The 144,179-nt window shown below is 41.5% G+C and overlaps 5 protein-coding genes across 13 annotated transcripts in view; all 5 read right to left on the reverse strand.

Annotated features, from left to right (window-relative positions):
* Positions 1 to 5,682: 5,682 nt before the first annotated feature.
* On the reverse strand, positions 5,683 to 22,216 carry sec11a (SEC11 homolog A, signal peptidase complex subunit). The gene is made up of 6 exons (XM_079496943.1): positions 21,980 to 22,216; positions 18,986 to 19,095; positions 14,717 to 14,866; positions 13,996 to 14,115; positions 7,193 to 7,250; positions 5,683 to 6,123 (listed from the first exon to the last, which is right to left on the reverse strand). Exons 1-6 carry the CDS (start codon positions 22,028 to 22,030, stop codon positions 6,073 to 6,075), a joined length of 540 nt encoding a protein of 179 aa, XP_079353069.1. The 5' UTR covers positions 22,031 to 22,216; the 3' UTR covers positions 5,683 to 6,072.
* Positions 22,217 to 43,333: 21,117 nt separating this feature from the next.
* LOC306920772 (alpha-protein kinase 3-like) lies at positions 43,334 to 74,571 on the reverse strand. Its single transcript, XM_079497648.1, has 17 exons — positions 74,173 to 74,571; positions 73,374 to 73,610; positions 69,138 to 69,176; positions 68,056 to 68,177; positions 67,049 to 67,166; positions 66,647 to 66,893; positions 64,614 to 66,275; positions 53,716 to 56,074; positions 52,472 to 52,619; positions 52,159 to 52,286; positions 50,058 to 50,093; positions 48,593 to 48,690; positions 47,978 to 48,154; positions 47,148 to 47,236; positions 46,761 to 46,978; positions 45,825 to 45,873; positions 43,334 to 44,921 (listed from the first exon to the last, which is right to left on the reverse strand). The coding sequence occupies exons 2-17, from the start codon at positions 73,517 to 73,519 to the stop codon at positions 44,639 to 44,641; spliced, it is 5,919 nt and encodes a 1,972-aa protein (XP_079353774.1). The 5' UTR covers positions 73,520 to 73,610; positions 74,173 to 74,571; the 3' UTR covers positions 43,334 to 44,638.
* An 11,216-nt stretch (positions 74,572 to 85,787) lies between these two features.
* On the reverse strand, positions 85,788 to 104,061 carry LOC306920765 (inner centromere protein-like). 7 transcript variants are annotated; one of them, XM_079497637.1, is made up of 22 exons: positions 103,939 to 104,061; positions 102,678 to 102,833; positions 101,571 to 101,681; positions 99,054 to 99,232; positions 98,328 to 98,693; positions 97,993 to 98,038; positions 97,183 to 97,231; positions 96,483 to 96,540; positions 96,198 to 96,225; positions 95,905 to 95,986; positions 94,630 to 94,767; positions 93,642 to 93,659; positions 92,648 to 92,757; positions 92,306 to 92,426; positions 92,084 to 92,206; positions 91,398 to 91,525; positions 91,160 to 91,262; positions 90,548 to 90,691; positions 88,168 to 88,215; positions 87,788 to 87,853; positions 86,634 to 86,724; positions 85,788 to 86,293 (listed from the first exon to the last, which is right to left on the reverse strand). In XM_079497637.1, the coding sequence occupies exons 2-22, from the start codon at positions 102,812 to 102,814 to the stop codon at positions 86,124 to 86,126; spliced, it is 2,316 nt and encodes a 771-aa protein (XP_079353763.1). In that variant the 5' UTR covers positions 102,815 to 102,833; positions 103,939 to 104,061; the 3' UTR covers positions 85,788 to 86,123. The 7 variants fall into 7 exon arrangements, with proteins under 7 accessions (XP_079353763.1, XP_079353762.1, XP_079353759.1 ...); XM_079497636.1 differs by having other exon boundaries at positions 95,905 to 95,989; XM_079497633.1 differs by having other exon boundaries at positions 96,483 to 96,543.
* A 19,307-nt stretch (positions 104,062 to 123,368) lies between these two features.
* LOC306920267 (mitotic checkpoint serine/threonine-protein kinase BUB1-like) lies at positions 123,369 to 130,906 on the reverse strand. Of its 3 annotated transcripts, XM_079496966.1 has the most exons (15): positions 130,851 to 130,906; positions 129,451 to 129,510; positions 129,213 to 129,354; positions 128,702 to 128,898; positions 128,288 to 128,331; positions 128,137 to 128,198; positions 127,961 to 128,010; positions 127,414 to 127,604; positions 127,092 to 127,210; positions 125,817 to 125,868; positions 125,260 to 125,347; positions 124,786 to 125,145; positions 124,166 to 124,180; positions 123,824 to 123,912; positions 123,456 to 123,506 (listed from the first exon to the last, which is right to left on the reverse strand). In XM_079496966.1, the coding sequence occupies exons 1-13, from the start codon at positions 130,871 to 130,873 to the stop codon at positions 124,168 to 124,170; spliced, it is 1,401 nt and encodes a 466-aa protein (XP_079353092.1). In that variant the 5' UTR covers positions 130,874 to 130,906; the 3' UTR covers positions 123,456 to 123,506; positions 123,824 to 123,912; positions 124,166 to 124,167. The 3 variants fall into 3 exon arrangements, with proteins under 3 accessions (XP_079353091.1, XP_079353093.1, XP_079353092.1); XM_079496965.1 differs by lacking the exon at positions 124,166 to 124,180 and having other exon boundaries at positions 123,369 to 123,506; positions 123,824 to 123,913; XM_079496967.1 differs by lacking the exon at positions 124,166 to 124,180 and having other exon boundaries at positions 123,455 to 123,506; positions 124,783 to 125,145.
* A 1,985-nt stretch (positions 130,907 to 132,891) lies between these two features.
* The window catches only part of ctsh (cathepsin H), a 15,552-nt gene continuing 4,264 nt past the window's right edge, over positions 132,892 to 144,179 (reverse strand). Inside the window, exons 3-12 of the mRNA XM_079497123.1 lie at positions 141,965 to 142,073; positions 139,142 to 139,212; positions 138,775 to 138,879; positions 137,145 to 137,231; positions 136,958 to 137,013; positions 136,736 to 136,817; positions 136,580 to 136,648; positions 135,901 to 136,007; positions 134,945 to 135,073; positions 132,892 to 133,785 (exon numbers count right to left, since the gene is read on the reverse strand). Of these exons, the coding sequence (XP_079353249.1) occupies positions 133,710 to 133,785; positions 134,945 to 135,073; positions 135,901 to 136,007; positions 136,580 to 136,648; positions 136,736 to 136,817; positions 136,958 to 137,013; positions 137,145 to 137,231; positions 138,775 to 138,879; positions 139,142 to 139,212; positions 141,965 to 142,073 (891 nt within the window). The 3' untranslated portion in view covers positions 132,892 to 133,709. The remainder of the gene's footprint in view (positions 133,786 to 134,944; positions 135,074 to 135,900; positions 136,008 to 136,579; positions 136,649 to 136,735; positions 136,818 to 136,957; positions 137,014 to 137,144; positions 137,232 to 138,774; positions 138,880 to 139,141; positions 139,213 to 141,964; positions 142,074 to 144,179) is intronic.

Raw genomic sequence — 144,179 nt, forward strand, 5'->3', positions numbered from 1 at the left:
GAATAAGCCAAACAAATGCATGATGACATGTTGTTATGATTAATCTATAGCCCAAAATATATCGCGCGTAATATGCGTAATAACGCATTTCGAGAGGATATACATACCTGTTGCCCAAAGATTGCCTCGCGGATTCACTTTAATTTTCGCAACTTTATTCCTAAAATCTGTCAGGTCGAAGGTGACCGCGGTGGTTAAAGAAATGAAAGAGAACAACACCAGGTAGGTCAGTACTAAGCCAGAAGGACACACTGTCGTCAAGCCTCTCATTGTGGGAAATAATCTGCTCATCCGAATATTTCTCCAAGTGTCAAAACGTCCCTTCTTATTGTCCGTAGTGGAGTAACGGAGGCGGCTCGTGCTTTTTATAGTCTATCCATCATGATGACCTGGGTGGGCTCGGTTTTGTGTGCGTAGGCTACGAGAAGTGTGATGAGTATGTGCGTGTGTGCGTGCGTGGAGCCCCCGTTCATTCAGTTTAACATTTTGAAGTGGCCACCCAGCGTTCATTTAAATGTGAGTCACACAAACTGATAAGGGTCCAGTATTATAGAATGAGACCTTTAAGTGCTTTACAGAGTCGAACGTATAATCGACAAAGAAGCCCCAACTAGCAACGGGGGGTGAGAGAAATGTCTCTCCTTGCGTCATCCGTCAGCCTGGGTACGAAGTTCTACGAACCCTAATCCAATGCATGCGCAAGGAGCGCAATCAGCGGTCCTCGACGCAAGCAGAGCAAAAGTTCCCCAGGCCTTTGGCAGCAGAGAGCAAGAAGGCTTTATCTCCTCTACTCGACGGTCTCGACCCCGTCTTTCTGAAAGAGGATGACACTTCTGACGGGAATGGGAATGGGAATCATTTTCCACTTGTTGATCGGCTTGGTGCATGACGTCGGCACAAATAACTAACTCGAACCCCTGAGCTAAGCTCAAAATTCCTATAACCATAACGAATACATGAAGAGTGGGCACCTAAATATTATGGCAGTATTTTTATTTGATTTCATTTCCACCCCCTAAAATGTTAAAAAAAAAAAAGAAAAAAAAGTATTCCAAGAATTTGGAAAATGGAAAATGGTAGGAAGTATGATTTGAAAATGCATGCATGGTCATCAGACCAAAATGCACAGTTAAACTTCTTATTCCATGTGGCTATAGCCACATGGTTTTGTATAGCAATTTACAACAAATATAGTCTTTTAAAATATCAAACGATGGTCAAATCAAGTATGCCTACAGGCCAGCCTAATACATTTTCCAATTAATGTTTGGGGGAAAAGGCCAATTTAACATTTAGGTGACCACAATGTTTATATACAGTATAGGTGCCCCATGCATGCACTATTCCAGATATACTCCAGGACCTATAAGATATGTATATGCACTTCATTTAGCGGAGAATATCTCAACTGTTCTTGGCTAATACGACCGCTGCGAACATCTTAGGAACTGTGAGAAATTCTCTATCCGGGGGCGAAATACCCGGAAATGACCACACCCTTTTTAAAATGACCGCTACTTCAAACATGGCTCTATATCTTCTAAACTGTTTGTGCGACAGATTTCCTGAGGTGCTCAAAATGTTCAAAATACTCATATTAAGTTAATGGCAAGGTGGAAACTAGCCGCAATTTGCCATTGACCCATAAAAGTCCTAGGAAGCGGCATGACTCCACTGTGGCGACTGGAGTGCCTCCCAATATGATGGGGGGGGGGGTCCTCCTGAAGTCCACGATCAGCTCCACCGTCTTGAGAGCATTTAGCTCTAAGTTGTTTCGGGTGCACCAGGTCAGCAGCAAGTCGATGAGCCTTATCAGGGTGGTGTCGTCTGCAAACTTTAGAAGTTTGACCGACTGGTGGCTGGAGGTGCAGCAGTTGGTGTAGAGGCAAAAACAGAAGGGGAGACATGCAGGACACAGCCCTGGGGGGAGCCGGTGTTGATGGTCCTCAGCTCGGAGTAGCTCGGATAGAGGCATGTTTTAAGTGGCGGTTATTTTAAAAAGTGCATGGTCATTTTGGGGTATTTCGCCCCGGATAGAGAATTTCTCACAGTTCCTAAGTTGTTTGCGGGGGTCATATTAGCCAAGAACAGTTGAAATATTCTCAGCTAAATGAAGTGCATACATATCTTAGCCAGGTCCTGGAGAATTACCACCATAAACTGAATCTTTGCCCTAATTGTATTAAAGCCTATAACTCCCCCAAACTAAATTTTAGCCATAAAACAACCACTTATTAATCTTGACAGGACCAGGGAAATTGTCCTCACAATTCTACAGGCCTGCTTGTGTGAGGATATCATTGGCCATCACACTGACACACTCACACGTTTAAGGTTACTAACAGATATGCTGGATGTGTGGTGCATGTTTTGGAATTCCTCAGCGGTGATGCTTTGCTTCTTCTTCAGCTCTTGACATTTATTATATTGTCCAGTTGTGGCAGTGTAGTCATTAGAGGACCCACTGGATCTCACTGCTCATTTGGAGCTCTGTCAGCTCTCTCTGTCTCTCTCTCACACACACACGCACGCACACATACGTGCACACTAGCTGAGAAGGGCAGAAGGCACACTGCATGCTGCATGATGTAACTCCAGCAGGGTGCAAAACCTGCATGGGAGTTCAAAACACTGTCCTCTTCGTCACCTCTGGCATTCATGTGCGCGCACGCACGCACGCACGCACGCACGCACGCACACACGCACGCACGCACGCACGCACGCACGCACGCACGCACGCACACACGCACACACACACACACACACACACACACACACACACACACACACACACACACACACACACACACACACACACACCTTCCGATCTCCAGATTGCACTGATGAATGTCAGGCTCATTTGGTGATCTAACAATCACAGCATCAGGGGGACAGTTCAAATCGTTGCTGTCGCGTGGAAACCTTGTAGGTCCAAAACCGTTCCTTTTTTTAATAGCAGGGCATTCATTTTCCAAGTTGAAATATGGAAATACAAGGTTTCTGCCAGACAGCAATGAAATTGAAATGATGACAGTTGATGCACTTTGAGACAAACACATTCATTCTATGGAATGTGATTTCTATCCTCTGTCTTTTTTCAAATAATGTGGGATTTTTAGTGGGCTGATCCCATGCAGGCACAGGACAAGTCGTTACCAGATCTGCTATTATATCACACTTGACACTAGGTTGTGCCTTGTGTTATGTATGAAATGCATAGTTATCTACAACAACACATCAGGACTTCAACTATAACTATAACTACAATTCCCTTAGGAATTATTCCATCAATTACTGTTTTCATTAATTGAATAACTGAGAAGCACATTATCGCGATATATTTTTTTAAAATAATCAACTAAATCAATGACCATAAATCAATCTGTCTGATTATCCACTTAAGCTCTTTTGTACTTGTTTGTACAATGTCACACAAGAAATTGCAAAAATAGCCGATCAAGCTTGCATTGTTAACAAGCCTTGTATTGGTTGACAGGCTATTTCCAATATTTTGGAAAAATATATTCTTTTCTATTAACCCGGTAAGACCCAACGATGCTTCTCGGTAACATTTTTATTTTAATTAATCACTTAATTATTATTATTTTTTTCTATTATTTTTTCACCTAAACATCATCATTGATGTTCATTGTTTAGTCTTGCAATGCCATTGGTCATGATATTTGCATATAAATACCCCCCACAGAGGCACACATTTACACAACTTCAAAATCTCTGGACTCTTCTAATCAAAATTGACCTATGACCTTTAATCTTTAACCCTGATAAAAGTAACTAAAATGCATGTAATACATATATTTGTGTGATCATTAGAATGTCTAGAACATGTATCATGTATTATTGTGAAAGATATCCACCGAATGTAAATTATTAATTTATTATTATTATTTTAATAATTATTATAAATGTGCATAAACTTTTCATTAAACTTTTTTTTTTTTTTTTTTTACATGTTTTTTTTAAGAACATAAGTCCTAGTAGTACAAAGTAGTAGTAAGGTTGAAATCTCTTTTTTGCAAGTAGAAATGTATCCGGGTCTTACATTTTTTCCAGATTAGTTTAGTTTCACCCCTGGTATATATGAACATTATTGTGCTATATAGCCATTAGTGTTCATAGTAAAAGGGAGAAAAGCATCATCCACCCATCCTTCTGTAAGACCACCTGTGGTTCATCAATGTGGGTCAAGTCAAACGTTTCCGCTCAACCTCAAGTACAATACAGCGAAGTGTAGTTTAACATTTGATCCATTCTGGATGTCAGTGATTACATGCCAGTGCTGCACAAAACTGAATTCCCCACGTTTGGCCTGGTTTTATCATGAAAAAAAATGAAGAAAATGTAAGCACATCACTTCTTCACACATTTTTTTGCAAACGAAAATGACAATAACAAACATTTGTATAAACTGACTTTACACAAGTCCAACTTGGCTTACTTAGATTCACAGGACTTCAAAAACCAGTGAACTAAACAGACTTTACACAAGTCCAACTTGGCCTACTTACAGATTCACAGGACCTCAAAACCCAGTAACCTTCAAAACAAATTGAAATTTTCAAAGACCTTGCAAGAAAATGGTTGCTTTCGAAGGCTTAGTAGAGGTAATTGAGCAGCAATGCCGTAACAAGATTCCGATGACACATTCGGACCAGGGAAGCTTTGAATGGGTTTTATGTATTGCAAAAGTATTATACTGCAAAGCAAAGCAAAGTTGTTTGTTTACCCAGGGTAAACAAACAGATGCTTGTTTACAGCCAGACCCTGCTCATAGAACATTTCATGGTAGGGGTTCAATGCCTTGCTCAAGGGCACTTCAGCGGTGGTAATTTTAACGTGCCGGTCCGGGGATTCGAACTGGCGACCTTCCGATAACAAGACCGCTCCGCAAACCGTGCGGCCACCGCTGCCATAACTGCACCAAACTGTTGTTTTGTGTCACCTATCATTAGGCACTTGCTTTTATTTAATCAGTATGTAATTAGATAATTAGATCTTCAACAAATACTAGGTAGGCCTATACAAAACCCAATATAATGATTTCAAAGGGAGCTTGATTTCAAATGGGCACCAAATCTACCATTTCTATTACTAAAACTAAAGTCAGGCATACAGTAATAGGTAGTTGGTAGTAATAGGTTCTCATCTGAAACCAGAACATTGTAAAAGGCAGACGTTTTACTGTATGTTTGTAACTGAGAGTTTACAAATATGACTTTGTACACAAAATTAAGATGCAGGTCCAGATGCAAGAACCAGAGTGGTGTGTAAAGAGAATGGCAGCAACCAAAGTCCAAAATACTACTTTCATTCACTGCATCAGTGAGTCACTGCATTAGTAGTCAATAATTGTAGATCTGCTATACTTTTGAATCCTGAAAAGTACATTTGGAGACATGTGAGATTTCCAGCTGACAATAGCGCAGACGTCACGCGTGAAAGTAGTTACAGTCCATCAATGTCTTAAAAAGAAATGTCTTAAAGAGAACCGCTGTTACTCGGCCTCGACACATATTGTAAGCCATTACCTTTGGTATAGGCAAACCGTTTCCACAATGTGGCTTGTGGCCTGACCGTTTCATTTTCCCATAGCTTTGTTTGATTGAATCTGCTGCCACTGATGCATTGTGGGTGTTTTAAGGAGTCAAATTGATACATACATTGGAGGGTAACAGATTCCATTTTTAATGTCACACTCATATTCACTTGTCATAAAATACTTCTTTTTCAAAGACAATGAATTAACAAGAAAATAACAGAAAAAAAGCAAAATTCAATAAACCATTAAGAATGTCATGTTCACATTCTGAGGAAAAATTACAAATAGATTGAACTGTAAATTTTGAATTTAACCTAGTTCCCTCACAAAAATACTTTTTTAAAGCTTGGATTTTTTTTGTTTCAAATGTAAACACCCTATTCCACATTTCTACAAAAAAGCCCAAACAAATGGTACAAAAAGCCGGTTGGTTTTGACGAAATCTAACATAACATCAGTTTGAAAAGGCATGGTTTGTTGTTTCCTGGACGTGTTTTAGGTAGATTGGAACCTCACTCCCGATGGACCAGCACGAAGAGACCCAGCATGAAGAGGACAGCATACTGCGGGGGAAACAGTACAAAACATGTTAGAGGCCCAGAGACTGTATGCCATTCACTTAGCTCTCCATAAAGGAGAGTTAGACTACATAAAATTAATTGAAAAGATTAAACTAGATCTTCAGAGATGGAATCTCTCACTTATGGGTTGTATCGAAACAATTAAAATGAACATACAACTATGTCTTTCTTTTTAAATTAGTTTTTAAATTAATTAAAGGTGAATTACTAGGCTAGTAATTCACCTAGGATGACACAAATTACTCTTCAGACCCAAACGAGATGGTGGGTTTGCCTCACCTAAATATATTAATTTATTACTGGACAGCAAACATTTGAATGATGAAGAAGTGGTGTCACTGCCCTGTTAGTCTAGTAGCCAGCCCATAGAGCCGCATTGTGAACCCGGACATGTTGAGTACACCAAGGTTTTATGTTAGAAATGTTTAGTATGGGTCCCCAGCATGTAGAAACTGCCGGATGCTAACTTGCATATGTTGAGCAATTTTTATAATTGGCATAATATGTGACCATACCAATTACAACCTATAGAAGGCAAAATATTCAAAATTTCATCATGCTTTATGTAGCATGTGACATGTCAAACTAGGTGGTTCTCATGATGCTGAATCCATTCCAAGCATTAGTTTTGCAAAAAAAACACTCATTGGGCTAAAAGCGGCCAATGCCGTCATCACAAATTGATGATGTCAGCACATTTGGGCATGGCCGTTTTAAGCCCAATGAGTGTTTTTTTTGCAAAACTAATGCTTGGAATGGATTCAGCATCATGAAAACCCCCTAGTTTGACACATCACATGCTAGATAAAGCATGATGAAATTTTGAATATTTTGCCTTCTATAGGTTGTTAATGGTATGGTCACATATTATGCCAATTATGAAAATTGCTCAACATATGCAAGTTAGCATCCGGCAGTTTCTACATGCTGGGGACTCATACTAAACATTTCTAACATAAAACGTTGGTGTACTCAACATGTCCGGGTTCACTTTTTGGCTACTAGACTATGTTGCTTTTGGGGGAAAAAAAGAAAAAAAAGAAAGACATACCTTGAATTTGGGGTAGTCATTCATTAGAATAGTAACAATTCCAATATATGGCACAAACCTAGAGATGAGGACATAAACAGAAAAGAACAACAATAATTACGTCAAACATTACGTCTTCTTCATTTTATTGCCATCATACAATCAGGGCTCGACGCTTAGCATTTTTCCAAGTAGCACGTGTGCGACTAAGTTGAAAATTCTAGTAGCACACAAATTATTTTAGGAGCACGATGAAAAGTTATCAAATAATGTGTTTTTTAGGGGCGCTAGCCCCTCCTATATACAGCTGTAGTCCCCACACGTCTCAATATCTGCCATTGACAATGAAAGGAGAAATTAGGTCAAAATTCCGCTAAATGACGTAAATTAAACATAAAAACATTAAACGCCATTGACATTGAAAGGACAATGTATGTCATATGTAAACGAGCAAATCAGCTAACCAATCACAGGCATTCTGATTGGCCAATATGAGATGATTCATGATGATGTATGATGATAAGAGCGCCCTCACTTCACACAGGTGTGATTTTTCTTTAATACAGTGATATGAGGTAGGGGGCGGGCAATATGAAAAAATATTATCACAATATCTTTCAGAAATGATCACAATATTGATATTCATCTGGATTTGTTTGTTTTTATATAATCTATATAATCAATTTGTTTTTATGCTGATAGTCTATTAGTTTTTTATGCAAATAGATAGAGGGATAGATGGATAGATAGATGGATAATCAATTCATTTTATGTTGCTCATGTATGGATGGATGGACAGACAGACTTTCTATCCGTTTTTATCCTGCTGTTCTATCGTGTGAGATTCGGTGCAGGGCACCGCAGGCTACTCGATGGTACTATTAGTATTGTAACATTCTCCTTGGCTTTGACTGCTTCAGTTCAGAGTTCAGACCATCGTACATATACACCTCGGCGTGGTGGAAGGAGGTAGTGGGGGGATCTTTGCCTTTTTTCCGTCGCTCGTTATGCAGGCTACTGACTAATATGTACCCAGCCAAGTCGGTCATTCGTATTATCATTTGCGCTGCGCACATGATTTTGTAAGCGAGGTGCTGAGCCAACGGCGTCAACTTTGGGAGTGCTTGAGGGCTTGGGCACCCCCTGAAAAATTAATAAGCCAAATAGCACCCACTGAGATATCCCCTCATTTTGTCACGTAATCAAGGGCTGAAGATCCCCTTCCCTGGTTTTTGGAGGTGGGTTGGCTTATTTCTCTCACACAATGTGGCAACACTGAAGTCAAAACAAAAACAAGACACGTAGGCACATTCCACACACCTTTAGGTGGAGGGTGCTTGGGCCACTGTCTGGGCGAACAGGTATTCATTCATTCAAATGCTAATAAGGTGGCTTTTATTTGTGCTACAATTCGGCGCCGCCGCCGACAAGACGCCTGCTGTCAAGGCCCTGGCGCCCGCCGACAAGATCACGATGCCCGCCGCCGCGGCCACTCCGGCCCCGCCCGCCGACAAGATCACGATGCCCGCCGCCGACAACGTAGCTGCCGAGGCGGACAGCACTGTCAGCGCCAACACAACGGCTCTTTTAAGAGCTAATAATTCTAAAAAAGAAAGGTGTCGTCCGCAGCAGCCAGCAGTCCGGGGGCGCAAATATCAACCCATCTGGAAAGAGACATTTACCTGGATCACGTACAACTCTACGAAAGACTGTGTGTTTTGTAGCCTTTGCTCTAAAGCTGTGGAGCTGGGTGCTCCACTACCATCGACATCAGCACGCGAACACGATACATTGAACGCGTTTACAAACAAAGGGTTTTCCTCCTGGTCGAAGGCCAAAGAGCGCTTCAAAAGGCACCAGAAATGTGACGTCCATCGAGCTGCTGCCCTAGCCATCAATAGCGTCAATAAAGGCGTGAATGTGCACTGTTTATTAGCAAACTGTAAATAAAGTACCAAACGAAAAAAACAAACAACTCGTTTATCATTGATCATGCTGAAATGTTGGAACAAGATGCTGAAACAATTTAATGTGTTTGTTGTGAACTGAAAGCGCACTGTGTTCAATAGCAAACTGTCAATAAAGTACCAAACGAAAACATCGTTTTTCCCCGCGTCGGGGGGGGGGGGGGGGTGGGGGGGGAGCACCCCCTGACGTTTTAAGAACCTTACGCCCCTGCTGAGCGATGGTTGTTTCACCCACGTTTGGTTAAAAGTTATCGAGTGATGTTTGAACATTAAACTTTCCAAATAACTTTAGTATTCAACGTGTCGGGGTCCTAGCAACTCCTGTGCTATCATGCTATCCTGCAGCTCCGCTGCTGACAGGGAAGAGAAGTACTGAGCAGATACACATGGAGGGGCGGGGCGGTGGGAGCAAAAGGGACAGATCTTCAAATGAACGCCGCATTGAGTCTCGACACGTTGTTAGCTTGTAGATCTGCTCTTTTTGGCGAACGACACCGCCGTACTATATAAATATAAATGTAGGTATAGAACCGCGACTATAGACTGTGCACTTGCTGTAGAGCCTTGTCTTTATCACGATTGAACGGTCAAATTCTGTAGTCGCACGGGTGCTACAAAGTGAATTTGACAACTCGCACGGTGATATTTTAACTCGCAAATGCGAGTACCTAGTCGCACTGTCGAGCCCTGCATACAATTAACCACTTAAGCCCTACATGTATACGTCTTATGTCATCACACTTAGTTTGAACAATTCAAATTCTCTTTCATCTTAAATAACTTTATATCTAAGGCTTGACTTTACCACCCAAATGGCTTAGGGTTATGATAGGATTTAAAAGCTTGCGTGTCATATCGTGATGCGCTGTGCTTGTACTAGATCTGCTATTTTCACTATATTTGAAATAGTGCTTAATTCATAATGTAAATTTCCCTTCTACTCCAGGACCTGGCTAAGATATGTATGCAATTCATTTAGCGGAGAATATCTCAACTGTTCTAGGCTAATATGAGCCCCGCAAACAACTTAGGAACTGTGAGAAATTCTCTATCCGGGGCGAAATACCCCAAAATGACCACAACCTTTTTAAATTAACCGCCAGTTAAAACCTCTATCTTCTAAACCGTTGGAGCTACAGATGTTCTGAGATGCTCAAAATGTTCAGAATACTCATGTTTGAATACTCAATATATTATGCACACAGCGGTCATCTTTCCATAAGTTAATGGCAGTGTAGCTCTGGTCCATAGTTCTAACGGCATTAGAGCTATGGACCAGAGCTAATGGCAGGGTGGGAACTAGCCACAATTTGCCATTGACCGCCCATACATCCAAACAGACAAAGTCCTATCTAATTGTATTAAATTATGTCAAACTGACCAACATTGCAGCTGTACAAAAAGCTTTAATTATCCTCTATCTGCAAAGTGTTTGTTTCATAAAAATCCATAGTAGACATGTTATGAGCTACTTTATGTCAAGAAATTCCTTGCAGGTGATTTTATTCTAAGTGTTGGAGTTTGGAAGCGCTCGTTGGATAATCACTCAACGGCCCATGCGTACCACCTGGTTTGAATTTGCACATAATGCAGGAGGCAGCAGGATGTTGCTTTACTGAAAGCGAGTGCTTCCAAACTCCAACACTTTAAAAAAAATCACCTTCAAGGAATTTCTTGACATAAAGTAGCTCATAACATGTCTACGGTGGATTTTTATGAAACTAACACTTTGTAGATAGTAAGAGGATCATTCAAGCTTTTCGTACACCTGTAATGTTGGCGAGTTTGACGTAATTTCATACAATTAGATAGGACTTTGTCTGTTTGCATGTATGGGCGGTCAATGGCAAATTGCGGCTAGTTTCCACCCTGCCATTAACTTGTGGAAAGATGACCGATGTGTGCATATGGTCTATTGAGTATTCAAACATGAGTATTCTGAACATTTTATGCACCTCAGGAAATCTGTCGCACAAACAGTTTAGAAGATAGAGCCATGTTTGAAGTAGCGGTCATTGCCAGGTATTTCGCCCCGGATAGAGAATTTCTCACTTACAGTTCCTAAATTGTTCGCAGCGGTCATATTAGCCAAGAACAGTTGAGATATTCTCCGCTAAATGAAGTGCATACATATCTTAGGTCCTGGAGTATTCCTATAGAAATATAGTGGAGTTATTATTGGAATATTTGGTTTACAATGTAGTGGAGTGAAAGTGAACTATCCCAAACTGCAAACACTCAAGTAATGTACAGAATAGATACTGTAATGTACTTAACACATTTTGTGCCCAAGACGTCTGTAGACGTCTTGGGTATTACCGCACGTGCAGAGCCCAAGACGTCTGTGGACGTCTTTGAAAAAAAAAATATATATATATATATATATATATATTTTATTATTTTAATAAAAAAAATCAAAACAATGATTTTTTTTTAATACGTGGTGCCAAAGTTAGTGTTTGCCATTGAGAATGCATTTGGCGTTTAAATTAAATAACTCAGAAACTATAAAACATTTCAAAGTAAAAAGTTCCAGCATGTGTCTCCACAGTCAGCTGAATTATAAAAAATGTGAATGGATTTTCTAGGTGAAAGTGATTTTTGGGCAGTTTTGCGTGGGCTCTCAATGTGTTAAGTGCAGTACTCAAGTAAATGTACTTTGTTACTGTCCACCCCTGCTGACCAGTATTCACTGAGGGGGGGTACATGACAAAAGGTCAAAGCAAATTCTCCCATCATGGACAGATGTTATCAGGGCTACACAGAAAGCACAACTTAATGTGTGTATGAATGGAGGGCAGGTGAACACAAGGTATGAAAAGGAACTGGGTCAGGGACAACTGGAAATTACTTTAGAGCATTTAGGACTTAGGTGAAGTGAAGCAGTCACTACTATATACAATGAAAGGTCAACAACAGCAGGGGTGTCAAAACATTTTGAAAATTCCCATAGCAATCACTGGTACTGCTATAGTGTTTATTCAATAACAACGCCACGTGCAGCGTCCACACTAAACGATAATGAATGAATTGCTTTTTTTTCTTTTTTGCATTTGTATAGCGCTTTTCCAAGTGCTCAAAGCGCTTTACAATGAATGGTTCATTCATTCATACATTGGGAGGTGAATGAAGCAGCGAACAGTCGACGCCAGCGTCCTCACTTCCCACATTCACACGTGAGTGTGTGTGAATGTGGGAAGTGTTATGAAGTGTCATAACATGTCACATGTCAAGCTCACACTGACCAACTCATTGGAGGCAATGTAGGGTTCAGTGTCTTGCCCAAGGACACTTCGACATGTGGACAGGAGGAGCCGGGATTCGAGCCGGGATTCGAACCACCGACCCACGGATCTTTGGACGATCTGCTCTACCTCCTGAGCCACAGCCGCCCAAATATACATTGGAACTAGTTAGTTTGATACAATTTAGGCATTTAGCAAACGCTCTTTGCGAGCAAGAACAAAACACGGTAATACATCAAATGCATAGAAATACTCATAAGTAATCAGTAGAATATCCATACAGTGAAACTATAAACACTAGGAATAGGATAGGATGCCAGATCAATAATGAGCTGGCATCTGTCTACATAACATAATATCTAAAATATATTTTTTTGCCTTTGTATAAGCCTGCAAGGTCGTTGAGGCCAGGGCAAGTGCTACGGCATGAGTCTACTCTGTGGTTCATTCCATAGGTTGGCAGCCAGAATGAAGAAGAGTATGGGACGTGTGGAGCATTGTCCCGGATGATACTATTAAAGCTGTGTCGATGTGTTTCACCAGAGGTGTAAGATTCATCTTTTAGTTGCACTGGCATAAAGTCCACTAACCAAAATATTGTTGCAACAAATATGTTTCACTTGTGAAAAGCACCAGTCTATGATGCAGTGTTTATTGCCGTTGGAAAATACATGTAACTAGAAAAAGGTCTCCACCAGGAGGATAGGAGTGTGTGATGTTTGGTAAAATGTTTAGGAGTAATATAAACATGTTTTGTGTGTGTGTGTGTGTGTGTGTGTGTGTGTGTGTGTGTGTGTGTGTGTGTGTGTGTGTGTGTGTGTGTGACACGGCTTGGCCTGTTGTAGCGCCACCATGAGGCTGATTTGAAAACTGTCAAGTGGCATTTCTTCCTCAGCCTAGTGGGAATATGCATGCACAGTTTCAGTGCAATCGGACGCTGCGTTGAGTAGTTGTGGCGATTTGTACAAAACGGGTACAAAAAAAACATACTCTCTCCCCATGCCTTCGGCCTGGTGGAGACAAACAGCCATGCTGATCAGTATGGGACATGGTTGTAGCATACTGTAGTTTAAATCATGATAAGGTTGTTTGGGTATGTTGTTCTGTGTGAGCACTCTTCATCTGCATTGTGATTATCCTCACCAGGCCGGAGCGGCAAGGGATTGTGTTTTCACTCCTGTTAGTCTAAACCAATCCGCGTGGAACTTTGCACGAACAGTCCCAGTGGGACAACTTGGACAAGGAAGTCCTCAACCCAATTCTTTTCATAGTTCCACCATTTATTAAGTTTCAACAGCACAACATTTAGAGTCTGAATGTTGCAAAAACATGTTTTGCTACTACTCTTGTCCAAACCTCACACAAGATTTTATTTAATTCCAATTGGCTTCCAAAGTTTGCAGAAGCGGCCCATTTTGCCCAAAATACCATAAATCATGACATGAACTGGATATTGCCCTAAAACATGTGCCAGGGTAGACATAGTCCATTTGTACACTGTCAGAGTTATGAGAGGTTCGTGGCCTAATGCATACCAAACTGGGGGAACCTTGAAATTAAAAGGTTTACAAAGAACTGCTGAATTGTGGTTGTGTGGTTAAGAATGACCTACCCCCGGGCTCTCCCAACCACGTCTTTCTTCTCCAGCCAGTGTTGTCCCGGTTTGTACAGTCCTCTGTCATCCACCGCGTTGTTGTCCCCTTTGGTCAAGAATTTAATGTCTCCATTTTCCCTGTAGATAAAGAACAGTGGCAGTTTTACACCTCACAGCAGACCCCGGCTTTCCCTTTTAACACAATCAGTGCCGGAAGTCCTTCAAAATAGGAGCTCTGGGGTGCCGGAACAACATGGCCGCTTTTACTCGGAAAGCCATGACCCGGAAACAATCTACTAAAAAAAGTTCACTTTACATAGCTGGCTTTCATTGCGATCGTTTTAGTTTATACGATATGTGATCCAAAAAGCGTTCATATTTTGCGGGAGAGACGGATGAGGAGCAGAAATGAAGCGCCAGTATATTGATCCGTTCAACACCACGGAAAGCGCCCTGGATTAGGAGAGACGAGTCATTCTTTCCGCCGCGCTAACGGCTAACTCAATGATAAGCTAACATGGGGACAGAGCGGAGCATACGGTAGCCGAGAGGTGAACTGACAAATTAAAAAAAAGGGAAAAATTCAGATATATCGGTTTTGTCTATGTATTGGCAATTATTTGACTTTTTACGACATCTGTATGTGCAAATATACAGCCAATATGTCCTGATTTAATGCTTTCATTTTAAAGTTTTTATTTAAAAGCCTTGTGAGCTTGAAGTAGAGTGGAGTACATACTTTTCGTGAATCTTCAGAACTCTGTGTACTATGGGGATCTCCCGGCCCTCTATCCTGAACACTACGATCTCTCCCACCCTGATGGGGTCCTCTACCCTGTTGGTCAGAAACAGCAGGTCTCCTCTGTGGAATGCTGGCTCCATACTCCCACTGGAAAACACAGTCAGCAATAGGGGTGCAACAATTAATCCAATGAATTGATCATAAACAAATATCAATAATCGATCATTTAATAAAATAATTGATGAATAAGCCATTCCTATGTTGGGCATGTAATTACAGTACATCATTCACACCCCGAAGAAGGCATTTTGTTGACGAAACGTTGGTTTCATAATTAAAGTTTTTTTGCATCGTGACTACGAGCTATATGACCTCTTTCTTTTTTTCAAGTCTTGTCTCCCGTGGTCAGATCCTCCTCACTATTGGTGTGCGCTCCTACCTCTTTTGTTTGGGCATGTAATTACAGGCAAACAGATTTCTTTGTGAAAATAGCTGATCTACAAGCTTGTAGATGTGCAATTATAAAACAAAGAAAGTGACACCATTGTGTGATTAAGTAGTTCACCTGAAAATTGACTCATTTTCTAGTATCAATTACTCACCCCATGAAGCCTTGAATTCATGGAGATTTGTTTTTGGTCGCATTCCTGAGCCAATAATTTGGAGTCTCATACTGACCAGACACCCCTTCATCAAATTATTAGGGTATTGGATAATTATTGCAGGTCTTCTATTCTCTGCGTCAGACACTGTCGCTCATCAAAGTATTAATCAAGCGGACATGGACACAAAGATCAGAGACGTAAACCACTGCCTATCCTTTACATGATATTTGTAAGTAGGTCTGTCACATTTCGATCCCCAGCTCTCCCTGGGTTTGTTGATTATGTGTGTCCTTAAGCAAAGGTGCTCCATAAATGCACCATTTAACTTCAGTGTTAAATTGGCCATTTTTTTCCAAAATGTTAAAAAATAAATTTAAAAAAGGAATTAATTTGGATAATACTAGTGGTTCTCAAATGTTTCATTTGCAATGACCACCTTAACTCAGAGTTTACATTTGTACACTCTCAGAGTTACAGACCTGTTATGGTCATTCAGGGCTAGCTCTGTGTTTCCGGTAAAATTATTGTCCACTCATTTTATATTTCCGTGGCAAAAAAATGGAATCTAGACTAAAATGTCCATATAACGTTTTCACTTGTTTAATCCCAACGGGATTCGTTTAAGGTTTGGACTTTATTCCAATAGGAAAATTCCTATTTGTTTGCACTTGCAAAAAAAAAGGTTTCAGAGGGGGGAAAAAAAACTTGTTTTTTTTTTAGGCAAAATTGCGCAGCCTCAATACACACACACACACACACACACACACGCACACACACACACGCACACGCACACAGTATATATACTGTATATAAAAAATCATGTCATGTATGTGTAGCTACCTAAAACCGGATCCATTAGATTTCCCTGGGACCCACATGAATGACCGTCCAGGGACCCATTACAATTGAATGGTTCAACATCATTGATGAAACGCACATAGTAAAATGCTTTGGACAAAGGCTAGATAAATATACCATTTTATTTAATAGACTGTATTGAAAGGAGCTGGAAGAAATAAGGGAAAGAAATTGAGGTAATGCACTTGCACATAGTAAAGTGCTTTGGAGAAAGGCTAGACATTCATGCACCATTTTATTTAATCATCAACTGTATGAAAGGAGATGGAGAAAATTTACAGAAATGTCATATTTCCATGATCATTATTTCTGTGCGTATTCCACACTGTTCACTTTCAAGCTGCCGTTGGTATTTGAGGCATTTGGCCAAAAAGGAAATGCGCAAATGGGTCAGGAAACACTTGCGGAAAAGGTTTTTAATTAGAAAGCATTGAACTTATTATCTCCATTGTGTATTATGTGGTGGCTGGTGGTGTAGGTGGAAGAGGGTGAGCAAGCTATTTGTGTATATCTGTATATCTGTGTGTATCTGTGTACTGCATGTTTTGTGTATTTGTGAACAATATGCTTTTCTGTATTTTGTATGGTTTTGGGTCCCTCTTGAAAATGAGATGATGCATCTCAAGAGGCTGTCCCTTCAATAAAAATCTGAAAATCTGAACCCGCATTATATCGCTTTTGAACAGTTGGAAAATAAAATTAAAAAAGCGATGAGGCTGGAGTTAACGGTGGGTGGATGGCTAGGGAGGGAGTGATGATGTTGTGGATATAAGGTCCCATTCACTACCCGATAAATAATTGTCTGTGTTCAAACTTTTTTAATATCATTTAGATATTTATCTGGATCGTGATCACTATACTTTATGGATGCATGATTATGCAAGGGAGGGGGGCCAGCGGCCACCCACTGATCCAACACACACGATTATGTCCATATAGAATCTTCCCCGCCAATTAAGGATGTTTTAAAACTTTTATATAACGTGCCTGGCCCTGCATGGTCCCTGCAGGCTATACGATCCATGCATGCTTCATCTATTCTTATATTCATTGATGAAACACAAGTTAAACAACTGTTTTACCACTGCAATCAATCAATCTATAAACGTTATGCTCCAATCGAGTCCCGACGTAGGCTACATGCGCCCCGAATATATACAAGTTCAACTCAAGCCTGGATTGTTTTTCGTCGCACGTTGGTGTCGCGCAGATAACAATATACGATGTACAACATCACAAGTACGTGGATGAGATGCGTTGAATCAGTTCTGACACAATGTACCGTGGTAAGAAGCACAAATCAGGCAACAGTAAGCTATAGGGCGGTGTGTTGTGTTTGCGAGGAGCAGCAGAGGGCGGGGGGTGGACTGTCGGGAAAAAAACATCTTTATTATAGGCTATTATTAGTGTGGTACCAGACTATTGTCATTGTAACACTTAATTTTTTCCACTTATTATACCTTATTATACCTTATGCACTACTCCTCCCACAGTTTTGGCAGCACGCACTTGAGCCATATCTCAAATTGACCGGCTTCATCGGGAATGGTGTGCTCATTGCTAAGAGAAATATTGTATAGTTTAATTGATATTAATTTATTTGTGCATTAAATTTCCCCATTGACATGAATGGGAAAATGCAAAAAATCACGTTCAAGTATTTTTTCCTCGGAGACTGTAAGCACTATAGTTACAAAACTTGGAGGGTAGGTTCATAATAATTACTAAAATTAATTAACTTATGTTATCGGTCGGCCTCATGGTGGCGCTATAACAGCCCACTTTACCTTTTGGCTTATAACTCTTGAACCGTAGGTCGTAAAATCAAAATTTAGAATTTTCTTCAAAACACACTTATTTTCTAAACCTACAGATTTTGTCCGAATCTCACAGAAATCGGTACACATGATCTCTGGACCTATCGGACTGCGTTTAATTTCTTTTCCAGATTTTTAGAATTTTTTGTCCGTATCGTTCGGCCTTAATCGTCGTCCGAAGTTAGTGGGAGGGACCTATTTTACAAAAAATGCCACAAATCACGAACGGAATGTACAATCCATCCCAAATTTTAATCACATGTCGCGGGTGGTTTACTCAAGCAAAAGCCAAAAGCGATTTCCTTTTTCATCCATAGGGGCCCCACAAATGCGAAAAATGTAACAGTTTCTTGTAGAAAAATGATTTTTGGGGGGATAAATCCCCATGATCGCAGGGGTGACGTGACATTGTAATTGGCTGGCAATATTAGTGGGAGGGGCATATGTAAGCCACTGCGGCAACCACACTTTGCAATTTTTTTAAATTGCGACCTTTCTAGTTTAATGTGTTTGGCTTATAGTTGAATGTTCCTTAAATAGAAAGTCAGGAAATTACTTTAAAGGACCACTTCTCAACTTACCTTCATGTAATTGGTCATTACTAATTTTCATGATAAAAATACCACACATTTTATCTACTCGGTCTGTGTCTCATAGGAGGGCTGTGGGCAGTTCAGAAACCCGTCCAGCAGTGACATCATCGTTAGGCAGATTTCTTTTTAAACAATATTTTTTTTAAATACATTTTAGATTTTTATGATCGTGACAACAGTGTTTTGGCTACATCTAGCTGCTTCGGCCACATCCGGGATAACATCCGGTCCGTCTGTAAAAGTGCTCCGCTGCTATAAATCGCTGGGCGCTATGATTTAATGGATTAAATAACCCTGGGCGTTCGAGGTGTTAAATACGTTTTTCAGAAAATTGTTATGATTTAGAAGACATTTTTAGAATCGGCCTCTGGTCTTAATGGGTAAAATAAGTACCTGAGAACAACAACGATTGGACTCTCACTGCCAGTGACAACCATCAATCCCTTCCAGATCATCAATGCTGAAGACACGATCATACCAAAGTTCAACACCTGGTAGTACAGCTGAACACAAAAACAAATGCACACAAGTTAAACACCTGGTAGTATTAGTCACTTGACGACTAATTAGCATCATACAAATAATTATGATAATTGAGGATTTGATTGTGTTTTGGCATTGAACATTGTAACATTAAAATATGAATAAAAATGACATTTCCAATCGTCTAATTGCGATTAGGTGATTGTGACAGTACAGCTGAACACAAAAAACAAACACGTTTTTTTTAACTGATATTTCTTCAAACCCATTGAGCTGTGGAAAGCATGTGTACCCTGGCAGGAGGCCTCTGCTGCACACTGGTAAAACATTAACTGTCGTGCGAGGGGTCCAACTTTACCAAAAATAAACTAAACCACTTCGCTAATCACCGAATGTGAAGCCTCTCAGCACCCCAGCTTCTCTGTATAATATAACATATTTTATTTAAAGCGCCCTCTACAGAGCTGGTCAATGGGTATTAATTTGTGTTGATCAGATCTGTAGAGGGCACTCTAAATAAAAAATGTTGTTTTCTTGTATGCCCCAAAAGTATATTATACAGAGAAGATGGGGGCCTGAGAGGCTTTGTTTCGGTGATTAGCAAAGTGGTTTAGTTTTTTTGGTAAAGTTGGACCCCTCGCATGGAAGTGGAAATTTTACCCGTGAGCAGCAGAGGCTTCCCTGGCAGGGCGTTAGTGAGAACTCGCTAACGCACTGGACCAGGGCTACCTAAACCCTAGCCCCTTTCAGGACCCTTGGTTACCTTTTCTGAATTTTGGACGGCGGTACCCTAGGGTCCCTTACAAGTTAATCCACTTTCCAAGAGACACAGCTAGAGACACAGCTGTTTGTTCACGGAGATCCGCGTGGTCGCTTGAGTGTTGATGAGATGTTTCAAAGATGCATAAAGTTTCAGTAGGAGACCGCGGAAACGTGTGCATTTTTTCACCCAGTGTCAATTATCTAATGTAATCCTGGGCGCTACACTTCCTCTGCCAACCTGGGGGGGCAGCGGACTGACCTCATATTTCCTTCTATGCAGCATGAGGAGTCCAAGCTGCTTTTTTTCCACCTGACAGGGGAGTTTCCCCGGCCATACAGCGCGTAGAAGGAACACGTTATTCCGACCAGCTCCTTTCCCCTCCATCAGGCGCCCCGGCTGACCAGGGGGAGGTAGTTTAGAGACCAGGATTACTGCATGTGTTTGTGAGGGTACCTACCCTAGGGGACACGGGGAGAACATGCAAACTCCACACTCAAGCGACCCCACGGGTCTCCGTGAACAGACAGTGGTACAGCTGCATCTCTTGGAGTGGATTAACTTGTGCGGGAGTCACCCTAGGGTACCGCCATCCAAAATTCAGAAAAGGTAACCGAGGGTCCGGAAAGGAGCTACCTAAAACCAAGGTAAGTGGGGAACTAGCTCTGGTCCCTAGCCCTTTGCTGCCGTTGCATTAAGGCTCTGCCACTCTTTGCTTCTAGCCCTCGCATGAAATGCAGACTAGCCTCTCCTCTCTGTAGCAGAAATATAAAAAACGTTTTACCTACTCACCAATACAAAGGCGGTTTGTGTAATTAGAAAGCCTACTTTCCTTTGTTTTTCCATCGGGAAAAAAAAGACTTTTAGTTACTCCACTGTGCCCTCTACCGATATTGCCAAGAGAAAAAGATTTTCCTTCCGGAGAAAGAAAAATCACACCCGTGTGAACCGAGTGGTGCAACTCCCCTCTCCCCCCCACCCCCCCTCTCTCTCTCATTAGCAGGCAACAGAATTCCTGTTCTGAATTCCTGTTCTGTTCTTTGACTATATAGAAGTGTCTATTTGTACGTCTCTAAATGTTTTGATGAATTGAACAAGGTGGACCCTCTTGTAAACAAGTTAATGGTTAATTGGGTCGTCCACTCACAGTTAACAGTCTTTGTATTGAGTTTGTGCTTGAAATGTACTGTAATTCTGCAAACTTAATAAATATTTCAATCAATCAATCAAATCAATCAATCAAACAGTGCAGCACTATCTCTCTTTGTTTCTGGCACAACAGCACCACTTTTGCCCCTACTGGTACTCATAGTAACAGTCACAAATACATACTGTTAACACGGACATTGCTGTTCCTTGGAGTGGTTGAACCACTCAAAAACCCCTTTCTAGCCAAAAAGTAATAGATTTAATAATAATGAAAGAAACATGGTCAATAAATAAATTACATTTTATCAGATCAGTGAGCATTCTATTTCTTCAGGATATGTGAAGCAAATAGATGTAATAATAATCATCATCAAAATCATAACTCAACCAAAGTGCTATTTAGCATGTAGCAACAAGTGAATTTGAATCAAACATATTTAAAAAATAATCATCACCATAAGTCATGAATAAAACATGACCATCCATCACTCATCCTCTGACTACACCCCTTTGACTGACAGCAACACTAGAGAACACCATCAATGCTGCACACATTTAAAAAAAAATCCTAATATAATTTATACATTGATAACTTTGAGAGCGGTACAAATGTAACCAAATGGACCCGGGCGGTACATTTGGTTACATTTGCAACCGCACAGAGTTACATTACCATCACTTTGAGTGATCATTTGTTCATTTCTCAATCAATGTATGGCATTCATTGAGAAAAAACAGCTACTAGGCTACCTACATATTCATGATTCACCATCAAACCCAGGCAGCTAAAAAACAAAATAATACATACCGGTACATCATTTAAAATGAACAGATACTGAATAAATAAGCGACCATGAAGTGCAACGTGTTATTATAGGAGGAGGGAAGATGCCGTTAGCTTTGGTTAGCTAGTTCGCTAGGTTCCAGGCTGTGACCATAGAAGGAAGCAAGAGGAAAAAATAAATAACAGTTTTTACAGGTTTAAAATGACCTACCTGCCGCTTGTTCATGCGACGGACATCGTCGAGGAAGTCTAAAGACAACATGCTGGCGGTTATGGGGATGTATTTATATACAGTATATGTACAAAATCACATGAAAACGGTTAAAGTGTTCAACATATGGATGCAGTACTACAGACAACTTGCATCCAAATCTTCCGGGTTGCGCTGAGCAGGAAGTCCCGCCTACCGCCGCTAACGGCTTTGTCGAATGTTGAGGTGTCACTTCTGGATACGGTGCGCACTGCGCAGTGGACTGTGTGGACAGTATAACTGACTAGTACTAAAGTAGTCTACTGTTTTGAGGCAGAGGCACGTTTCCATTTTGTTTTTGATATAATATATAATAACGTATATAGTCTACTGGAAATTCCATGAACCCAGATTAAATGTAAACTTTTATGGATGAAATTCAGCTTGGTTGCTAAAAGTTGCACATTGAGCAATTTGAGTTATTAGTAGGGGTGCACCGTGCACGATTATGAAATTATGACCGATATCCGATCTCCGATTATTTGCAGGGTCATATCTGCTGATACCGATTCTGACTGGAAACCAGCCTAGGCCCTATAGGGGCTCCGGGCTTGGCCCAAAGCCTGTTAATAAAGTATTCAATCAATCAATAAATAGCCTATACTCTTTTCCAAGTGTCTGTTTTCACAACTGATTGACTGAATTTAGATTTTATTTAAATGTTTGACTTTATTTTTCTGGTTTAAACCGATTATATAATCTGTATTATTTTGAGACCGTTCCGATACCGATCTGGCTGTCTCAAGGAGTGTTTTTGTGCAAAACTAATGCTTGGAATGGATTCAGAATCATGAAAACCCCCTAGTTCCATATGTCACATGCTACTTAAAGAATGATTCAATTTGAACTTGTTTGCCTTATACAGATTGATTTAGTATTGTTTTATTATTATTATTCAGCACAGTATAAAAACAATACAGTGAACATATAAATATAAGAAGGGTAAAGTGCTAGGCTGAGGCAAAAAAGCCCAGGCAAGGGGCTTATACGAGGCCTCTACCTATGTAAAACACAATGAAACATTGTACAAGAAATATAGAATATCCAGAATACATGATTGCAGTATATAAAACAAGAACAAAACAACAAAACAACAACAACATGATTAGAATACTTGGTTATCTACCGTTCATGATTGTACTGTAGCATACTGTACGTGCTGTACCGTGCTGCAGTGCCCTGTGTATGTGTGTGCGCACGTGCGTGTGTGTATGTGTGTGTGTGCATTGAAAAGGGGAGGTGCCGGGGAATGGGGAACTAGAAAAAGTATTTACATGGCAAAGGAAATTAAAGTGGCTGGAACAATACTTTGAAAATAAAGTTGCAGGTTTGGTATGTATTTAAATTAAAGATTGGTAAAATATTGAGTTGTTTGAAGAGGGGCAGAATGAGCAGACCAATCACTGTATGTGGCAATCCTGCAGAATCTTTTTTGTGTGGAGTTTGTGAAGATGTGTATTATAAGTAGCTCCCCAAATGATATTGTAATATATAAGATATGGATAAATTAAGCTATAATAAAGAGTTGGGAGACAATTTTGATTAACCAGACTACGGCATTTGCCAATAATGCCAATAGATTGATTGATTGATTGATTGATTGATTGATTGATTGATTGATTGATTGATTGATTGATTGATTGGAATATGTATTAAGTTTGCAGAATTACAGTACATTTCAAGCACAACTCAATACAAAGACTGTTAACTGTGAGTGGACGACCCAATAAAGCATTACACTTGTGAGATGAGAGATGAGATGAGATTAAATGTATTGTCAAAGTACAGTACAAGTACAGCACAGCGAAAAGTATTTTCGCATCTCACCAAAGTGCAAACATGTCAGTAAGGAGGAGGATACATTAATTACAGTAGTACAGTAGTAACAGTAGATGGGCTGAGCAGTAGTCATTTAAATAAATAAATAAATATAATAGGATAGAGAAGGAAAAAGCATGATCTGTCCATATTGCACGTAGCCCTTATTGCACGTGGCCCAATGCACAAGTGCTAAACTAAGGTCCAGAGACCATATTCCACAAAGTCCAATGGCCATATCGCACGAGTCCACATACTATAGTGCTATAGACTAGGATGTGTCCAGAGTCTCGGATACGACAGGGATGGTGGATGGGTTGGGGGGAGGGGGGGCTGACACTAGAGGGGGGAGAGGAGTGGATGAGGAGTTTAGGTAGATGACAGTGGAGGGGAAGAAGCTGTTCCTAAGTCTGCTGGACTTGGAACCGAGGTTCCTAAAACGTCTCCCAGAGGGGAGGAGGGCAAACAGACTGTGGTTGGGGTGAGAGGGGTCTTTTATGATATTATGAGCCTTCCTCTGGCACCGACTGTCATAGATGGACTTAATGACAGGGAGAGATGTTCCGGTGATGCGTTGGGCAGTTTTCACCACCCTCTGCAGTGCCTTCCGGTCAGAGGCTGTACAGTTTCCGTACCAGACCGTGGTGCAGTACGTGAGGATGCTCTCGATGGCACAGCGGTAGAAATTCCCCAGTATCTGAGGAGATAGATGTTCTTTCCTAGACGCTGGTGGGCCTTCTTGACCAGAGACGCGGTGTTGAGGGTCCAGGAGAGGTCCTCAGAGACCCCAAGGAATCTGTAGATGGGGACCCGTTCGACCCGTTCGACCTTGTTTACAAGAGGGTCCACCTTGTTCAATTCATCAAAAGGTATAGGACAGGTAGGCTATAGGATGTTAATGGTATGGTCACATATTATATTATTCTAATAAATATTACACAGATCTGTGTACAACTTTGTATGCACACTCCCCAGAGGCCAAGGAAAAGTTTTGCCCTGTATTTTTCACATCTGCTCTTTATAGCACGCGCCACTAGGAGGCCGACTTATGCAAAACATAACACAACACTGTCTGATTGCGGTGAAACTGCAAGCAAATTCCCAGTAGGCTGAGGAAGAAATGCCACTTGACATTTTTCAAAAAACGCTCCTATCCTGTGGAGACCTGTGTCCCGAGGGGCACTTTTTCTAGTTTGCACTCTGTCCGTACGTGAGTGTCCGTCCGTCCATCCGTCTGTCCGTGTATAGCTAATCTCCGGCACCGTTGGCCCAGGCGATGCCAAACTCTGCTCTGCACACACACTCCCTGTGTCTATTTGAAGTCGGTGGGGCGAACGCATTTATAGACAAATGCACTCCCTAGTTTCTTTTTTTCCTTTTCTTTTCTTTTCTTTTCTTTTCTTTTCTTTTCTTTTCTTTTCTTTTCTTTTCTTTCTTTTCTTTTCTTTTCTTTTCTTTTCTTTTCTTTTCTTTTTTGGATTTTCCAATAGTTGTTGTAAACGTATGCCATTCTAGAACATTTTTTATTTCATCATTGCATGGTTCATACATTTTAACATGATTGGGTGTGTGTAAACCTTGCAACATGCAGTGATGTAGTCAAGTCATGTTTCTTTTTATAGCATATTTCAATAACAGCAGTTGACTGGAATTGCTTTCCAATAGATGAAAACAGACCATATTCCATATTCCAAAAAAGTTAGTTAGTTAGTTAGTTAGTTTCATGTATTGTCCACGTGTGGAAATTTGTCTTCGGTCTCATCAACAGTAAAAAAACAAACAGTTACAACAACAGCAACAACACTTACACAATTATTTTCCCATGGCAAAAGACATGGTATCATTTAGTGCCTTAATGGCATTTGGGATGAAGGAATTTAAAAAAATGTTACGGTTAGCTTTTGGTACTTTGTATCGTCTACCAGAGGGAAGTACAGTAGTTCAAACTCCATGCAGAGTGGATGAGAGGGGTCATTTGCTATCTTGACAGCTTTTTTTCCCGAATTAAGTACTTCCTTGTAGATACAACTTAATTGTTTCTGTCTCTTCCCAATGATTTTTGAGGCTAGGTTCACTATTCGCTGCAGCTTGCTTCTTCCTTTTACATTAAGATTGCCATACCACATTGCCATGTTAAAAGTCAAGATTCCCTCTATCAGGTTCTTATACGGTTTCCATGATATGCTTGCTCACTCTAAAGGAGTTGAGCCTGCGGTGGAGGCGCTGGTTACAAGTTTTAAAAATCTGGTCAGTATTTTCACTGAAATTGAGTTTGCTGTCAATATATGTGCCTAAGTATTTAAAATTGTCTACTACCTCCACTATTTGTCCACTAATTGTAATGGACTGCAGGTTCCTTTTCATGAATGACAAGTAATTTTGTTTTTGTCACATTGAAGAGATGACACATGTACTCTGTATGCTTCCTCCCCCGCTGTGTTCTTCGGTAAGGCAACCAGGGCCATATCATCTGCATATTTGAACAAATGAAACAAACAGGCTGATAGTTGCATCATAGCTAGAGTCTAATTTCCTGTAGAAGTGCATTGACAGAGTAATTGATAAGCTAATCAGCAACTGCGCAACTACCACCAGCTAGAAATATTTACACAGCCATGATGAGTAAACAGCAAATTAATTTTACTGCCACATCTGTTCCCTCCACCCTTTAAAAAGTAAGTTATCATCTCTGGTTTACAGTAGGCCTATGTGTGGAATAATCTGCCCGGACACACAGCTTCCTGAACTGTGTTGTATTTCCCCTATCATAGAATGACTTTGCATTGTTTGTTTGGTTCACCTAGGATATGGTGATAATTAGATAGATAATAAGAAACCTTCTAAGAAACCAGAAGCCATTGTTTTGAGTGTGTTTTTGTTTCTGCTCAGAATAGCTGGGCAGATAACATGCAAATTACAGGTGAATCGTTCACTTGCGGATACAAGCACCAAAATTGGTACACATACTCCTTAGGGATTGCTCTTTTGATAAAACCATTGTGCCAAATAAAATTTCAATATGGCGGCCATTTTTCAAGATGGCCGCCATTTAATATACAGTAATATTGCATTTCGCAATAAATTCCCATAGACTTGTCCTATTTGAATGATCTTGGTGTCAAATCATACATTGTTCACTATGTAGAATCCACATTTGGACCCATGGACTTACTCACTGGCTTCCTTGTACAATATATCAGTCCCGGAATCCTAATATTCTGCTAAATTAGAGGTTTGTGTTATGCCTGACTCGGGTAAAATGGATGGTAGTGTATAACTTAATATTGTTAGAGGTTTAGTGTGTGTATGTGTGTGTGTGTGTGTGTGTGTGTGTGTGTGTGTGTGTGTGTGTGTGTGTGTGTGTGTGTGTGTGTGTGTGTGTGTGTGTGTGGTGGTGTGTGTGTGGGGGGGGGTCAATGTAGTAGCTCAACAGAGCGGATGTCAACATACAGCCAGGGCACACTGGTGGCACCGCTCCTGTGAAACTCAGCATGGGGTTCAGTATCAGCTGAGTAATTTGTTTGGTGTAGCTAAATAATGACTTCAGTGTCCCAAATGTTGTCTAATAAGCCCTGCATCTTTTAGCTGTGTAGTAGTGTACCATGTATGATGTTCAGTTAGACAACCGTGCCTGAATTGACAGGGTACCAGCACAGGAGAGCCGAGCCAATGGTAAGGGGGCTATACATGACTTATTCATGGTCTTACCAACATGGTGTACAGATCGCACAGGACTTAAATGATACTGGATGAACGATCAGGCTAGGTGTAGATCAGATATTTTATTGTCAAACCTAGTCGTATCCCATACCTTATTGTGCATGATGGCGGTAAAAGGATAATCCCTCTGCCTTGATTCACTGAATACAGATAATGGTCATATACTGTGATACCTTGATTACCATTCACCAAGATTGCAAATATAGATCCAGGACCGTCTAAATTCAAGACTGACTGGAGCAAGTGTTGTCTTTGCAAATAGAAGAATAGTAAAGAGCTCTCATCACCACATGCAAGACAATCACAACATGATGGCTACACTATGATTGCAACTAATATTCCCCTCTTTCACACAATGAATGAGATGCATATTAATACAATGTATCCAGACAGACTTGATGATGGTGGTGGCATTGAAGAAAATCTGAGGAGGAACAAGGCGCAATATCACAAAAGTTGTTGCATTACGAAACTGGAGAGTGAGAATCACAAAACTAAAAGCAGAGTGCACTCAGCCAGTGGAATGCAGCTGGGTGTTGATGCATCTGCTGTCAACTCCACAAGACTGAAGGAAAAACTGCTGTCAGAAATACCTGAGTTGGAGGCTCACAAGCAGGTAAGCCTAGGGATGTTCTTTTGGCTTTCCTTGGCTTGTCAGAAGCCTCTGACTCTTATAGTGAAGCTATTGTCCTTAGCAAAGCAGCTAACATCTTGTGAAGACATATATGCTGGACCACAAGTCCCTCCAAATCAGGTATTTCTTACAGCAGTTTTTCATTCAGTCTTGTGGAGTTGACAGCAGGTGCATCAACACCCAGCTGTTCCAGGCACTGGGCGTACAGGTGAACTATGTCTGCAAGTCGGAGGACTGAAGGACCCTCACCAGATCTGATGGTCTCCACTAGATATGTGACTAGCTCTGAGAATTCCTGTAGGTGGGCAACTGGGCATCCTCTTCGGTTGAATGTTCCTCTTCCAGTCTCTTTGTGGTTGTGAGGTACGACCTCTCTCTATTGTACAGGTCTGCCAAGCATGCAGCATGCAGGTATTGGAGCAATAACATCTCCACCACTGAGTCTTGCAAGAAGTTTTCCGTCATTTAAAGTTTGGGCACATTCATTAACTCTCTTATTGAGATTCATCGTCATAGCTTTCTTGTGAGTTCAGAGTATGCGTCACATCTGAAACATCTTTGGCTTTTAATGCTGGTTCTACTCCACTTGGTCTGGCATTCCACTGGGTGATCACTCTCTGCTTTTCGTTTTGTGGTTCTCACTCTCTCCAGTTTCGTGTTGTTGAACATAATGCGACAACCTTCGTGATATTGCGCCTTGTTCCTCCTCAGAGTTTATTCAATGTCACCACCAGGGGAATTAGTTGTTGTTGTGATTGTCTTGCATGTGGTGATGAGAGCTCATACTATTCTTCTCTTTGCAAAGACAACACTTGCTCCAGTCAGTCTTGAATTTAGGCGGTCCTGGGTCCATATTAGACATCTTGGTGAATGGTAATCAAGGTATCACAGTATGATCATTATCTGTATTCAGTGAAGAGGGATTATCCTTTTACCGCCATCATGCACAATAAGGTATGGGATACGACTAGGTTCGACAATAAAATCTACACCTAGCCCATCCAGTATAATTTAAGTCCCGTGCGATCTGTACACCATGTTGGTAAGACCATGAATAAGTCATGTATAGCCCCCTTACCATTGGCTCGGCTCTCCCGTGCTGGTACCCTGTCAATTCAGGCACGGTTGTCTAACTGAACATCATACATGGTACACTACATGTAATCTAGCTAAAAGATGCAGGCCTTATTAGACAACATTTGGGACACTGAAGTCATTATTTAGCTACACCCAACAAATTACTCAGCTGATACTGAACCCCATGCTGAGTTTCACAGGAGCGGTGCCACCAGTGTGCCCTGGCTGTACGTTGACCCCCCCACACACACACACACACACACACACACACACTAAACCTCCAACAATATTAAGTTATACACTACCATCCATTTTACCTGAGTCATACATAACACAAACCTCTAATTTAGCAGAATATTAGGATTCCGGGACTGATATATTGTACAAGGAAGCCAGTGAGTAAGTCCATGGGTCCAAATTTGGATTCTACATAGTGAACAATGTATGATTTGACACCAAGACCATTCAAATAGCACAAGTCTATGGGATTTTATTGCGAAATGCAATATTACTGTATTTTCAATGGCGGCCATCTTGAAAAATGGCCGCCATATTGAAATTCTATTTGGCACAATGGTTTTATCAAAAGAGCAATCCCTAAGGAGTATGTGTACCAATTTTGGTGCTTGTATCCGCAAGTGAACGATTATTTCCGCTATCTGCCCCGCTAGAAGTCATGAGTCATGACTACGAGGAATATGAAATAAAGCAATATAAGTAGGCCAAATTGCAGAATTACAGTACATTTCAAGCACAAACTCAATACAAAGACTGTTAACTGTGAGTGGACGACCTAATTAAGCATTACACTTGTTTACAAGAGGGTCCACAATGTTCAATTCATCAAAACATTTAGAGACGTCCAAATAGACACTTCTATATAGTCAAAGAACAGAACAGGAATTCATCATAAAGGAGGTAAAAAGGGAAAAGAAACATATACAGTGAGGGGAAAAAGGGGGGGTCGGTGGGGGGGGGATTCAGAGTTTCGAATTGCAGCCGTCCGTAGGTGCCCTTTGAGAGCGGTTTTGAAGGAGTCAAGGGATTCGCATGTCTTAATGACTGTTGGTAGGGCGTTCCACATTTTGGTAGCATAGGAGCGAAAATAATTTAGTCCCTCTGGTGTTGTGGGTGTGGACTTCGTTAACATTAAGGAAGTATCTAGACAGGTACATGGGTATCTTGGTGGTGTATCGAATCTCGTGGACCAGACCCATTGCAAGATGCTGTACTCTGTCGTCGACCCTAAGCCATTCCAGCCTGTCAAAGTGAGCAGGGGTGAGGTGGGTTCGGGGGGTGAGGCCAAGTAGGAGCCTGACCAGTTTGTTTTGGGAAGTCTGGAGCCCAGTTTTTAGGGCCTTTGAGGTGCTGTGGTACCAGGAGGTGCATGCATAGTCAAAGAAACCTTGTACGAGGGCTCCTGTTAAGGTCTTCAAGGTGTTTTTGTTGACCAGTGAGGAGATCCTGTAAAGGAATCTTGTATTTTGGTTGACTTTTTTGATTACGTTGGTGGCCATTTTATCACTGGAAAGATTAGCCTCCAGGATGGAACCTAGGTAGGTAATTTCATCTTTACGTGTGATAACATTGTCACCCACTCTAACCAAGAAGCCATTTGCCTTGCTGAGATTACTATTAGATCCAAAGAGAATGGATTCAGTTTTCCCCAGGTGTAAAGATAGTTTGTTATCAGCGAGCCAGGTGCAGATTCTACCGAGTTCAGAGCTGAGGGCCTTTTCAACCTGCAGTTTGTTCCTGTCCGAGACTAGCTGTGCCGAGTCATCTGCGAACAGGAACAAGTTGCAGTCACAAGCTGAAGTCATGTCGTTTACATAGCCACCTTTAAGGTTAATCATTCTTTCACTCACTCACTGTTTATTCGACATATTTTATTTGATGTCCTCAGATAGCTTCAATATCCAATTAGACAAGAACTGTTTTAAGTCAACCCAATTTAGCTTTTAATGTATGCAACAAGAGGGAAAGGTGGTGCAAGATAAATGTCATTATTTCCTCGTCAGCAAAAGCTGTCTGTGTTGGGGTAGATTACCTCGTCATTGACTGTCAACTCAGCCAGTCCAATGGCTGCCTTCGACTTTTGGTGGATTGGAGATAAAAGTTTATTCAAATGCCAGCTAGTCTGTGGCATTTAGGAACATGTGGTGCTTTTCATATAATCTGCCTGAATGGTCAGAACTCCTCTGCCCCCCAATTGTAATTGAGATCATGCACGACAATGCAGGTCAGAATGACTGGCAGCCCGTGTGGATTTTAGACCGATTTAGGTCTTTTTCACCCTCCCCAATTGTTGGTGTGTGTGTGTGTGTGTGTGTGTGTGTGTGTGTGTGTGTGTGTGTGTGTGTGTGTGTGTGTGTGTGTGTGTGTGTGTGTGTGTGTGTGTGTGTGTGTGTGTGTGTGTGTGTGTGTGTGTGTGTGTGTGTGTGTGTGTGTGTGTGTGTGTGTGTGTGTGTGTGTGTGTGTGTGTGTGTGTGATCTAATGGGAAATAAATATTCATGTTGGAATACAAATTTGACCCCACAGTTTTTATTTTCTAGTGTTCCAGTTCCGGTGGGTGTAATGGGCATTGTAAAGCGCTTTGGATAAAGGTGCTATTATGCACCATTTATCATTTTATGTATTATATTATTTTCTGATATAATCATGTCATGATTGTATAACACAGTATTACAAAAGTATTCGCTTATCTTCTTATGCACTTTAACCCTACTTATTTGTCCCCCAGGGCTCTATAGGTCCACTATTATTTCCCAAATCTCTTTATCGAAAATAGTTGATCTACAAGCTCAGAACGTGTTGTGTTGCATGGTCTTCTACCGCATTTTGTGCTTGTAGATTGGCTATTTTTGCTGAATTTTCACCCCATAATAGGAACACTAGGGTTCGGTCATTCTCAAAGTGGGGTCCAGGGACTGCCAGAGTTCCTTGAGGGGGTTCCAAATGGACCCTTACATGTGTATAACTCTGAGGTGACATTGGGGTCCTTGTTTGAGACACACTAATGCATTTAATCCAATGCAGTGAATGCTCAAAATGCACCTGACATGCTTAGGGAGTTCATGCAAGTGTGAGTTTTTCACATGAATTACAAGCTATGTTAAATTATGTCCTAATAAATTAAACTTATTTAGGCCAACATCTACGTATGACATTAGTCGATTTATAGTTGGAAATATCTCATTTGGCCCGTCTTGCCATGGGTCTTCATCCTCAAATCAAACTCTAATTATGTTCCATCAGAGGTACTCAGCACAGTGCGAGGAAGTATGTCAATGAATGTAAATTTCTCAGTCATTTTCTTGCTCCCCCTCCCCTCCTTTTGGTCGTAATGTCTTGTAGGAATCTGATCAGATTTAAAAATGTCTCATTTTCTGAGCAGGCCTTCAGATAACTGTGATGCACTGTCACTTATGATCAGAAACTAATGATGACAATGAAGAGTCCCTGTCTGATGGGTTCACTTGGAAGATTAACACGTGTGTGTGTGTGTGTGTGTGTGTGTGTGTGTGTGTGTGTGTGTGTGTGTGTGTGTGTGTGTGTGTGTGTGTGTGTGTGTGTGTGTGTGTGTGTGTGTGTGTGTGTGTGTGTGTGTGTGTGTGTGTGTGTGTGTGTGTGTGTTTTTACATCTTAACACCCAGCCGAATGAAAAAGACATACAAATATTTTTTATACAAATTATAAATTAATAATCAATCCCTATAGTCAATATAGGTAAACACAATCACTTTATTGATCATTAAAATAAACACCTGAAATGACCACTTAAGACGGCGCAGTGCGAACACTTTTGAGATTTTCAAGTTCAGAGATCCAATAAAGGTTGAGACCCGTTAGAAAGGATAGGCCTACTTGACCTTCTGTCATGCCAATTACATGCTGTACAGTGTATACAGTTAGTATACACCATAATGAACAATAACACGGGTGTAAACCTGGCAGAGATATGGGACATGTAGGCCTACTGTAGGTGAATTCAGTTTTGTAAGGTTCACAACAAAACAATTAAGCTCTGTTCACGTCTCAGAAATGAGACTTCCCTAATCTTTTCCCCTTTAAACGTATTCACGATTAAAGGGAACATCTCTGAAACATGATTCATTGTGATTAAAGACATTAAAATAAATGGCTGTGATGTCACTGTTGAAGTGGTTATAGACTCTTTCATAACCATAATATTCATAATAATTTCATCATAATCCGTTCATTCTCCCATTTTAGGTCGCTTCATATAAGAACTGTGTTTGAAAAATAAACCGATCATCCCGGCCTTTCTGTCAGGGGGGTGGCTGTGCCAATAACAGAAAACAGAAAATACACTAGCATAGAGCCCTGAGAGACTCCACTCAACCATATGGGGTTTAAGTGGTTAAGTAAAAATCTCAATAGGCCTACTTCCTCCACCACTGCCTAATTAGTCAAACATGGCTTGTGGTGACGACAGCTTGTGTGACAGATGTGACAGCCTGCGAGCCACTGTGTGGACGTCGTGTCACAGGCAGCACCGCAGTGACATCACAGTACTGTATGCTTTTGTGATAAGCAACACTGTCATCACACCGGGGTGCATACTTAGTTTAGACATTGGTTAGACATGGGTTAAGGTTAGGTTTAGGTGTGCTGCCCCGTGGGAGGTTAGGTTTAGGGTGAGGGTTTGAGATAGGTTGTAGTTGTAGGACTAATGACTGGTCTAACCAATGACTAGTCTAAACCAAAAATGGTCTAGTATACTGCACCCCATCACACCTGCATGTGATGAGGTCACTGTTTACATCATCAGCCATGAGACACGGATTACCAAACTTTACCCACTTCATTTTGGAATTTAAAATGCTCCTCAGATCCTTAGCCCTAGTAAACAAAAAAGAAAAAGAAAAACTGCTATACAGATGCATGAATCGTCTTTCCCCAACCTTGGGCGGCGGTGGCTCAGGGGTAGAGTGTCTGGATGGTAACCGTAAGGTTGCCAGTTCAAACCCGGGCTCCCCCAGAGTTACTGTCGAAGTGTCCTTGAGCAAGACACTGAACCCCTAACTGCTCCCGTTGTGCTAGTTGGTGCCTTGCGTGGTTTCCGCTGCCATCGGTGTATGAATGGGTGAATGTAATGCACAATCTATGTAAAGCGCCTTGGATAAAGGCGCTATATAAATGCACCATTTACCATTTACCATTTTGATCTCATAGAGCACCGAAGTCCTGACGTCACTGTCAGTAGAGGGCGCCAGTCCACAGGTTCGTGTACTGTTTATTTGCATTGAAATCCCCATAGGGGGATTTTAGATCTCTTCATATAAGAACTGTGTTTAAAAAATAAACCGATCATCCCGGCCTTTTCACTCATATGGATATGAAGCATCGACTGAAGGTGTAAATGTACAAATATACCCAAAGAGTAACACAATAAGCGCTAGAAACGAGTCAAACAACCCAGAGACTACATTTCCGGGTATACTGTAGGCGGGGGGTGGCTGCAGCTGCCCGTCGCACAACATAAACTGACATGTTAATTACGTTGTTTTAAAAAAAGAAATATTGATATTTAATGTTTCGTGGTTAGTACGAGTCGAGTTACCGCCAGCTGAGCTTACGTCAACAAGGAATCTCAGGAACGCAATGTGTTGACAGCTGGGCGTGACGTATATTAGCAGCGACATTGCTTTCATATGTAGTTTAAAGGCTTTTGCGGCCAAATTAATTCCATTTTCTCCAGAAACTAGCTGTATCAAATATGAATGGACATCATTAACGACGCACAGCCACCCCCCTGACAGAAAGGCCGGGATGATCGGTTTATTTTTCAAACACAGTTCTTATATGAAGCGACCTAAAATCGCCCTATGGGGATTTCAATGCAAATAAAAAAATACATGAACCTGTGTACTGGCGCCCTCTACTGAAAGTTACATCAGACTTCGGTGCTCTATTGCTGTATTGTTATATTGTATTGTTTTACTTTCTGTTTGTGTTGCTTGTGCTGTACAATGTAGGCTACCTGAATTGTCTGTATCATATTTATTCTCAATTAAAAAAGATAAAAAAATAAACAGAAGCTCATCATGGACATAATGAAGTTTACTGTCTGACTGAAAACATTTACTCAAGTAGGCCTACTGTACTTTTTGAGGTGTAGGCCTACTTAAGTGGAATTTTGAGGTACTTTTACTTTAATTGGGTGCAGTACTTAGACAGTTTTTGGTTTAGACTAGTCATTGGTTAGACCAGTCATTAGTCCTACAACTACAACCTATCTCAAACCCTCACCCTAAACCTAACCTTAACCCATGTCTAACCAATGACTAGTCTAAACTAAGTACATCTTCTTTACAAATATATCAACAACGCTGGTTAACAATCTGCCCTCCCACTCTGGGCTCTTTGGTGTAGAGCACATTAAAACCTTCTACAGAAACCTAGGTGTTTGTAAAGACGATTTTAAATTAGTTATGGTAACAACTGATGAGGTACTTAAGAAACTGAGTGCCCTCCAACCCCACAAGGCCACTGGCCATGACAATATTCCCTCCAAATTTCTCAGAGACTCAGCCATCTCTATAGCTCCAATCATCACCCACATAGTAAACCTCTACATCAAACAGGGACAGGTCCCCCTAGATTTCAAACTGGCCAAAGTAACCCCCCTGCACAAGAAAGGGAGTAAATTAGACCCTGGCAACTACCGCCCTATTTCTATTCTAAGCTCCATCTCGAAAGTGATGGAAAAAATTGTCTACTGTATGAACAGGTTGAAAAGTATCTTGCCACCAATAAATTATTGTACGAGTTCCAATCTGGCTTCAGAACATCCCACTCCACTGACACATGCCTTCTCTATTTGAGCGACCACATCAAACAAGAGGTGGACGCTGGCAAATACTGCGGCATGGTCATGCTGGACCTCCAAAAGGCTTTTGACACAGTGAACCACTCCATACTGGTTAACAAGCTAAAAGCAATTGGTTTCGATAGCGCATCAGCGAGCTGGATGCAATCCTACCTGGAGGGGAGAGAACAGATGGTGGAAGTGAACGGAACACTGTCCCCCCCCTCCCAGTGAGCTGTGGCGTTCCACAAGGAAGCATACTAGGGCCTCTACTGTTCCTAATATATGTTAACGACATGACTTCAGCTTGTGACTGCCACTTGTTCCTGTTCGCAGATGACTCGGCACTGCTGGTCTCGGACAGGGACAAACTGCAGGTTGAAAATGCCCTCAGCTCTGAACTCGGTAGAATCTGCACCTGGCTCGCTGATAACAAACTATCTTTACACCTGGGAAAAACTGAATCCATTCTCTTTGGATCTAATAGTAATCTCAGCAAGGCAAATGGCTTCTTGGTTAGAGTGGGTGACAATGTTATCACACGTAAAGATGAAATTACCTACCTAGGTTCCATCCTGGAGGCTAATCTTTCCGGTGATAAAATGGCCACCAACGTAATCAAAAAAGTCAACCAAAGAACAAGATTCCTTTACAGGATCTCCTCACTGGTCGACAAAAACACCTTGAAGACCTTAACAGGAGCCCTTGTACAAGGCTTCTTTGACTATGCATGCACCTCCTGGTACCACAGCACCTCAAAGGCCCTTAAAACTAGGCTCCAGACCTCCCAAAACAAACTGGTCAGGCTCCTACTTGGCCTCACCCCCCGAACCCACCTCACCCCTGCCCACTTTGACAGACTGGCATGGCTTAGGGTCGGCGACAGAGTACAGCATCTTGCAATGGGTCTGGTCCACAAGATTCGATACTCCACCAAGATACCCATGTACCTGTGTAGATACTTCCTTAATGTTAACGAAGTCCACACCCACAACACCAGAGGGAGTGCAACGAATCATGTTCAACCCAGATTCGGCACAAACAAGGGACTAAATTCTTTTCGCTCCTATGCCACCAAAATGTGGAACGCCCTACCAACAGTCATTAAGACATGCGAATCCCTTGACTCCTTCAAAACCGCTCTCAAAGGGCACCTACGGATGGCTGCAATTCGAAACTGGCCCCCGTAAAATCTGAATCCCCCCCCACCGCCCCCCCCCCCCTTTTTTTCCTCACTGTATATGTTTCTTTTCCCTTTTTACCTCCATTATGATGAATTCCTGTACTGTTCTTTGTCTATATAGAAGTGTCTATTTGTACGTCTCTAAATGTTTTGATGATTTGAACATGGTGGACCCTGTTGTAAACAAGTGTAATGCTTAATTGGGTCGTCCACTCACAGTTAACAGCCTTTGTATTGAGTTTGTGCTTGAAATGTACTGTAATTCTGCAAACTGTTAATAAAATTTTCAATCAATCAATCAATCAAGTAGCCTATGCACCCCCTTTAATTATTTCCATTTTCCATATTATTGTAGCCTACTTTTTACTCTACTGGCCGGCCTACAATTATTTGACTGGTCGCCTTCACACCAGAAAGCTTTACTGCGATTAAAACGAATCCTGCTGCAAGTGCGCTTCGTTTGGCAGGTGTGCCTACTCATTCGAATCCTAATGCACATGAAAGAACCGCATTATAGCCTACTCCGCCAAAACGCATTTGATTTCGATTCGGTGCACTGCAGCCGGTGCATTGGAATGCAATCAGCAGCAAATGAAGCTAAACACAGTTGGAGACGGAGAAGGGATATTCATTTTACGCAGCGCAAAGATGTCTCGTTTTAGCCCAAACATTTAGACTCTCGTAGAGGTTTTTTTCGATTCTGACGAATCTCTCAACGAGAGTCTAAACGACGAGGTCCCCTTTAAGAGGGCACGGGTTTACGTGTCTGCCTCAAAATCACTCTTACCTTGTACAAATGCAAAATCTAAAAATAGAAAAAGATTGCCCCACATGTCCGGTGGGTGTGCGGGAAACAATTACTTCCGTAGCGACCGTAGTTTTCAATAAAAAAAATATTGTAATCCACTCCGTCCATACTCCTCCATTGTAAATGCGCAACAGAACATTGGCCGCGCCCCTAGTGGCCAGGGTTCTGTTGCGCATTTACAATGGAGAGAAAACCAAGATGGCCGCCAGATTCCGAGACAGAGTATGGACTTTAGTATGGACGGAGTGGATTAAAATATTTTTTTATTGAAAACTACGGTCGCTACGGAAGTAATTGTTTCCCGCACACCCACCGGACATGTGGGGCAATCTTTTTCTATTTTTAGATTTTGCATTTGTACAAGGTAAGAGTGATTTTGAGGCAGACACGTAAACCCGTGCCCTCTTAAAGGGGACCTCGTCGTTTAGACTCTCGTTGAGAGATTCGTCAGAATCGAAAAAAACCTCTACGAGAGTCTAAATGTTTGGGCTAAAACGAGACATCTTTGCGCTGCGTAAAATGAATATCCCTTCTCCGTCTCCAACTGTGTTTAGCTTCGTCAGAATCGAAAAAAACCTCTACGAGAGTCTAAATGTTTGGGCTAGTCTCGTTTAACCTATAGCCCTGAAACATGACTGTCATGAATGATTATGCTCGTGAAGTACGAGCGTCATGTGAACCATGGCTACGTTTAACCGTGGATAGATCATATATGTGGGCAAATAAGGAGACTGAAGCCCTCATTGAAACTTGAGGACGAGTACATTAATCAATTGCTTAAGGAAACACATACAAAACACTGTAGTGTACAGAATATTCAGTCCGTATACATGGAGCGTTGTCACTGCTGACTGTCACTGTGTGGGGAGGGAGTGGGAACTGTCGAATGTCGATAAACTTGTAAACGGAGGAGGTCGGATTCATTTTGTGCAGCTGTCTGCGCTGTGCCTCCACAGTGCGTGTTCACACACACACACACACACACACACACACACACACACACACACACACACACACACACACGAGTGAGAGAGATGTCTAGTCGTTATCCTAATTTTACGTCCTAACTATTACAATTACTTAGCAATGGTTCATGACGCTCGGCTAACTATTACTCGACTCCATAGATTTCACTGTGTAGTTTATGAATGGAACACATTGATGAAGTTCCCTAGCTGCTGGCTGCTGCATTTCCAATTGCTGCGGATGACAGCGCAGTGTGAAGGCAAACCGCAGCAAATTAAATATGCAAGAATCCCAACTTCTTTTTAGACGAATAATAATACAAATAATAGGCTAAAATCTACTATTTAGGTCTGCTATATTACTATATTATGGGCTTTCTTTCTTTTTAACTTTGGTACTATGTGCCAATGCCAATACCATTGTACTTTAATTCAAACCAAAGACAAAGTTGTACTAATGGATGACTTGTATCTGAGAGTATTTCTACATTGTGGTATTGCAACCTTCTTGAGTACTTCTTCCACCACTGTGCCAGTCACAATGTTTCGAGCAAATGAGTATTTGCTATGTGTCTTTGTGTGACAGTGACATCTAGTGGACAGGCTGGATTTGTTCTGAAGGGTTTACCTTCTCTTGACAGATCCATTTCACCAGCCTTGTCCCTGGAGAGAAGCCTACATACATAGTATAAGTATACAATCAATATGACATAGTATGTAACCTTTATTTAAGGACAGTCAGACTGTGGTTCGACTAGACCTCTTTTGCAAATGAGACCTGGCATGTGTTTGTTTTGTCATTATTGTAAAAGCAGTGTTGATGTCTATTACCTAGATGTTATACAATTAGGATGCATGATATTGAAGGTTTGGCCGACATTGATAACCAATTAATTACATGGTGAAACTAATCAATACCTATATCAAATTCAGTAGTTATACAGTAACTGTGATTAGGCTACATCAAGACTTTTAGAGCAACAACTTAAATGTAGTAAAAAAAAGAAGAAAAAACTTTACATTATTTGTTCTACAGGTAGAGCCTTTAGAAAGCTTCCCCACAAAACACTGATTGAAACAGCCTTCAATTATTACAAATGCTTCTAGCTTCACATTCAAACGGTATTAAAATAAAATAAACTGACCAAAATATCTGGATTTTTTTTGCAGAACCTTATTTGACCAATGTTGCCTTTTAAGTAAACTAGACCGGTGCCCATTGATAAGTGTTCAGTGTTCTGACAGTAATCATTGCTATATACATTGTTTGTTCAGTAACAGGTGTGTCTACCTGTCTCTCCAGCTCTTTAGTCAACATAATATTAATGAGTTTCAGTCCTACACCTGCCATGTTGGGGACCAACACAGGTTTCAATGTGTCTGATTGGCATAGAACTTTAGTTCTATATGCCACTGACTGAGTGTGCTAATGACTTGTTCTATGACAATGTTCTATATGACTACATCCAGGAGATGAGCGAGTGATGTCAGGACTTCAAAACATACTCTCTTCCTATGCCTTCGGCCTGGTGGAGAAAATGCAATGGGAAGTGCAAAAAAAGGGGACTAATGGAACACTACTGTATATTCTGATTATCTCTCCTGCATTGGATGAAATTGGCAAACTACCTGAAAATGTATTTTATTCATTAAAGAACTGGAGAAACAGGGAGACCCCATGTTACTGAAAAATCACACCCGTGTGAACTGAGTGGTGTAAGGTCTTATATAGCCTGATCAGTCTGACGTAATGTCTGACGTAATGAAATCACACCCGGGTGAACTGGGTGACCGTAGCAACCATGCTCATTTTTTGTGAACAGACAGACAGACAGACAGACAGACAGACAGACAGACACGTAAACTAACAAAGCCAGTCGTAGGAGTGGTTTACACCACTCAAAAACACTCAAAGCAATATCTTTTAACAAAACATTGTTAAAAGAAAATAAAAGTAAAACAAAATCACTTCCGGCACCTTTCAAAAAATAAAAAGCTCAACAACAAATTGTTGCATGCTTGTAGTAGTTCCGACATTAAGAATGTGAGTTATCAGCCGTGGAGTCAGATATAGCTGTCCTATTCCTAGCCGCTGTGGTGCAGTATATGTCACATAAATGTGATGACAGGCTGCAGCATGACTGAGCCCTCTCATGTTACAGAGGTCACCGAGATAACATGAGTTATTTACCTTTGCAGACAAAGAACTTAGATGGAAATGAATGCAAGCCAGACAGCCCAGGCATAATGCCTGTGGTCACACAGTAAAAAAGTGTGATTTCTTTCTTTTCTTTTTTTGAGTGGTGCAACCACTCCCTTAATTACGGAGCTATGTGTGTGGGTGGCTGGTAGCTCTGGTCCATAGCCTTCTACTGCTTCTATGATTCTACCCTGCAGTAGGGCAGAATCGTAGAAGCAGTAGAAGGCTATGGAGCCCCCCCCCCCCCCCCCCCCGGAACCCCCACACGGAGTTGTACCACTCACTTCACACAGGTGTGATTTGTTTTACTCCGAGTGTGTGTAGATTGAACCAAATGGATTTAGGTTCCATTTGCACACCCACACAGTTGTATGAGGAGGTATAGCCTACCCACACCATATATCAATTGGCATCTAGAACAATATTGGAAATGTATTGAGACACTCAAAAATGTTGGCCACAAATGAATCTTTTATTTGCATCCAAAATTGCAGTTCCTACGAATGCAATACATGAATTGTGGAAGTATGAAAGCACATCACCATTTAACCACTGTACAACAGTGTCTTATGGATAAGCAACATTTGTCTTGATGCAATCTCTCAACAGCTCAATAATAGACTTCATGATACATATCAATATTCAATATATTATTGAATATCTACTATAAAGTGAACAAAAAAAAGACAACAAATAAAAGTTTGTGCACCACGCACACCTGGCCTGGACTGACCTGGACTGGCCTACTTTAGTGATATTTTAGTCATGCTACAGTAGAATTTTTGTTCAGTAACAGGGGTCTGTTTGTCCCTCCAGCTCTTTAAACACAAAATAATTTTTCACGTGTGTTGTCAATTTCATCCAATCAGGAGGACCCATTTATCAGCTTCCAGTGTTCCAGGACAAATTCTGTCTGCTCATTTCTTTGGGTCATCACTTCCAATTTCACTTGTTTATCCTGTGATTGACTTCTCTTTCCTGATTGGATGAATTGGTATCCAGACCTGGAAATGAATTTACTGTTTACTAAAGAGCTCGAGAGACTGGGAGACCAGTTACTGAACAAATACTAGTCTATAGCAATGATACTATCACAATATATCAACAATATAGAGAAAAAAATCACTTACTGTACTGCAGCAAGAGTCTGACGTAATTTACACATCCTACCTGGGTCGCATGTTTCCCCCATTCTGACTCATGGATTATGAAGCATCAACTGACAGCGAGAAAAAAAATGTTTTTTGATTTTCGCCAGAAACAGACTATCAAATATGAGTGACTGACTATCATAAACCATACAAAGCCACGTCCCTGACAATATTGCCCAGACAGTTTGTTTATTTTTGGACCACAATGCTTATTATGAGACGATTTTAATTAATTAATGTTAATTAATGTTATTGCGAACGCAGTGATTGCGAACGCAGTGAGCACTAACTATAGAAGTTGGCCTAAACTGTCTGTCTGTGTGTGTGCCTGTTTGTCACGCTGTAACACCACCGGCCCCACCAGAGGGCGCAGCTGTATCACACACAAAAAACACACACACACACACACACACACACACACACACACACACACACACACACACACACACACACACACACACACACACACACACACACACACACACACACACACACACACAAAACGTAACTTAAAAAAACGTAACTTAAAAAAAACCTTAACTTAAAAAAACCCTAAAGAAAACACACACACGCACACATACACACACTAAAAAAAGAACTTAAAAAAACACACACACACACACACACATACACACACTAAAAAAAGAACTTAAAAAAAAAAAACTTAACTTAAAAAAACTTAACGTAACAAAAACATTAAAAAAAAAACTTAAAAAAAAAACACACACACACACACACTAAAAAAAGAACTTAAAAAAAAAAACTTAACTTAAAAAAACTTAACGTAACAAAAACATTAAAAAAAAAACTTAAAAAAAAAAAACTTAAAAAAACCCTTCAAAAAGTACGTAATTTATTCTAATTGTTGTCATTGCAATTTACGAGCTGCGTTCGCTTCCCGCGTTCGCGCGTCTTACTTGTTATCCATAGAGAAAAACGTCTACGACCCAGGGGATGAGCGACTGATGTCAGGACGTCGGTACGACAGTATATCAGGTGGAAACCTTGTATCACCATATTTCATATTTTAATTTATTTAAAAGATGAAATAATTAATGCCCTACTCTGCTATGCAACAGTGTCTCTCAAAAGAAGCAAAACATAGCCATTGTACAATGCAACACGTTGTGAGCTTGTAGATCTGCTATTTTCACTATTTTGGGAAAATATTGGAAGTGAAAGTGCGTGTGTGTATGGGTCTTATGAACATTGAACCAATGCAAAAGTTACCGTTTTGGACATCCAAGGTTTCCACCCATCCATCAGCAGTTATCTTTGCCCTTGATATCCATGGAGCACAGTCGCAGCACAAGTTGACACAATAATACCCTACAATGATGCTCATGTGTCATTTTAAAAGTTCAATCTCTGCAGATAGCCGTTTTAACAACTTAAACCCCAGGTGGCCGGAGTCACTGCAGGGCTCCAGTCTATACTAAGCCCTCTCCAGTATTCACTCAACACTAAATATAGCCTATATAGTATAAGTTCACAACGCGTCATATCGTGATACGTTATGCCTGGACTTGTAGATCTGCTATGTTCACCGAATGTTCGGCCCCAAAAGAGGGACGCTGGGGTTCAAGTGACCACAAGAGTATTTTCAACTTTCTGCAGTGTGAAGAGACGTCTTCAGTGGCTGTCACTTCAAGCAACGCGTTAGGTAATCATCAAGCTACATTTAGTGACAAGTGACGACTGCGAGGAATGGTGGTAGTTTAAGTTAATAACTTAAGTCAATTTTCTTCTATTATGACCTTTTTCTCTGCATGCCCTGGTATAGCCAGCTCTGTGGAGGCCGGGGTCAGCAACATTCTCTGTTAGACTAGCTCCCTGCTCCCAGCTTCACACGGCCAGCCAAGACATGACGGATCCAGTTCATGGATTCAAGTCTTTGAAAAACAAACAAAAAAACAGCCATATTTCATCAAGATAGTGATCGTCTGTGAAAATCTGTAACATTTCATCAAGATAGCGATCTACTGAGAAAATCTGTGGCATTCGATGGCAACAGACACTTAAGCCTGGTTCATACCGAACAGCCAAACCTATTTCGGACAGGGTATATAACTACAAAATGACATTATTCAGAACTCAGAACTCTCAGAACTTTCTTTGGATTAGCCAGACGAAAAAAAGTTTGGACGTAGGTTGCACCATTTTAAAGTACTGTATGTAGTCCCATTTATTTGGCCTCAACACAAGATCCACAGGTGACTCAGCATGGGTTATTGCTTAGCGGCAGTCTTTTCCTGATTCGATTCCGACTTCCTTGGCAGCCTGGGGCTGCCGGCATTTTTTCTGCCAGGCTGGGGGCTGGAGGAGCCAGCAGCCAGCTTGCGTTGGAGTAGCGGGCTCCTGGAGGGGCCCTTGGCCCTGGTCGGCGTCTGCAGGGATTCCAGGGCCTTCAGGGAGCGTAGGCCCAGCAGACCACAGTAATAGTTGCACTGATGCTGGGAGGTGAACTGCTCAAAGACCCTGGGGTTTGCAGCGACGGGCAGACCTTGATACCTGCAATGGTGGTATTACTTAAAGGAGCACTTCACCAATTTTCAATGTTATCCTCATATAACCCATTTAGACCCTATACGTAGTAACGTAACTATACACTGACACCACTGCGCATAATCAGCGCCTCAAACTGTGACTCCGCCCACCCCCTGGGGAAGTTGTGATTTGCGCTCGTTCACTGCAATGCAATTTGCAGCATTTTCAAAACAATATTGAGCAGAGTAGCGATTATCAAACGTATTTGCAATGCCATACGTTGAAAGATCTGTTGCCCGTGTACAAGGCACGCTACCTCTGCAAGTTAGATAGCATCGGCATAGATGTTTGTCCGTATGTGATTAAGGATTGGACCAAGTTGCATTGGCAGCCATAGAAAATTCTTACCCCAGGCTAAAACCGGATGTGACGTTTTTGGGCGTTCCTGTCTTATGTGGTGTCAGTGTATACCTTTCAATCCGGGAAACCCTTTTGGGGTTGTTGTTGTTATGTACAGTATAGCAACATACATTTTTTGTAATCTTTGAATAACTATTAGGTCACTATTAGGCGTTTTTAGAATCGTCCTCAAGTCTAAATGGGATAACTGGTCCTCAATCCTCAATAATGCTCATTTCTGTAGACATTATTAAAAACACATGGTAAAATGAAGAGAAAGTAGAACAGTATTAGAATGGTAAAAATACAAAACACTAAACTAAATCATGTAACAGAGAAGCCAGAAACAAACAAACAAAGGGTTGTTGGGTGGCCTTCCTATGACAGCCGATTGCGGGCCTAAAATGCGACAGCTGTTGTTGTTTTGTAATAAAACTATAATATAAATGTAAATTACACACTGTGTAGAGTCATTATCAATATTCGGTGTTGTTTTCACAGTTGACAAAAAAATAAAAAATGACCCACCCTGGTGATTTGATTGAAATTGCAACATTCGTAATTCTGGTGTCGACACCTGCAAGATAATCACACACAGCAATGTTAACTTTCTTTTTCCCCCGATGAAAACATCTGTTATTTTACATTACAGAGACCTGCACTCATTAGTCACACACATTAAGCTTCTCAGTCATTTCCATCAACTTTTGGCTTGCATTTCTTTTCAGAATACCCTAATGCAAAGGGTTCTCAAAGTGGGGCCCGGGAGCCCCAGGGGTCCTTGAGGAGGCTCCAGACGATCCCCAGCTAAATTAGTTAAATATGGAATAAAAAACAGTTTACCCACTTATACATTGGCTATTTTCAAAAAATCGTGGGAAAAATGTGGGGAAATGTGGAATAGTTTTGACACATTTTAACACAACAAATATATTCAGATCGTGGCCACAATCCCTGATGAACCCCGCCTGTAGTCTATGGGTGTGTAGACATCTGTCTAAAACATTCTGTACTTGAAGGTAGCTAGGGTAAATTATAGGTTTGTTCTGGTAACGTTAAACAAAACGTTAGCTCTATATTCTAATAGTAATCATTGCTAATAAATGTTTATCAGTGGGCTATCAATTTCATACAATCTGGAAAGAGCACCCATTTATCAGCTTCACATTTCTCTGCTAATTCTTTTGTTTGTTTCTCTCTCCTGTTTGGATGAAATTGGTAAATTTTCTGTTCACTACAGAGCTGGAGAGATGGGCAGACACCTGGTGGTACTGAAAACTCTATGTCCAGATATCAATCATTACTATGGTAATATAAAGATATTTCACACTTATTTTAACAAAAACAACAAATCACTTACATGCCATTTAATTTGATAAACCTTGTACCCTATTCCATTAGCAGAGAGTCCTTACATGTGTCCAAACCCAAGTACCCTGGACAGTTAACATTTCTCAACCATACCTTCCAGCCGAATAAACAACAGGTTGCCGTGGGTCCACTGGTGGATCCAATGCTGCAGGGTGCAGCACTTCTGTTCTGCCTCGGAGCCTGTCCTCATGACCAGCCTGCCTGTGGCGTCCACCACACAGTATTTCTGGTAGAGTCCGTTAAGGTCAGTCTCTACCGTGCCGTGGGGGACAGTATTTGCTGGCCGGTACATTAGATAGACTGGAATCACTCTGTGTAACAAGGTGAGCAAATTATTATTACGCCTCATTTATACTTTTTTGCACATCATGTGTGTCGCACACAGAAAATAGCCACGCTCAGCTCATCATTATTATTATTATTATTATTATTATTATTATTATTATAATTTATTATTAGGAGTAAATCTATGATACTCACTCCAGTGTGGGACCAAAGTGTTCAATCACCCTGGCTTCAGCAGAAAAGATTTTGCAGTATTCACGAACCATGTTCTGAATCCTGCATTCCTGGTTGTAGAATATTGGAGGAATGTCATTAGGGTAAGGTTTGGCACATGTGAGTTTATAGTGTTTTTATAGTGTATTCAAAATGATAAAATAATAAAATATTAAATCATTGACTCCAGTCTTGAGGAATGCTGCAATCCGTAACGTTTATATCCCGCCCTGGATTCAAACTCGGTTTTCCCACGAGAGACCAAACATTTATTGCACAGCCAAGATGAAATGCCTGCTGGGCCTGGTGGGACATTATGCTTATAAGCTTCAGGCAGTACTACTTGTCTACCAGTAGCTGTCCTACCCGGCATCAGGGTCTCAATGGAAGAGTAGGAAGCCCACCTCCAACCGGCCTAACATACAGATTGAAATCACCTTTTATTCATTTTAATAAGTTGTGGATTGCAGCTTTAATGTTACAGTTTGTCAATGTGAAACCTTATATAATTCTCCATATTTCAATGATTTTTTTCTTTCTCTTCTTGTTTTCTCTACAAGCTCACAACGTGCACATTTTGAACATGAAAGTGGTTAAGTCTGTCTTTGGGATTTATAAACAACATGAAAAGTAAGAGTTTGTGACTAAATTATAACTAGCCTCCATTGGATGCATTTGGAACACAGTTCTTTTATTTATTTATTTTTTACATTTCCTGAGAAGTAACTATTTTGGACAGGTTTCCAGCAACTAGGTAGGTGTGCTAGCCTATGACAACAAACGCTGAACAGTGGAACAGATTTCTAACTTGCCTGTTGGACAACCTCCAGGTTCTTCTCTAGCAGTTGTCTCTCCTCTTTCCCGCCGTACGTAATGGCGTTGCATGCTTTGATGATGCACATGGTCCCGGACTCGAACACAGGCTCCAGACCATAGATGACCTTTGCCCTCCAGGCTTTGCGAGAACAACCTTCTCCAATGTGGGACTCCTGCATCATGTTAGTTAAATAAAACTAGTGAAATATCAAAAAACTGGAATTGAAAACCAAAAAGCCAAAAAACATTTTAGTTAATAAAATAAATAAATTATAAAATAACTGAAACAATCTTTGTCAGTATCCTATATATTTTTTTTAATTGCAAAAATTGAGAATCCACAAGCTTACAACACGGCGCATCGCGATTGGCTGTTTTAGCTATTTTTCTGAGCTTTTGGAATCTCGCCCCTCGACTACACATTACAATAATAATAAAATAAAATAAAACGAACACTAAAAATAATAAAAAGCTAAACCAAACCAAACCAAACCAAAGCCTTTTCTCAAAATAAAACTAGACTAAAATACCAGAACTAACTGAGATTAGAAAAATGAAGTCAAAACAAAATAAATATTAAAAACGAATGAATAATTAAAAACTATAATGACCTGCATCATGATGCGGCCGAAGAGTTTGTTGGCCCAAATGCCGCCGTCGGCCACGCCCTTGTTCAACACCAGCGGTGTCATTTCAATCTCCTCCCCAACTGCATGGCACAAACAAGTGGTGGAAAGTAATCAAGTACACTTACTCAAGTACTGCACTGTGTCAATTCTTGTAGTTTTTACCACACTACAATTGTTTCAAAACTTTAGTTACAAGATACTTTGTAGATTTAGATTATTATTACAAAACATACATTAAAGGTATAGGGTTAAGTAGGCCCTACAGTTGATTTTCTTTGGTTAAATTAAGTGTTACATATTTTTTTGATAGTACTCATTGCTAGTGTTTCTGAGTCTCCATCTCTCTTTTAATTAAACAGAAAATGCATTTTCAGGTCGGTATACCAATTTGATCCAATCAGGATAGCGAAAGCAGTCAGAATACAGTTTAAACAAATGGAATTAAACAATAGGCCGAAATGAGTTTTCTTCGACGGGTGGCTGGCATCTCCCTTAGAGATAGGGTGAGAAGTTCAGTCACAACCGCTGCTCCTTCGCCTGGAAAGGAGCCAGCTTAGGTGGTTCGGGCATCTGGTTAGGATGCCTCTCGGGCGTCTCCCTAGGGAGGTCCTCGACGCACGTCCCACTGGGAGGAGACCCCGGAGCAGACCAAGGCGCAGTTGGAGGAAACACATCGACTCACTGGCCTTGGAACGTCTCGGAATCCCCCAGGAGGAAGTCACTAATGTTGCTCTGGAGAGGGAAGTCTGGAGCACTCTGGTGGAGCTGTTGCCCCCGCGACCCGACTACGGATAAGCGGTTGAAGATGGATGGATGGTTGGATGGATGGAATTGTAAATGATGACACAGAGAAATGAGCAGACAAAATTGGAACTGCAACACTATCAAAACTAAGCTGATAAATGGCTACTCTTTCCTGATTGGCTGGAATTGTGTCACCTACTGTACCTGAAAATGTAGTTTCTGTTTATTAAAGAGCTAGAGAGACATGTTACTGAACAAACACTCTATAGCAATCATTACTGTCAGAATATAGTGATTTAACCTTTTAATAAGTTATTTTATTTGTTTTAACCAAAACATATCACTTACCCTACCTTTAAGCAAGAAAGCACTATTATACTACTATGTATACTCTGTCTATTCATCAGTCAATCTACAAGCTCACAATGTGTCGCATCACAACCTGTTGTGAGCTTGTATATCTGCTACTTTCGAAAGATTTTGACCAGTGTGAAATGGGATATTCTGTACAATTAATACCGTACTGTTGATGCCAGCCAGTATATTTACTCAAGTAGTAGTATTATTTTACTCCTAACATAGTATTTCTAGATTTTCTACATTGTGATATTGCTACTTTTACTACCACTGCAATTAAATGAATGTTTGATGATGTTACAGACCTAATAAACACAAATGACACAAACCATCATGATCATCTTACCTCCAAGCTCCTCCCGTAGGAACATTCCAGCCAAGACTGAAGTAGAGAAAGGTAGAGAGACAACACAATGAGACAAACTGTTTGGATGTTTGTTTAAATTAACCAGGGGTCTTCAATGTTTTTCAGGCCACCGTCCCCTTAGCCGAGAGAGAGAGAGATGAAACATGAAACCCCACTAAATAGTGTAGAATTATTATAAAACCTTTTGTTTTTGACAAGCCTTCCATGTAACTTGGAAGCTTTGAGCTTTGAAGAGACTCACCTAGCTAGCTGATTGTCTTATCAATGTTTGTTGACTGTAGGCCTACATGTGGAAAGATGTTTGTATTTAAGTGACTATGGGTTGGTCATGCTGCAGCTTTGATAGATTCATAGATTTGTTTGACAGCACTACCATAATTAAATATTTGTTTACACAATCGTGATCTTTCCAATAACACGTTAAATACATGTTAACAGTTTGACGCCACATCACGCGGAACCCGCCTTTTAATCAAATATCCTACGCTGCCTGGATTGTTTTATTACCTTTAGATCATACGCTGAAGTATTTTGGCGTTTGATCCGTGAAAATCCGGTCCAGATCCGTTCCTCAGTTTGTTTTTGAACGATCGCACCACCCGCCATCTTGACAAGCAGAATGGAGGGGGCTGGGAGGCTGTTGTAGTGAGACAAAACCACCGTCCACTTGCATTGGACTCAATTTCCCAGAAGCCCTAGCAGCCCAGCATAAGTATCGATTTCCGGTTTCGTCGTCATAACATGAAGCTCTCCCCCCCTGCTCCGCGGCAGAGGCGCACTTTTTTATTATTATTCATGCGATGCGATTTAGACACATAAAACAAATAGCGGGGATGTCGTATTACGCAGCGGCGCAACACTGGATCAAACAATTCTCGGCAGTAGAACTGTTTAATGTGTAGCCTATTTTCAGACTTAAAATAAATACATAAATCCTATTATTACACAAGAAATTGGCAGCCCTCCTGTAATAACCTTGGGTTGAAGACCCATGGATTAGATAAACTAGAATTTCGCGGGCCCTCGGCCCGCTCATCCTAGCGCTACGCGTCGCAAATGGAAAGAAGGCAATTGCGGGAGGGCGATACTGATACAAACATGGCAACCCATGATATTTTCATCTTGCTTGGAAAGTGCAAACTTGGCAACCTGGCTGAGTGGCCCTTGTCACGGGGCAGCCCATTTTGCTTGTTTTTATTTCCGTATAAAAGCAAGCATGGCAAGTGGCAATGTGTCTATATACCAAGTTGCTTGGATGTCGCAAATGTGGCAACCTAGCGGGAATAGTATACTGTACTGTAGTCCTCGGTACTCTACTGTTCAACTTCTGTTCTCTAACTCTCATCTCATCTCTGCTCTGCTCTGCTCTGCTCTGCTCTGCTCAGCTCAGCTCAGCTCAGCTTTACTGAATCGTACCATACTGTATACTGTGCCATACTGTACTGTAGCGAACTGTATAGTACTGTACTGTGCTGTGCCTTACCATACTGTACAGGGTAACAAGACAACTCACCCCTTTTGCCTCTTTTGGTGAGTTGTCAGGACAACTCACCCCGAACGTCCGGACAACTCACCGGGGTGAGTTGTCCGGACTTTTGGGGTGAGCTGTCCGTACTTTCTCGCCCAACTCGGAAAGTACAGACAACTCACCCCGACATGTCAGAAAGTGGTGAGTTGTCCAGTATTCCTGTACAGTACTGTACCCTAGTGTACAGTGCTGTACTGTACTGTACCATACTGTACGGTACTGTACTGTACCGTGCTGCTGCACCCTGTGTATGTGTGTGGACGTGTGTGTGCGTGTGTGTGTGTATGTGTGTGTGTATGTGTATGTGTGTGTGTGTGTGTGTGTGTGCGCAGTGAAAAGGGGAGGGGTCGGGGAATGGGGAATTTGTGATGTAATTTGCATCACAGCGAAATGTGTGTCAGACAAAAGTAATATTTGTACAGTGAATATGACAGTTGTGGGGAAGCGATGTAGTGCATATGGATTTGGGTAACGTGCAGGATTTTGTGTACATGGGGAGATGTGTGCTAACGGAGTGGTTTGGTAGGAGAAGGCGAACGGATGAGTACATACTGTCCACACTCAGTAAGAAGTCTGTTGAGTCTGTTCCATGTTGGTTTGTGATGGAACACCCATAAACCCCACAATCTCTGCTGGAGGCCTGGACAATGGCTAGATTGACTGGAGTCTCATCCCCGGCACTGAGAAATAAACAGATGTTTCGTATTATTATTCTATATATTCTAATCACATAATATCACATATGCCACTATTTGTGGCATTTCACAAATGAAAACCTTTTAGTCTAAGAACAATGGAGAGAGCAACCAGTGAAGATATGATATCTCACCAGGCAGACACCACACTCCAGCTCACACACCAGTACCTTCTTTCAAGCTGAGCGACCTCCACTTCATCCCTGAACCATTTGATGGTGGAGTCAGCAAGCACGTTGAAAAACTGGCACCACAGTTTCAAGTGTCCCGAGGCGTCCGAGAACGGCTCTCCCCTAATCTTACGGATGACCTGAGGAGCTGTGAGAAGCAGGGAGAGAGGGACACCCCAGTGGAGGTAAAGATAATACTCTTTCTAATGTTTCATCCACATTCTAATGCCTGATTTATGCTCGGTGGCGCATCATGCCATGTAGCAAAAATAGCTGATGTACACGCTCACAACGCATCACACTACAACGCGTTGTGTGCTTGTAGATCTGCTATTTTCTCCGTGCGACACCAGCAGCGTGCAACTAAGTATAAATCGGGCTTAAGCTATCAGCTTCCTTCCTTAATGTGCAATGCGTCCGTTAAGCCTGTCTAATTAATCAGCCCCAGCATGCGTCGCTTTCACGGCAGCGCCAAAGCAAATGATCCAAGGCCATGGAGAGGATTTGAACGGGGTGGGTTACTTCCCACTGAAGGTCAGCCAAAGAAAACTGCACCCGATAATGACTCAATTTGTTAATTAAGACCACTTCCTCACAGCATGTAGCAGGCCGCAGCCTTGATTCCATCTGCACTGTCTGGCAAAGAGAGCAACAATGCTTCAAACAATAAAAGCTGTTTTCAATTGCAAATTTTCAAAAATAATATTGCATTTGCATTGCAATCAAATCACAAATGTCATTCCAGCCAATCACAATTTGCGTCTTCACTTTTCTGTCCTCACTTTTGTCTTCAATGCCTATGTGTTTACACAAACACGGAAAGCTGGACATAGGAGGCCCTCAAAAAATAAAATAAAATAAAGAAAAATAAACTCAAAAATTGAGTTAGGTGGTTTCTTCCGGACAGCAACGAACGTTTTCCACTGACAATCTAAATTCTTAAACACAGGAATAACTAGGCCAGATGAGAGAGATAATATCTGTACAGCATCACAGAACCAATGGAAAGACTTCATATTGGGAGTGTATCAGGATTGGTTTTCTCCTCTGTTGCTCTGCCACATCAGTATAGGTGGAGATCGCTGATTGTCCAACTATGCAGGACTAATGAAGGATCATATATGTCATCATGGTAAATGTATTTATTTCCAGTTTTATAATAAGGGTAACAAGGGCCTTTCAAGACACCCACGGAGGATAGAAAGAAAGATACAGTATATATACTATATATATATATATATTACCTTTGAATGGGTCTTGCTTGTCCTTCCCTGCTGGTTTCTCCTCTTTCTGGACAGTGGGTATCTGCTGACTGGACTCTTGGCTTGGTTGTGGTTCTGCAACATCCACGGTCATCTTCCTACGGCTCAGCAGTGGAGAACGCCCCTCTGTGGGAGGTGTTCGCTGGCCGCTGGGCTGAAGTAGAGGTGACCGTCTTGATAGACTCGGGGACACAGGGATGTTCTCTGGACCGGGGCAAAGCTTGTTGCTCTTGGTGGAAGCCTCATCGTTCTGAGGCTGGTTATCTGAGGGAGACACAGTTTCACTGTCCTCCGTTTGCAGTTTAGGAGTGAAGATTTTGCGTCGGGCACCAGAGGCCAGTTCTTGTGGTGTTGCAGAGGGGATGGGGGGTGTACCGTTTCCCTTCCTCAACAGCGGGTTATCTTCAGTATCAGGAGTTAAAGAAGAAATCTCTGAAGATTTGTCTGCCTCTGATACATAACTGTCTTGTTGGATATGTTGAACATTCACCCCTTGCAATTCATCCTTACTTACACTTTCCGTAACCAACAAATGTATAGTTTGTAAACCACTAATGTTTGGCTTGTGTTCTTTATGCTGGCCTAAAAGCGTGGCGTGGGTTTCACTGATGACTTGTGTCTCTGGGTTTATATTTTGAGAAAAGACTATATCTTGACAGTGAAATAGTTTCTGGCCATCATTGCTGAAATGTACAGAATCCATTTCTGTAACTACATCTGCCAGTGGTCTCCTGTGTTCTGGAGTCATAAACACGGGCGAGTTTGATCGCCGTGAAATGTTTGTTTCAGCATCTGAAAGGAGAGATAACGTCTTTGAAAGGTCCTGAGCCATAGAGCGAGATACATCCTGTTTAATAGGTGGAAAATGAAGCACATGTATTTCAGTGCCAAGATCGCTTTTTGTGGTGCTCGTCAAATGGCCTTTATTGATAACGTCTGTGTTTTGTGCAGAATTGTTATTTTGAAGTTCTGTGTCTTTGCTATGACAGTTTGTCTCTGTATCATGCTCTAGGATAGAAATCACTCTCGGTGAGTGCACAGAACTCATCTCTATTTCGATGTTTGCCGGCGGTATTCTGTGTTCTGTGGCGATGATCACCAACGGACATGAAGTTAAGGAAACGTTATCCGCAGTGTGCTGCTTTGGAGCCGAGCGAGTGACATTTATTTGGACATTTTCAGCCCCTAAAAGGCAAATGTCAGGATTATCTTCCAGGGGAACGAGTGCAGATGCTACAGAATCCTGGTCAGTGTCCATGACGCTGTCATTTTCCTTTGCTGTGCTGCCAGGAAGTATTATTGCATTTTTTAAAGTGCTGTCGGCGTCTGTGACAGCGATAGGAGGGATTTTTAAATCCTGTGTGTTTGGAGATGGGACATTTGGGGATTGTATGGGCTCACATTCTGCTTGAACTATTCTATGATGAGCCTGAAGATGTTCAGATTGTATGTTTGAAGCAGGACTAGAATCAATGCTCATCTTCATTACCCTGTCAGGTTTGAGCTTTTCTGCCTCCAGTGACAGTCTACATTCTCTGTAGCCACTTGCTAATTCCTGCCTTTTCTCTGTTGTTATTTGTACTTGGGGTGTAGTGGGACATTGTTCATCTTCAGCAGAAATTGGTGACATAGTTGACACAGAGGAGCCGAGAGCTGTCATTTGCGCTCTCAACAGTTCAGCTATGGATATGACTTTGGCAGCGGGTGTTGGGATTTCCTTGAATTCATCTTGCTGCTCCAACAAGTTTGTCTTTTGGATGCTTGGTTTCTCTGGGTTCATTTCACTTTTAGACACATCCGCCATGGAAATATCACTGGCTTCCTTTCCCATTTCGCCTATTGTACTTTCTGTTTTAGCGTGCTCACTTGTATTTAGTGGCAAGTCAGTTTCCATCTCAGCTTTCTTTTCAGGGGGGACCAAAGTGTCTCCATGTACTTGCAACGTTAACTTATTACCCTCTACTAGTTTCTCGTCAACTTGTATTTCTGTCTGTTCTACGTCTTTTATAGCTTTCTCAACATGACACTGCGGGACAGTGGGTGAAACGTTACACCCTGGGGTCTTCTCGCCCTCTGCGGGGCTTTCGAGTGGTGACTTTTGTATCTCTGTAAAAGGGACTGAACGGCTTTCATTTGATCCCCTGGAATGAGCCCATGTTCCCTGTGACATTGCGTCAGAGGCTGCGAGGACTGGATTGTGCAAAGCAGGGGTCTGTTTGTCATCTGGCGCGGGCTCTCGCTGCGGTCGCAGCCTCTGCAGTGGCTGCGTGGCAGTCTCTCGCCAGGCGGGTTGCGGTTCAATGTTGACAGGTGCATCATTCCTGCTCGTCTGTGTATGGGCCTGTGGTGGAGTAGATTCAGCACAATGTAGAAATACTATGTTACAAGGAAAGATCTGCAACCTCACAAATTCACAATGCATCTCATTGCAACACGTTGTGCGCTTGTAGATCTGCTATTTTTGAATAGGCAAAGTATAATCGGGCTTAATTTGTTAATGCATGTTTTGTAATAATCTAAATCTATAAAGTCACTGGTTACACTGGTAACTAAAGTTTTCAAATAATTGTAGTTGAGTGAAAAGTAAAGATTTGCCCCTGGGATGTATTGGAGTAGAAATATAAAGAAATGGGCAAAGAAATGGGCATGCTCATGTAAGCTAAGGTGAAAGCACTTCAACATTGTAACCTACTCAAATGCAATACTTGAGTATGGACTGTTATGATATTAGCCCATGCACAGGACATCTTAGTCTATGTACTTGAACTTGATATACAGTGTACTTGATATGTATTGTGTACTGCCTGTACTGTAGCATACTTTATAGATAGGCTACGAGAGACATCTCGGCGGCAGCAAGGTCAGCCTTGCTGCAGTAGGCACGTTCTTCTGTCTCATATCTTATTGTCACGTCATTATGATCCAGCACTATATATATGTTTCCTGTTTGTGTAATAAACTTTGTGAACCTTAGCGTGATACTGTCTCGTTAATTTGTTCTCCCGGGTACCCGCCGCCACAGTCGCCGTACCAAAGGAATACTTCAACAGGATTGTCACACACCACCCAGCCTGCACACACTACCTGTCTGTCAGAACCAGAGGAGGGTCCAGTACTTAGAGATTACAACATTGAGTATGGACCTTTGTTACATTCCACAACTGTGTATAAGCCAGTGCATAACCTTGAGGGACAAACAAGCAGCGGGTGCATGCTGTAAATACTTATTCTCTTATATGCCAGGCATTGGAAACACACATGTCCAGGCAGTCCAGCACCACAAGTACAGAACAGAATAGAAATGTGGCCTGTAAACTGTGGATTATTTTTTATGAGCATGGATATTTCAATCAGTGATATGTCAAAATGAACAGCTGTATATCAAAGCCATGGTGAGTGCATCGAGGGAGGGACGCTGACTTTACGGACTGTATTTATAATAGGCCTACTGGCATTAAAGGATTTTCTAAACTGTCCACAGTCCTCCTCTGAGACACAAAGTGACAGAAATGGTGCTATCTTATAATGAGTATTAGTGAGGACCAATTGCCAAATATTGCACACACACACACACACACACTCCCTGGATGCCAACGATGAATCTTTGCCCCAACTTTTCCAGAACGGCCTGTTATAGCGCCACCAGGTGGCCGACTTTTGAAAAACACATTATTTGATATTACTACAACAGATTCTGTCCAAAAATCCCGCAAATCGTTTCACAGTATCTCTATAGTCATGTGTTCAAGACGGATCTGTCCGATATTTCATATTCCATCCTAATTGACTAACATTGGCTTTCAAAGTTTGCAGGATTGGCCCGCGTTTTGAACAAAAAGCCTCAAATCATGAACGCAGCGTGCAATTTACGTGAAATCTTTCACTGACTTTCCTACTAGGCTGAGAAATATATCCCACCCTTTTCACATTGGCCTGTTATAGCACCACCAACAGGTGGATTTTTGCAAAACACATTTTTGGAACAAAAAATGCCTCAAATCATCCAATTGCCATGCAAGGTGTAAGAAGAAATGGCACCCTTTTCACATTGGCCTATTATAGTGCCACCAGGAGGCCAGGTGGAGACCTGTACCCTGAGGGGCACTTTTTCTAGTTTAGTATGTTTCATTTTTCCGCTATACTATACGACAAAGTATATACAGTAGAGAGCTTCAGAGCTTAAATCTTTGATGGAGCATTTTATTTTACCCAGTATTGCATTCATGGTCATGATTAGATTTGACCTACACGTCATCACTGTCATACTCTCAACCTTGTTGTCTGTCTGATCATGTTGGTTGTCACATTCTCATGTCCAACTCATAAATCTCTCCTGCTTGTAAAATGTATTTCATTCTCTAAACCCTTTAACTGCCAGGCACGTATCTGATGCTTATGCCAGTGCAAACCTTTTCATGCCAAGGACCCCCAAAATGATTATGTATTTGGCTGCGGAACCCCATCTCAAAATGTTTTGTGCCAGAGACCTCCAGAAGATTTTAGTTAAAATATGTTTAAAACTATATTATGGTTTACAGATTTTCACGATAAAAAAAATAAAAATAGCCTAATCTGCAAGCTCTCTAGCTTGTATATCTGCTACTTTTAAATTGCCAAAGTATAAACTATGCTTAAAGTGATTCAAATAATAGTGATGCTATATTAACTCATTTGGCTGGACACCCGGACCCCACTTTGAGAACCAATGGCTTATGTGACCAGCAGTATTGAGGCTTTCCCTCCATGCCTAGGCACTGGGGAGATGCTTATCCTATATGTAATTATCTCCACCAGGCCAAAGGCATGCGGAAAGAGTATGTTTTGCACTCCGTCCGTCAGTGCATCTGTCTGTCCGTCCGTCCGTCTGTGTACAGCTAATCTCCGGCACCGTTAACCCGGTCGATGACAGACGTTGCACACACACTCCCTGGATGCCAACAATGAACCTCTGCCACACATTTTCCAAAACGGCCTGTTATAGCGCCACCAGGAGGCCGACTTTCATAAAACACTTTCTTTTATATTACTCCTCCAGATTTTGTCCAAAAATCCCGCAAATCGTTACACAGTATCTCTATAGTCATGTGCTCAAGACGGATCTGTCCGATATTTCATATTCCATCCTAATTGGCTAACATTGGCTTTCAAAGTTTGCAGGATTGGCCCATTTTGAACAAAAAGCCTCAAATCATGAACGCAGCGTGCAATTTACGTGAAATCTTTCACGCACTTTCCTACTAGGCTGAGGAATATATCCCACCCTTTTCACATTGGCCTGTTATAGCGCCACCAACAGGTGGATGTATGCAAAACACAATTTTGGAACAAAATGACTGATTATGAAAATCATCCAATTGCCATCAAAGGCGTAAGAACAAATGGCACCCTTTTCACATTGGCCTATTATAGCGCCACCAGGAGGCCACAACCTGACCTGTACCCCGAGGGGCACTTTTTCTAGTTCCACCTCTGCTGACATTTTACTAAAAACAAACAGGACACCTAAAGTTAGAACTCAACCCTGGATAAATCATATCACTAATGGACAGGAAAGCAGGAAATCCGAACGTAATAAAGATAAGCTAATAAGTATAAGCTATCAGTATCCTATTACATTCTATGAGACTGTTTAGCTACAGTACATGCTCTACCAGTACTCAAAATTGCAAGGGCCAGATGTGTTTTTGACTATTATCTTTGTTTAAAATTGTCTTGAGTGGACAGTAGGTGATAAATAGGTGGGTCGGTGGGAGGTTGGGTATCACCAGAGTGTAGAGTAGGAGAGTAGCGATAAAAGGGACACTGAGGAGGCACTGGGGAGTGGGGAGGAATGGGGGGACACTGGGGGAGACACTGGGGAAGCACTGGGGAGGCAGTGGGGAGGACTGGGGGGGCATTGGGGAGGCACTGGGGGAGGCACTGGGGGGACACTGAGCAGACAGAGTTGGGACAGAGTTAAAAAAAGCCCTAGGCGGCTGCGTGCTCGGCCTGTAGGAAGGGCTGGGCCTGACGACACGCTTTGATCTCCCCGCAAAGTGGGTGCCTATGGGCTATAGCTCCAAAGATTGCTCCTATGGCTGGAACTATCCCATTGAGATAGAATGAGCACTTCCGCATTCCATTGTTACAATGGGAGTCAACGCTAGTGTCTCCATTCTCTTACTATATTACTCAGGGTATCACAAACTGTAGGAGCCAAACAGGGCTAATATTTGTATTTGTGCACTAAATTGGACATTTTATGGGTGGAGGCACCACAGTTGATGGGAGTTGCCTCTGTGGGTGGCCTCTACCGGCTATAAGTATAATGGCTCAAACCTGCTCACCTGATGGCTGGTTTGAACTTGGAGGCAGGGTGAGCTGGGAGAGATACTTTTGTTCATCGCATTTGCACTTTATTTTGGTTGATTCACATTTGGTATAATTGCTCACGGTTTAAATTATTGGATTCGCTGCACATATGTATTACATGTATTTATTGGACATATTGTAGTATTTGGTGCACTGAATAATAACTAGTAAACATTGTAAACTATAGAGCTTTGAATATGAGTCTACAGTTTATTTATCTCCCAGGCTTAGCCTCCCGGCTGATTCATTTAATGGAAGGCAAACGTCTTCTCTGTGTGCCTTCCTAGGCTGGGCTGAATCTCTGGTTAAGTTACAATAGCACCAGAGGCTCCCTGTCCCTGTGTCACATCCATCCACACATGAGATAAGCCAGGAAATAGATCAAAGGTCAGTCTCTTTGCCCATACTGTAGAGTAGTGCATCCAAGGTTCTTAGTCTTTTTGCACACCTACTGAAATTAAATGGACGTGCATTGGAGTAATGAACTTTAGAAGGGGAGTCCCACACAAACACAATGTCTTCACTTAACAACTAAAATTGTTTATGCAGATACTACAACGCTTCGGTCGCTAGGACCTTCATTAGGCAATGCCTGAAGATTTTTTGTTGTGAAGACAGTGAAGACAGTAGCCCTCATTTATCAAAGTGGTGTAAACCAAATAGTGAATGTACGGCGAGATCACGGCAATTGTTGACATTTATCATTCTATCGTGATATTGACTTCAGCGTACGGCCCGCTCAGATGTCACGTCACGTCTGAGCGTGTGTAGGATTGGTCTACACCTGTAGAAATGCAGAGCAGCATTGTATAATAATTTGACAGGCATCGGGACACATGTATCCACTCCAAAATGTATAATCTAACACACTAATAATTAATCCCTGTAAAAATATAACATTTTATAAAGGCATACATGGACATGCATTACACGCCTATCTTATTTCCAAGTGACAGTGGCAAGCATATGCTAAATTAGGTGCTTAATCATTCAGCCATTTAATCAAGTGCTTTAACAGTCATTCAGAGAAGATTGCAGATCTGGATCAGACCTACGTATGAGCACTTATGCGAGAGCATTTTGGGGAGTCGGGACCGGCGCCACTGTAATCTTTTCAGTGAGGTCTCCATACTTATATAGGCCTACACTAGCTACGTCCTCTGGAGTTATGTGCAACTTGGATTAAGGATAAAAACCTGATCTCCAATCTCCGCGCAGGTGATCGCACACTGTGGATTTATTTGGGCCACCGGGACGTCCGGGAGATTGGAGATATAACCTTCCTATCCCAGCACACACCAGCCTTCATCCATTAATGTTTATGCATTAATTCACCAATCACTCCATAAGCGTTCAGATTAAGACTGCCTTGCCATTAACGTGGTGGCACGGCAGCCTGTGATTCACAGGGATATCATGACTGCTTTAACACACACTGCACACTTCTCTGTAATGGGTTGAATTAATATACTAATGTATTCGATTCATGACGATGTGATTGGTGTCATTCATGTACTTGATAAAGATTGTACCGTCACAGAATCCGTGTGTGTGTGTGTGTGTGTGTGTGTGCGTGTGTGCGTGTGTACGTGTGTGTGCATGGACATGACATGCAGCGAGGTGGGCAGGGGAAACTCTTTCTTATTGGCTTTCCATACTTTGTTTGGTCTGGGCGTTTCGAGAATATTTAAGGGTGTGTTATTTAAATGATGGTCGGTTTCAGCCGTCTCATTTATCAAAGCTCAGACCGAATGTACGCTAGGATTGGCTGTATAGGATCGCTTGATAAATCCCACTTGGAAGTTGGACGTGGGCGTAAACTCATTCCTGGGCTCAAATATAAGATGGTTTGTACATTGCATTGATGAATGAGGGCCAGTGTGCGGGACTCCCCTTTTACGCTCTTCTTATAGGTGACTAAAACTAACTAAATAACTAAAACTAGAATTGAATAAAATGAGGCTTTATAAAAAATCACACCCGTGTGAACTGAGTGGTGCAACTCCCCCCCCCCCTCTCTCTCATTAGCAGGCAACAGTGCAGCACTATCTCTCTCTCTCTGTTTCTGGCACAACAGCGCCCCTACTGGTACTCATGAGTCACACATGAGTCACACACAAACATAGTCGCACACAAACATAGTCACACACAAACATAGGTTAACACGGACATTGCTGTTCCTTGGAGTGGTTGCACCACTCAAAAATAACAAATTATAGAGAAAATAGCCTTAGTTTTAGTCAATATATTTCATACAGGCCTAGTATTTTGATTGTAGCCTCCATGTGTTTATGAGCTTCTAGATCGGCAATTTTTCGGCATGTGACACCGTCGTACGACGTACAGTAGCATAAACAAGGTTTTACGTCTCTGGCATGGTCCATGGGTGCTGGGTGGGCATATTCACTAGGAGAGGGGGCTATTTAAAGTCTTACCATGTCTAGAATGGAATGTAAATTATTTTAAGAGGTGCTCCAGTCATGCAGGGCTCTGCCCCATGTCTTTATTCCCTCAATATTATCCACCCAACAGCCACAAAACGTTCAGCTGAAATCAATAATATCAGTATTCCGATATTAACCTGCAGGCGGCATTAAGTGAGGGTGGGGGCCGCCAGTTACCCATGTATGGCCTAGGTTCACCATGATCACATAAGCAGTTCAAAATAATAGTTCATAATCATAAAGCAACTGTGAGTGTGAGTGCTTGTTTCACCTTTTTATGCGCCACATATTGTGTTTGGAACAAACTCTTAGAGGTAGTGTTAGAGTTAAAACAATCTCATTGACTGGCTGATCTTGGTTTCTGAATTATCAATAGCTGCCCAGACAATAATACATTTTCATAATGTATTATAAAGTGCAGTATGTGGAACTCATAGAATAGATATAGTTGCTTATAGAGGGAAGACTTATCATCAATGTATCCACCGAGACACCATCTGTTCCATTTTGCTTTCCATTGACAGGCCAATTGCCTTGTTGCTGAGAGAGCACATAACAATAATGTCAATACAGACAGACGCACTATGGAGAGCACATTATATAACTTGTGGTTGTCTCTCACTTACGCAAGACTGAAATTACAAACTTATACACTATCATAAACGATAGAGTTTATGATTCTATCGTAAATGAAATTTGTTTGCCTTTGGATCATTACTCATTATCATTCCTGGTGAGAGCAGGAGTGGACCTGGTGAGACGTAGGAGGGGCCCGGACAGGAGTCAACCCACAGAGCCTATAGTCCCTCCACATGCCAGAATTGTGCCTCTCAGTCGCGGCAGAGTAGTTCCGGAGTGGTTCCAACGGATTGTGTGGCCCTGGTCTTTCCCTAGTGTCTAATCGAGGGTAGCTACTGGGACGTAAGTCGGGACTTGATCACCCCGGCTGGGTCACCCGAGTGAGGGGTATGATGTTCGCGAGACCCGAAACCCAGAGGACCTTGAGATACATCATTGAGGATACGTCCCAGGTGCATCCATGCAAAGTATTTTCGTTCTTATGAAGTAATAATATAAAGTTCAAGCCACAAAAATACCTTTCGTCATCTGCCAATATTAACGTCATTTTCACTGTCAGTGGACATTATGTCCAAATTGTTTTAGTCACAAAGCTCTTGTTAATTGGTTAAATACACCCTTAGCCACTTTCAACATGGCTTCCCTATTTTTGAGCATGTCATTATAGGAGAAAACATCCAATTTTGTCTTTTATATTTGTGAAAATAGCTGATCTACAACATTGTAGTTCAGCTTATTTTGGCCACTATTTCTACAGTCTCAGAGTTACAGAGCTGTAAGAGTTCATTTGGAACCCCCTCAAGAAAGCCTGACGGTCCCTCAACCCCATTTTGAGAACCACTGAAATAGGACATAAATATATGAAAAGAAAACAAACAAAAAAGCATAAAAGAAAAACATTAAACGTTGCAATTATGGAGATACAAGGTATCTGCCTGACAGTGATATATGTACAGTAACACAGTGGGGCATACGTGTAAACTGTAAAGGCTATAAATAGGGACAGTATGCATGTCATGTCATGACTGTCAGGCAGAAACCCAATATCTCTATATTTCATTTCATTTTTTTTAAATAAGTTATTGCCCCAATTGCTTACCTGCTATTTTCAGTAGTTCAAAAAGTGAAAGTAAAGGTTTAAGAGGTTGTGTGTGCGCGTGTGTGTGTGTGTGTGTGTGTGTGTGTGTGTGTGTGTGTGTGTGTGTGTGTGTGTGTGTGTGTGTGTGTGTGTGTGTGTGTGTGTTTAAATATATAACCAATGACAAGTATAACAAGCTCTAATAACTACATTGGATCCACTGGGTTCTTTTTTCCATTTCCTGTATCCAGTTTTGAACATACAAGGCATGCCCGACAGTGACGATATACACATAACACAGTGGGGCATTACGTGTAGTCTGTAGAGGCTATAAATAGCAGCAGGATAGCTGCATGTGTTACTGATCTGGCCTGTGTTGGCAATGCAAAGCACTCATGACATGAGCTCATGGGAACAAAGCCACTCACCTTCCCCAGTGGCGATGGCCCAGACACACACACATTCTTCTGGCCGGAGCTGCTTTCCCTCCCAGACAGCTGATCTCCACACACATCGTGTGGTTCACACGGAGGCCTGCTGAGCACAGCATCGCCACCTCCTGCTGAATTTAGGCTCCTGTGAACTGATGCGCCGTTGACTGAGGTTTCAGGAGGCCGCTGTGGATGTGCTGTTGCTGCATCCACCCTCACATTCACAGCCTGAGCGCTGTGGTTTTGATACACAGTTACCAAAGGTTTCTCATCAACCTCCATGGCCGTAACGTCTTCTTGTTGCGTTACAGCAACAACCTCCTTCACGGTGTCTTTAATTGAGATCTCAGGGGAGGCTACAGGATGTGATGCTTGTTGCGTTACAGCAATTAGCTCCTTTAATGTGTCTTTACTTGAGGTCTCTGGGAAGGTTATGGGAGGACTGAGGCTTTCTACATGCCCAACTCCATTCTCAGGCTTTGCAGCTGGCTTACTTTCAGTCCCCGACAAAATGTGACGCGTAGGGGACTTAACAGCAGGGGATACAGAAGCAGGAGGTCTCTTTTGTGAAGGAGCTTCAGTTCCGGGAACGCATGACTTGAGGTGTGGCCGTACTTTCTTCTCTGCTGCTGTTCTTTGATGCTGTTTTGTCTCTTTGTCCGAGGCAGAAGCAGAAGAGACCACAGCTGACTTTAGGTTGCTATGAACTTTAGTACCATTAAGGGACATTTCAGGAGGCCGCTGTGCATGAGGTGTTGCTGTATCCACCCTCATATTCACAGCCTCGGTGGTGTGGTCTTGACGCTCAGTAACTAAAGGCTTCTCATCAACATCCATGACCGTAACGTCCTCTTGTCGCGTTACAGTGATAACCTCCTTTACCACGTCTTTACTTGAGTTCTTGGGGGAGGTTACGGGATGCAATGCTTGCTGTGTTGACACAATGGGAGGACTGAGGCTTTCGGTATTCCCAACTCCCTTCTCAGGCTTTGCAGTTTGTGTGCTGTCAGTCCCTGAGGATGTGTGACACATAGGGGAAGCGACAGCAGGGGATACAGGAGGTCCAGGAGGTTTCTTTAGTGAAGGAGCTTCTTCATTTCTGTGAACACGTGGCTTTTGTTTTTCCGAAGGCTCACTGGTGGGTGACTGCACTTTTGTCTCTGCTGCTGCCGTTATTTGGTGCTGTTTTGTCTCTTTCTCTGAGGCCGAGGCTGAAGAGACGACAGCGCTCTCTACTTCCATAACTTCTTCTAAAGGCCCCTGAGGTCGTAAAGACTCCTTGAGAGACGACATTTCACAGGCCTGCTCGGTCGCTAGTCTCTCCGCGGACACCATCTCCACCGGGGTGTCAGGCTGCATGCCATCGGCACTGTCATCTGTCATCTTAATCTTCTTTTTGATGAAGGGCGCTTTGGGTTGGTGGGAGTTGAACGTCTTCTGCACGGAGTCATACACATACGTGACAGCTTTGCTGCCGTTTTCGTTAGGAGCTTGTCCGTTGGTGATGGGAGATGCGGTCCCGTTGGTGGCGTGGGTCGGCTTTTCTTCTGCCTCCACATTACCGGCATCCTGTAGCCTGACCTCAGCCTGAGAAACCGGGAACTGAATCCCTTCCTCTGCCTCTTCATCTTCTGTGGAGCTTGGCGTGCTCTGAGTAACCTGTGTATTGGGTGGAAGAGTTAAATATGAACAAGTCAATGTAATCGATTATAAAAAACATGTTCATCATTATTTGGGCAGCAATTTGATGAATGATCAATTAATCGATCCCTATGTAACTTTCTAGACGCAAATCTTCAAAATGGTTAATGAAAATATGGGATCTACAAGATCGGAGTTTGTAGATGGTCTATTTTCACTATTTTCGCACAACACTGTTGTCAGACAAAGTACAAAATAGGTCTTAAGTGGTTAGTAAATGCATTAATAATAAATATCGATTATTAAATTAATCTGAAAATGGAGAAACCGATAGAATAATTGAATTGGATCTGTATGTTCAACATAAAGCTAGTAAATTCAAATCAAACCTCCATGGGAGAGCGGCGTTTCCTCTGGGAGCGATCTGGACTGATGGTTCGGAGCTGCTCCTGCTGGTTCTCCTTGCTGTCCAGATCCCTGCGCTTCTTCTCTGCTTTTTGTTTGAGTTTGGAGAAGTAGCGCTGGTGGATCAGGAACTCGCTCATGACGCCGACCTCCAGGACCCCGGAACACGACACAATGCCTTTGGTGTTACTGGCCGATGCCTGGTAGATGGCCGCATCATCCACAGAGCAACTAAGACGGTTTCAGATAAATGCATCAGGGTCATTTAAAACTGCTAGTTGAAGTTTGACAGAAACAATGGTTTTGTGTTGGTGAAAATATACTGTACTATAAATTAAATTAAAGTTCAGTTATACTATCAAATAACATAGGGCATTCCAACGTACTTGAATATGTGCAGGGAATGGTTTGGTCCATCATGGAATATTTCATATTTAGGCAGTCCACAGTATCTGTCTAACTGCACATCATCTCTATACCAAACAACCCGAGGGGTGGGATGACCTGAAACCAAAACCAAATGCAAAACAATCAGATGATGATGGTTAGGTTCACAGCAGTTAAAGGGGAAAACCACTCATTTTCAACATTGAACTACTCATTAATATACCTTAGAGTTGTTGTGTGGAAATAATATAAAGTCACCCCCCCTTCTGTTTAGCCTAGAGCTGGAGGTCTAGAACTTGGGGTCATGTGATCACTGACATCACAAAGAAGATGTGCAGTACATTGCAAGCCGAAGAGTACATCTTTGTGATGTCACTGATCACATGACCCCAAGTTCTAGACTTGGGGTCATGGATGGAGGAGGCAGACCTAAGAGACCGGGTGGGAATGTTGACATGGACATGGTCAGACAGGTATGGGGGGGCGAGGTTATGAATAGCCTTGAATGTGGCCAGACCTCATCAAACCCTGTACACTCAAGACATTGCCCCCGCTGCCACCCATAGATCTTCATATATGTAGCTGACCTGTTCTGACATTTCTTATGTTGATCTGACCTCATCAAACCCTGTACACTGAAGACACACTCCATACATGGCCAGTACAGAATTCATTCAATATGTTGAGCTGACCCCCCATGCCAAAGCGCCAGCGCTCGCCCAGCAGTCTGCTCAGCAGGCGGATGCGTGTACGTGACCTCGCACTTTAGGGCCACGCCGATTCTCGCCCTCAGGACGTCTTACTGGCTACGTCCACATAACAACTCTAAGGTATATTAATGACATAGTTCAACCCCTTTAAAGCAGTTTAACTGATCTTGATTTGATATTAACAAATGTAGCTGGGGAGCACCTGGAACCCTGTTAAGGACCCCTGGGGGTCCCCAGACCCCACTTTGAGAACCACTGATCAACAAAACAAATGATAGGCTACGCAGTGCGCTTACCCGTGACCATACAGGTAAATTTCACATTGCAGCTCTCAGACACAGCTTTTGACTTCAGGGTTATCTCAAAGGACGGCTGGGTTTCCTCTGTTAACTGGGCCATCACACTGCACAGTGTGCTCCTGCAAAGCAAAAACACTTCAATGTGTTATCTGACGTGATTTTGATATATTAAAGTCACCCTCTGCAGCAGTATTTCAGTTTACAGCAGGAATATAGGATCCTGTCACCGCCGACAGGAGGGTATATTCAGTTGCTAGCTTCATTTAACCATGTAAGCAATAGGCCTACGTTGTCATGATGTGACATTGTCATTGAAATTGTAGATCTGCTATTTGCAGTATATTTGGAAATGTTTCAAAATAATTATATGATTTAAATTAGAATTGGTGAAATCCAAGCGTCCTTGGGTTTTTGAAAGATGCCACATAAATTCAGGTTATTATTATTACATCTACAGTGTGTCTACATGTGTGGCATAACTGGCATTACATCTATACTGTACACTACAGTGCTGTTAAAGTGCACTTGAACAAGGCACCGACCGATGCACATGAATGCTCCCTGTGTGCACTGACTGACCTCTGTGATATAATGAAGTGTGCTGAACTATGAGTACAGTATGCAGATGAAGGAGGGCTATAGGCAAAAATACACATTTTAATGTTCAAACATCTGATCTACAAGCTCACGTGTCACGATGCAATTCATTGTGAGCTTGTTATCCATTTTCAATCCAGGGCTTAAGAGGTTAATTGACAATACACTGATCCGCTTTTATGTAAAATCATATCATCATTCCTGCGGTCTAATTACTTTAAAAGTGTCACTAAAAGAAACAAAAGGCCTCCTATAACGAAGACACAGTTTTTAGATAATGTACAAATAATCATCATACGATATTACTCTCATTGTTTAATACTTCCCAAAATGAACACAGGGTCTATTAAAAAATAATGATTACACCCGAACCAGTCCACCAAATTCTGTACAAAAAAGAATCAACCACTATTTTCTATTTGCACTCATGCTTTCCGTCCAAGTATTAATGTATGGATTTGTGAACAAACACATGACATTACCTTGTTGGCCTGTATTGAGAATACCTGTGACCTGAACAGCTTTGCAGAAAAGAAGCAAACAGAAGCAACTCATCAGCCACAATGCATGTTATATATGAATATGAAATATGAACATTCATATGGACTGTTTAAAACTTTAAATTCAGCCAAATTCATGTTGTATTTGGTTGGTCTCTTTCCCAGTTTAAAACATATTGAAAGTGAGTAACTAAAGTTGAACCACTTCCAACCTGGCATCCCTATTTTGGGCATGTCATTACAGAGGGAACACTTTAAAAACAATTCCAAAATCGTGACATTAGCTATTTTTTGCAATTCAGCGTACGATGAAGTATGGACTTGATTTCACACTACTGAAAAGCAAAACTGAAACTGAAACTGTTTAGAAAATATTGTTGTATTCAATAGTAAGCTTTTCTTGTTCTTTTTTTTAAGCAAGGAAAATAAAGTGCACCTCGTGATTTGGAAATAATTGTATTTCTTTTGTTATGTGATTTAAATATTGGAGAACTGAGACATTTGTACCACAGGAACTACACACAAAGGAGGTTTCTTCAGTCCACATGAATTTAATGTATAGAAATGAGACACATGACCATAATGAGAATGTATTCAATACATGATGCAATGTATTGAATGGTCACAACATGCATACATGCAGAAACATCAACACACAATGACATGATAAGAGTGGAATCTTAGCATATGCATATTAGGCCTGTCACAATTATTAAATAATTGCCTGATCACACTAATCGCAATTATTTTTTTGCATAATTGTCCAAATCGTTTACATGCACAAATAAATCATCAATAATAGAGGAAATATAAGGTTATTGTCAGTCATTTCTTTGTATATTTTAAGTTTTTTGTCAGATCTGCCCTGTGCAGTTTTGGTTAAAAGGCTAATATGAATGTAATTAAAATGTATACTGTATGTTCCTAATGTTCAACACCAAAAACACAGTTAATCGTCAACAATATGTTATGATCATGAAAACCTCAACGACCCCAACCACAATGTATGTGTGTTTTTATAATGATGTGATTTTAAGTGAGTTTAATGTGTACGATTCAACATAATTATTTCCTGTGCCTGTAACAGTTGATCTTTGCCTGGTGTTGACAGCCCTTTCAGTGTCGGGTCACTTCACGATTCAGGGATCCAACTTTTACCCTCCACTGCATATCACCCATGATTAAACACACGGAAACCTTCCATTTATACTTGGTCACATACTGTAAATAGCAGATCTACGAGCTTACAGCTATTTTCGACCAATTTTATTTGCAGATTAATTGACCTGTGACTCATATATATAATTGTGATTCACAGTGTTCCTGGCATTGACCAATGCATTGGAACATAAAAAGGGCAGATGACAAAATACTTAAATGACTGACATATTGAGCGATACCAATACTCAAAATAAATATGGCCAAAACAAGGTATATAATGTAAAGTTATACTAATGTTCAGACTAGTGATGCACGGGTCAGGTTTTTTTTAATGACCCGCCCACCCCACAAAAAAATATATACTGTAAATCAACGACCTTTCCCGTCCTGCAACCTGCCAAACAAAAAAAGCCGGCTTTTCAACACACAAGCAAGTCCATTCAATTCAATTCAATTCAATTGCTTTCCAAAGAGAGAGAGCGCACGGAGTGTTGTGGACCATTTTTGAACAATTGTTCATATAGCTCTGGTCCATAGCTCTAATGCTGTTGCAATGCCGTTGCATATATGTTACCGATTACTTCCGGGGCTTGCATAAATGCAGACCAGCCTCTTGTCTTTAGCGTAATCACCAATACAAAGGCGGGTTGTGTCATTAGAAAGCCTAGTACTTTCCTTAGTGGAAGCACTCTGAGCCTCCCACCACACGTATAAAAGGTACTTTTTGGCCAGAAAGGGATTTTCTTTTCACAGGAGGAAAAATATTCTCTATGTGGGTTTTCTCTGGGCAATATCGGTAGAGGGCGCAGTGGAGTAACTACAATATTTTTTTACCCGGTGGAATAATAATCCTTTTTTGCCCAAAAAGTACCTTTTATACGTGTGGTGGGGGGCTCAGTATGCTTCCACTAAGGAAAGTCGGCTTTCTAATGACACAACCCGCCTTTGTATTGGTGAGAAGCACGCTAAAGACAAGAGGCTGGTCTGCATTAATGCGAGCCCCGGAAGTCATCGGTAACATAGTTCTAAATGCAACAGCATTAGAGCTATGGACCAGAGCTAGTTCATAGCCTACATCAGCGTAGCATTTCATTCATCATTTTTCATTGTCCTACTCAGTTTCCTCTCAGAAACAGTCCAGGTCCAAATCTAAGTTCATTTTCAATGCCATTGCTATTGCAAATTCCAAGCCATATTGTGGTATAGGCTAATCCACAATGAAATTATCCTAATTCACACAGAGTGTTCTTTAGTCTTTTTAGTGTAACTAATATTGTGGCTTTTCCAACAATCGAAAACTAAAGCCACCGTTCTTGAATAGGGGGCAGGGGCTGTAGTCTCGTGTCTCGCTTTATTTAGGCTACAATTAACACATTGACTGCCACGATTGTTTCAGTCTCTGTCCATTCATGTGCCATGGGTATTTTAAAGTGAGGTGCCTTATTCAAGGGGCAAACATTACCCCGGGCCTTAACCGGAGTTAACTCGCGGATAAGCAATCCATTCTTTGTTATTAACTGCGACCGGAATCGGCTGTATAAATAAACCTAGTTTTGATTAGAATCGGAATCTGGGATTGATTTCGGCTATCGTTCAAGTCAACGAGGGGGAACCTTTTTTTAATTTGGAAAGGCTACGGTTACCTATTTGGGGAAGGAGGTGGGTCAGGGCCATGTAGGCACCATTGCGTCAAATTTCTATTATGGATTTTCCAGTGCCACAGAGTAAACGTGCACTTTCGCTGTTTTTTAGGAATAGCAGGGTATTTAGATCTGCCGTTATTGGAAATGTTTGAAAATGTACAAACCTTTTTCAATAGTTGCGAAAAGAAAACGATTCTGATGATTATGCAAAAATAATTGCGATTATCCCAAATAAACGTTATCAGGCGATCATGTAGCCTTGCCATAAATAGCAGATTTACAAGCTCACGCCGCTATTTCCGGCAGCGCGACACCGCCGGGCCCGCAACTACAAATCAGACTTAGCACTAGACAGCGACAGTCACGCTGAGAAACAGTGACATCAGCCGTGGCAGTAATCCAGCCAGTCATGCTCCTGCTATTTCTGCTAACTGGTTTGATTGCGATGACAATCGCATGTGAGAAATGAACGGAATGAAAGGCCCATTAGAGACGCATGCTTGTGGGTGTGTATCAAAGGACATGGGCCGTTTTATGACAAATGTGGAAAGTATTAGTATTATTCCATGATGCATTGGTTTCTTTGACAAAATGTTTGTAAAGTTGTAACTTGTACATTGGAAAATCCTGTCATATTGAAAATGTCTATGTATGTGATAGTCTCTCGAGACTGTTGACAAATTCAAAGGAAATGAGGGTGCTGTTTTTCCTTTATATTTTGACGATGGGTTCTAACTTCTCAGATTGGTATGTGATTAATCCAACAATATTTAGGAAATATTTTGGCCTGTACTAAAGTACTGTAATTATACAGTCTGAAAGGTTTCTCTGTCACATGTATTGCAGCCAAGAGTTTACTGAATCATTATGCTTGTGTGTAGTCTTACTTTACACAAAATGTGATTTAGTTTGCTGGTCTATATCGAGCTCTTTTCCATATAAAAGTCCAGAGGTCAGCCTGTACATAACTTGTCGATCAACAATGTGTTTGTTTACACTGCCCAGGTTACCATGGACACCACAAACAAAGAAAAACACTTCAATCCTGCAGACTGACATGTTTGTCTAAAGTACAGGTTTTACTATACTTTTGAGGAAAAAATATGGACTTCTAGTGAGTTCCAAAATGCCATTCCTCACATGAAAAATGCAGTATATCAATTCAACAAAGAAGTTTAGACCCAAGGTTACAATTAGAACAAGATACAGTTTGGGGTGAGAGTGAGGATTAGGCATTTAGTGGTAACGTTTAGGCTTATGGTTGGGGTTAGGTTTAGGGTAAAAAAAATGAATCCAGTTTTAAAGATGGAGGTACTGTGCAGGTTTAATTGTCAGTGATTTTAGTTTAGTTGGGTATTTCTGTGTAATACAAACACAGGTTGTACTGTACACTTTCTTTGTGTGAAAAGTCTACCTGTTTTCGGGCCTGACACTGGAGAGGTAGCTGCGGCTAGCAGCACTGGCGGGCCGGCTACTCCCGCTGACATCATCCCCATTGTAGGAGCTGCTGGATCTCCCGTCGCCAGAATAGGAGCGTGGCATCATTCTCCTGGCACTCATTTTCCACCAGATGAACTTATACACTCACGATGAATGGATCAAAGCTTTCCAAGAGAGGCTCCTCACAGAAATGCAGCTATATCGCTTCCGGCTTGATTTTATCCAAAGAGGGGGTTAAAGTGACAAAAGAGTAGACTTTTAAGATATAATGCATTATATGTATTGAGAGGTTAACCACTAAGTCCTATATACTTGATTGTATGACAGACAAATAGCAGATCTACAACCTCAAAACACGTTGCATTGCGATGCATTGTAAGCTTGTAGATCTGCTATTAGAAAGGTAATAATAATAATTAAAATGTTTGGAAGTCAAATGTAAAGAACTCTTCTGACAAATTAAGCCTATAATGGCATGTCCGCAATGTTGAGATGCTAGTTGTCATATATACAAACAAACAAACAAACAAACAAAAAAGATAGTGAACATCCTTTGTCATATTGAGAAGAATTGGAACAGACAATGCAAGTCAGAGAAGAATTAGAACAGACAATGCAAGTCAGGACAGCACATGAGATGCATTGTCAACTCAAAACAAATCTATTCCCCGTTCCTCTGCACTGTTTAGTTACTTCATGACTGGAGCCAGGAGTTCAACCGATACAATTTGTTGAACTAATTATTTTCCAAAAGTTGCCTGCAGTTAACTCACCGTTCTCAAGTTTCTTTGTGTCCTCCGTCTGATAGATCAGACCCCCGCTGCCCGTGGACCCTCCGGGCACGGCAATTTCCAATCAAAGCACACAAGCATGCGTAGGCAGTCTGACTATTTATAGACGGCCTACAAATAGGCAACGAGAGCACATCACACTTCCCAAAACCAGCCTTCGGACCGTTTGATCAAGAACAATACTCGTCCAGCGAAAAGACAAATCCAGGACAATGAAGAAGTCTATCAGAAAGAGAAGAATCCATAATAATCTCTGTGTCAAATACAAGGTCATCCCACATTTGGTGCTCTTCCAAATCAAGGGACAGGAGATTTAGAAAGTTACTGCTGAAACACCCTCTGGGAAGGAAATGAGTCTTTCGAGGGGGGCCAAAGTGTCTCTCCCTGGTCTATCCTTTGCAGCGAACTGCCTCCTAAACTCTGGATATGGACGGTAATAAAAGATTCATATGAGCCTCAGAGCCTGTCAGTCAGAGTACTGACACCACCCTTAAAAGTCCATTAATAAGAGCAGTAAATTCATTGCAGTCGTGCTGGTGTCCAGTCACACAGCGCCTTCCTTTCCAAACATACATGTGTTAAGTTATACTCTAAGGCTTTCAGGGAATTTTGTTTGTGCAGAATATATATGTAATACATTTAAAAAGACATCCGTCTAAGATGGGAGAGCTATGGGAGAGTATGCTTGTGTTTACTTTGTAAACGTCTTTGTAAGATGTCATCCATCTCCTTCATATAAGAGGGTGTAGTGAAGTAGCCTAATACTCAAACTTTTTCATGTCAAGAACCCCAATCTGAAAATAATGTATGCCAGCTAGAGACGCCCATAACGTTGATGTTAATTTCTTCACGCCTTTTAGAAAATAGCATATATACATGTAGGCTTAAAGTGGTTAGATTTTGATGCTATATTGACTAATTTGCTGGGGACCCCCTGGAACCCCCTCAAGGGTGTAGTCCTCTCTGGCTTGCATTGACTTACAGTACAATTGCTTTGAACCCACAGAGGAAAAGCAATAGAAATAGAACAGCCTTATATAGTCTAATCCCACAGGCAGCTATGGCCCCTCGTCTCTCTCTCTCTCTCTCTCTCTGTGTCTCTCTCTGTGTCTCTCTCTCACACACACACACACACACACACACACACACACACACACACACACACACACACACACACACACACACACACACACACACACACACACACACACACACACACACACACACACACACTACAGCACTGTGTAATGGCAATGTTTTCATGAGTAATTCAATAGATTTTGCCATTTTCTTGCCACCTGTTTATCACTAACAAGTCCTACTTGAGACCAACGGAGCCCTTGTGGAGTACAGGGTCGAGTGCAGTGGTTGGACGTAACAAAGTACATTTACTCAAGTGCTGTTCTTGACTAAAATGTTGAGGCACTTTTACTTTACTTTAGTATGCTCATTGTTTTATAATAAACTCCACTACATCTCAGAGCAAATATTGGACATTTTACTCCACTACAATTCTTTGAAAACTTAAGCCCTATTTTGTACTTGGTCTATTCAAAACTAGCAGATCTATCAGCTATTTTCAAAGGAAAGTATGACCATTTTGGAAAACCTTGTGAAACGGGACATTCTGCACAACGAGTGCATTTACTTCTGGTACTGTAAATAGCCTACATTTTGATGCCAATACTTTTGTACGTCTTCTACTCAAGTAACATTTTGAACACAAGCCTTCAAGATCTCTATACATTGTGGCATTGCTACCTTTACTTAAGTTAACAAAAATGTGAGTAGGCCTACTTCTTCCACTACTGGCTGAGTGTCAATCAAAATGCTTTCCTTGTTACCTTTAACTTGTATTTAACTTTTATTTTCTTGCATGCCGACAACTCAACAGACTTGGAACTGGCAGTACTACTACAGATTCCAGCTCCCCTGAATCTGTTCCCTGTAAATCAAGTGTCAAATACACCAATCAGAATTCCTCCTCACGTTACACTACAAAGACTCTCGTCAGATTGCACATGCCTACATTAGGTTCCAGCTGCACGACTATTTTGTAATTCTATACATATTTCTTCCCGTCCAATTTCCATCCATCTATCATGAGTGTCTCTCTTTAACTTTCACTGCTGGCAGGAGGCTGATATGGCGACTAAACAACAAGTTTACCAATACGACTTGTTTCATAGTAATGAGACATCCTTATTCTGCATTTGGCTGTGGACACCCGGACACCCATCTGAAAATATTTTGTGCCAGGGACCCCATACAAGATTTGTGATGTTAAAATGTTAAATGTTGATTTAAAAATCACATTTTATTAAATAGCAGATCTACAAGCTCACAATGAGTCACATAGTGCTTCGTTGTTAACTTGCGAATGTAGTCTACAGTATATAGGGTTAAAGTGGTTAAACCCCACTTTGAGAACCACCAGGCTATAATATGTTACAAAATTAGCTAGTTTCATGGAAAAGCTGACTATATCACGTGAACTTTGACAGTATTAACCACATGACACTAGAGGCTAGAGGGCCTGTCAAAATGGGAAAAACATTGACATTTCATTTAGACAAAAATTGCAGATACAACACACAATGCTATCTTTGCTATTATACTGTATAGGAATTAAATGGTTATGAAGAAGAAAAAGGAGGAAGAGGTTTACAAATATACATCCAAAAAGTTGTAAATCGGACATGTCAAACATGACATTCAGTATGCATTGTGAAAATAGTGCAAATGTATTGTGTACACTGTCAAATACATAGTTCTAATCAGGCCAGGTATTGTTATTGCACGTCCAGAATTTTATAACAGTGATTTGTGGGAGTAGCTAATGTCCTGGTTTAGATGAATGCAGGTCTCTGAGGAACACATTATGTCAGTCTGGCTGTGCAGCGGTGAATAGTTCTGCAACACCTCCGGGGTCCAACTGAGTGGCAGGGGGGGGGGGGGGGGGGGGGGGGGGGGGGTGCTAACACAACAATACAATATTAAAAAAGATGGGGGAAAGTAGATAGTAAAAAATAAAAAAAAGTGCTCCTCGGAACACAGGTCTCCACCAGGTCAGGAACGTTTGTTGTGGGTGTGCATTGTTTGGTATTGAGTAGGGGTGTAACGATACATTTTAAAGGTTTCGTGACATTAATTTTCATTTATTTTTACACCCAAAAAACCTGAACTTTGATGGTCTGGAGTTTTCTCTGGGGTTTGGAAGCCTTTCTGAGCTACAATGAAAACAGGCCAAACAGTGACATCTCCTGGCAAATCCCATTGACATGTGTTGTTTGAGCCAGAAAACCCCAGACCACAGAAAATCTACTGAATGTTAAAAGTTCAAGTTTTTTGGGTGCAATTGAGCTAAAAAAAGAAAAATAATTACTAAAAGTTATTTTTATGTCACAATCCATTTAACAGCGATATGATACGTATCACGATACTGTGATACATGGTTGACGATACGATACATGGACGATATTCGTTCATTATAGCGATACGATACGATTCAATGATTTGAAATCGATACAGTAACTATTTAGCAAATACATGTGTGAAACTTGTGGATAGTGCAGGTTTTAAGGGAAAGATTTATTATTATGGATATAAATAAGTAAAGAGTGATTCTCTGACGAAATATATCCAGAACAAGGCGTTTTGCTTTCAAAGGAGAAAAAACGCCTGGTCATGAGAACTGGCATACGTTGTATTTTCGCTAACCAATAAGAGTGCAGAGGGGCGTCACTCCAAATGTGGTGATGTCAGTGTTTTCCGCTGTGTGGAGTCGGAAGCAGAGGCGGGCGGGATGGGGATGCGGGCACATAGGTTGGTGAAGCAATAAGAAGTCGCCTGACGGCCTCAGCCGGGAGATGGTTCCGCCCCTCTATGCCCAGAAAAGTATAGGTCTCTTTCAGGCTAATTTGAAGCAAAGAAGCCTGCACAACTCCAATTCATCTCAATGTCTCTGTACATTCTTACCGGGTGCGCGGTCGGGGAAAGTTAACTTTATAAGAAATCTCTAAGAAGAGAATACCAGCACTCACGGACATGTCGTTTAAGGCACTTTATTATTTTATGGTTGGCATAGACAGCACAACGTACGCGTTTCGGCTTGGAGCCTTCGTCAGCGTAGCATGCTGTAAACAACAGGAAGTGTCACTTTTATAGTGTCCGTAGGTACGACACATTCCCTTGTCCGTGTCGATACAAACAACATTCAGCCAAAACCCAAAAGTGCAATCATAATACAGGCAAATTCACAATATTTATATATGAGAAATATATGAAAATGAATAGGGCATTACATGCCAGTCTCTGAGTCCTTTAGCCAATATGAAGGTACAGATAATGAAAGATTGAATATGCAAAATGGGCACAACTCTTTCAGGCTAATGCAATATGCTACTACCTAGCAACTACTTAGTTAGCTTCAGCCTCAGTTTTACTGAGGGGCATTGGGATGTTATGATTCTCATTAGGAGTAACAAGGAAGGATAAGATCAGAGGTGAGGTTGTGGTTTGGACATGTGCAGAGGAGGGATGAGGGGTACATTAATAGGCCTATCTCACAGCCCCCTTTCCACGCCCACTTCCGGTAGATAGTGGTGTCATTTAACATTAGGCATTTACACTTTTTTTCTCTGGAGAATCTAAGTACATTTCCTAATGTTAAAATGTCAAAGACTGATAATAATATGAAGAAAACACAATGGTATAACAACTCAAATAATAATAAACCTTACCTTTACAAAACGGTAGTTTGTGGCTTGTGAAAATACCTCTTTTAACATGGAAGCCTATGGACCGCAAAAAAAATAACACCACTATCTCCAAAAGGAGGCGTAAAAAGGGGGCGGGGAAATGCTGTGAGATAGGCCTATTGGGAGAAGGATGCTGAAAATGGAGCTGCCAGGCAAGAGGAGAAGAGGACAGTGAAAGAGGAGGTTTATGGATGCGGTGAGAGAGGACATACTGTACAGGTGGCTGGAGTGACAAAGGAAGATGCAGAGAACAGAACCAGATGGAATCAGATTATCCCCTGATGGGAATTACACGAAAGAAGATGGGGAGAAATGTTTTTGATGATTTTGATTAAATATATATTTAAAAAAAAAAAATCATATTTCCGCTCTAATTAAGATAAACAATGGTGGGTGAGTGGAGAGCAGATTTGATGTTGCTATTGCCTCATGATAACATTGTATTAATAGAAGGATACAGATGACGTGACTGGAAGCTCTGGTATTATGCATAACAGTATCACCTTTCACTAACACCATGCTACACGCCTCTCCATCGGAAATAGAGGGTGGTTACCCTAGCCCTTGCGAAAGCAAATGTAGAACCACAATTATTATGTCTTTGTATATTACACTATTAAGTGTGTTGTTTTTATTTTATTTTGTAAAAAATAAATCATCAATTTTAGTTTAAGTTAATTTCAAGAGTGGGTTTGCCAGATTCCGTTCACTTTTATTGTTTTTTTTAAGTTTCAGTATTAGTTTAGATTTTGTTTTCTTTTTAAGTGGTGCAACCACTTCCTTAAGTGACTATGTGTGTGGGTGGCTGGCTGGGTGGGTGGGTTGGTGGCTGGGTCTGTCTGAGCACGAAAACAGCATGGTTGTTTTTCATCACCTGTGCGCAGCCTAACACACACACAAACACACGCACATTTTAACTGTATATATGGTGATTTCGGGTGTGTCAGTACAGTACAGTACAGTACAGTGGAGGGTACAGTAGAGGGACCCCCACACGGTAACTCTGTCATTTCTCAACCGTTTCGGACGCGGGGCGGCTCGCCGGAATCAGGCCGGCACCCTGGGTACGTTCCTGTGGGTCTGGAACTCCCCCCTCCCCCCTGGGGACCCCCACACGGAGTTGCACCACTTACTTCACACGGGTGTGATTTTTTATATATATATATACACACACACACACACACACACACACACACACACACACACACACACACACACACACACACACACACACACACACACACACACTCTATATCTATATTTTGGAATATAGATCTGATGCAGTTAAACTGATCTTATGCTACTGATGCTATATATTAACACATTTTGTTTGGGCACCCCCTGGAACTCCGTCAAGGACCACACTCTGAGAACCACGATGTAAGCATCACTGCCTCCTCATAGTATCTATGCCTAGATTGTTATTTTAGTTCCTGGACACTGGGATTGTCCAGAGTACATCTATAACTCAAAGAGTGTAACATGGAACAAAATGGACTCTTTAGGAGTCCATTTTATTCCACTTGTAGACCCTCTGAGTTAAATTCACACTTTCACAGCGAGGATTTTGCTGAGAAGCAGGCATTGCAGACGGCTAATCTGCAATGCCTAAAGTAATCTCATCTCCAGTTCTCCACAGTGGCAATGATCACCATCTCTTGGGATATAAAAAAATAAAAATTGTGACCTTTCAATGTGCAGCCATGAACCGTCCACTGACAGAGTCCTGCTTCTCTGTTACACCTCTGGCGGGAACCCCTTTTGGTGTTTCAAACATTATGTTATAATTTAGCTATTGAAAAATAGCAGATCTACAAGCTCATAGCGCGCCACCGAGTGGCACGCTATGAATTTGTAGGTCTGCTATTTTTTTTAAATCGTTAAAATGTGCCTCAAATCTTTCAGAAAATTGTCATGATTTAGATTTTATTTTATTTTTACGTAAGGCCTGAATGGGTTAACACAACCTGAAAGAACACTGTCTACGGCCTAAACTGCTGCTGCCAGTTAAAACTGTAATCCAGGACTTATTTTAATAAAGAAACAGAAAAATATTCATATTTCTGTATGGTGTCATTGGTGGAGCATGTTAATAGTATACAACTACTACATCAGTATGGTAGATTATATACAATATAACTAGTACATTTATGGTAGAGTATATGTTAATACAATATAGCTAGTGCATTTGCATGGTAGAGTATGTTAATACAATATAACAACTAGTACATCGTAGGGATGGGCAATTAATAGGTCATCACATCGATATTGACCGATATCGGCCTTAAAATGCAATATCGTTATTGGTAATAATCGGTATTATTATATATATTTTATAGCAGATATTTTATTTTGCAAGCTTTCTGTCTACTGACCTTCTTCAGGCAAGCCTGAAGGTGGTCAGTAGACCGAAAGCTTGCAAAATAAATACTTTGATTGTGCACAGATCTGAGTGTGCGGAGCTTCCCTTTATTTGTCATTATCCCTTTGGGACTCCAGCACCTCACATACGTTTTTTCAGCAGATGAGCGGTGGTTCTTTTTACATTTTTATACATAATTATGTTGAAAAATAAATAAAAAAGCCTGATAAAAGCCCTTTGTTATGATGAAGGCTGCAAATTCCATCAGTGTTTTCTTTTTCTGTATAATTAGGCAATTCCACTATGCTCCTTTGGAACAGGTGTGATGAGTGACTTCAACACAGCAGCCTGTGCACTGAATACGACAGCTTTTCTACTTCACAAGTTCCATTGGTCGTCATTCATGGTCCCCTGAGGCAGAGCATTATACCAATAATTAGTATGGTTAAAAACTATATACATCCAGATGTGTCATAAAAGAACAGTCAGTTGAGTGGAGAGAAAAACTTAAGCCTATAGTTGTTGCTTCACTTCAATCCTCTTTAGTTTGAAAATAGAATATTGGGAATTACGTTAATGAATAAAATGTGATTTTAACGAATCTTGTAGAGCATGTTAATGCAAAATAACTAGTAGATCTGTATAGTAAGTTAATACAATTATACCTACTGTAGTACATCGGTATGGTAGAGTATGTTACAATATAACTAGTACATTTGTATGGTATAGAGTATGTTATGTAAATTAATTTTATAAATATGATTAAAAGGAACAGGTTTGGACATACAGATGTACAATATACACACCATATGAACTATTGTACCAATATGTCATAAAGGCAGTTCATATGGATGTAGTTATGGTTAAGGTGAAGCGATGCATTGAGCTTGTGGATGGGCTATTTTTGCAACTTTTGTGTGACACACTGTTGCATAAGTAAACACATTTATGAGGGGGAAATACATAAAAAGTGAAGGTTTTCCTGGCCGACAGCAACAATGTGTTGCCTGTGCCACAGACGACCTAGTGGCATGCGGTAAATCACTATTACAACTATAACAGGCTGCAGTGGAACATGCTGTTCTAAGCCTGCTGGGACATTACAGTGGTAATGGCCCAGGGTTGGGGGGTGTGGTGGGTGAGGGGACAACAGCATCTGTGGACAGACAGTGTTGCCATGTCCGCTTATTATAAGCTTGTTTCCAATAAACCAGTGATTCCCAGTGATTTCCATGTCAAGGAACCCACATTAATGTATTTGTCCGAGGACCCTCTAAAAATATTCCGTGCCAGAGAACCCCACAACAGATTTGTTGTTATTTGTCACTTTTTTCCAAGATTTGTTTTGTTGAAAATAGCAGATCTACAAGCTTGTCACATCGATGTGACACATTGTGAGCTTGTAGATCTGGTATTCTCAAATAGCCTTTTGGGCTTGTTTTCATAGACCTCGTTGCTAATTTCTCTCACAATCTGGGAACACTACAGACAGAGGAACTCACAGACGGACAGGTGCAATAACAAGCTTATATCGCTGACAAAGAGGCTTGCAGGACAGATGACCAAACACTGCCTTTGTCACATGTTTAATTTCGTTTGCTTAAGAACTAATTAGAAAGTACTTATATTTCTATTATTTATTTTGTACTTTTCCTGTGGGAGGGATTTGTTTATTGATGTTTATGTAATTTGGGCTGTTGTATTTAAAACAATGATATGAAAAACAATTGAAAACTAAAATATCGATTGTGTGATGTGAACAGTGGTAGAAGAGTGATTGTACTGGGAATTGAGGTATAGCAGTGTGGTCTGGTGAGATTATCACACATGCACACATACGTTTGTGTTACTATGCATACCATTAAAGGACCACTTCACCACTTTTCAACCTATCTTCATTTAATTGGTCCTCACTAATGTTCATTATAAAATAGTAATACCACAATTTATTTCTACTCAGTCTGTCTCATAAGAGGGCTGTGGGCAGTTCAGAAACCCGTCCACCAGTGAGATCATCGTTACGCAGATTTTTTTTTTAAACAAGATTTTTTATTTAATATGTTTAGATCTTTATTATCGTGAGAACGGTGGCTTCCATTATCACATTGCAACTTTTCATGAATAGAAAGCCTGCAGTTTCTATTAGCTTGGATTCCCCATCGGGTTTCTGAACTGCTGACAGCCCGTCCATGAGACACAGTAGAAAAATAAATTGGCATTTTATCATGAACATTAGTAAGGACCAATAAATTAAGATTGAAAAGTGGTGAAGTAGTCCTTTAATATTTTAAAGGACTACTGTTTTGCCATTCTAACCCTACACCAGAAAATAGCTGATCTATAAGCTCACAATGTGTCGTGCTGTGTTGAGTTGCGAGCTTGTAGATCAGCCATCTTCGGTGTGCGAATTCTACTATACTTGTAAGTATAGTAGTATAGTAATACAAGTACACACACACACACACACACACACACACACACACACACACACACACACACACACACACACACACACACACACTTGTTTTGATGTTTGACAGGTCTCTCTGGTAACTGAACTTGGCTTTGAAGGATCTACATGGTGACATCATCTCTTGGATATTCAAGTTGCTGTCCACTCCAAGGAAGAGGAAACAGGAGAAGACCTGACCCCCAGGACAGCTGTACAACACAAACACGTCGCGTACACACACACACACACACACACAAGTCACTAGGCGGCTCAAATCCAGCAGAGTGCTGGAGTTGAGGCCAATAAGGATATGCTGAGGAGGATAAGGATAAGTCTCCAGAGGGTGTCACTATGTCACTATTTCACCCCTGCTGGCTGCATCATAATTATGTCGTTGATTACAATGGAGATATGGCCAGACTTTCTAAAAAAAATACTTCATGCTTTGAGTTTATTAGAATTTTCATGTTTTAAATGAATTGATGATAAAGTAGGGTATCCTTCTAGGGCTTCTGCTGGCTCTACTTAGACCTGCCTTAGTTTCCTTAGCATTAGTTTCCAGTTGCTATTCAGGAAAGGAAATTCCAAGATGGTGGTTTTCAGTTGAAAAAGCGGCTTCAAAATGGGTTTGTAGAACCAATGGGTGACGTCAGTTTTTACAGTGTATGGTGCACACACAGGTGCACAGACCAGTGTAAATTTTGACAAGTTGCGATTTAGTCTTAGTATTTTTAATAACACACCATTTATAAATACATCTATATTTTTTTACACCTTTGAATTTGCCTCTGGGGCACCACTCGCATACAGTATTCCAATTATTTTTAAAGACAGTCACCCTAAAAAGAAAACCAAAGTTAAAATGACACTGTATTGTGTGCTTGTATTGTCACTTCTGGGACTGCAGGGGTATGGTCTCTGAAGCAGTTTTCAGACTCCATCATGGCCTGTAGCACTTGTCCTAGCCCCGACATTTTGATGTAGACATAACACTAAAGTATACTGTAAATGCATAGTTCCATTATATACTGTAGATATTCCACTGTTAGGTTCTTAGTTTACGTATGATTCATGATAACTACTTTTTATGTACTGTATTGAGGTTTTGGTTCTTGCTTAATGGAAGTCTCTGGGTTAAGAGTCTGCTAAATGCCAAAATGTATTCCCCAAAAGTAAAAAATACCTTGTTTGAAAAAAAATACAATATTTGTAAAAGTATTGAAAATTTGAAATACTCCAGTAAAGTAAAACTACCTAAAATGTGTACTTTAGTAAATGTGCTTACCGGTAGTTACTTTTATTAAAGGGACACTTCACCCTTTTTGCAAAAAAATAAAGTATGTGTTAATGACGTTTAGAACACTTTACTGGGGGTCTGCGTGTAATGTGTGGTTTTAGATTTTAGCAGTGAGCAGTGTCTGTGATGTCGACACTGGGCTCACTTCCTTCCTGGACTACAATTCCCATAATGCTTTGGTGCACTGCTCCTTGTGGATAGGGCTGTCTTACCGAGACATGTAGTCCAGGAAGTAAGTGAGCCCAGTGTCCATGACATCAGAGACGCTGGGCTCACTGCTAAAATCTAAAACCACATATTACACACAAAGACCCCCAGGAAAGTGTTTAAATCTTCTAAACATCATTAACATATATTTTTTTGGCAAAAAGAGTGAAGTTTCACTTTAAGAATGTCTGCACAGAAAGCAGTAACCAACCAAGTAACTGTTTAAAGTAATAACATTTATAAAGTAACTTTCAGGCTCTCCCAGTAAAATAAACCTGGACATTTCCAGTTCCCAATAATTTAAAACATTTTAAACGTATGAAAATGGCTCATCTACATGCACACAACTTCAACTTGTCGATCACATCTTCCGTTTGTTGATTGGCTATTTTCACTTTGTGATGGAAGTTGAACTTTAATTAATTTACTAATTTAAATGTTAAATGAGTAAGTAAGTAATTTAACATGATTTCACTGAAAATTCACAACCTGAACACCAGTTAATGTGACAAAATGATATTTGAACAGTATCTCTTTATTAACAAAAACAAACAATCTTTAAAAAAACCACTCCCAAAAGACAACAAACAATAACATATTTACAAAAGACACCTTTTAGTTTCCCATATCTGGAACCGGAGAAAATCGGAAGAACCAGATCCAACATTGAGGATCTGGAATTTGTTCCATCACATTTGGAACAGTTCCCGGAAATGTCACATCTACTATACCGGTAGCCTCGGAAACACAGACTATACTGGTGGTTCTCAAACTTTTACATTTTCAAGGACCACCACTCTGTACAAATAGAACCATTTGTACACTCAAGAGTTAGACGTGTAGGAATCTTCTACCCTATTTGGGCGGAGGAGAGTGCCAGACAGCGGAGCTGGTCCTCTTATTGAAACGAGGTTTCTTGGTGTAGAATATCTCCTCCAGGTTGGGAGGTGCGATGGGTCCAAACAGAGCATGGAGGTCTGGAGGGTTGAAGTACTCCTTGAGGAGAGCCTGCTGCAGCTTGTGACCTATTGAATTGAAAAAGCATTTTACATTAAGCCACACAGACACAAATTCACACATTTACTAACTAGACTGTAGCTGCCAGTGTGAACACAGCATAAAAGCAAAGCTACAGGCTACCATTCATTTTCAATGGAAGCCAGCATCATGAATATACTGGTTTCAACTTCAGATACAAAGCTACAGATATGCCGTGTAGTTTTGCATCTTTTATATCTGCCAGTGTGAATGCAGCATTGGGCTTAAACAGATAAGAAAACCAATCAATTTTAATAATCAAAAATGTACCCTTCTATGAAAGCACCGCTCACATTACAAAATGTGGGGTGAGGAACTTGGACTCACCTTCTGCCCAGGATGGAATGGGTTTCCGTGGTGCCGACTCATCATCCGTAGAGTCGTCGCTGTTCTGGTCCATCCCATAGTCGTCAGACTTCTGTAGAAACATGTGACAATATAATCAGCATGCACGTCAACACCCTATGCATTAGTATCACTAGGTCTAAATGTATGGAATCAACAATTGTATCAGCATCAATATTACAACATCTCAGTTACAACATTCATTTTCCATTCCGGATTTAGTTTATTTGATAAGGTAAGGGGAAAACTTGGCATTTGGCAGACACTCTTATCCAGAGCAACTTTACTTACAATAAACAAGGTGGTAAACACAGTATTCTACCATCACAGGCAAACCAAGAACATATCAGTTTAAACATCATATCAAAATATAGTAATAATCTGTACATGTAGATTTGTATACAAATGTTGATTGCCTAAAATAATTCCGCAACCCCACCGTCAGTGTATGGTAACACCATGTGGGGCCACAACCCCAACTTTGGGAACCCCTGGTCTAGGACCCCTGGTTTTGGACCCCCTCGTCAACGAGATGATACATCTCAAGGGATAACCTTTTCAATAGGACATGTAGAGTGTTTTAGTGAAGGTTCAGGCAGTTTACCTCCCTGTGTAGTTAGCTAATCTGAGTGAGGGGACTGGGTGCTTCTTTTCCTCCGATGTACGTGCAAAGATTTTGCATGTCACTTTAGTAGCCTGGCATGGCCAGTCTAATATCAATGCGTAGATATTAGTCTGGAACGTCAGTGTGAAGATTTATTTCCAAGGGGCGGTTGCAAACAGATTCCAAGTTCCAACGTCACAGCAAAAAAGTCTCACTGACTTTGAATAATCAAACTGCCACTCTGCCAGCCCAATCTCAGCAGGGATTATTTTCATGTGGCAGATTTGTCTGGTTTCCAGGCTATCACTTTAGAACAGGGCAGCTACTGTGACACACATTTGATTTGACTCTGTACGAACCTTCCATTCATTTTGGGCCGACCATGATTACTTTCCCCGAGTTTACAACGTCTAAAAGAGGGTCAGAAGCACTCTCCCATTGAGCACCCGACATTCTGTAGCTGTTGCTTGTGAAAATTACACCAATTAGATAAGACATATGCCAAAGAACGTGTGTGTGTGTGTGTGTGTACCTCAACATCCACAGTAACGTTGAGTCCAGATCTGTCCTTCCCTGTGGGAGTCTTCATGATGGAACTCTGAACAAACACAATCATAGCTTGAATTTATACAGTGCCATTCATGAACCCAAGGACGCTTTACATTAACAACAACCACACAAAACGACAACCATTCCAAGTAACCATTAAGTGAATGTTTAGCTCTTTTGTTACAATTAGATTAATAAAAAAAAACGTGTCAATTATTAATATTGTCCAAGATGGAATGAAGGATTAATTTCAATGGTTGAAAGTTGTAAAAACAGGTTGTTGTCAACAGGATGACGTTTACCTCCACATAAAGTGTAAAAATAAATGAATAACTGTATAAATGAAATAAATAGTGTTTTTACCTCCACATCCATTGTCACGTTGAGGCCAGCAGACTTTACTAAAGGCTGCTGGAGGAAACACAAATATGAACTTGATGTTACTACATGTAGGGATGTGCCGATGAGACATTTTGGCTGATAGATATCATTAATTGCCATTATGGCCGATAACCGATATGACCAATGTCGATATGATCTCATTCTGTATTGAAAAATTATACATAATTTTGTCCATTCTGAAAAATACATGTAACAGGGTATCTGCACTGCAGGCTTAGGCAAGTCAGAATTTAACTTAATACCTTTATATTTAATATTGTGAGCTTGTAGATCTGTTCAAGCCGCTTTGGGCTTGTTTATCTGTAAAGACAGACCGACTAATCGGACCAATTAATTAATCGTCTGATTGCTTAATCGAACCGATGCCGATTAATCTAAAAACAACTCAAATCGGCCGATGCGTTTGCCAATTAATCTCCCATCACCAATAACAAATACATGGTATATTAAACACCTGTTCATCATCCTATATGGCAGGGGTATTCAACTAGATTAGTCAGGAGGCCACAACTGTAGAATGAATGAGTGTGGGGGGGGGGGGCGCACACACTGCTCTAGTCTAAAGTGACGGAGTGTCTCATTTCTCTCCAAAAGCCCTCGAATGTGATTAAGGATTTCTGTTATGGTAATCTCACACACACACACACCATACCTGTAACTTTCATTAGCCCTAAAAACAAAATGGTTTGTTCCAGGGGCCACAAGGGGGCACCCCGCCAGTTGGAATACCCCTGCTATATAGGAACAAAATTAACCCTGCATAGGACAAATTCACATAATATATATTAGCAACTGTAACAAGTTGTGACCATTGACACAAAGGCCACATTTTAGCAAATCTTTATGGTGAAAAACATTTGCTTAAGTTCCAACGTTTGATTAGTTTAAATGAATTCCCAATATAATTTGTATATCAAAAGCCAGGTTTCTTTAGTGATTTGTAAAAAGGTCGCATTATTTTAGCTTTACATCAAGATCTTTGACCGTATCCAGATTGCGTTTACATAATCCAGAATATATTATCCGTCACCTGATATTAGCACATGTTCCAAGTTTTGTTTGTGGGTTGACACTAGGTCTCAGAGGAACTTGCCGTCAGGCAAGTACAGGTCATGGCCAATTGCCCCACAAATACATTGTTATTTATTTATAGCGAAAGCGAACTAAAGATGGTTGCATCCCCAAAATGTGCACCTGCCAGGCAATCCGGTAGCAAACTTCACCTGCCCGACCATTTTATTTACCTGCCCGGGTGTTAGCGTCAACCCCACGTCCATTAAAAAGATAATCATGTTTCACAGCTGATGAGCCATGAATAAAAATATAATCCATTATCTGTCATAATTTCTGACAGACTGGCTTCCCGTCTCCTCCAGGATAGAATACAAGGTCTGCCTCCTCACCCATCAGTGCATCCACAGCAACGCCCCTTCCTATCTGAAGGAACTCATTGAACCCCCAGCCTCCACCCGCTCCGGAAATTCTAACACTCAAAACCACCAAAACAAAACTCCGCACCATGGGGGACCGGGCCTTCTGTACAGCTGCTCCTCGGCTGTGGAATGCCCTCCCCGGCCACCTGAGAGCACCACAATCCGTGGACGCTTTAAAAGGGGACTTAAGAGATTTCTTTTTAACAAGGCATTTGGCCAGTTGGACCATTAGATGCCCGGTGTACTTTTAATCCTTTTAGCAGTATACCATGAAATGCATGAATTGTGCTAATTTTAGTCCTTTTATTTACTCACTTATTCTTCTTCTCTTGTTGTAGCACTTTGAGATTTGCTTCAAATGTAAAGTGCGTTATAAATAAAATGTATTATTATTATTATCATTTCTACTTTGCTTGACAGCAAATAAACTGTAGACTGAGGAACATTGAATTGATTCTACCCATGTTAATGTGATCCTCATTTACACAGATTTATCATTTGAGTTCTATAAACATTTTCCATGTATTTATTTTCTGAGAGAAGGTACTGGGAGTAAAGTCACATCATGCGTTCAAGTGAGTCGAGTCACAACTACATACATTCAGTCACTGCTCAGGTCACGTCCAACATTTAAATTATGACCTAGACCAGTTACAATCAATGACCTAGCTCAGTTACATCCAATGACCTAGCCCAGTTACATTTTAATGCAGCTAAAAACAGTAATCTCACACAGGATAATGTCAGTCTTTCCGGAGTAATCAATGTCCGATCGCCTAATGACATGGAAGTTAAAAGCAGCTATAAAGTGGTTTCTGTCATGTAAACTTAGTCCACATGTAAAACTAAAGTCTAGATAATTAATGGTAGAATACATGGTTAACAGATGCGATTCTCTGCAAACTGACCTGTATCTTAGCTGCTGCTGCTGCTGCTTCAGCCAGTTTCTGTTTAGCAGCCCGCTCTTCTTCAGCCAATCGTTGAGCTGCCCGCTCTTCTTCAGCCAATCGTTGAGCTGCCCGCTCTTCTTCAGCCAATCTCTGCTGCTCTTCCTACAGCAGTAGATGAGTGTCAATAATGTCTCAGCATAGCCAGACAACTATTCGACAATTTCCAAATGCTAGAGTCTGGAACTACACCTCCCGAAATCCGAACATGGAAGCTGGCATCCGTTCATCATTTCCGTTCCCGAAAATATATTTTAAAATAGCTTATATTTTTCCATTTCTGCTAAGCAACATATATGCTTAGATTTTGCGTTACATTAGGATAAATTTGCATGACTGTAGAGACAAAACAGAAGTGGGGAGGAGGCTTCACTTCCGCTTTGTCACTTGTTCCTGATCGGAGCTTCTGTTGCTCCCGACTGGAGGACCGGAAACATTCGAAAATTGTGGGAGGAAGCAGCAACAGTAAATGAGTAATTTTAAGTAAATGGTCAAGCGTTGGATTGGAGAGGACGCAATTTTACGTCAATGGCAGGCAATGTGTTAAAACTAAACAGATACTCGTTTGTTTACCTTCTTTCTCTGGTCTTCCAACTCTTTTCTTTTCTCAGCCTCTTCCCTCTCCTTCTTCCTGGCAGCTTTCTCTACTTCCCTCTGAAGAGCCTCTGCTCGCTCCCTGAAGACAAACAATACATTTTCAACATTTTACTATGTCATTAATATACCTTTGAGTATAGTAAAATGTTGAAAATGAGTGGTATTCCCCTTTAACCACTGGTCTAGGACCAGTGGTTCAGGGTGCAGTTTGTACCGTTCAGCCCTCTCCTGCTCCTTCAACTCTTGAGCTCTGCGCGCCTCCGCCAGCTTGTGAGCTCTTTGCGCCTCCTCCTCTGCTCTCCTCTTGGCTTGGAAGGCCTGCTGACGCTTCTCCTCCTCCTCCTGGGGAGAAAATGCACAAAACATTAAGCTAAATCAGTGGTTCCCAAACCTTTTTGGCCATGCATCCAGTTACCTCCCCCCACATGGAAATGAAATATATGAACACATTTTTGAGCCCCTCCTATGTCCAAGGTCTGAGGAAGAGTCTGGAGGCTCAAACATTTCCTGAAATAAACGTGCAAAACGAGAGACTTGTTTTGGATTAATTTGTTTCTATGAAACAGTGAAGGGAAACACTGCTTCTATGAAATAGTGGGGGAGACGCCGCAGTAAACTAGCAATTTGTTTTTTTTAGAATGAAAAGGCTGATTTTAATGACTGAATCAGTTAACAAGTAGTAAGTAAGAAGGCAAGGGAGGGTTATTGTCGATGATAAGCAATGACCTACTACAAATATTACAAATTAAAGTGGGTACTGGCAATAGAAATTAATCACTGACCAGGTGATTCATTTGTGACCGAATAAATTACAACAGAAAAGTAACAGTTAATAGAAATTAAAGTGAAGTAACAAAAGTTAGGTAATTATAAATGTCAGGTGATCGGCAGTGAACTCACAACTTGTTGAATCCTCCTCAGTCTCGTCTCCTCCTCTAGTTTCCTCCTGCTGTCAATCTCCTCCTGGTGTTTTACCACCAGCTGTTTCTTCAGCTTCTCCTCCGCCAAGCGCTCAACACGAAGCTGGGAACAAAACAAAAAATAATTAAACATAAATAAGAGTCAATGAAATGAGGTGAATTTTTAATGTCACCAGGAAAGACATGAAGGAGAGTTTGTCACCTTGTCGTTCTTCTCTTCCATCTGAACTCGTTTCTGTTCTTTTTCTTTCTTCTTTTCCTCCTCCTTCTGCTCCTCTTTGGCTCTGCTTTCAACCGCTTTCTTCAGCCTCTCCTCCCTCTTCCTACAAGCATCAAGGTCACAACATGAGGAAAACTGTTGGTACATGCACGTAGGTCTGTTGTAACATGCATTTGTGGGATGAACAGCACAGCCAATTATGTGGGTTAAGCAATTAAGCCCATGAAGAATGACATGATAATGTAGCAAACAAACCCGAACACAGAGTTATAACTCATTTCGCCCTGAGGCAGATTCTATAAACTTCTTCTACAATTCATGTACCTCTTCAGTTCCTCCTGTTTCTTCTTCTTCTCATCTTCCATTTTCTTTATCCTCTCTTCTTCCTGCTCCTGCTTCTTCTTGAGCGCTTCCAGTTTATGGCGTTCTTTTGCCTAAAAAGAGACAAACGAATGCAATGCAGTTCAATCCATCCTGAAGAAATTAAGTCCAGTCCTTCAACCCATTAACCCGGTCCTAAAAGAGAACAGAAATGCAGTCATCCTGAAGACAGTCCTTCACCAACGGTTCACATTGCACCCAAACTGTTACAATGCGTTTCAGACAAATTGCTGAATAGTTTTGGGGGATTTTGTTTCAACTGGTTGCATTCTGCATCATTGGTGTGGACTGACTGGGTTTTAGTAATACTGTCGCAACTCCCAGCTTCCCAGGTGGAAATAAACATGAAAACATTGAACTTTGTGATAGTTTCCATGTTATTGAAGAGTTAATGGTTTCTAGGTTAAAGATGAAGGTGTTCCATCAGTAGATGTTCCAATCCAGAGAGTTCAACTTTACTTTTTAAAATGTGCCACAAAAGAAAATAAATAATAAAAAGCCACCTCACACATTAGAAGGACAATATCAGTCACTACCAGAACCAATGACATTAAATGAGTCTAAATATGGTGTTTGAAGTTAGAATGAGTTTGTATAGGAAGGTGCCGGTGGCACGTCTGATTAAATGGATATCTAGTATCCAAATACAGAATCAAGCAATTTAACAAAAAAAGTGCCCGGGATACACACAAAAGCCTGAATGGATGTTACATTTGACCAAGTGAAAAATCCCTTGAATGGTGTAAAACAAGGTAATTAGTCAAAAAGCGTGCACAACCGACAGCCTGGACTGTCAAGAGTTACATTAATAAATTGAAGTGAGTTTTGACAGCCCTGGTGTAAAGAGTTGCTGTAACACCAACACATTAATTAGTGAAGTAGTAGAACCAATGAGAGCAGTTGTCCAGTAGAAACAACCTTGTGACATCACACTTACCACAACACCCCTAGTCTGCTGGAGAGGAGACAACACATACTACATTACCCAACATTCATAGTTCTACCTCTGGACTAAAACAACATTACTCAGCATTGATGGTTCTACAACACCAAAGAGATTAATTCTAGAACAAGAGACGAAGCTCCCATTAAGTCCCATAGGAACAACCAGCACCTCCGCCATTTTGGAGTGATGACGCAACTTCCGGTTGCTTTAAAATACATTAAAATCACACCAGTGTGAAGTGAGCGGTGGAACTATAATGTAGTTAATTATACTGTACTGAACTCCGGTACAGACAGACACTCTGAAAAAGACTGATGTTACACAAAACACTCAGCTTCCCATCATGCACCTGCACAGAGTGAAGCTCAACAGCACCATTTTCTCACCTTGTTGGTACTCTAAACAGACATAGGGACACACAAAGCTACATGATGGAGAAGGTGTGCCCACAGCTCTAAAAGTCATGCTGTACAAAATAAAAACTTAATCCTATTCTACTAATATATTGATTTATTTATCATATTTATGAATGGATCAATGCAGAAATTAGTAACATGATCCAAAAACAGAGGTTCGTCTCTTGTTCTAGAATCTTTGACAAAACATGCATAGTTCTAACTCTAGACTACAACACTGCATTACCCAACATTCATAGTTCTACCTAGATCAGATTTAATAAATCTATAAGTGGACAGTCAGTCCTAAAGATCAGATTTAATAGTGTGGACAGTCAGTCCTAAAGATCAGATTTAATAGTGTGGACAGTCAGTCCTAAAGATCAGATTTAATAGTGTGGACATTCAGTGCTAAAGATCAGATTTGAGAACAACCCAGGCCTCTTGTACAGTACAGTCCCATCAAAACAACTTCTATAAAACTGCTTTCCCACTAGTGGCTGAGCCAAGGCCACTGATTGCCAAGAACTGGACTTGATGAGCAGAATCCCAACAGTAGCCATTACTACAGTGTGTTGACGTACCACTGTGTCCACCTTCAGAGGAGTGGCTTGTTTAATGAAGGACTTCATGACACCTGTGCGACCCAGAGAGTTGGGAGTCATCATTAACATCTGGTTCCTGTGGACAGTCTGGAAGAAGGCCTTCATGTTGGGCCTCACCTGAAAAAGAAAAACAGAACAGAAAAGTCACCAACATTTGTTTTCATGACCATAACTTGGCTTCATTCTCTAGTCTCGTGACTAGTCTACTACGTGGCTTTATGCTCTACTGTATGGCTTCATTCTCTAGTCTGTTCTCCTAAGATTCCCTCCCCCACCCCCCCCCATGTAGTTTTTATCCGACTCACCTGTACAGGTCAATGTTTAGCTTTAATCCTTGTTGTACCGTATTTTGTAGTATTACACTACCAGTGTTATTTCCCCCTGTTTTTAACTAAGTTAATGTACAGCACCTTAGTTGTAACATTGTTTCGAAAGGGGCTTTATAAATAAAATGTAATTAGTTTGTGGCTTTATTCTCTAGTCTACTGTGCAGCTTTATGCCCATAACCTGCAGCCAGGTTGGGGCTGAGCTGGGCTCCACAGGACCGGTCCACCGACCGCAAACCAACCACAGCTTAAATAGGTGAAAAATCAACTGCGACGGAACGGGCTGCGATGCGATTGTTTTTTTTTTAAACTGCCTAGCGCGAGGCCTTGCATGCGCAAGGCCCTGTGCGGCGGCACCATTCGCACTACCCAAAAAGACACACACACACACACACACACACACACACACACACACACACACACACACACACACACACACACACACACACACACACACACACACACACACACACACACACACACACACACACACACACACACACACACACACACACACACACACACACACACACACACACACACACACACACACACACACACACACACACACACACACACACACACACACACACACACACACACACACACACACACACACACACACACACACACACACACACACGAATGTGCAGTAGCCTACCAATGCTTGTTAGCCCTGCAGTTAACCATGTGGGTATTTTTAAACAAGGTCAGTAGTGACTTCTTAGTAGTGGCCGTCATGCTTTTAACAGAGTTAGAATCGTGCTAAGACACCCAACTCGGGCCCGAAAAAAATGCAAATTTTCTTGCGCGCACACTGTGCGCGCAAAAAGTCCATGCGTCCAAATCTGTGCTCCCCCACCTGGAAACAAAGTTAGGCGCCCCTGGTCAAGAACAGTTATTCAATGATAAACATGTTTATCTTACCACAGTGTTCTTCTGGCTAGTCTTCTTCTGGCTGCTGTCTGTGTGTTCTTCAGCCTTTCGTTTGGAACTCCTAGTGGAATGTCTACTAGAGACGATCAAGTTTAAATGAACATACAATCCATGATTCATCGGCTCATACTGGGCATAAATCATATGTTTGACATTTTGGACACCATGTAACCCGTTTGACTGACAACTTAAAATAGCATTTACTTTTTGCCGGTGTTCAAACATCACAAATTGACTAAACAAAAGCCAACACAGTTAACACATGAATCAAAAGCAGTACTTACCTCACAGGTGACTGCACAACTGCTTTGTCTACAAACAGAAAGGACATTTAAAATCATTCATTATGTACAATACATTTGATTTAAATGATTCATTTAAATAATCATTGTCTAACTGCTTTATCAGACAGACATGAAACTCCTAGAGTTGGGTTTGTGGGGATCTGCTGCCCCCCTCTGGTCAATAGTTTTATGTCCGGTGGAGATACTTTTATCCCTGCTTTCGGTGACACTGAAATACATGCATTTTGGGAAATGTAGACTCTAACATTTCCCCTCAGGCCTTACCTGTGTGTGATCTTGAGCTCCCAGCAGCAGAGGGACTACTGCTGCCACTGACAGACACCTGCTGTTGGAGAGAAAACACTGTTACTAGGGTTGACACAATTTATTACTACATAGTCTAATGGCAATTTGAGAGAATCACAACAAATTTTGTCATAATGTTGAAAAATAAGAATTCCATTCATATTAAATGTTCCAATTTCCAATGCCAAAAACAAATTAAATCATAAATTGCAATTCATAGTCAACTTAAATGTGTAATCGTGACAGCGTCAGAGAAAACTAATTTTGTAAACGCTACCCACTCTTCCAGTCAAACTGAAAATGAAAATATTACGCGATTTCTATAGACAATAAAATGTTAATGAAATGTCAATCTATTCTAAAGACAGATGCACTGTCATGCGGCGTTTCGAGACCACAACATGGAATGCGCGGGTCCATTTGGCTATACACTCCCAAAGTTACATTACTGCGACAGCGCAATGACCGCCATCCCGTGCCATAGGTAAAATAACATGATAAATACATACAGAGATGCAATGAGTTATTTATCTATCTTATATAATAACATAAAGTTAACAATTCCCTCCCAATCAATGTGATCCATTATATTGCATTACCCACACTGTACATAATTTCCTGTTCATATATTAGAACGGGTAAGGCCCTAGTAGAGATAATTTAATGTTCATAGACAGACCTCTGGTTGCCCAGTCTCAGCGAAAACCTCCGCAGCCTCCAACTGTTTCCTGAAAGACAAACGTTTGCAAAGCTTTAGCAACATAAAGGAACCACAAAATGATATGTATTTGAGCTTCTGAAAGTATTGTCACATTCCTAAGCCAATCATTTGATGACCAGCAGTGATTCCCTATGGAGACACAAAGAGCCTCCTTTGTCTCTACCAGAAATGCAGCCTCTGCACCGCAGGTTATCAAATGATTGGCTTAGGAATGTGACAAAATCCCAAAAATATCCATGAACTCAAGTCTCCATGGTGCGAGTAATCGACGAGGAAATTTTGGCTTAACTAGCCCCTTTAGATCAGGGGTTCTCAACCTATGGGTTGTGACCCCTCAGGGGGGTCCAGAACTATTTTCAAAATAGAAAAAGTTTGTTTTTGCAACTGAATCTGGCTGGAAAATGGAAATTTAGAGTGTACATAGTACACAGCGCATGCATAAACTTTCCTTAATGATTATATCTGGTTTAAGTATTTATTTGTGATGTATTTTCTCTATTAAGGTTATTGTAGTGGCCAATTTGTATTGTGGGTAGGGGGGGTCGCGAGACATGGCCAAAGCATTTTCGGGGGTCCACAGCCAAAAACATTGGACACGTTGCTTTAAATAGTAGGATTACACTGGAGAATGTCCAGCAACACATTAGTTGAATAGGGAAGTAATTAATACACAAGTCCTGGTGGGATAGGAAAAAAGGGGAGGAAAGGCAAGTGATCCGTCCGTCACAGAGTGAAGTCATCACACCTTTAATTAGAATAAAGACTCACTCTGGTTGGTGTTCATCCTCATCATCCATCTCTGCAGAAGTATCTTCTACAATGGAAAGAAAATAATTCACCAGTCAACCTAAAGGATCCAACACACCAAACTGATGGCAGTGTTGAAATTGGAACGCTTCCATGGCTGAAAATAATATAAGATGTCTTTGTGTGTATACATATATAAATATACACATCATAGTATATATGTACAGAATACATCTGCCACTATGCTAAAAAAATATATATATATAAACCTGTGATGTGAAAATGAAAATAAATCTACACTGCATTCTACTACTGAACATTATATGTGTGAACACTTTGAGCTACTAGGCACTTACCAGTGCCACTGAAGGTGGAGTTGGAGGCGTGAGCCATGGCCTTCTTCAAGAGTGACCTCCTGGAGGCTCTGCGGACAGACTCCAGGGTCTGGCTCCCCCGCAGGCCTGCTGCAGAGTGACGCAGCATCAGAGAGACGCGCGGCCTTGTGGGCTTTCCCGCTATGGCCACCTTGGTGGCCGTACGGCCTGGGGAGGCCTGTGGCTCTACAACAGCCACCAGCTGTGAAGGCCTGGCTGCCTCGGCCTGTGGCTCTACAACAGCCACCATCTGTGAAGGCCTGGCTGCCTCGGCAGAGCGCCGGTCGTTGGCAGAGATCTTCACCAGGGATTCCGGCAGCGTGGTTGACACCAGACATGGAGGATGCTCTGTGGGCAGAACGTGGAGAGGAAGCGTTCACTAGGGTCCTAATCACCAATCACCATCTGATGACATTTGTCCCGACCATTAACTGATCACGCTTGGTATTTAACATGGTTAAGGGACAGTGTCCTCGACCTCAAAACCCGCAAACCTGACTAACAGTAACTACTTCTCCAAAGTGAGTGACACCCACAACGCTAGAGGGAGCAACCATGATCTGGTTTGGTAGTACGTACCACTCATAGAAACATGGGAAATGTATTCTACTACTCTGCCACCAGATCCCGGAAACATTTCTTAAATAACCAGATACCTGAAGGAGGAAAGTGCAGACTGTGAGCAGGTCACTTTATTTTAGGGCCTACCATTGCGTGGCGGCTGCTCCTCGTCTGCCATCTCCTGAAAGACCATGCCTACAGAGGAGGTGGGAGGCTGGGGCTCCACAGAGGAAGTGGAAGGCTTGGGCTCCATCGCCTCCTCGAAGACCAGGTCCAGCTTCTTCACAGAGGAGGCAGCCAGGTTGCTGCGCCTCCCCTTGGAAAACCTCAGATTAAATAAAGCAAAAAGAAATCGCTGAAATAATGAAATAATGTGTATGACCAAATCCTTTTATGGGATTTGTGAAAACTTGCAATATGCTTCCATAGAATACTGATAACTTCACTCGATGAAACCTACAAAAAAAAGTTTTGTAAACTTTTATAAAGTCGCACAGCTCGTAGTCCCGATGCCAAAAATATTTTATTGTTACCAACGTTTCGACAAACAAGTTGCCTTCTTCAGGGTACCTGAAGAAGGCAACTTGTTTGTCGAAACGACCTCTCCTTTCTATTTTAAAGTTTGTCTCGCATGTTCAGCACCTCCCTACTCTTGGTGTGCGCTCCTACCATTTTGTTTGCTTTGACACTTTCATAAAGTGACAGTATTTATACAAAGTTAATAAAAAAAGTGAAAAAGAAGAGAAGGTTCCAATGGATGGACTATGCGTTTGGTGAAACAGTATGAAAGGAGCCCTCCACACAGCGTGGATTCCTAATCAATTAATACAATATGTAAGCCTTTGCTATTATATGAAAATATCCAAGACCATTAACACATTTAGGCCCGACGTCGAAAAATAAAAGAAAGTCTTCTGAAAGAATATGGCTGCGTTCGAATTGCTAGGGTTGTTCCCTACTCCCTACTCCCCATACGGGGACCCAGACTCAGTGGACTCAAATAGTGATGAATTCGGACAATACTCCCTGTATGGGGAGCACCAACTCTGACGTCAATCGGTAGAGGGCGCTATAGGTCCGCGGGTTCATGTACTTTTTATTTGCATTGTAATCCCCATAGGGTTTTTTCAGATCGCCTCATAAAGAACTGTATGAAAAATAAACAAATCATCCCGCCGTTTCACTCATTTGGATATGAAGAATCAACTGACACCAGTCAAAACGCTGCTGCTGAAATGATGATAAAAAGGTTATTATTTTAAAATAACATAGGCCTATGATTATTATCAATAAATTAATATTATATCCATTATCCAGCAATATGAAAACAGTGCACCACCTTGACAATATGAAAATATCAGCAGCATGATTATGAACCCCGCTAATCCTGGGGGGGGGGGGGGGTGAGCTCTGCTCACAATACGGATGTTAACAGAAACAGCAGTCCAATAAATTGCTAACTACATAATGAAGTTTTAATGTATTTAGCGCAATTCAATGAAATAATGTTAGATAACATATATGTTTTAATGGCAGGAATTAATTAATATTAATAAAACATATGTTCGGAGACACAATTAATATGTCTCACATGCATGTACAAAATATATATTTGACTTTAGCACATAAATGAAAACCTCACCAACCTTAATCCAAAAACTATTAAAAAAGTCCGCGGTTGTAAAAATAGTGTCGGCAGCAGGGCGCGAAACCGTGAACTGATGAACGATGGTTTGAAAGGCGGCGTAACAGCCCACTAGACTAACGAGTGAGCTGATAGAATAGGGTTCTGAGGCAGCATAGGAGTCAAATGGGCCAGCAGGGCAGGCGGGCAGCTGTCAGAAAGGGGTTCAGATTAGTAATACTATTGCAAATGAATTGTTTTATTATAAATAAATAAAATAAAACAATTGCAAATAAATGCACAGATCATTTGTCTCGAGATCTGTAGCTTCGAGATCCGCCAGGGAAGAAAAGAGAGGGGAAACGAAAGTTTTAAAAGTACATTTGTGTTGATTTCTTTCGCTGGTTCAACTTCTGCCTCTTCTGAGTTGGAGCGCAATGAGCGCATGCATGCAGAAGCAGCGCACGTGCGCGCAAACGCGTGCATGTGCGCTCAAGGGCGAGCTTGCGCAATGCATTATGGGGCAGATTTGCTTCGCTGTGTTTTTGTAGTGACCATCGGATGGTCCCTACAATTCCCGGTGCATTGTGGGATACTTCAGTCCACTACATTAGGGTGCAAAAATGCTCACTACATATTCGGACACTATAACAAAATGGCGGAACCCCAAAGTAGTGCACTATATGGGGCATAGGGAATGAATTCGAACGCAGCCTATATATTCAAAGTTCAAAAGCTCGGAGTGCGCCGCTCGGAGTGCGCCACTTGGTGGCGCACTCAGAGCTTGTAGATCTGCCATTTTTCAATAGCTAAAGTATAACATAATGCTTAGTTAAAACACCAAAAAGGGTTCCCGTCTAGAATGGGTTAAGATTTTAAGGAAGATGTTTCTGAACAAAATATCCAAGACGCATTGAGAGCTTGTAGATCAGCCATTTGTTGTGCAACATGCTTTCATAGAAGTCTGCCTTCTATGGAATCCAAATGACTGAAATGGCAACTGACATTAATCCATGCTATTGCTAACGTAAGCAACCAACCTCCTCCTGGTACGAGCCTCCTCTTGCAGTCCCATAGAAATCCGCTGCTTGCGAGGGCGTCTTTTCTGGGATGGTGTTTTTGGCATAAGCTCCGGCTCTGTGCTAGATTCACTGCAATAAAGACAAGTAGCATCAACTGTAGCTCAGTGCTGGATTCACATGGACCACTACTTCACCACCTCAGTAACTATGAATCACCCCAGTCAATGGAAAGGAATTACATTCAAATATCCCCAGTCTATAAGTCAATTCCTTTCCATTGAATGGGGTGATTCATAGTAGATCTGGTGCCCCTATACACTTCCCCCAGGGTTCTATACTTACCCGCCTCCCTTCTACAAATTCCTTGTAGATTGAGAAACCTTGCACACGTACTAGGCATGTAATGATATATCGTATATCGATATTAATCCTGACGATATGAATCGATTCATTGAAATTAAAAAAAAGAGTTTATAGTATAGTATAGTTTTTTGGGGGGGGCTAGTGTGTGATGTGAAATGTGAGCTTTTTGTCATATTCCAACATATTAAAGTGCTTTTGGAGAAAGCACTTTCAGTAGTAGAGCACTGTAGAGGGGAGCTGTGTGTGTGTCTGTGCACAGGTGATGATGGTCATTGATACTCATCAAGGAAGGCAATTATGTTTCTGCACTGTCAAAAGTAATGCTACTTTTTTGCAATGTAGATAAATAAAAAATCTCAGGGAAGATAAATGATATAAAATAAAAATAAACGGTAATTTTTCATTAAATTATATATTTTTTTAATATCGTATCGTGAACCTCATATCGTGATACGAATCGTATCGTGAGTTGAGTGAATCGTTACATGCCTAACACGTACAGTTGTTTACTGCTATTTTCGGCAAATTTGTATTTACGAGCGACGAGAGACCCCCGTTAATGAACAGGGAGACCCCTGGTATTGAACAAGCACAATAAGTAGCTGGCAATGTAAACACATGTCTTCTCATCATGTCAATGAAGAATTGAACTACACGAATGGAACCATTAATCTGAACAAAATCAGTTACAACAGCACCTTTAAAAAAAATGGATGATCAACATTTCTTGTATTAAAGACGCCAAAAAGGTTTAAAACCTACCCAGAGAACATGCGGTATGCCTCCTGCTCAATCTCCTTCAGCCACACCATGTGGACGTTGTCTATCTCAGACACAAAGTCATCCAGTTTCTGCATCATCATCCTGGAGAGGGTCTGAGTGGCTTCCAGGAAGGCCATGATGGATGCAGACTAAAAACTATGGAACGTTAACACATTAAAGCTGGGGAAGCATCCGTGTCATTTTATACTTTGGGTATTTAAAATTAGCAGATACACAAGCTCATAGTGCATGCAAGCTTGTAGAGCTGCCAATTTCTTTGGGGGGGAAACAAATCCAATAGCCAAAGTTTTAGTTTTTTTTAAAGAAAATAATCTATAAAGTGACTAAAGATTTCAAATAATTGTAGAGTAGTAATGGCACAATATTTATCTCTGGGATGGAGGGATGTGCTACAATAGTGTTCAGGGTGTGGCTGTAAACAAGCATCTCGAGCTTAGTCCACTTCCCTGGGTAAACAAAGAACTTTGCTTTGCTTAGTGTACTTAAGTACTAGTACAGCACTTTTGTAAATGTAGCTTACTTCCCACCACTGCTAAACACTGTAGTGCCGCACTGGGCACCTCGAGCATGTATTATTTTCTTCCCCAATTAAAAAAAATATTGTATAAAGCACAGGTTTTTAACACCGTACATGATTCATCAGACCTGAATTTGATAATTTAGGACTGGAATGTCCATGTGCTTTGACAATATTCTAGCTCCGTTTGGAGGAACCTCAATATCTGCACTTATCTCGGAGCTAAAGCGTAGATTGAGGTTCCAAACGGAGCTATGACAAACACAAGCTATATCCAACACACCCGTCCCATCCAGGTACAATTTAAATATAACACAATATCAATGTATATAAACACAATCATTAATAGTGGTTTAACTACAAAAGCAGCTTTCACAAGTTGTTGGTTGTAGAGATTAATCATTGGGTACAAAAAGAGACGTTTATGTATAAAGGTAGTTGACGAAATACCATATAAATCCGATCGTTTTGTTTGTTTCTCCATCGACAGTTACAACATGACACGCTCCGAGTTTTTAGCAGATCTACCAGATCACAGCGCGTAGCAAAGCGTCGCGTTGTTAGTTTGTAGATTTGCCGGATGTTTTTCTCTCGTTTCTTTCCGTTGTAGGACGAACAGAACACCCATGTTAGCAGTAGCACCAAGTAGCACCAGTTATCTAACCGCTCATCTCTTTAATAACTATATAAAATAACGTAAAGGTGAATGAAAACGTGCGTTACCTGGTTTGGAAACCTCTTAAAGTAGACGATAAAATTAAAAGTTTGCTTTTAAATCTGTTCTTGTTGCCCTCCTCTTCTCAAACAAAACTGAGCTCAGCTGCCGCTGAAAATACTGAAAATGTTCAACTGCTCTCTATAAAATCACTTCCACCAATCAAAAGGCTCCGTAGGATGACGTCGCACAGGAACCTCGCCCCCATTGGCTGATATGGATGACCAAGTCAGCGCTGTGGGCCAATAGGAACCAATAGGATTCCAAAAGGGGAAGGCTCAAACTTTAAAAAACAACCAATGAGGGAGCAGTGGGGGGGGGGGGGGGGGGGGGTAAATGTAGACCATAGAGACACACGGGGACTACAAATTCCACGCCCCCAAATGAGACAGCGTCCCCACTTCTGGTCCGTTTCAACTGTGTACTGCAGCTGCCAATGCAATCCCTATGAGAGGCATCATAAAATACCCTTATTTCACTGGTTCATTACTGAGGCTGTAGCGATTTATTTTGTGTTCGAATAATGTGTCCCATATGTTTTATTTGTCCTTTTTAATGTCATATACCTGCCATCTCAATATACAACCCACAATGTACTATAATATACTCCATAAGATTGTAAAGACTGCTAGCATCGGATATATTGAAGTTTCCCTGACGTATGATTTGTACGTCACGCATTAATCCTTATAAATACCGCTAGATGCGGCATTCCCCAGCGACGGATCGAGCGACCACGACGAGCGTGACAGAGTCCAGCGTTGTAAACGGTTAAACGGCCAGTCTTCATCATGCCTAAAGTGTGCTGCGTTCCTCTTTGTAAAAACAACAAAGAAAAAAACCCAGACTTGATGTTTCATCAACTTCCAGCTGATCATGAAAAGAGACAGAAATGGCTGCACCCATCCACTAGTAAAAAATCTGTGAAACCATCCAGAAGAAGTTTGTGAACTCCACAAGTGGTGGAAATTAAGTATTCAAGTGAAGCTTATGAAGGTATATGTCACAGTGAAAATAGCCTTGAAACTTATGATAGTCAGTCATGACGCAACTTCACCCTGTCTTTAGTGCCTTGCTACATTTACAACGTTTAAGTGTACATAAGCGTTCAGATTTCAAATATAAAGTGCTCACCCCCGGAGCTACGGATGTTATACATTTGCACGTTTATTAGCACCCGTGTAGTCCTTATATTGTTCAATAAAAAGCATTTTTATCCGACGGCTGGCCAATTTCAATTTTTTTCGCTATATGCTTTCAATACGTGCCCTTATCGGTTGGGAGGTGTATTGCACTCATGCATTATTATAACCTTTATAGAAAATGGTCACCGATCGGATTAAAATGCATTTTCTTGAACAATACGGGATGCACGGGTGTTAATAGCAGCCCGTTCAAAATTCTAACATCCGTGTCCCCGGGGGTGAGCACTTTATAGGCTATTTGAAATCTGAACGTTTACAAATGCACATAACTTAGCCAGGCGCTCAAAACAAAGCAAGTCACGCCACGACGCACGTGAAGGACGAGCGTCATGTGAACCATTAATCCTATCCTACTGAATATGATATAGATTGACAATATCAAGAAGTCAGGCAAAATCATCTGAGGAGCATATGCTGCTATATAGGATTACACAGACTGAAATTGACTGCCTGAAAAGTAATTTATTATATTATTCTTCATGCATGAAGCTCCCAATTCCCGTGAAATTGCAATATATTGGCTATATAAATAAATAGCCCATATATTGTAATATGTATTAAAACTGTAATAAATAAGATAGATTCTAATTGATATTTTATTATCTATAAACCTGGAGAATCCACTAGATAGTTGACAATATCTGGATATGTCACTCCTGGCCATTTAGTTGGGTCATTTTCCCAACTACTTTTAGGCAAATCATATGGACAAATTGATAATCCAACAAGTTTTATTTTTTCTTTGTACCGTCGGAGCTCCGCGGCAGGTAAAGAATTCATATACGCCTGCATGTTCACACCATGCACCACAAATACGGATAATGTATCTTCAAACTCGGCGGCGCTTGGAACGTCACTTATAAGCGACAGGTAATCAGTCTGTCAACTCAGCTCTGCTCCGTTAACATTATGGGTAACTCATTCAAGTGGTAAATTAAATGTGAAACAAGTCATCTATTGAGAAAACAAAAAAATATGTTGACAAAGACACTTCATACATTTGGAAACATATTTTTATTCAAATCAATATAGTCTTCAGTTCATGTTGTATTATTTTAAAAGTAGGCTAACTACAGTGGAATTTCAATTGACTTCTATGGGCTGGCATGCAGTACACTGGTCTAACGGACCAGAAGTGGGGCCGCTGTCTCATTTGGGGGCGTGAAATTTGTAGTCCCCGTGTGTCTCTATAGCATGTAGCCTGGATCCCCGCCCTGATCTGCGGACTGCAGTCAGGGGCTTCTGCGCCAGACCTTAGAAGGGCCAGACCGGCCAGATATGCGGGGAGGAAAACATCAGTGAATCCTCGCTATGAGTCTGGCCGCACCAGGCTAGGGCCCAGCTAAATGATGGAGTTGATAATGGTAACAAAATGGGTCCATTTGGATTTGGTTTCATTTGTACGCTCTCAAGAGTTACATTATGAAACATCTGGCATTACTTAATTCAACATAATTAGAGAATGTAGAAGAATTGTTATTTCGATCAACTTGTTATCTCTCATGGTACCACGTCAATAGGACAAACAAAATCGTATACGATAACAAAATATGTAAATGTCATCAAATGGTGGTCCATGGATCAAATGCTGAATAAAAAACAAATGAGCCTTAAAATGAAAAGGGTTGAAAACCATTGCGTTATAAGTGTAAAACAAGTGCTCCCTAAAATCTGTAAGCGCCTGCAGTGAAGGCCCCCCACGCATTATTACCTGACTTTAAGGACTTTTTAAAGTTTACAAACTGCTACACTTACTTAGGACTCAGAGATACAATAAGAAACAATTATTAGTATTATGTAATGCAGACAAGAAATAAGAACATATAAGAGACAATGAAACAAAAATACAAAAATGTAAAGGCATAGAAAGAAGAAAATATATATAATATATATAATCTTTTAAGATGTTTTAAGAGAACTATGAGTTGTTTGGTTTCAACAACTGAGTCCAAAGAATGCCCTCTAGTGGTAATAGAGGGAAATAATGGACTTGTGTTCAACAGATGCATGGTTACTTACAGTCAACAAAACCAAACAATAATGGCATCCAGAAAGATACCAAGTCTGCCAAGTCAAACATGAACTATTTTTGGCTTGAATTGATCACAGCTCAAGAATGTTTTTTCTTTATTATGTCATTCTTATGTCATCTTTGTTATGTCAACGAAAATGACATCAATATGATCTGCCTGCATCCACACCAACAGTACATTCGACATGACAGGAAATCAACTTCAAGTCACCAGTAGCTGTCAAGGCCTCTTTTATAGAAGTGGTTTGGTCTCTCTCTTATAGTCCAGGCTGAGCCATGAGGCCGGGGAATACGCAAATTGACCACTGCACCGCACAATTTGCATAATGAATATGCCCTATAGGCGTCATATTCCATAAAACAAATAAAAGCAACATATATTAACCCCGTCTTCTCCTAAAGGAAGGTGAACCGAGAGGAACTTTCCACTGAACAAACCCAAGCTTCTCTGTCAAAACGACTGGCATCATGAACCTCAACCACCCGGTTAACCATTAAAGTTTGGAGTCATCTGAAGATTTCTGCTATTAATGTTTTGTTTGTGCGTTTAAAAAAATATAGGAATGTCACTGATCTTCTTGGTTCCAAAAAGGTGACATGAAAACCCTATCAACTAATGATTAGTCAGAGCTTTGACTAAAGCATTGTTTAGCACGATAATTACAGTGTTGATTTCGTCGACGAAAACTAAATGGAAACTAAATGAAAACTATGACGACTAAAACTAAGACTAAATATACAGACAATTTCGTCAACAAATAAAAACTAGACTAAAATGTTAGGAAGGGACTAGTGGACAAGAGGTCCAGTATAAGACATTTTACACTGCATACTGAAAATATATTTTCAGCTAGTGTAAAATCAGTCTTTATGACGCCATCAAGGCCCGCCAAAATACATTTTAGTCGACTAAATCACCTGTAAATGTTGTCGACTAAAACTAAACTAACACTAAAACATTCCAGGTGACTAAAATGTGACTAAAACTAAGTGAAAACTATTCAAGAGACTAATAACTAAAACTAAAATCTAAAATTTTCTGCCAAAAACAACACTGGACTAAAGCATTGTTTAGCACTCTCCTACTCAGAGGGTTGGAGTGACCACTCAGAGGGGTAGGCCTACTATCTGCTAGTGGGAAAACAAAGCTAGTCGAGTCTGTCAAGTCGAGCCTGTTCCACGCAAGTGGAAATGCACACTCAACTCAAACCAACTCAAAAACGCACACATGCATCCACCCAAAGATTGAGGAGATTGAGGGGGGTGTGGGGTGAGACCGTGGGGGGTTAATTGGCTAACTTCCACAACACCCAAAGATTGAGGAGTCAACAGATAAGTATGTTACCAATGTCAGACATACAGTGAGTACATACAATGTCATGTTTGGTAGGACAACATTCTCTAAATAGCTTCTCTGATACACTGATACTGAATGACGTGATGCTATTAATGGCCTGACACGACCCCGTCCGTCCGTCCACCGTGCACACACACACACACACACACACCCCGACCGACATATGGTACAGACAGCCCTGCCTTCTCTTGCTCCTTAATGATTTCATCTTTCCCTGTCGTTGAAATGACACATAAGTAGTATACTCTCTCTCTGTGTGTGTGTGTGTGTGTGTGTGTGTGTGTGTGTGTGTGTGAGACAACAATTGTTGTATTGTGCTTTGGCAATGTAAATTTATGCTTTCTCATGCCAATAAAGTAAAACATTTAATTGAGAGAGATAATCTTGATTGTTTTGTTCCACTTTTGCTTTGGCAATGTAAACGTATGTGTTCTCATACCAATAAAGCTCCTTTGAATTGAATTGAAATTGAATTGAGAAGCAGTGTGATGTAGCCCAAGACAAGTCTACCATTCAAGCTCAACTTATTGCATCTCATCCTCTGAGCCTCTAAGAACATAAATGTATATGTGTGTGTAGACTGTAGAGCATTACCTAACTGTCTAACCAGCTGGTCATGCAGCTGCAGACAGTAAAACTGTTAAACTGACCAAAAGAACCGCATCAGCAGCCAGACAGAAAAAAGTTACAAAGAATACATTAAAAAATACAGACAAGAATCAATGGCTACGTTCAAATGTAGCATTGTAGTTAGGGATGTCCCGATACACTTTTTTCGCTTCCGATCCGATCCCGATACCTCAATTTCTGTGTTAGCCGATACCGATACCGAATACCGATACCAGTGTCGTGACCTCATGTTGTGTTTATAGCTATATCTCGTGTTGTGTTTATAGCAGACTCCTCACTCAAATGTGCACTTGCAGTTTGGGCAACTCCAAAGCAAACTCCACATGTCCCAACATTTGATTTACCTGCCATAGTGTCAACCCCTTACCCCTGTGTCGGATCGGTGGTGAGACTGGCATATTTGCCGATACCGATATGACCCGATATGACAAATAAGGGCCGATCCGATACTTTTCCCGATACCGATACAGTATCGGGACATCTTTAATTGTAGTGCCATAGTCAGAGGCAGTGCAGGCCAGGACTGGGCAAGAGTCAGACAAAAGGAATCCTATTCCTAATGTTGGCAATAGTAATGCAATGCCTTTGGAGTGACTGGATTCCTTTCCTTTGCGGTTAATCCAATTACACTGTAACACATTGAGTATCTTTATAAAAGCATTTAAAAAAAAAGAACAGCTATTTTTTTTAAATGACACATTACAGGAGAACATGGCATTGTGTTCAAATGTCGTAATTGAATCATACAACTAGTTTTAAAAAAAAATTCAGTTAATATCATAATATGAATATTTGCAAAAAGCTTTATGATATTTGCAACAAGTTGATTAGTCGTTATAAAATCAACTGGCAAAAAGAAAAACTCGAAGTTTTGTTGGCAGCTGATCGCCAAAACAACTTAAAACAAAAGTGGAAGAACAGGTTTCCCAACGAGAGAATCTGTTCTTTCACACGCTAATATCAAAACACGCTGATAAGGCGTTAAATAAAAAATAACACGTTTGAGGATAGCCTAACAGTGAATGAAGGGATGGATATCAAATGCTTTCAACGTTAATATCACCGATATGTCGCTATCAGAGACGTATAGTACGTCATATCTCACAACACACGCACACACACACGCACACACACACAGCGTCTTCACTAAAATGTAATGTTCAACAAGTATTTATGAATAGATCTACTACTATAGTGTGTTCAAGTTTACGCACGGTCGCATGTACAGTAAAGTATATCTGCATGTGAATAAAGTAAAGAGCCGTTTAGTAGACTAAACTGGGAACGCTTTTTCATTGCTCCCATGCACGGCTACAGGTAAAAAAGTAAAACTGAAACATATTGTGGCGAACGGCAAGGAAATTAATCTCCAACAACTTCTCTCATATATAAACGGTTTATTTAAGCTTTCTCCATAGCTTCACATACAAAGTACATCTCTTACTTTGAAAGTATTTGTCATACAAAACAACAGTTCTCACTCGTGTGCCTCTTTTCTACCGGCACACTTCCTCATCGAACAACAACAACCGGCCGCAAAGCATGCCGGGAACTCTTAAAGGGGCAGAGGCCCAATAACCACACAACAGTACAGTCCCGTCGCCACAATGCCCCCACCAGCATGTCGCCCGTCCCGGCGACTTAAAAGCTACACATAGTCTCTATAGCGACGGGGAGGCCTCCGCGGTCTTTGAGGCCGTGAACTTGTGGGCCCCTGCCCTAGCCCCTGCTCCCCACTGTCTGTCCCAAAGGCCATTGTGTTCGGTTGGTCCAGGAGGGTCGGAGAAGCCATACAGGGTGAGCTGGGTCGTTCTGCAGGCACGTCTCGTTGAGCCCGGGGGCGGTAGGGTGAGCTGGGTTGTTCTGCAGGCACGTCTCGTTGAGCCCGGGGGCGGTAGGGTGAGCTGGGTTGTTCTGCAGGCACGTCTCGTTGAGCCCGGACACACAGCTTCACCCGGTACACCACATCTGAAAGCTGTTCCAACACCTCACAAGGTCCCACCCATTTGCTGGTGAGCTTGGGCGAAATGCCCTTTTTCCGGGTCGGGTTGTAGACCCAAACCTTCTCCCCAGAGGAAAAGGGGCGGCCCCGACAACGGGTGTCGTACGCCCGCTTCTGCTTCTCCCCAGCCTGTTCCTGGCGCTGCCGGGTGAAGTCGTGTACCTCCGCCAGGCGATGCTGGAGATCACCTAGATAGTCCAAGCCCGGTTCCACGGGCGGGTCCGTACAAGGAGGAGTGCCAAAGGCCAAGTCCACAGGTGTACGCAGCTCCCTACCGAACATGAGAGCGGCTGGTGTGCAGCCAGTGCTTTCCTGTACCGCTGTCCGGTATGACAGCAGGATCAGGGGCAAATGTCGGTCCCAGTCCCGCTGGTGTTTGGAGGTTACAATAGCCATCTGGGTCTCGAGTGTTTGATTGAAACGTTCTACCAGTCCATCGCTTTGAGGGTGAAGAGGTGTCGTTCGGGTTTTCCTCACCCCCATGAGTTGGCATACCTTGGCAAACACTTGCGCCTCAAAGTTTCGTCCCTGATCACTGTGCAGTTCCTCAGGTGCACCGAACCGGCAGAACATCTCGCACACCAGCCGCTCCGCCGTCGTCTTCGCACTCTGATCAGGAACTGCATACGCCTCCGGCCACTTAGTGAAATAGTCCATGGCCACAAGGATGTAGCGGTTCCCATCATCAGTAATGGGGAATGGGCCAACGAAGTCCACGCCGACACGCTCCATGGGGGCCCCCACCTGATACTGCTGCAGTGGGGCATGGGAACGTTGAGTAGGTCCCTTCTGAGCAGTGCAGGCGTCGCAGCAGTGCACAAACAGTTCGGTTTCTTGCCTGCAGCCTGCCCAGTAGAACCGTTGGCGTAGTTTGTTCAAGGTCTTGGCCACGCCGTAGTGACCCGCCCCCACTGAGCCATGGACGGCCTGTAGCACCTGTTTACGCCAGTCCTTAGGCACCAGTAACTGCCACACTTTTCCTCCTCGACCTGGTGCCTGCCAGACCCGATAGAGTAGTCCATCATGCCGGGCCAGTGTGGCCCACTGTGAGTGATAGGCTTTAGCCTCCACCGGCAGGGGGGAGATCTCTTGCCACGGAGGACGTGTCCCTGTGTCCACCCACTGGCCCACCCTGGAGAGAATGGGGTCGCTGTCCTGCGCTGTCTGCCACTCTCGCTGCTCCACTGCGGCCAGCCATTCTTCCGCCTCCTCCACCTGTCGCGTCGTAGCCACTGGGAGAACCACTCGATCTCGTTCCTCTTGGCGCTGACAGTGCCTGCATCCCACTTCAGACACCAATGTGGCGAACGGCAAGGAAATTAATCTCCAACAACTTCTCTCATATATAAACGGTTTATTTAAGCTTTCTCCATAGCTTCACATACAAAGTACATCTCTTACTTTGAAAGTATTTGTCATACAAAACAACAGTTCTCACTCGTGTGCCTCTTTTCTACCGGCACACTTCCTCATCGAACAACAACAACCGGCCGCAAAGCATGCCAGGAACTCTTAAAGGGGCAGAGGCCCAATAACCACACAACAGTACAGTCCCGTCGCCACAATATTTAACCAACTTTTCTTCTGTATTTGAGGAATACACACACACACACACACACACACAAACACTTCCTAGTACTTTAATATTATTTCCAGCATGGAGGATATTACATTACATTGAATGTATATATACATAATAAACTTACGAGCTCCGACTCACCTTTTTGAAGTACTTCTCTCCGCCTCGGTCTTTGACACCGTTTGGTAACATGGTGTCCGTCATATTGCTGCCTGTTCTGCTGCCCACCGTACGGCGAAAAACTCCAAAAGGTGAATCTCAGAGGGAAATAAAAATCCGAATTCCTTCCGAATACGAACTTTGATATTGGTCCCTGCTGTTGTTCTTCAACAGGTGTGTGTGTGTGGTGGATGAACCGTGGTGTGTCGAACCTCTCCTCTCTGTGGTCTGAACACTTCTGAGATGAGACGGAGAGAGAGAGGAGAGGCTCAGTGTTAAGCCCCTCCCATGTCACTGGCGCTGTAATGTTTAGGTCTCTCTCTCTCTCTCTCTTTGATTTTGACTGATTGAAATATGTATTAACAGTTTGCAGAATGACAGTACATTACAAGCACAAACTCAATACAAAGACATTACACTTGGGGGTCCACCTTGTTCAATTCATCAAAACATTTAGAGACGTACAAATAGACACTTCTATATAGTCAAAGAACAGAACAGGAATTCATCTTAAAGGAGGTAAAAAGGGAAAAGAAACATATACAGTGAGGGGAAAAAGGGGTGGGCGGTGGGGGGGGGATTCAGATTTTACGGGGGCCAGTTTCGAATTGCAGCTCTCTCTCTCTCTCTCTCTCTCTCTCTCTCTCTCTCTCTCTCTCTCACTCAATTTCAATTCAATGGAGCTTTATTGGCATGAGAAAAAAGGCAGAGGTGGAACAAGACAATCAAAATAAAACAATGTATTTACAAATAAATATTGGATATAAATAGGAATTAAGGTGTAAGGTGTAAACAGAGCTGTGTTATATTAACACAGCTCTATTGTTATACAATATACATCCATATAGGAGACATTAGCTTTATACTTTTGAACAGTGTAGGCTACACACAATGGTTTGTATTCCTTAAGTTAAGGTGCTTGTATTCCATTTGACATCCTTCTCCTGTCACAGCAGCTCACAAATCTCGCTGCTGTGTTTGCACATTGTTGTACTTCACCCAACAGATATGGAGAGTTTTTTGTCATTAGTCATGTTTTCAAACTCTCGACTGTAATCCGTGAAAAGTAATATGTCTCTGATGTGTGTTACTCCACTAAATAATTTAAGAACTTGTTACTAGTTACCAGTAAGACACCCTGACCTTGTACCCCAAAGGGCGAGGTCGCATGCACGCATCCGTCTGGGTGCATGCCGGCATACTGCTGGGCGAGCGCTGGCGCTTTGGCATGGGGTCTCAGATCAACATATGGAATGAATTCTGTACATGGCCATACAGTATGGAGCGTGGCTTGAGTGTACAGGGTTTGATGAGGTCAGATCAACATAATGTCAGAACAGGTCAGCTCCACATGGATTTAAAGGTTTGAGGTCAGATGTAGAGTTGCTGGCCGGCTCCATAATTTATATGGAGGTGTGATGTCATGAGACGTGACCATATAATAGAGGCGTGACGTGACACACGGAAATGCAGGTTTTCATCATAGTAAATGTGACCTATACAGTCGCAACTAGTTACTTTGTACATTTGGCAAAACATACATTAACCACTTCAGCCCTATTTCGGCTATTTGAAAATACCCAATCTACAAGCTCACAATGCGTCCTGATGCAACGCATTGTGAGCTTGTAGTTCTGCTATTTTCAAAAGATTTCTACATTTATACTTGAAACGGCACATTCCGCACAATGAGTACTTTTACTTTTAGTACTTCAAGTACATTTTGATGTCAATACTTTTGTACTTTTACTCAAATACATTTTGAATTACGGAGTAATTGGGCGGGAACCACACAGATCAACAATACTTGGTAAAGCATTGAAAAAGGTGGGGTTGTTATGTAAACGGTGTGTGATATATCAAGGACATTGTATATCATGTACATTTGAAACCACACATAGTTGTCAAATGAGTATAAGAAAACATGCCTTTCATGCACACGTGACTAATTATTCTCATTCAGGATACTCGGATATTCATCTCTGCCGGTGCACCATATCCCATTTCCTATACGTCACAGTGCATGCTTGTGGTGTGTTGACACAGGGGTTCTCAACCCGTGGGTCGCGACCCACCAAAGCAAAGCAAAAGCAAAGTTACTATATTTACCCAGGGTAACTGGACTAAGCATCAGATACTTGTTTACAGCCAGGCCCTGCTCATAGAACATTAATTCATGGTAGTGGTTCAATGCCTTGTTCAAGGGCACTTCAGCGGTGGTAATTTTAACGTGCCGGTCCGGGGATACGAACTGGCGACCTTCCGGTATCAAGACCGCTCCGCAAACCGTTCGGCCACCGCTGCCCAGGGGGGGGTCGCCAAATTATTCCCCCCTCCCCCACTCCCCCCCAAAAAATTGCAACTGAATGGCTGGAAAATGGAAATTAAGAGTAATAATAATAAAATAATAATAATATATACGATTTATATAGCGCTTTTCTGGGTACCCAAAGTCGCTTTACAGAACAGAAGTACAGACATTTTTATTAGAAAAACTAGTTTAAAAGGTTAAAAACTAGAAATCAAAATCAAAAAAGGACAAACAAGAAGGGTGTGCGTGTGTGTGTGTGTGTGGGGGGGGGGGGGGGGGGGGGGGGGGGGGTTATGTAGGGAAAGCCAGTTTGAAAAGGTGGGTTTTGAGTGTGCTTTCAACATTTCGAAGGTGGGGGGGGGGAAGCTCTGACGTGAGTTGGGAGTGAGTTCCAAAGAGAAGGGGCGGCCAATGCAAAGGCCCTGTCTCCCCAAGTTTGTTTGTTGGACTGAGAGTTTACATATAGTACACATAAGTGCATGCACACACTTTCCTTAATGATTATATCTGGTTTCAGTATTTATTTATGATGTATTTTCGCTAATATTAAGGTTATTGTGGCGGCCGATTTTCATTGGGGTGGGGAGGGGGTCACGAGACACGGCCAAAGCATTTCCGTGGGTCCCCTCAGCCAAAAACGTTGAGAACCCCTAGCTGTCAGTTAACATATTATAGACAATGAGCATGTTTTTTCCACAATTCTCTGGTTAATAAGTAATAACTTAAGTAAGTAATACCATATTTATACCATGAACCCAATAAACCTCAAATATGTAAACTCAATGCATTGTGTGTCATATTCTTGCCGCTCTTTCAGCAGATCCATGTTAATATTTAATAGACATTCACAGGCACACACCCTCAGAGGCAAATCCACACATGCCGATACTGTATATACACAGTATCATGCGTAATCACTACGTATGTTGCTCTCATTTGAATTTTAAACAACACAGTATATCATCGGCTGGTCTGTCAGCCAAGTTGACCCATTCTGGACGGGGAACCGTTTCACGATTTGAAAAATCGTGAAAATGTGGCGCAAATATTTTAATATATATTCTTTCACGGTGACCGTTTTTAACTCAAATATTAGCTTCTGGGGGAGTCCCTGGAGCATCATATTTTCAGATGGGGGTCCACAGCCAAATACAGATGAGATAATTCTGGGGGTTTCCTTGACATGAAAAAGGTTGAGCACCACCGACATAGAAACATGAGGTTTTTCAGAAAACAGTTTTTATTTAGAAGACATTTGTAGAATCAGTTCTCAGTGCCTTGCTCAAGAGTTGACAGGAGGACACATGCCAAAGTTGTTGGACTATATCTGCATAACACCGCTCAACTCAGCTAATACCTTGTAGTCATCATCAAGTACGACAACAGATCTCTCTATCTGTCAGCTCACGCAAGCACACACACACACCCACACACGCACACGCGCAAACACACACACAAACACACAAACACACAATTCAATTCAATTCAAAGGGCTTTATTGGCACGAGAAAACATACGTTTACATTGCCAAAGCAGAAAGCACAATAACAATACAGCAATACAATCAAAACAAAACACATCAGTTCAAAATACAAATTAAATGTCTGTAGTGATACTGTTCCTTATATCATGACCATATAGATATAGAAGATCACTGGAATTGACTGTCCACTGTGGCTCTGATGCTTGCACTATGTACTACTGGTTGATTGCAAAGTCGCTGAACTCAGTACTAAAACCTTTCCCACTGTTGAGACTTGAAAGTACACTCTGCATCGTGTGTAAATTAAAGATAGATTAGCCGTAACGTAGCGATCTGGTTGGTGCATGGCTATGCTAATTAAAGGATACTCCTGTTCCTGGCCACACAAGTGTCTCTGGTTGCCTGGGCAACGAGTGTGTAATGTCAAAGAGCTGAGGGGCTGTTTCAGGATCGCTGCAGCTTTGTTGTGTTCTTATTGCTGTGAGATTGTGATGCTGATGCCCTGCTCTGTGATTGTGTTAATTGCAGGGTGAGTCTTTGCTGGCAATGTGGGTTATTTATGTGGGTTATTTCCCAACCTGTCAGTCAAAGACTTATGTGGTTTAGATTGTGTGTTACTGGAACCGGATGAGGCAGAATTATTAAATGTTGGAAAAACACACATCATGAAACTATATCGCCACACACGCAATATATCAGGATGTGTAAATGCTTCTTTTTCATGTTATTATTATTTGATTGTTTATGGTTCCAGTACTTGTCTGGCAGTCCTGAGCCTGTTTATGGGAACGGGACCACATGCAGTTTGGGTCACAGAGAGCGGGCCAATACTGCCACAGCACAGATCCTCTGGAACTAATTAGGATTAAGTCTTGTGTTAAAAGGCACATTCATGGCACTTGTTGATGGAGGTGAGGCGGAGAAAGCCATAATACCGGTAGCAAAACCATTCAACCAAACTGAGTTTCAAATCCATCATATATTGGCACAGGTTCCTTGGTGAATTTCTGCACTCGGCCTACTATAAAAAATGTTTTATGAGTGTGCATTGTGTTTTATGATTTTATTGCATAGCTACAACCAAATCGTTCATATTTGGTTATAAACAGAGCACTGACCTTATCTTGTGAAAGTCTGTATAGCCTATACAGCTGCCAACTAACAGACTGTGTAGAGCAGGGGTTCTCAACGTTTTTGGCCGGGGACCCCCGGAAATGCTTTGGCAATGTCTCGGGACCCCCGCCCCGCCCCCTCCCGACCCCCAATATAAATGGACTGCTACAATAACCTTAATAATAGAGACAATACACCATAAATAAATACTGAAACCAGATATAATCATTAGGGAAGGTGTATGCATGTACTATGTGTACTATATGTAAACTCTTCATTTCCACTTTCCAGCCATTCAGTTGCAAAAAAGTTTTTTTTTCTTTTTTTTAATGATTTGGGGACCCCCCAAAATAATTTGACGACCCCCGAGGGGTCGCGACCCACGGGTTGAGAACCCCTGGTGTAGAATACCTATAAGCTAATCAAACAGGCCGGGTTATTAGACAGCTGGTCAACATTCTGTTTCTGTGTCACTGTCATTTCTTTCAGTTCAGTGTGCCGTCAGACTGTTTGAACAAACGCTAAAGCCCGCCGGGCTGTCGCCATGAGGCTGTCCTGACGACACACATGATTATCTTTCTGTGTATATACTGTATACAGTATGTATGACTGTTGCTGCACTCAGTGGTGGAAAGCAACTTAGTACAAGTCCTGTGTGTGTGTGTGTGTGTGTGTGTGTGTGTGTGTGTGTGTGTGTGTGTGTGTGTGTGTGTGTGTGTGTGTGTGCGTGTGTGTGTGTGTGTGTGTGCGTGTGCGTGTGTGTGTTTTGATTGTATTGCTGTATTGTTGTATTGTTCTTTCTGCTTTGGCAATGTAAACGTATGTTTTCTCCTGCCAATAAAGCCCTTTGAATTGAATTGAATTGAATTGTGTGTGCATGTGCATGTGCATGTGCATGTGCGTGTGCGTGTGTGTGTGTATACTGTGAGTAGCTTAGGGTATAATGTAAATATACCTAACAAAGTAAATGTAATTGCTTGTTGTGTCCAGGTGTGTTGCCGTGTCCTTTACTTTGTTTCGCTGCAGTGCCAAGGACAAGCTAACCTTGGTATAACCAGGACTGACACAGACTTTCTCTTCTCCTCTTCTATTGCATTAATGTATAACCTCTATAGTGTTATTATGGTGATAAAGTATATCCCTTTTGTTGTAGCAGAATGAGCTTTTAATCCCATTGTTAATGTTAACACATGGCCATGGTATTTCTGAACAGATTCTCTACCCATTCAGTCACAGTACTGTTTGTTTTGGCTTAGACTACTTGCCAGCTGGGTGGAGTCAGTTTGCTCTAGTTGGGCAATCCAGTTCTTACTGTTGTTGGAATTGGAAATGAAGTTCATGAAGCTGCGCACACGCACACACACACTTAAAACTGTACACTACACTACAACCTTTTCAAGGGAATGCAATTTGACTTTAAGTATGATGGTTTCATTCTAATTTATTATGTGGTCTGGTAAGACGACTACTGGCTGACAAGTGGTACTGCAGGAAGACCAAATATCTACCCAGAGCATAGCCTCCCTCGGTAGTGGTACCCAGGCTTTCATTTGAGCAAAACTTATAGGGCTTGTGTGGGTGGGAGACCCAGCCAGGTTTGAATCCACAGCACCGTCAGGACTTTAGCGAGCAGCTACATGTATAAGAATTAGTTATCAAAGTCAGTTAAAATCAGCACCACCTTTTACCTGCTGCAATATTTAAGCAATGACAATGTGACCTATAGCTAAGCCCCTCCCCAAACTGCTATGGTCTAATCACAGCTAAGCATAACATGGTTTAGAGTAGACAAACCTCTCCCATGCTAAAACATTGTTTAAAAAAAAAAGAAATGTCATGCCCATATTATTCCAGTGTATATGGCAGGCCTTGACGGATTTGGAAGAGATTTTGAAGGTCTGGTTCCCCAAAAAAAACCATATTTAGTAATTTACATTGGAATGAATGAGCCTGGCTGGAAAGTGTCCAAGTGGGAGTGTCTAAGTGGGCGAGGCCAGGTCTTAGCTATAGGTCCACATTTTGCTTTGTACTTTAGGAATATATTGCATATAGCCCAGTTAAGATATAGGATTCAGGCATGACATTACTGAGACAGCCAGGTTTTATTTCAGTCAAAGGCAATTATTTTAACAGGACCACTTTTCCTGTGGATTCAATACTGCCTGCATTTATTAGACTAGCAGAAACAATAGGACAGTGATTCTCAACCTTTTCATTTAAATGACCCCCAGTCTGATATCCAATAGGCCACAGACCCATTTGATACCATTAAAAACAAGAATTGACATAAGTCATACTAGTGGGTTGTTGTTGCAACTTGCTGGCTGCAATGCTATCCCATTGGCTGAGGTCAGCTAGAGGCAAAAAGTCTGATTGCCTAGAGACGAGGCAGCCAATGAAATAAATTGCCACTACCAACCTGATATAAAGTAGACCAGCCTGCTTCGCAGCTGGTAAAAAAAAAAATCTGGAACCCACATTCTACAGTACATTTGTTTGGGTCCTGGGACCACCAAGGGTCCAATGAGTCCAAACAGACCACAAATTAGGCCATGGCTAAGCCCACAAAACTTACAAAAAGGCAACAGAACACTTTAAATTAAAATATGATTGTTTATTTACTTTAAATTTAAAAAACATTAAACATTTTTAAAAACAGTAAAATCTAAAAACAAAACAGCGGACTCAACAGTAAAAATCAAAACAGTGGTTGATCTATTTCTTGGAAGGCCGGTTCTCCAGGAGCAGAACCACCAGGCGACTGTGGGGGTTCCTGTGGAAGGGAGACAAAGATGGGTTAACGGCCAACATTTCATACTTTTGGAAGTAGTCTAAATTCTCAGTAGTTCACTTTCACGAATAGCAGATGTACCGATCTTGCAGTGACAGGCAGCAAGCTTGTATATCTGATATTTTTTAATAGCAGATGCAGCGACAATGACACAGATGCTTAGCTGGTTTTAACGAGTGAACACTTAAATGGATAGTTCAGATTTTTTAAACTTAAGTTGTATGAAATACTTTAATATAGTGGTTGCAACTGTATTAATTGATTGCCTGAGTCCTGTGGTGGGAGTTCTGCTCTGGTTTTGGTGAAATATCAAGTAGTTCCGGTCATTTTGTGGGGGGGGCACTGGGGGCCACGCAGTAAAAGTAAATGAATCCACAAAACTAACGTCATTTGTATCGTTGACCTATTTCTAAAATATTAGTGCAACTTCCGTTCTTTTTGTACCCCTCTATCACACAGAACTATGTTTTGTGTCCATATCACTACGCCCACAAAATTGTTCCATGTGATAGAGGGGTCAAAGTTGAACAAAAGTCATGCTAATATTTTAGAAATAGGTCAACAATACAAATTACGTTCGTTTTGTGGATTCATTTACTTTTACTGCGTGGCCCCAGTGCCCCCCACAAAATGACCGGAACTACTTAATATGACCAAAACCAGAGCAGAACTCCCACCATGGGACTCGGGCAATCAATTAATACAGTTGCAACCACTATATTAATGGCAAGTAGTTCATACAACTTAAGTTAAAAAAATCTGAAAAATAGCAGACCTACAAGCTCGTAGCGCACCACTCGGTGGCGCGCTATGAGCTTGTAGATCTGCTATTTTTCAATAGCTAAATTATAACATAATGTTTAACACCAAAAGGGGTTCCCGCCCAAAATGGGTTAACTGTCCTTTTGCGCAGATCACGCAAACCTCAGCAAAAAAAAAAAAAAAGGACAATATCGATGGCCTCCAACTGTAGCATGAGGAACAGAATAGAACACTTCTCCATTGAACTCTACCCAGTTCTATTCTGTCACCTCAATACTGAATGGTGTGCTTGTTCACTTCATCGCACTACAAATGCCACAACTAGCTGATCTACAAGCTCAAAGTGTAAAAAAAAGAAAAAGAAAACATTAGTCTAGACCAGTGGTTCTCAATGTTTTTGGCTGGGGAAGAACAGTGTTTCTGGGGTCAAGTGAACATGGACGATTTCAACGATATTGAAAATAGTGATGCTAATCTTGGGTTACAGGTCAACCCGTGCAACACTAATTGAAAAGGTCCACCTATAATGACATAGCCAAAATAGGGATGGCAGGTTTGGTTAATATGGTCGGTCGTTATGCCACTGAGCATCTCGGTGCACTGCCTGGAGGTTAAATACCTGATATGTCCATGGTCTGCCACCAAGCATCTCGGTGCACCGGAACCCGGAGGTCATACACTTGGCGGTGAAGAGTTCCATGTCAATGCTTTGTCCGAGGTCGATCAGGGACAGGCCATGATTAAAGTTATCTGGCTCAAGATAACTTGTTTTTCATAAAGCTAGAACACACAAAAAAGACAATGTTCTAGTACTTTATTACATTTAAAAATACATGCAAGAGATGCTGCATTCAATGTGGGGTCTTTTGCCAGTATCAGACGGGTTTATACTGTGCTCTAATTAGGTAAATGGTCAATGTAATGACCAGTGTGACCTACCCTCATGCTCATTAATAGATTGTACAGTATATGCAAAAACCCCACTTGCTTCTAGGTCTGGGCGATGGGGACAAAAATCACTATTTTTTTAAACCAAATACTAGTATCGATATTGTGAATATCATTTCTTCCACAATGTTTAAAGATAGCAGAAGCTCACAACTTGTGAGTGTTCTGAGGATGTAGAGCTGCCATTTTTAATCATTGGCAATTCTTTTTGAAAGTATAAAATAAGGCATAACTTAAGTGATTAAAACCAGAAAATGACATATCACGATATTAACCCATTGAGAACTACCGATTTTTAGAAGGCAATTGTAGAATGGGCCTCAGGTCTTTAAAACGTTTGTGCAATGGAGCCCCAAAATGATATGAATTTGTCAAATAAAAAGTTGGTGTGCCATATATAGAATCTACTATTTATCAAATCTAAAACAACCCAGATGCTTTCGGATTAAGATATTAATATGAAATATGGCCCAACCCACCTCTCTCCCAACAGGAAGTTGTCAGACTTGATGTCAGCATGGATGATGTGGATTTTGTGCAGCTGTTCCACCATGTGTAGGATGCACATGGTGAGGTACATGACCACCGGCTGGGGCATCAGCTTGTCACCCAGACTTGCACTCTTCTTGTACAAGTTGACCGCATTCTGGGGGACAAAGCGTCGTCAGTCGTGAGATTATGTTTCACTTTCATCCTGAATTGGTGCATGTGACTGACGTAAGTCCAAAACTGTGATTTGTGAAATGGCGTGGAAGTAGCTTCATAAACAGTACAGCACAATACACAGAACTGTGTTGAGGTATCTGGCTGAGGTATCTGTGACACAAGTTGCTTGCACCGTGATAAATTTAATCTATTGTTAGTATGCCCACTTAATACTCCAATTTAGAATGACAAATAAACTGCAAATGGCTGATCTACAAGGTTACAACGCTGTGACACTTTGTGACCTTGTAGATCAGCAATTTTCTGTCCGACATGCGGACGCATGTCGGACTAATGCCCTGTCTGAATTACATGCGGTCCCCCAATGGGCACCCACCAGTAGAGTTCCATAACCATGGAGCTCTCCAAGCAGCACACCTCCTTCGCTGAAGAGGTGGGCCGAGTGAAATGTACTGAAGAGATGCCGCACATCTGGTGCCAGTCGAGCATCCAGCTGTGTGTTGATGTGAAACTCCCACGGATGGCCTGGCTTCTGGACCTACGTTACCAAACGTAATGTATTGAAGATAGCATTAATAGGCACCTGTTGAGTGTTCTTCATGGCATACTTTAAACCAATTCTGGACGGGAACACGTTTGTTTTAACTAAGCATTATGTTATACTTTAGCTATTGAAAAGTAGCAGATCTACAAGCTCATAGCGCGCCACCGAGTGGCGCGCTACGAGCTTGTAGGTCTGCTATTTTTGAAAAATCGTAATCGTGTTCTCAAACACACCCAAATTATGAGTGTGGGTGGGTGGGTCAAACCAAGTGGTTCAAAGTTACGTTTGTTAATGCAGAGGTTTGGTGTTACCTTTATAACAATTTTGATGCCCGACGCCTGGGCGATGGCCTGGTAGACGGTCGTATCTCCTTCCTTACCGCTCCTTCCTCCTTCCTTACCTGTCAGTGGCGGAAGTACTGATGTTTTACTCAAGACAGACGTAATAATATTAGTACTTTGATACTGTAAGTATATTTTGATATGTGAGAAACTCTCCAAACTACGCATTCTACAACTACATGCTGACAACACGTCTGGGGAACAGACTTGTGTTCACAGGTGTGATTTTTTTTAAATTTATCTTTAGACTAGAATAATTGTGGAATTTGTTACATCTGAACAACACAGATACAATATGAGAGTTTCACATACCATTACCCTTGGTAATTGCGAACGCAGTGATTGCGAACGCAGTGAGCATTTACTATGAGACCCAGCAGATCATGTCTGTGTGTGTGTCTGTCTGTGTGTCTGTCTGTGTGTCACGCTGTAACACCACCCGCCCACCACCAGAGGGCGCAGCTGTATCACACACAAAAACACACACACACACACACACACACACACACAAAACTTAACTTAAAAAAAAAACTTAACTTAAAAAAAAAAGTTAAAAAGGAAAAACGCACACAAAAAACTTAACTTAAAAAAAAAACTTAACTTAAAAAAAAAAAAACTTAAAAAGGAAAAACGCACACACAAAAAACTTAACTTAAAAAAAAAAAACTTAAAAAAAAAAAACTTAACTTAAAAAGGAAAAACGCACAAACACAAAAAACTTAACTTAAAAAAAAAACTTTACTTAAAAAAAACTAAAAAAAAAAAAACCTAAAAAAGAAACACGCACGCACGCACACATACACACACTAAAAATAAACTTGAAAAAACATTTAATTTAAAAAAACGTAACTTAAAAAAAACCTTAAAAAGTACGTAATTTATTCTAATTGTTGTTATTGCAATTTACGAGCTGCGTTCGCGCGTCTTACTTGTGGTAATGGTATACCCAGGCTGGCCGCCTGGGTGGCAATGCTGGGCATGTCACACTGCCAGATTTTGCAGGTCGTTTTGGCGTCATCATGGGGCCAATGCTCTGCCGCGGGGAAGCGGCTGCTTGATGAGCACGTTGGGGGCTCTCGAAGGCATCCAGGTCCGGCTCCGTCACTACCTCGGGACTCGCGATGCCCGACAGCGCTTTGGCAGTGGGAGGGGTCACAGTGTTGGAGAAACATGAGGTGACATTGTGGTGCTGGCCCGACGGGAGGCCTTCTCCCACTATGGTTCCCTGGAGCTTGGAAAGGCCCAGCGCCGTTTCAGACAGCTTCTCGTCCGACGCGTTCTCTACAATGGGGCTGGAACGAGAGGAAGGAAGATTAGTAATACGATTTCTGCCCAATCCTATGACACCAAAACAGGCTATAATCAAAGTTTTTCCAATTTGGCCCAGGTTTTATTAGCACACATACAGTGTTGGTGGTGGACTGGAGCAATCCTCATCTGTGAAGACGGTAAATGGCGTTGGGTTGGTGGGGGGTTTACAGGACAACGGTACACCTTCAAAACATCAAGGGTCGGGAAGAGGGGGAGAATTCATTACGAGCAGCATTATTATCTGCGGGTGTCCACTATAATTGCGTCAGTGTCAGTTTCCGCACGGACATATTTGCTGTGTGCACAGACGTCAGCCAATGAGAAAACAGCTGGACTAGTAATCTAGTAAGAGAGTGGCGACACGCTTTGATCTCGGTGCAAAGCGGGGTGCTATGGGCTATAGTTTCAAACATTGGAACTATCCCATTGAGATAGAATGAGCGCTTCCGCATTCCATTGTTACAATGAGAGTCTACGCTAGTATCGCCACTCTTACTAAATTACTCTGAGCTGGACTAGCTTGCACATTGATTATAGACATCTTGGGGAAGATGGTTTTTATATAGCTTCAATTACAGTATTTAAGCATTACGCTAAACACCTGATGTGCATATACTTGGACATACACCACCACCTCCCCTTAAGGACATACCAATTGCAGCTTGGGGCAGTGATGCATTTGAGTCTTCCAGCAGGGTTGGGGCCTGAAACATATCCATTTTGAACAAAAAAAATCATGAACGCAGCATGCAATTTACGTGAAATCTTTCACACGTTTTCTTACTAGGCTGAGGAATATATATCCCACCCTTTTCACATTGGCCTGTTATAACGCCACCAACAGGTTGATTTTTGCAAAACACATTTTTGGAACAAAATGCCTCAAATCATCCAATTGCCATCAAAGGCATATGAAGAAATGGCACCCTTTTCACATTGGCCTATTATAGCGCCACCAGGAGGCCACAACCTGAACTGCCCTGGTGGAGACCTGTGCCCAGAGGGGCACTTTTTCTAGTTTACAATAGTGTTGTGCCTGAGCCGTTTCTTTTCTTGTTTGTTATTATGTTCTTGTTGTGTAATGTCTGTTTGTCCTTAATTTTGTTAAAACCAATAAATATACTTTATAAAAAAAAGAAAAAAGAAGCATGGCATAGGTTCTGAATTAGTCGAGTATGCAGTCTTAGGTATATTCAGTGATTTGACTTAATTCAAATATCACTTCTTTTTTTCTGGATAATCCTCCCTACTATAGAGTGTGCTGACCATATAAGGAGTTCCTCCCTGTCCCCAGTGAGCCCCTGGGGTCAAAGAACCCTAGTTTCAGTTTTGGTGGCGGGTGGCAAAGCCTCCATCCAATCAGGATGAGAGGGGCCTTCCTCCAATCATGATCGAGTGGGGGCGGGCCTTGGTGCACATGCTGTTGGCCTGTTGCACTTCCCCCACTGTAGTGCGTGTGCACATTTTGTTACCGGGGCAGGCTGGGTGGTTTTCCAAATCACCCAAATCACTGAATGCTCCTTTAACCACAGGTTAGTTGTAGCTTCCAATGGGCTATATGCACACAGAATATAGCCCATTCCCTACTTCCTTCATGGGTGTTAGCGATGATACTAATGAAGGCACTGTTACATTTAGTGTGCAGTTGTTCTCAACGTTTTAATTTCAAGGACCCCTTAACTCTGTACAAATGGTTCCATTTGTACACGCAGAGTTACAAATACACACCCGTATGGGGCCATTTGGAACCCAAGGACACTTTGAGACAGAGCAGAGCAGCACCCCTCCGTTTGCCAGAATGGAACAGAGCCTTCATTAGCATCAGCGGTAACACCTGTGGAAGAAGGGGCCCCAAGTTCTTTCCAAAATGGTGTGTGCATAGAGCCCATTGCAAAGAATGCAGAGGTTTGGGAAGGCCTGGTCTAACCTGCTGGTCGGCAGGGCATCTGGCTGCAGTGGGCCCCTGGTTCTGATCCGACATTTCCAGCATCCTCTTCATGTGAGCAAGGCGCTCCTCTGACTCCCTCAATCGCCTCTGGTTCTCCTCTGCTCAACCAGAACACAGCAAGAGATTTAGCATAACAAACACAGGGCTTTGTGTTGTTATCCTTTTAGCATAGCTTGAATTGTTTTACAGGTTACAAGTATTCAATAAATCACATGACAAAGTAGGTCACTCATTTACAGGAGAAAGAAAGTTGAAATAAGTTTCTGCCCGACAGCTGCAATATTATTAATACTCAACTTACCAAACTCTCTCCGCTCCTTTGCCTCTTTGAGCTTCAGAAAGTACTTGGCAGCCCTGACTTCCTCGAAGCAGTACTCCGAGCCCTCGCAAACCAGGCTGTCTTTGTAGTACCGCGAAAAGACGTCCGACCTGGTCACAGACGACTTTACGCCGGCATTTTCTGAGCGTGATATGGTGATATCATATAGAGGCCTGTAACACGAGTGCATTTTGATTCCATTTCTACACTTGTAATAAGAGTCCTTGAAATTAAAATGCCTGAGAACCACTAGGCCAGGGGTTCTCAACGTTTTGGGCTCCCCAATACAAATTGACTGCTACAATAACCATAATAATAATAAGAGAAAATACATCATAAATACTGAAACCAGATATAATCATTAAGGAAAGTTTGTGCGTGTACTATGTAAACTCAAAATACCCCCCCATAATAATTTGGCGACCCTGAGGGGTCGTGACCCCCAGGTTGAGAACCCCTGAACTAAGCTACTGAAACTGTTGAGAACAAAATGACTTGAATATAGTAAGAAACAAAAAAGGTAACTCACAGTTGGACTGATGTTACTGGAGGTGGTGGGAACCGACAGTCACTGTAGCCCTGTGATGCAGTCAAATGTGTTATTTGGAGAACTGTTCGCTACTACATAAGAGAAACAAAAAAAGGCTTGCCTGATGGAACCAAATCATGTCAGTGAGTACACAGGGACAGCAAGCACACACAAACCTTGCTTGATGCAACATTCTGGTTGAGGACCTGGGAATCCTGAAGGGGATGCCGTTCACGGCCTATGGAACACATTAGACAGCTGACATGATGATACACAGTACGGAATGCAAACAAGCCAACAAATGAATTATAATGGAAGATATCTCACCTGACACTCCTGGTTGGACTCTGGAGGTTCTCATTTCAAACTTCCTGCAAATCAGAACCAAAGCCCCCAATTAGCTTATGCATTCAAAGAACATAACACTGGTGTCAGCATCTCCCTGCTGTTATTGTCCTGTTCACTGATGGAGATAACAGCTTCACCTTCAACACAGATGCTAAAAGTCTGTGCTTTGCTTCCCTTCATTCAATTAGGAATTTGACTTAAACTGTAAAATAAGTTAAGTAGTCTTTGTGACATTCATCTGATCGACAATTTACCGTTTCAGATTTCATACAAAAAAAACAATGGTGAGTCCTGCTGCTGGATACCTTGATATGAACATCGTTCTTAGAAAAAGGTTATCAATAGAATGATCGCTTAGAAAATAATTGATAGTTGCAGCTTAACGGGAATCACCTGAATTCATGGAGGACAGCATCTGCGGGCTGTGCCTGGCTCTCCATGGCTCCCTGGTAGACAGAGGCAGCCTTTTCGGGCTTCCCCTGCCGCTCTTCCTGCTGGGCCCAGGCTATATAGAAGGCTGCAGTCCTAGTCCCAATACCCTTACCGTGGACATAGCTGAACACAGAAGTGGGATCTTCATAGTAACTTGCCTGCACCAAACGGATTAAAATCAAAAAGCACAATTTGTGAGAACCGCAGGACTAAATAATAGAGTGTAGCCAGTATCTAGTGTGGACCAACATGTGAATAGTACATTCAGAGACATTAAAACAGGACAACGTAATTGTATTTTTATCAGAAGAACATTGAAATGAATGATAAAAGCACGAAAAACCATTTCAAAGACCCAAACCTGCACTCCATCCATATTTGGGATAAAAAAAAAATAGGGGGCAGGGGAGAGGCTGATAAAATGAATCAAAACATGTGTCAATGCATTTGGGAAATATCTCGACATTCTTACCAATCGAATGCAGTAGGCCACATATCTGATGTCATCTGAATATCTTTTAACATTGTGAAATCTTTTCACAATTCTGTCAAACACATCTTGCATCCCTGCAGAAGCTCCAGCAGGCAGTCTCTTCTCAAGACTCTGGGCAAATCTAGAACAAATGCACTTATATAATATGTTCTGCACATTATATTACGGTCATCATCTTCAGTTTTGTTGAAAAACGGCATTGCATATCGACATTTACCTGTCCCACTCCTCCAGAGGGTCATCTCCTGTGTAGCCATCCAAACTGCTTTCAAAGCTCCTGAAACAGTTACATGTTAATAAGTATGGGCTCATTCGCAGTGGTTTCATGGCTTTCATAACCTCTTGAGCCCTATTGCCCCCGCCGGCGGGGGCAGCGGCTGTCCACCTCTGAACAGCGCTCAGCGGGGCAATGGAGACCCAATTGGTCTCCGGTTCCAACTCCGATGTTGCAGATTTTCCCCCCGGACCCCCCTGGGGTTTAAGAGGTTCTATGTTCCCCACTCAAAAAAGAAAGAAAAGGTTCTATAAAAAGGTTCTATGTTCCCCACTCAACCATGGCGGCTGTGGACAGTTCAGAAGTTAACATATGAACCCCGGTCCCCAAAAGTAGGCGGGTGTGTGTGTGTCTGCCTGCGTGCGTGCTCGCCCAAAGGGCAGGTTTCTGATAGTAATTTCTCCCCATTATGTTCAGTTATGTGTGTTTAGAGATGATATTAAATAATTTGAAATTAAAAATTAATATTTCCTGCATTTTTGGGTGAGCGGGGAACATAGAACCTTTTTTCAGAGGAAAATGGGGGACATAGAACCTTTTTTAGTTGAGTGGGGAACATAGAACCCTGGGAACATAGAACCTTTTTGGGGTAAGCGGGGAACATAGAACCTGGGGAACATAGGTACACTCCCTTTCATTGTTGCAAATTCAATTCATGTATCTATCTATCTGCAGTCAGCAATAGCCTTGGATCAAGACAATGTTTACTTTCGAATATATGATACGAGTTTTGATCTCTATTGTCTAACCCCGTAATAGTCACTGGACATCCATGATCAAAGTCCATTTCTCCATACATATAAACAAAGTACTAACCCTGTAGCCATGGATCGTTAACTCGACATTTGGGAGGCACTGGTAGATAGATGTATCTGATCGATTTATCGAATTGATCAAATACATCTACAAGAGTCTAAATCTTAGACTAGGAGTGAGCCGCGAGGTTAATCATGCGTTCACACGTAGTGTTTTATATGAATTAAATATAGGAAGCTCATAGTATTCATTATACATATATTCTACTGTAGTTAGGTCCAAGGGTGGGGTTAGGGCTTTAGATAGCTAGGCTTTAGACAGACGTAAGTTTGTTAAGTTTAATTATGATCCTTAATGACTATTTTTATGTATTTGATGTGTTGTTCTTGCTTACTATAAATCGCTCAGAATTAAGCTTCTGATAAATGCCTAATTCATTGTAAGCTCACACAAGGGGCAAGCCTAGCCCAAACATTTAGACTCAGGGCAAGCCTACTGTCTGTAGCTTTCAAGGCGTGAGCTAAGCTAAAAGCTAACGTCAATTCAAGTTGACAATTGTTTACATTTTCCAAGAAAAGCCGACTTACCGCAAACTCGTGGGGACATCCATCTCAAGAAGAAATTTAAAAGTATCGTCCGCCGTTATGTTGACAATGTGTTGAATGAGAAAATGAGAATTAGCTTTTAAATCTAACTGCAGCTGTGCGGGTCCGCCCCACTGACCAATCAGCGTTGAGCGACCAACGTGATTGATTGATTGATTGCAGATGGGTTTAGTCCAACAGTGGAATCATGAGCCTGAATGGGAGGCTTTTTTTTTTTAAACCGGGAACTTTTTTTGGAATATAATTTGTCCCCATATTCAAAACAGTTGAATATGGGGAAAGTAGATACAGTTGGAGAGGGGTATATACAACTCTGTCTATACTCTATGGCTCTGGTAATTATACAGGTAGACTAGTAGGTACTATTAGTCATCATGTGCTTCACTTGCAGCGTGCTTATTGCGTCATCTTCTGGCTTGAATAGTGTACTGCACCATGGCACTGGCTGGCTGACATGCAGAAAAGAAATACTCCTGAAGTTGTATTTTCCATGTGTTCCATCAAACTAGTCAAATTAGTCTTTAAACTGAATTTATTTTTATGAATTCAACCGATTCTGTTACCCAGTTATGGATGTGAATTCATGAAAAAGAGAGAAAGAGATTTATATGGGGGTTTACAATAAACCAGCGTTTAAAACATGTATAAATGCATTTTTTGAATCGATCAAAAACACACACAGATGAATTATGTCAAAAACACTTTTATTTCAGTAGCATCTTTTTGTGATTTCCAATGGAAAAGACACAGTATGTTGGTTTGGCATAGATTATTTTTTTGTCTTGCGTAAGTAAGGCAAGGCTTAAAGTATTCAGTTCCTTTTTGTTAAAGCTCAGGCTGCAAAGATCATCATCATCATCCTCATCTATTCCGTCAACGATATATAACTTACTAATTCCTCATTCCTTCAGTCCCACCACAATGGGTCATATCTAGGCCCACTTTTACTTGCTGAAAAACTGAAACTGAAAAATACACGGCCATTTCAGTCGTCAGTAGTCTGCTCCCGGTATAGAACCTGTTTAGACGTACAGTACACTAGCGCTTTGCTCACACCAGTTGAGACAAACCCAGTATGTCATAAGGCACTAGGTAAACACATACACACCCTGACCAAATAAAATATAAATAACCCCCCACCGTAACACATACACCCCCACACACACTGACTACAGTATCTCCCTCTAACCCAGTGGTTCTCAAACTTTTTTTTTTAATTTCAAGGACCCCCAGTCTGGTATGCATTGCCATGGCGCCACAGACCCCCACTACTACTATTACTACTACTACTACAAAGTAGACTCTCAGAGCTACAGACCTGTTCCAAACCTGTTCCGTTTGGTTCCTAACTAAGAACCATTTAGCTGGGGGACGCCCTGGCACCCCCGCAAGGAACCATTGAGGGTCCCCCGCGGGGTACATACGTTGGTTAGACCAACAGTCCTACAGTCATTAGTCCGACAACACCGTCGCTCCCGACATGCGGGTTAAAAGTAACCCATGCTGCGGGTTAAAATTCACCCGTGGCTCCTGACAAGTGCTGCAGGTATGGCGAAGACCATACGGTGGACTCCATGTTGCTCCCTGGTAGGAAAGAAACATGCGCAGTTGAGACCAAGGAAGCTGAACGCGGAAGTGTTGGCTGCATATAGCCCATTGCGCATGTTTCTTTCCTTCCAAAGCAACATGGCGTCGCCCATACGGTCTTCGCGTCTCATCCTTCTTAGACTATCCTTGGTTGAGACCAGGAAGTTGTAAATGACAAATCATAGATATGGCACAAATGGCCCAGCAGATGGCGTGATGCCACTGAAAGGAGAGATGCGTGTACATAGCCTATGTGTCACGTCGACCAACATTACTGTCTGTGTGATGATCCATGCAGGGACTTACTTATCCACTTACTGTTAAAACGTTAATATAAAAGGTAAAATGCAATGACGTGACATGATATACACTTGAACCCCACCAATGACCCCTATGGTCCCGGACCCTACTTTGGGAAGGAATGTTCAGGTAGATGTCCTGTGTTTGCAGAGCAATATGCCATGTTTTAATCTCATAAAATAAAAATCAGCATTATATTTGTTTCGGAATACATTTTCAAAAGGGATTATTCAGTAAGTATGGGATGCCATCCAAAAATAAAAATATACAACACTGATATGAAAACAAACCTGGAAATTGATTTAAATTCATTTCTTCCACTTATATTTCTTTCTTCAACATTTCCAGCTATAGTACAGTATATTCTTATAAAACTCTGTAACATAAAAATATGATTTAAACATTGTTAAAAAAGGTACTTCCAGAAAGCAGTTTAAGAATTACAGTCCTATGTACAGGTTGATTAAATCAAACCTTAAATCATGAATAGTGCACATAAAAACAATTAAAATTACATAAATGATTGATGAATGACTGATGATGGAATGATTATGATTATAATAAAACCTTGAAAGCGTATAAAGAGGGAGAGAGAAAAAAATAAAACATGCCATGTGGCAAAAATAGCTTTCAGATTAGCCATTTTTGACACACTAGATTAGATTATAAATTACGCTTAAACCCTAACCACACCAAAGGGTCGAGACGGTTTTAGCGGTTTGTCTCAGCGGTGTGATATGTCTTGTTGCACATTGACGCATGCCGTTCCAAGTGAAGTGATTCAACGCAGGGAATTCAATGGCCCAAACCACACCAAAGGGTCACCATGCAACTCCTTGCAACCGTTTGGACCCAAGGAGTTGCATGGTGACCCTTTGGTGTGGTTAGGGCTTTAGGGTGAAGTCATCCTGACGTCGTCTTCTTCTTCTTGTTGTTTGGTTGTATTGTTGTAGCTCAAACCAGAGGCAGAGGGTAGGAGGAACACGCCGCCAGGCCACACATATTCTTCCCTCGCTCAATCAGAAAGTATCTGAGTGAAGAAAACACAACAAATTCTAAAATTAAAAAAAGGAGAGGCCCAGGCCACGGGGCTCAGCGGTCCAGGCACCTTGGCTGGTAATCCAGTATGGCAGTGTGCCGCGGGTTCGACTCCCGATCCCGACAGCCTTTACTGCATGTCCTCTCTCTCCCCATTTCCTGTCAGCCTACTGTCTGTCCCTCTATAAAAAGAAAATCATAAAATAAAGGCGATTGGCCCGGGGCGTGGCTCAGCGGTCCAGGCACCTTGGCCGGTAGCCCGAGTCTGGCAGTGTGCCGCGGGCTCGACTCCCGATCCCGACGGCCTTCACTGCATGTCACTCCCCCATCTCTCTCCCCCATTTCCTGTCAGCCTACTGTCTGTCCCTCTATAAAAAAATCACACCCGTGTGAACTGAGTGGTGTAAGGTTTTATATAGCATGATCAGCTGTGGTCTGACGTAATGTCTGACGTAATGAAATCAGGTAAGGTATTATGTAGCCTGATCAGCTCTGATCTGACGTAATGAAATCACACCCGGATGTGATTTCACAACTGGCTTTTTTTGTGCAGAGAAAATGACCACGGTTGCTACGGTCATCCAGTTCACCCGGGTGTGATTTAATTACGTCAGAAATTATTTTGAACATAGCAACCATGGTCATTTTTTTATGCACACAAAAGCCAGTTGTAGGAGTGGTTTACACCACTCAAAAATAAAATAAAATAAAGGCGAAAGCCGCAAAAAAAACATTTAAAAAATAAATAAAGGCGATTGCCACTAAAAAATAAAAGAGAAGCAAGATTTCAGACACTACATGACTTGATTAATTGAAAACATGACATGAATAGGATCACAATGGAACAAGCCTTCAGGGTTTTTTAAGTTATTCTTTTAGCATAATTTAAATCGTACCACTAAGTATTCAATTAATCCAAATCCTAAACAGAATCCTAATTGTAAACCTAACTAAAAAATTCTGTTCACATGTCTATTTCTCAATTTATACAATACTTGTGGCGACCTTTGGCCCTCACGAGTATACTGTAGTCTCTCACACACACACACACACACACACACACACACACACACACACACACACACACACACACACACACACACACACACACACACACACACACACAGTGTGTAAAGTGTATTTATATTTACCCATCCATTCCCCAGCCTGTGCCCCATGAGTTCTTCACTATCCAGTATGGTGTAGCGCTGTCATCAGTGGCGTAACCCACAGCCAGAACTGCATGGTTTACTGACTCTGTGTCGTTCTTACAGTGAGTGCTATAGAAAGAGGACAATGCTGATGGTCAGGGCTACAACTTTCTATAATTTTCTTAGCAATTATTCTATCGATTACTTTTTGGATTAATCAAATACTCGAGAAGCATGGTTTTTATTATATATCAACATATTGGTTAGGATGCCTCTCGGGCATATCCCTAGGGAGGTCCTCGAGGCACGTCTCACTGGGAGGAGACCCCGGGGCAGACCAAGGTGCAGTTGGAGGAAACACATGGACTCACTGGCCTTGGAATGTCTCGGGATCCCCCAGGAGGAAGTCACCACGACGGATAAGCGGTAGAAGATGTATGGATGGATCAACGTATTGACGTGAAAAAAGTATCAGATTTCTTTTAATAATCTACTCAATCGATTAATTTTATTAAGCACTTAATCCCTCTTTTATACTTTGTTTTACGACACTTTTAAAAAAATTTACAACACAAATCATTTTTGAATGGGTCCCTGGCACAAATTATTTTCAGATGGGGGTCTGTGGCCAAATACTTAGAGGTATATATATTTAGAAAATGTTTTAGAACCAATGGGTTACATCACTGCAAGCTATACTGTATGGGCAGAGGAACAGATTTATTTGAAAATGTTTGCATTATAATGATGATAAATTGCAGTGCTTTTATTTCTGTCTTTCTACCAGGCCAGAGTGTCCAGAGGGAATTCTGAAATCTTTTTCATAAAATAACAGTCAAAAACCTCAATTACCGGCTTAATACGACCTTTGATGCAAATGTATCTGTGCTCTGACCAATGCCTAGTTGTGATCATAAATTATAGTGCAATAACAAGACTCTTCAGTCTTCACTCACCTATTATAGACACCCTCCTTGTAGTGCATGAAATCAGCCGTGACCTGGTAGCCAAAACTTACAGGGTTCAGTCTGGCCACGGCATCAACCATCTCCATTTCATCATACTGTCCTTTCAGGAAATCACAAATGTCATTCGATGAATGGCTCAGTCAGAAATATAGAGGATATGTGTATGACTGTGACATCACCATCATCATACCCGGAAGTTATGCATGAACGCTTACTGAGTGTCAAAAAACAACTTTCTGGCCGTGACAGCCCATACATCCAAACAGAAAAGTCCCATCTGATTGCATTAAATGACGTTAAGCAACATTAAACTCACGTTGCCACTCGATTTGCCACTCACTTTAATTGTGCATGCGCATCCCCGCTATTGAGAGATAACACTAGGGATTGGCAATTAACCTAATCGATTTAATCTTGCGCATGTAGGTTAAAATTGTGACCTGTTGTGAGCTTGCAGGTCTGCTATTTTAATTTAGCCCACATTCTTTATAATCATTCATTAATCGTAATCCAGTAAAATATTTAAACAACTGCTCTGGAGGCCTCTCTACAGTCTACTATATGAAATTCAATATTGATGATAAAAGTAATTTATACTGTACAAAGCTATTTACTGGATGTTTTCAGAATGTTGGGGGCAGGGTGTTACATACTGCTATGTACTCACACTTGTTATGTTGACAACTTCTTTGACAAAAGCAGCTGCCAGCTTAGGCTTGAAACTACAAATGCCATCCTAAAATAGGAAGAAGGACAAAAGTCATTCATCAAGAAATAGAAATAGAACAGGCAAGTGCAGGATTTGTCACACTAAAAAACATACATGGCCTGTGTATGGATAGTCATGTTCAGTCATAAGTCCTCTGTTGTACTTGATATATTCAAACGCCTGGCTGGGCAGTCCGCTGTAACAAACCAGTATGCTCATTACATGATAGTTGTGGTCACAATTTTTATTTATTAAAGACTATTATACTTGTGAGTTTGTTATTGTTAAATTGGTTGATAACATGCATGATTATGGGATTTCATTATTGTTACTAACCCCATGCATCCATGGTTGTTGAAGTCCTGTGCACAGTCTACCAACTGCTGCTCAGACTGAAAAAATAAAAATACCTTTAAACATACTGTAGTATGGTATGGGTGTAGGCGTAGCTCATTCAATTATCAATGGCTGGGTTTGGTCGCCAAACAAAAGCATTGACGTTGTACATTTGCGCAGCTCTCACCAGAAGTAACAGCTTCCCGGTAGCGATGGCAGTGACGGACTCCAGACAGCCGGTAGTGGAGAAGGTCCAACAGCTCCCACAGTGACCCTGAAGAACCAAAAAGAAGTCAACACACAGCCTGCAGCAATGTATTTTTACTGCTATTCTGGTATACCATTAGGGGTTTTTAAGTGTGCATAGTCATTTAGAAATGGAAGGATTACAACAAAATTATGCTCCATATCTTTATTGTGAAAAGAAAGGTGGGATATGCACTTCCCCACCTTTAAATACGGTTCTGGACTCCAAAATAATCAAGTGAAGAAAAAGGGAATGTCCGCACACGATAAACAGCTCACCCGTATGTTTTATTTGTTACAACGTTTTGCCCATGGACTTGATGAAGCCCTACATGGGCAAAACATTGCACACTTTTGGTTAAACAAATAAAAAAAGACAGTAGAGCAGTTTCTCTTGTGCGGACATTCCCTGGTTCTTCACCATATCTTTATTAGCAATGATTCAATCCCAATGATCAGAATGTGGCTAATATTTATAGAGAGCAATACAAAAGTGAGTTGTGAGCCTATCTTTTTAAACTTAATTCACTGTGATGTCATTATTTTTCTTTTAGTTATGAAGGTATCCAGAAAGCCCTGTAAGGATATCTAAACTACATTATATCAACTGAATTCATCCTCCAGGTGGGAGTTAATAAATTGTTTTTGCTGTGGTCATAAGGTTCTGTTACGGCAAGCTGGCCTGTGAGATCTAACTGTGACAACGGTCACTGAACATTTTCTTTGGCACACAGCTGACACTCAGCTAGTCAGTGGTACAGTTCCGTCTTGAGTTACAGTAAATAAATCTCTATACCAGCAGGTGGCAGTAGTCACAAATACTATGGTAGTTAGGCTACTACAGTATATGAGTTTATCCACCATTGCAGTGGTTCTCAAACTTGTTTTAATTTAAGGACCCACATAACTCCCAGTTTCAGTTTTCAGTTTCATTTAATAGCCCATAATGAGTTCTGACAGAAGAGAAAATACATACAGCATAACTATATAGTGCAGGAGATGTTTAGAAACAGAGGCTGATAGAGAGCTCTGGGAGTGTACAAATCTGTAAACTCTTAAAGTTACAGACCTGTAAGGGTCCATTTGGAACCTGCCTCAAGGAGTCCTGTACCCCACATTGACAACCAGTGCACTATAGAGCGTCGCAGTCCCGCCCCCTACCATGGACCAGGACATTATTCTCCGTTCATTTTCCTCATAGACATTTCAGAAAGTATTTATTTAAAGACGTTTACGCCGCGGACAAAGCCAACTCGAGTCGTGACAAATCATGACAACAATTTTTTGGGCCGAACAAATAATTAGAAAGAAGAAAAAAAGGCAGGTTACAACACTTTTTTGTTGTTTTTCTTCTTTGTAATTATTTGTTTGGTCCAAAATATTGTTTGTGTTGTCATGAGTTGTCACGACTCGAGTTGGCTTTGTCCGCGGCGTAACCGTCTTTAAATAAATACTTTAAGAAATGTCTATGGGAAAAATGCATTGGGATTCATTTCCTGGTCCATGGTAGGGGGCGGGACTGCGACGCTCTATTGGCATCAAGTGTTATTGAAGTGGAGACGATCAGATACCTGATACTTCACTGGAGAAACAAAGTTGCCCTTCTTCCTCCAGTCCACAGCCTCAGGGTAAGGCCCACTGCTGCTCATGTGATTCCCTTTGGTGGCCGAGCAGTTCTGTGGAAAACAACAGAATTACAAACTCATGAACTTCAATGAACGATTAAAACAGCTTTCGTCGGCCTGGGCCATGGCTCAGTGGTCCAGGCACCTTGGCTGGTAATCCAGTCTGGCAGTGTGCCGCGGGTTCGACTCCCGATCCCGACGGCCTTTACTGCATGTCTTCCCCCCATCTCTCTCTCCCCATTTCCTGTCAGCCTACTGTCTGTCCCTCCATAAAATATATAAAATAAAGGCGAAAAAAAAAAGAATTATGTACCTGTGGCTCTCTCAAAAGGAAGGATTTCCTGAATTCTTCAAAGGACATGTCAGAAAACTGATTCAGCCCCACTAAGAAAGAAAAAGAAAAAGATGTTACCATATACTGTATATTACATTCATAACTAATTGAAAAGATCAGATCAAGAGATCAATTTAGTTCCCTCATGTCTCAGTCAGTACTATACTATATTATACTATACTATATTTATAATACTTATGCGCAGTGGAACACTGAAAATCATGTAGAGGTGGAGTACCATACTCGGCCATATATTCACACTTAACTGTATCTGAAACAATATATATTAGCTGATAATGCACATTAGCACAGAACAAGCAAATACACTACATGTACTTGTATAGGAGTGGTCCTGTCGGTTCTATATATTCTATGTACTTGTATAGGAGTGGTCCTGTCCGTTCTATATATTCTATGTACTTGTATAGGAGTGGTCCTGTCTGTTCTATATATTCTATGTACTTGTATAGGAGTGGTCCTGTCGGTTCTATATATTCTATGTACTTGTACTAGAATTTCGCGGGCCTTCGGCCCGCTCATCCCAGAGTTGCGTTGCCCCGCGTTGCGATACAGAAGTCCACAGATACAGAAGTCCACAGTGACACGCGTTTTATGCAGCTGTTTTGTGTTGCAGCGCGTGCGCGCGCGCGCGTGTAGTGTTGTTGTTCTTATCCATATATGCGCCTCGGTTGGTCCCGTTTGTTCCACGCCAGGTGTCGACGCAGTCGTTCGTGCGATTTGCGTGTTTGCATTATTGTAACTGTGTAGGCATACCATATTCTGAATTACCAAAAAGAGGACACATGCGCGCGTGCATGTGGATGTGGATGTGCACATGCGCGTGCACGTCGTGCACGTCGTGCATGTGCCGTGCGTGGGCGGTTGTGTTAAATTGAGATGTCAAAAGAATCTAGAGCCTAACAATAAATGCATCAAATATGCTCTATATTAGTTATGTATTTATTTAAAGCAGTGGCTCTGAAAGGTGTGATCCAGGGACCCTCATGGTTCCTTGAGGGGGTTCCAAATGGACCCATTATAGGTCTGTAACTCTGAGAGTGTAACACATGGACCCAAATGGACCCTTACAGGTCTGTAACTCTGAGAGTGTAAAAATGTAACCAAATGGAGTCTTTTATAACTGTTAGCTCTGATACTGTGGAAATGGAATGAAATGGGACTGTTATGGGTCCATTTGGTTTGACTCTCAGAGTTATGGGGGTCCTTGAAATTGAAAAGTTTGAGAACCTGTATGCAATGGCTTATCTGTTGTAAAAAGAGAGACCAGCCTATTCTCCAAACCATCATATCTTATGCTTTGCTAGGTTGTACAAAATAATATTGGGTCATTATAATTTGCAGGACTCACCGCGCGCACAGCTGCCTTGTCTGTGTTGACATGACATGGGCTTGCAGGACAGAACTTGTATTTGTGACAGACACATAGTTCCTTTGCAGACAATACAATGTGCTTCTCATTGGTCAGTCAGAAAGCTGAGAAAACAGCAGGCTACTTTTTCTGCATGTCAATGATGAGATAGTTCTCCGCTGTCTGTCTATCTGCAGACAGCGGAGCAGCCAGCGAGCCTTTCTCTGATCTGCGGTCGGGACCAGTGGTAGTGGTGTGAGCGTGCAGCGCATGCAGAGTTATGAAGAATACACATTCCGGGGTTGGGGCTGAAAGTCCACCTCTCAGTGTTTTTCCACTACGAACCATTGAACGTGCATTGTAATACACATTGGTGTGAATGGTCTGTGAGCGTAGCGATACACTACAGGCGATACGTGTAAAACCCCGGACATTTGAAGGTATTTATAAAACCACCCGGACTGGCCGGACAGGCCCCCAAAAGAGGACGTATGGTAAACTGTGTATGTAATCGCGGCGCTGTCCATGCAAGTTAGAATGAGTGTGTGTGTGTGTGTGTGTGTGTGTGTGTGTGTGTGTGTGTGTGTGTGGCTGGCTGCCCTGTGGTTGGCTGCGTGGGGATCGCCATGTGAGGGGGCTAGCCAATAAGGGCCCTGTGTTGCATGTGGAGAATTGTGTAGGTTAGTGTGTGTGGTGCAGCCGAACGGGGTGGTGAGAACATGAGGGGGATGTAGCACAGCAATCGGTGACCCCTACATTAAGCTGTGTTGCTCCCAAGATGCAGTGCAAATGCGTGTTGTAAGCAACCGTAGCCAATGGGAAAACAGGATGCAGTGTTGCCAGGTCCGCGAATTGTAAGCGAGTTGTAAGTAGCGTGTTGAATGGCATATTTTCTGGGCTTGTTTTCATAGACGTGGCAACAAATTAGGCGGGGGTGTCGGTGCTTGTGGCGTGTTTGTGTTTATTATTGATATTGATGTTGTTTGTGAGTGTGGACGGGAGGCGGCTGTAGTGGCAGTGCACTGACAGTTTTTACGCGGGTGTTGTTAAATGTGGCCGTGCGGCGCGACATGAGGAGATAGCCGTGGGTCGACGCGGAGGGTAAGTCTGTGACGTGTTAGTGTGTTTAGTGGGTTGTTGCAGTGTGTGTTGCAGTGTGTCAGTGACGTAGTAGCTGGTGCCTTTTGTTCCTGGGCTTGCGCACAGCGTTTTGGGCACACCTTTTCAATTGTATAATAGATAGGAGTGGTCCTGTCCGTTCTATATATTCTATGTACTTGTATAGGAGTGGTCCTGTCTGTTCTATATATTCTATGTACTTGTATAGGAGTGGTCCTGTCCGTTCTATATATTCTATGTACTTGTATAGGAGTGGTCCTGTCTGTTCTATATATTCTATGTACTTGTATAGGACTAGTCCTATGGGTTCTTACTTGTATAGGAGTGGTTCCCGGCATTATGATGATCGATGGTCTTCCTATTCTCTGTGAATATGTACAGGCGATGGTAGTACTCCTCCTCAAAGTCATACACTTTGTTGTGCTGCATATAGAACGGTGAAACAGAGAGTTCATTCAGAATATTACAGTAGCCTAAATTGTGCTGGGGAAAAAAACCAAAAAACACCTACTGTAAATAAACTATTAAAATATTATATTAAAATACTACAACTGTGTATGTTTGGTTGCACCACAGATGATTTTAGTCCACACTAACCATGCATTATTTTGAACGTACGCCCAGCTGGTGCAGCGTAGTGCCAAACCTACTGTATAGCCTACAATGACGCATTATTCTAGTAGTAGTAACACATTAGACCAGTAAGACGCCTTAAGGGCGAGAAGCGAAATATCTTTTGAAGTGGTTAATGTATGTTTTTGTGATAGTTATCAAAATCTACAAAGTAACTAGTAACTGGACAACTGGAAATGCTCAAGTAAACTACAAAATGCCTCAAAATTGTACTTAAGTACAGTACTTCAGTTTATGTACTTACACAAAGTGCAATTTATAATGACAATTTAACATTTACCAGATGCTCTTATCCAGAGCATCTGCATACCGTATGTAAAAACTCAGCAACAAATGTTTGGAAACTTAACTTTGGTCCATAATTTCTACACTTTAATAATACCAATTGGTATTGTATTTTATATCATTTTAATCCTTGATTAGTCACCTTTACAAGGATCAGGCTTTCGTGGAATGAGCGTCTCCAAAAAAAATTGCCAAAATGGCAAGTGGTTGGTATTTACCCTTGCGTTGAGTTGCTTAGTGGATTGGATGATTGCACTCTCCCACCGTCAAATACACATATTGGCAAATTTTACACTTTATTCATTTTACACTCAGTGTTAGGAAACTCAGTAGCATCTGGAAGATCCATACGCAGCAACAACAGCTTGGTAGGTATGTTATGGGGCAGTATCTGTCTCACAGGGAAGACAGAACTTGAAGTTGTCATCATTGAAGGCAATCTCAATGCAGTGAGATATCGGGATGAGATTCTGGAGCTTCTTGTTGCTGACTTGCAACAAAACCTCGTTAAGGAATGGGATGCTATCCCACAGCGTTGACCAGCATGGTGCCAAGCTGTTGCAGCTGCTTTTGGATCTTCCACCTGCTACTGAGTTCCCTAACACTGAGTGTAAAATTAATTAAGTGTAATAATGGCCAATAAGTGTTGTTTGTTCTTTTTTTCCTTATTACTGTGGGAGACTGCAATCATCCAACCCACTAAGCAACTCAAAGCAAGGGTTGAATACCAACCACTTGCCATTTTGGCAAATCTTTTGGAGGCGCTATACGTTTAGCTGTGTTGCTCATTCCACGAATGCCTAATCCTTACAACCTATACCTTGTTGTAAAGGTGACTAATCAACGATTAAAATGATATAAAATACAATACCGATTGGTTTTATTAAAGGACAACTTTAGTTTTTTTCAACCAAGGTTCATGTTATTAGAGAAAGTAAAAGATGAGTGTTAATTATTTTTCATTTGCTGCTTTCTTTCGATTTAGGGATTTTAGCTGTTTTTGACAGGGGGGCAGGGGCATTCGAGCATGGGGCTAAATATGTATTTTTTTTTACAAAATATTATGGCGATTTATTTATTTTATTATTTACTATAGTCCTACTAGACCCCAAGAAATTACATCTGGCCACAAAAGATCACGAGATCTACTGAATGTGTCAAACTGCATATTGAGCTATATGACACACAGTGTGGCTTCCCCCCAGTAGGCCTCCTTCACATTCAGTAGATCCTATGCCCCTGTCAAAAACAGCTAAAATCCATAAAACGAAAGAAAGCAGCAAATGAAAAAAAATATACACTCATCTTTTACTTTCTCCAATAACAACCTAAAACATGAACCTTGGTTGAAAAAAAACTAATGTTGTCCTTTAAAGTGGAGAAATAATGGACCAAAGTTAGGTTTCCGAACTTTTGTTGCTGAGTTTATATATAAACTAGAAAGAAGCAATTCTGGGAAATTGCAAAGTGTGGTTGCCTCACTCGCTAATATAGGCCTCTCCCGGTAATTTTGCTAGCCAATTACAATGTAAAGTCACCCTTGTGATCATGTGTAAGTAATTGGGAGGGGTTCCCCCCCCCGAAATCATGTTTTTGCAACAAACGGTTAAG

This window comes from Electrona antarctica, assembly GCF_951216825.1.
Source record: "Electrona antarctica genome assembly, chromosome: 3".
NCBI lineage: Eukaryota > Metazoa > Chordata > Actinopteri > Myctophiformes > Myctophidae > Electrona > Electrona antarctica.

Coding starts and splice junctions, on each gene's coding strand:
- LOC306920765 (XM_079497632.1), bottom strand. CDS start 102,814: ATGGCCTTCCTGGAAGCCACTCAGACCCTCTCCAGGATGATGATGCAG. Junction 101,682..102,677: donor GCATACCGCATGTTCTCTGG/GTAGGTTTTAAA, acceptor TCTTTATTGCAG/TGAATCTAGCACAGAGCCGG. Junction 97,232..97,992: donor GAGGATGAACACCAACCAGA/GTGAGTCTTTAT, acceptor TTTGTCTTTCAG/GAAACAGTTGGAGGCTGCGG.
- LOC306920772 (XM_079497648.1), bottom strand. CDS start 73,519: ATGAGTGCCAGGAGAATGATGCCACGCTCCTATTCTGGCGACGGGAGA. Junction 68,178..69,137: donor TCTCAATACAGGCCAACAAG/GTAATGTCATGT, acceptor TTTGCTTTGCAG/GAGCACACTGTGCAGTGTGA. Junction 66,894..67,048: donor CATTCCCTGCACATATTCAA/GTACGTTGGAAT, acceptor AAACCGTCTTAG/TTGCTCTGTGGATGATGCGG.
- LOC306920267 (XM_079496965.1), bottom strand. CDS start 130,873: ATGGATGTCCCCACGAGTTTGCG. Junction 129,511..130,850: donor GATGTCCCCACGAGTTTGCG/GTAAGTCGGCTT, acceptor TAACTGTTTCAG/GAGCTTTGAAAGCAGTTTGG. Junction 128,199..128,287: donor AGTCCAACCAGGAGTGTCAG/GTGAGATATCTT, acceptor TGTGTTCCATAG/GCCGTGAACGGCATCCCCTT.
- sec11a (XM_079496943.1), bottom strand. CDS start 22,030: ATGTTGTCTTTAGACTTCCTCGACGATGTCCGTCGCATGAACAAGCGG. Junction 19,096..21,979: donor GTCGCATGAACAAGCGGCAG/GTAGGTCATTTT, acceptor TTTTGTGTTCAG/CTGTACTACCAGGTGTTGAA. Junction 6,124..7,192: donor ATGACTACCCCAAATTCAAG/GTATGTCTTTCT, acceptor TTTCCCCCGCAG/TATGCTGTCCTCTTCATGCT.